Raw genomic sequence first — 144,179 nt, 5'->3', positions numbered from 1 at the left:
ATACAAGGATCTAAGACAATTCCAAAAGACTCATGATGGAAAATGCCATCCACATCCAGAGAAAGAACTATGGAGTCTGAATGCAGATCTAAGCATACGATTTTCTTTTTTTTAATTTTGTTTCTTCTTTCTCATGGTTTTCCCCTTTGGTTCTAATTCTTCTTAACAATATGACTAATGTGGAAATTTGTTTAATATCATTGTACATGTATGGCCTGTATCAGATTGTGCACCATTTTGGGGAGGGGTGAGCAGAGGGAGGGGGAGAAGATTTGGAAATCAAAATCTTATAGAAGTAAATGTTGAAAACTAAAAACAAATAAATAAAGCATTTTTAAAAGATTAATATGCAAAAAAATAACTACACTGTATCAGCTGTGAGTCAGTCATTTCTAACTCTCATTGTGATTGCTGATTTCTCAGTTCTGAGAATATAGTCTTACTATTCAGCTCTCTCAGGATGCCAATTAAAGTCTCTTGAGAATTCCCTTCATGACATTTCTTCACAAGATAAGAAAGAGAAAAGTTATGTCAGTCTTTTCTCTCTGTTTTTTCCATCTCTCCAGCCATCACAATTAAATTTCCAGAGTGGTGATAGTTAAACTTCCTCCCTCAAGAGCCTGTTCTCTCTTAAAGACACAGTAAGAATATCCTTAGTCTTAGTTGGAGGGGCTATGAAGGCTGGTGTTACACTTGAAAAGACCAGATTTGAGCTATTATAATTCAACATAGAATCTTCTCATCATTTATTTTGACCTTGACTCTAGTTAATGATCTGACTGCACACAGAAAGCACATTCTGTAATGATTCCCACATTGGGAACTAATTTTTAATCTACAGCAAATTTCCTAGTGGTCTTCACTGTGTCACTGATTGTCAATTCCTGTTTGATATTCCTCTCCAATTTGTTTCCCCTTAAATTACATGGGTTGTGAATTTGGCACAGAAAGTGTGGAATTTAGGAAAGGTAGCAGAGAGGTACTTTATACAACAGAAAGAGTCCTGATCTCAGAGTTAGGACACCTGGGTTTTATTCCCAGCCATCCTGATTACTATCTGTGAAATCCTGAATAAATCATGTCACCCTTCTAAACCTCTTATCTGCAAGGCGGGCATAAGTAGTACAGTAGATAAGGACCTAGGCCTGGAGTCAGGAAGATCTGAGTATGAATCTTGCCTTCATTTAAATTCTCCCAGTCTATTTCAGGTAAAATGAGGATAATAATGGGACTGACCTCAAAAGGTTGTTTTGAGAATTAAATCAGATAATACATGAAAAGCACTTGGCAAACCTTAACACACAATGTAAATATTAGCCATTATTGTTATCTACCTCACAGAGCCAAAAAAGTGCTTTACAGGCTGTATAATTATATCCCCTTAAAGGGGATGGGGACATGGGTGCGGTGGCAAGAGTTCAAGACAAAAGTCACCTGCTCTGTCCCACTCCATCCAGTGTTACAACATACCTTTTCGAGGCTTATGGAACTGTCAAGGCAATTTATGTGGTCCTGGATCCTGCCAACTGAGGTATGGCAGGAGTTTAAAGGAAGTTACTCGCCCCAACTGAAATACCAGGGGAGTCTGGGAGGCTTCCTATTATGCTGAGGGGGAAAAACAAAGGAAAGTTTTTTGACAACCAGTAGAGAGGCCTTTTATGCGCCAGTAGGGTGTGGGAGTGGATCTCAATAACAAAATAGGTCAAAATGCATAGATTAGCCCCAGGCATATTGGCTGGACAGTCACACAGAAGAGTCCAGCCTTGCCTTTGAGGAAGAGTCTGTCCCCATACATGGCAGGAGAAACCAGGCAGAGGAGCAGAAAGGAGCAACTTTGGAGGCAGAAAAGAAGAGCAGCTGTGGAAGTAAATGAGACACAACTGGTTGCTGGAGTTGCTGGTAAATAGAAATCTAAGACAGCCAGACTGAAATAACAGGAGTATACCTTGAGACAGGAGTGAGATTTGTCTCCAGAATGTTCCCTCTCCAACCTATGGCATGGGAATCTGTGGGAGTCCCTTTGAAAATGGAAGGGACAGGGGATTTTTTCTTGTTATTTGCTAAAGTATCCAAGTTAAAACTCTGCTATTTGGTTCATTCATTGTTTCTGGTCTGTAGGCAGAGAATACCTACATAGGTAGGGGCTCAGGCCAAACTTGAATAATCAAAATACCTCATTCTGCATAGGAAGGAGTACCAGAGCAATACAGAACCTAGGCTAAATTTGTACAAATCATTTTGATGGGAATTGGAAGAAAGGGGAGAGCAAGAAAGGAAAGTGTGTGTGTGTGTGTGTGTGAGAGAGAGAGAGAGAGAGAAAGAGAGAGAGAGAGGGAGGGAGGGAGAGAGAGAAAATAATGGGAATGAACACTGTGGGAATAGTGGATAAAAGAGGACTTGTCTAGGCAAAATTACTACTCTATTACTCTACCAGCTACAAGGAATACATTTACACACCCCAGCAGTAGAAAACCAGATCAATACATTCCTAAACAATTACTAGAGGCAGCATATAAATGACATCATCCTTTCTCCTTGAGAGAACAACAAAACCAGCTCTAACTGTGACCAACACACACACACGCATACACACACACACACACACACACACACACAGCTTCTCAAATGGACAAAAGCAATACTTTTGAAGTTGACAGTCTTTCTGTAATGAGGTACAAGCTGGTTGGCAGTCATTTAACAATTGATAGCACCTAGAAGATCTCTAACAGATATAAGTCAGACTCACTGAGCAAAGGGAAGAGCTATGGAGCAGTTACTTTTTGCAAAGGTAACAAAAACAGAAGTACAAACTAGAAAAGGGGGAAAGCAAATGTGATGAAGAGAAAAGGGCCTTTTGAGTTGAGTCTCTAAGTACCTGTGGCTTTGGGCAAGTCATCGCCTTTCTGGGAATCAAAGAAGCTCAGATACATGTGTTTTTCTTATCTAAAATTTTCTTTAGTGTTTAAAATGAGGGAAGTGATGGTTCCACTGTACTCTGCCCTGGTCAGATCTACAAAATTGTGTCCTGGGAAGGACAATAATAAACTAAAGCATGTGCACAAGAAGGCAGCCATGATTGTGAAAGGATGGTAACGATGCTGCAGGAGCATCAGTTTAAGGAACTGGGAAAGTTTTCCTTAAAAAGAGGAGACTGAAGGATGGGGTGGGGAAGGGAGAGAGACAATGATTCTGAGTCTTAATCAATTTTAAATCTTTACCAACCACTAGAATAGTAGGACACTTAAAAGGTTTATTGAATAAACAAATGAATGAATTATATAGCTATCTCCAATCAGACAACATCATTGATTTTATTTATCAAGAACTCACTACGTGCCAGACCTTATGCTAAGCACTGAAGATACAAAGAAAGTTAAAAGACAGTCCCTGGCCTCAAGGAGCTCACAGTCTACTGAGGGAGACAAGATGGAAAAAAAACTATGTGCAAACATTACACACACATATACATACACTCGTTCTTGTATATAATATGTATATTATGAGTATATGTATATGTGTGTGATAAATTGTAGAAAATCAATAGAGGCCTCAGCAAACCATTGGGAGATCCTGAGCCCCAGTGTGGTGGAATAGGCAAACCCCAACACCAGAACCCTCCATGTGCCTCAGTGTGGCCAAGGGATCTGGCAGACTCCAGCGGCCAGACAGCCACGTACCTCAACGTAGCCCCAGGGAAATGAAGAAACAGCCCACTGGCCTCAGCACCTTCAGTGAAGCACTAGGTAAATAGCCGGAGCTTATGGCCACTGGCACAAGATGCCTGAGATACTGCCCCTTCCACTCTGGGAGCAGAGCTAAAATTTAAAAGAAAGAAAAAAGATTAGAAAAGATGAACAAAAAAACAACCAAAAAAGAATCTGACCATAGAAAGTTATTTTGGTGACAAGGAAGATTAAGACACAAACTCAGAAAAGGACAATAACATCAAAACAACTATGGGCAAAACCCCAAACAAAAACAGGAAGTGGTTTTAAGCCCAGAAAGAACTCAGGAAAGAGCTCAAAAAGGAGCTTAAAAATCATATAACAAAGGTAGAAGAAAAATTGGGAAAAAGAATGAGAGTGATGCACGAGAATTATGAAAAAAAAAGAGTCAACAGCTTAGAAAAACTACTTAAAAAATGGGATTGGCCAAATGGAGATACAAAAATCCACCAAAAAAACAATTCCTTAAAAAGTACAATTGGCCAAATGGAAAAGGAAGTACAGAAGTTAACTGAGGAAAATAACTCCTTAAAAGTTAGAATTAGAAAAGTGGAAGCTAATGACTATATGAGACATCAAGAATCAATCAAACAAATTCAAAAGAATAAAAAAAATAGAAGAAAATGTAATATATCTCATTGGAAAAACAACTGATCTGGAAAAGAGATCCTGGAGAGACAATGTCAGAATCATTGGACTACCTGGAAGCCATAATCAAAAGGAAGACCTGTACAATATCTTTCAAGAAATTGTCAAGGAAAACTGCCCTGATATCCTGGGACTAGAGGGCAAAATAGGCATTGAAAGAATCCACTGATCACCTCAGGAAAGAGATCCTAGCACATAAACTCCAAGGAATATTATAGCCAAATTACAGAACTACAAGGCCAAAGAAAAAGTACTTCAAGTGGCCAGAAAGAAACAATTCAAATATTGAGGAGCCACAATCAGGATTACACAGAACTTAGCAGCTGCAACATTAAAGGATCAGAAGTCATGGAACATGATATTCCAGAAGGCAAAGGAGTTAGGATTACAAGCAAGAATCATCTACCCAGCGAAATTAAGCATAATACTTCAAGGGAAAAAATATTCATTCAATGAAATAGAAGGATTTCAAGCTTTCATAAGAAGATTAAAATTGAACAAAAAAATGTATCTCCAAAATCAAGACCAATCAAAATCAAAGTCTAAAAATGCAAAAAGGGAAAAGAAAACAAGGCATTAAATGGAGCTAAACTGTTTACATCCGTACATGGGAAGATATTTATAATTCTTAAAAATTTTACCACAGCTAAAAGGAATATATCTAGACAGAAGGTATGGGAATAAGGTGAATTTGAGGGAATGACATAAAAAATAATCAAGGGATGAGAAAGAGGAAAGAGTACACTGGGTGCAGAAGAAAGGCAGAGGTAAAATGAGTTAAATTATTTCACATGAAGAGCTGCAAAAAACTATTACAGTAGGGAGAAGATGGGAGGATAGGTGATGGGTATTGCTTGAACCTTACTCTCATCAATATTGGCTCAAAGAAGGAATAATATACACCATCACTTGAATATAGAAATCTATTTTACCCAAAAGGGAAGTAAGAGGGGAGGAGATTAAGTAAAGGGGGTGGGGGAGAAGAAACTGACAGAAGGGAGGGCAGATGAGGGAGATGCTAGACAGAAGAACACTGGTGAGGAAGGAAAAGACAAAATTAGAGAGAGAGGACAAACAGGAAGAAAAATGGAGGGAAATACATAGTAATCATAACTGTGAATGTGAATGGTATAAACTCTTCCATAAAATGGAAGCAGACAGCAGAGTGGATCAAAAACCAGCATCCTATAATGTTGTTTATAAGAAACACACTTGAAGCAGAGAGATGCACACAGAGTAAAGATAAGGGGCTATAACAGAATCTATTATGCTACAGCTGAAGTAAAAAAAAAAAAAAAAGATGCGGTAGCAATCCTGATCTCAGATGAAGCAAAAGCAAAAATAGACCTAATTTAAAGAGATAAGGAAGGAAACTATATCTTACAAAAAGGTATCATAGACAATGAAGTAATATCAATACTAAACATATATGTACCAAGTGGTATAGCATCAATATTCTTAAAGGAGAAGTTAAGTGACTCATAGGTACATGACCAAATAAGAGAGAGAGAGCATTATGAAATGTAAAATAGGTAATTTTGATTATACTAAATTAAAAAACTTTCACATAAAACCAATGCAACCAAGACTAGAAGGAAAGCAGAAAGCTAGAAGACAGTCTTTACAACAAGTATCTCTGATAAAGGCCTTATTTCTCAAATATATAGAGAACTGATTTTATAAGAATAAAAGCCATTAAGGGCAGCTAGGTGGTGCAGTGAGTAGAGTACCAGCCCTGGAGTCAAGAGGACCTGAGTTCAAATCCGGCCTCAGACACTTGACACATGTACTAGCTGTGTGACCTTGGGCAAGTCACTTAACCCCAATTGCCCTGCCAAAAAGCAAAAAAAATTTTTTTTTAAAAAGAATAAAAGCCATTCTCCAATTGATAAATGGTCAAAGGATATTAACTGGCAATTTTCAGATGAAGAAATTAAAGCTATCTATAGGCAAATGAAGAAGTGTTCCAAATCACTTTTGATTAGAGAAATGCAAATTAAAACAACTCCTCACACCTATCAGACTGGCTAATATGACAAAAAAAGGAAAATGATAAATGTCAGAGGGCATGTGGGAAAATTGGGACACTAATGCACTGTTGGTGGAGTTGTGAACTGATCCAACCACTCTGGAGAGCAGTCTGGAACTATGATCAAAAGACAACCAAACTATACATACCCTTTGATCCAGAAATACCACTACTAGGTCAATATCTCAAAGAGATCATAAAAAAGGGAAAGGATATATATATACATATATATATATGTATATATATATACACACACATACACACACATATATATATGTATGTGTATATATATATATATATATACACACATATATATGTAAAAATATTCATAGCAGCCCTGTTTGTGGTGGCAGAATATTGGAAATTGAGAAGATGCTCATCAATTGGGGAATGGCTGAACAAGCTGTGGTATATGAATGCTACGGAATACTATTAAGATACAATAATACAATAAGAAATGATGAACAGGCAGATTTCAGAAAAACCTGGAAAGACTTGTACAAACTGATGCAAAGTGAAATGAGCAGAACCATAAAAACATTGTACACAGTATCAACAACATTGTGTGATGATTAGCTATGAATGACTCATCTTCTCAGCAACACAATGATCCAAGACAAATACAAAGGACTCATGAAGGAAAATGCTATTCACATTCAGATAAAGAACAAATGGACTCTGAATGCATGTCAAAGCATACTTTTTTCACTCTCTTTGTTCTTTATCATGTTTTTTCTTTCCTTTTGAACTGTTTCTTCTTGCACACCTGACTAATGACTAATATGGAAATATATTCTACATGATAGCACATGTGTAACCTATATCAAACTGCCTACTATTTTAGGAAGAGGGGAGAGGAGAGAAGGAGGGAGAAAATGTTGGAACTCAAAATCTTGTAAAAATGAATGCTAAAAATTGTCTTGACATGCAATTGAGGAAAAATAAAATGCTATTTTTAAAAATAGAGGGAGAATACTTCCATTAAGAGGAATCAGTAAAGGCTTCTTGTAGAAAGTGAAATTTTAGGTGAGACTTAAAAAGCCAGGATATGCAGGAGGTAGAGATGAAGAGGGAGAGAATTTCAGGCATGAGGGATATTATTTTCAAATATTTGAGCAATTCTCTTACGGAAGAGAGATTAATCTTTTTTCATTTTGGCTTCTTCCGTTTTGCCCCCACCCAAAAGAATAGACCTATTAACGGATGGGAAGAAGTTACAGAGAAGCAGATTTAGGCTAGATATATGGAAAACTTAATCATCAGAGATGCCCCCAAAGTAGAATGATTGCACTGCCTTAAGAAGTAATTAGTGAGATCCTTATCCTTGAAGGTTTGCGGAGAGATTGTAGCAGGGATTCCTGTTCAAATATTGTTGACTAGATGACTTCTGATAAATGAAATAATATTTGTAAAGCACTTAGCACAGTTCCTGGCACATAATAGGTGCTATATAAATGCTTATTCCTCTTTCTGAGGAAATTCTGTGATTTGATGACTCCTAATGTTTTCTCCTGAAAACTATCATTCTGTTAGAGTACATAAGAATTAGTTAGCGCCAAGCAGAATCTTTCTCACACTTCCACAAAGAAATCAAATTTGAAATTTTCAACAGAAAATGGCCCAAGCCAGACCAAAATTATAGAGGAAAAAAGATCTAGATATCTACCTAGCATGCCAAATTTGAAACATACTGGCCATTTTTTTCCTGCCACCCTACCACTGGGGCCTACAAACCATTCCCTGAGGATACTCAGCTCTGAAACTCCTGTCTTGGGGCTCTGCCATCCTAACTTCACATGTCCTATTCTGTCTAGCTTGCCTTCACCATGCTCATGTCATGTCCTAGTCATCTTTTTGTCTGCTGTCACACACATTCCCTTTCCCCACCCCACTGCTAGCTTTCCAGTTCTGGAACCATAATAAAATCAATACTGCCATGGCTACTAAAAAAGGGTGTGTCATTATACTCTATGGCACTTACCATCCTTGTGGATTTTCAAATCCAAATAACCCTCCCTGGTTACCACTTCCCTGTATGTGTTATCTGCCTCTATTAGAATGTATGCTACTTGAGTGAAGTGACTTAATTTTGTATTTGTTTAGTGAGTATGATCTGGCATTCTTTCCCAACCTGAGAAGTTTGGGTGTGTCTCTTCTACTGCCATTGGCTTAAAGCCCTGCTGGCTGTTTTCTCCCAATTATTAGGGGCCCCAACTAATGGTTCAGTTCCATTTAACCACTTAACATAAACTACTTTTTAAAATGGGGTATTTGCTTTGAAGATACAGCAAGAACAAACATAAAAACATTTCCTTCCAATTACTCAAGGATATATTCTTCCTTACACCACCTCAGTCTTTGGGAAGAGAAGGCTCAAATCTTAGGACAGTTATAACATAGCTTTAGTCCTACCAAGTCCATCTCTAGGTGCGGCATGATTGCTGGATGAGTCCTCACCTTAGCTTCCACTGGCCTGGGTCCAGAAGGTCACTTTCAAAGGTCAATCTTTGTTTCTTAGAGCATCCTTGGTTGCATAAACAGTCCAACTCCCAGATTCCTGTGGCTTGCTCTCCTCATCTTTCAAGATAAGAAACTAAATTCCTTTTGTCTAGAATAAGAAAGAATAAATTCAGAGGCCCATTTCTCTGGGTCACATGACCACCATTGGGAGAAGGCCCCAGAGCCTCTCCCTTTACAGCAATGTCTCTCACTGGCCACCTGGAGCGAAAGAGTCCAACTAGGAACAGAGCAGGGGAAAAGGGAAAAGAGATAGTGGAGTCCTTCTAAGGCCTTGGAATGCCTCTAGAGCCAATTAAAGAGCCTCCCATTCACCATGTGGTTAGCCAATTAGAACCAGTTACAGAATGTCTACTAATGTTCCACAGTCCTTCCAGGGGACTTCCTTTACATGTCATGACAACTCTGTTGGAAAGAGATTTCTCAGATTCTCTTCAGGTAGGGAAATACCATCAACCAAACAAGCTGAGATAAACTCTGCACATGCACCAGATCCCCATTATGATTGTATCTCCAGTGCTTAATGCTCCTGCTGTATACCTACTAAGCACCTTCTATGCACCAAACACTTTGCTCAGAGCTTGGTGCATAGTAGGTGCTTAATAAATTCCTTTTTATGTGTTCACTTAGCAAGTTCTTTATAAGTGAGAATTTTAGAATTTTTACTTGACAAAAGATAAACTCAGTATAATTTATAAAAGAAAAATGAAGATATAAACATAACCTGGTATAACATGGTATAACACAATATAACATGTTAGCTAATCTGCTAAATTAAAAATGAGGAGAAAATGTATACAATGAAATCTGGCTTTGCACAATACTGTATCAATATTTGGAGATTAGTTATAAATCCCAACTTGTACATTCAATTCCCGAAAATCAGATTATGGATGTGTAAGAAAGCAAGCGAAAACTAATAAATGTAATACCTCCCCCCAAGCAAAGCAGCATCTTCTTCCCAGACTCAAGGTAATTGGTCAATAAGCACATTTAACAATCTCAACCCAAAGCAATAATGTTATTACCATTTGGGGAAATATAACAAATTTCATTAGACTGCAACTCTGATATCGTTGCAGAGATCACAAGCTATTTCTGACTCACTATATTTTATATGTTTCTGAGCAGCAAAATAATTATTTCTGACCTTCCTACTGCAAACCTCTCCAGGCTTACCAGGATGGATGAAGCAGCACCATCATAATCCATATTGTATAAAATTTTGGATTCTTAGCCCATTAGAAACTACGCCCTTTACTATATATGGTTATAAAAACAGAGAAAATAAGGCTGTGATACACCTTGGCCTCCTTCTGCCCTTCCCACGTGCTTCGTAGTGACTGAACTTGCTATTATGCCAGAGCAGAGAGGGTGGAGGTGTGTGAAATCATGCAACACGACAAACACAGATAGTTCTGCCTTTTTTGTTACATGTAATGTCTCTTTGATTGAATTGTTTGCTTAGTCCTCTGGAATTTGAGAAATGCCAGAGCAGTTACCGTACTAGTATCACTAATAAGACAAGTTAACTTTTCTTTATGAATATCCCATCTTTCCCAACAGCACTGAGATGCTGGTCTGTGGTAGTTAGAGAGTGGATATGAATTATTCTGGTTTCAGAATGCTGACCAACCACAGGAACTTAAAAAGCACAAATCCAGGATGTACTCAAGCATGGGATTCTTAATTTAACATGAATAGGTCAATTGTATGTTTCTAGAGCAAGAAGGAAAATTACTGCTGGGTCATGCACAGGGTCCCAAGTCAGTTAATTGGGAGGATTAACAACCAACCACCAGAAGCAGTAGATGGACCCTAGGAAAAATTTGTTGCTTCCAAGCAGGCCACTGGCAGTCATGAAACAAATAACAGCCCAAGGCAAAGGATGATTATCTGTTGTCCTACACATTCCTTGACTCAAAAATCTCCTAATATAATTCATGGCCCATAGCCTAAACTCTGAGCTCACACAGACCAAGTTCAAAATCAACAGGCATACCATAAAGTACTATTTAAAATATATATATATATATACATACATATGTGTGTGTATATATATATGTACATATATATATACACACACATATATATAGGACCTGTGATTTAATTATTGTAGGGAGCCCCCAGCAAGGAAATTCATTTTACTAATGCAGATCTGCAACTGACTTGAAACGCATAGTCTTATACAGTTTCCTGGGGCCTAGAGCAAAGCAAAGTGACTTGACCAGGGTCATACAGCCAATATGAGTCAGAAGTATAAGCTGAAACCAGATCTTCCTGGCTATGAAGTCATTCATTATGTCATGCTTCCTCTCTGGCATACCTAACATGTATACTTGAATAACAACTTTTGGACATTAAAGAGGGGGAAGGGGAATAAGAAAAAGGGAAAAACTGTGTGTTGTTGCTTCCAAATTACCTTTTTTACTTGGTTAGTCTTAATTATATTTCAACATTTTGTGCTGTTTACCCAAAGTTCAAAGCATTGTGGCCTAGTCAAAATAGTAGTAGTATGTTAGTACTCTGGGACAAAGACAACCTGCAAGCTAGGAACCTTAGGAGTGCCTGGAAGAGCTTCCACAAACTTCCTTCCCTGTGAGGCCTGATAGTCTATCATTAATAATAAAGTCCTTTGTTTTAAATGAGAGATAATCTCTCTATATTCTTTTAAAAACAAAAATAGTACTGGAAGGAATAACATATTAAATGCCAAACATTTTCATATAGATTAATTTATCAAACATTTCCTAACTGAAGAGAGGGTCTGGGAAAGCCAAAGCACTGGGGACGGACTGGAAAGTGTTGAAAATAGGGAACAAATGCAGGAAGGGAAGAGGGTTTTTGAAAGACAAGCTATCCACTACACAATTTTATCTAGGATTAACCATTTATGAAACACTATTTCTGGGTATGCTGTGTTCTTTGGGGACCTTTCTGAGCATGTTTTCCTATTCCCTATTATCTGTGGAATGGAGTTAACAGTAATTGCCCGTACATGCCTCATAGGAGTGTTGTTGAAATTTATAAGGTATTGGGCTAGATCCAAAGAAGTGGGAAGAGAACAGGAGATGGGAGGGAGTGAAGGAGGGGAGGGAGCAGAAAAGAGGGGGTTGGAAGAGGAAAAGAAGAGGTGAGGAGAGAAGAGGAAGGGAGGGCCAGGTCAAAAAACAGGAGGGAAAGAGAAAGTAAGAAGAGAGAAACAGAGGGCCAGAGAAGCAAAAGAGAAAGGGAGGAGAGAAAAGAAAAGGGGAGCAAATTTATCTCATTGTTGAGTTAACCTCTCTGACATTCACTTTCCTCGTCTGTAAAATGGGGAAAATAATACCTGTATTACCTACTAACCTGACATATTAGGAGGCTCAAGTGAGATAATGTATGTAAAGTATTTTGCAAAATTTATAATACCACATAAAAGTTCATTATTGTTGTTTTTCATTCATGTTGAAGGGGAAAAGAGATAAGATTTTCCATGACAATATTTATTGTTGCCACTTATTGGCTATTCTTTAAAAAAAAATCTGATAAAGTTAAAAAATAAGAAAGTAATGAAGACAATATATTCTAAAAATTTGCAAAATTGTATGATTTTTTAACAATTGATCCAGCATCTAAAAGCTTTATCAAAAATGTTAATAGTAGGAATACATAGCCTGACTATTTGTCCCCACAAAATACTGTACTTTTTGTCTCAGTTTCTTTTTCTTTAAAATGACAGTAGAAGTCTAGATCTACAAGGTCCCTTCCAGTTCTGAAATCCAATTTTCCTATGTTCTCTTTTTCTTAGTTCCGGTGCTACTGAGAAGAATCAGAATATGTGGGAGAGGTGAAGTCTGGCAGGTAGGCGTGGGTAGTGAGAACTCTGGAACAAGAATAAACAGAGATGATGTAGGCAATTCACTGGGGACTGTGGTTAGGGTGGGAGGGGGGAACGCAGTGTTATCTTCAGTAAAAGAGGCAACTGTTCAGTAGGATATACATGATAATGTTCTTTCTACCAAATCCCCTTCAGCACAGAGCAATATGCCTGACACATGGGATCCACTCAACATATGTTTGTTGGCAGACAGAGTTATAAAAAAAAATTCAAAAGTATGTCAGGCAAGGCAAGGGGAGAACAGAAAGAAGAGTGTAAGGAGAGATTAGCCTGGGGGAAGAAAGAAGGCACTGTTTTGATTCCTAAGAATGCCTCTGTTCCATCACTCTCCTGCCTTTCTTCCTCAAACCGCTAACCCAATGTCCCTGTCCTCCTTAGCAATAGTTCGGAAAAAAAAAAAAAAAAAACAGTACAAGGTGTTATAATATAGAGGGAATTCCCTACAATGAGTTCCCATGCTTTGATTGCTTCAGGACATGAGAGATTTGAGTCTGGAATCAAGGGAATCAAGATCTATAGAGGCTGGCATGGGCTGCTTCACACTCAGAATGGCGATGCACCCTTGGAGAAATACCAGTGACACAGGATAACTCACTGCCTCATGAAGCTGAGGGGAAAAGAGCCAGCTCAGTCTTCTGGGATTTGTGATAGCATCCAAAATATGCTGATCAGCTCAGAAGTCAAATACATGGTTTTCACTAATAATCAGAATGAAATTAGGCTATCCCATCACTTAAAAGTAAAGTCTGTTTAAATGCATATGTATTTTTATAAAGCCAAATTAACTGACCTATTGTTTCGTTGGTAGAGAGTAGAGGTCTCTATATTGGGGGCCGCTGTGACCTGAGGAAGGGAGAGTAGTCTGAGGCCTGATCATAAGAGGTTTTCGATCAAGGATAGGAAAATGGGTCACATCCTACCCACCCTACAATGGCCAGTTGTGAGGCTTGTTTCCAACACAACTACACTCCCCTTATCTCCCAACATTCTGTAACTCCACCCTCTCCCTCTTCTAGGTAAGCTCTTTTTGTAACTGTACCGTCTTAATAAAAGGATTAGCTCTGTGAAGTTTGGATTCAGTCAAAGGACTGCACTTGAGGACCTAGAGGGCCACAGGTGGCCTCAAGGCGACTGGTTCCTCACCTCTGCTGTAGACCCTGAGAAGATGGGTCTTTTGTTTTGTTTTTTTTGTTTTTGTTTTTTTTGGTCAGGAGCAAAGCGCTCCAGGACTCATTCCCTCCTCCTTTCAGATCAAAGAGTGAGTCATACAGGATGTGCCAAAATAGATGGATTATGACTGCATCATATATCTCATTAACCTTATCTCTATTCCCAAACTCATCCCCCCTTCCAAGTTTCTTTAATTTTGTCAATCACCCAACCTCACCACTTCAGTCTCATTTGACTCCTTCACCCCATAGTTAACCAAATATCATCACTTCTCCCTCCATAACACCTCTTACATCTGTGCCCATACATCTCTACTCACATAGGTACCACCCTAGTTTATGCCCTCCATGCCTCTTGCCAGGACTGTTTCCAAAGCCACCTAATTATTCTCCTTGCCAAGTTTCTCCCTCTTCCAATCTACCCCCTAACAGAAGCCAAAGTAATTTTCTAAAGCATGTGCCTGACCATGCCTCATCCTTGCTCAATAAACTCTAGTGGCCCCCTATTGACTATGTGATCAAATATTATTTCATCCTGATCTCATCCTTTTACATTTTTGTATGTTTTATATGTATAGTTGTTAATTGGGTTTTTAAAATAAATTTATCAATAAGAAAATATACATGTATGGGGATGTGCTCAGTTAGTATAAACTGAAATAGATACAATTCCCTCCTAGGGTCAGTGTCTTCCTCTACTCCTAGCTGGGAGTCCTATCAGTTCCCACTTCTTGGGCCACTTTTGTAACACAAGTGTTCCTTCATCAGAGTGGCTTGGGCAGTTGTCAGGTGGCTTTGGGAGGCATTCATTGCTCTGCATGCCTTATATAGTAGCAGGGCCCAAGCCCTGGTTCCTGACTTTGCTGGTTCCTGACTCTCTCCAACTTGGCAGGATGAAGTCGCTCTAGTGTCTTATAGTTACAAGAGATGGCTGCCTACCCCATCAGGACTGACAGTGGCTAGCACAGTGCCCCAGCCATGGCAATCCTTATCTCTTTTTCTCTTTGTGTAACTTCTTGCTATGTACGGCTGTAAGGAAAGCTGAGCACTGCAGAATCAATTTGTGCTAGACTTTTGAGAGTCTCTTGGACAGCAAGGATGTCAAATCAGTCAATACTCAAAGAAATTAATCCAGGCTATTCACTGAAAGCTCAAATACTGAAGCTTAAATACTTTGGTCATTTAATGAGAAGACAGGGCTCACTTGAAAAGACTGATGCTGTGAAAGATTGAAGGCTAAAGAAGAAGGGGATGGCAAAGAATGAGATGGGGAGATAGCGTCATGGAAGCAATGAGCATAAACTTGGACAGACCTTGGGGGACAGTGGAGGACAGAAGTGCCTGGTGTGCTATGGTCCATGGGGTCAGGAAGAGTCAGATATGACTGAGCGACTGAACAATAATCTTCTTCCCAGTGTTCTTTATAAAACATCAGTGTATGTTCATTCCTTCAGTGTCTGTGTCCTGCAGGCCCAAAGCATCCTGAGAAGAAGGGTAAAATGAAGAAAACTGAAGTGTTAAAGTGCCAGTATGTTACCAGAATGTCCTTCTCTACACAGATAAGGGAACTTCAAAATTAAATGACTGACTCAAGGTCATACAGCTTTATGTGATGGAACCAGGATTCAACTCTTGATCTTCTCATTTCCCCTCCAGCACTCTTTCTAATGCCTTATGTTGTCATTGCTGCAGTCTTCTTTTCAGACATTATCCCACAACATGAAAGCACCAGTAGATTTTACTTATTGGAGGAGGAGTGTTATCAATAGGTCAAGGATGCATGATTTTATCATCGTGGATATTCTCTCCAGTAACGCAAATGGAAACACAGGCATGCCTGAGTAAGGAAGGAAGCCTTCATGAGTTGTAACGAATGAAAAAAATCAGACTGTGTCCAAACTTCTTATGAACTTTCTTTCTTCCTTTTTCTTTTCTTTCCTTCTTTCTTTCTCTTTCTTTCTTTCTTTCTTTCTTTCTTTCTTTCTTTCTTTCTTTCTTTCTTTCTTCCTTCCTTCCTTCCTTCCTCCCTTTCTTTTCTTCTTTCCTTTCCCTTCCCTTCCTTCTGGTCACATAGAGTATCATACCCTTACCTGCAGGTGCTCTGTCCAAAGGAATGTAAAATAATGAGAGTTCGTCTTCTGGTATATCTACATTTGTTAGTCATTCCTGCCACTGTGGCTCTCCTACACCAGGTTCTCTACAGCTTCCAGCTTGCTTCAGCTTCATGATAGCAAGTATCACTTCAGCATCACCAAGTTATTTGCAGGGCTTGGTATATGTGAAAGCAGAAACCTAGTTCACAAACTATTTAGTGTGATCTAAAGGATGCTGAAAATCCTGCTTGCACAATTGACTATGATGTTTAACATTTCCAGAGAGGTCTTGTCCCGGCATTAAACATTGGATTATGAATCAAGAAGATGACTCAAATTTTGACATAGACACTACCTAGCTTTATGACCCTGGGAAGGTCACTTAACCACTCTAAGTCTCGGTTTTATCACCTGTAAAATAGGGATAATAATATCACTTAACACATATGTATGGCTCAAATAGGCTACTATATGTGAAGTGCTATATGAAAGTCTTATTATTAAAGTGATTCTTTTTGGATTAAGGCATTATATTTCCAGAAGGTTTCTGCTACATTGTAAATACAGTTAATCCTTAACTCAGGGAGGGGGGCAGGAAGACTATTATTCCACAAAAGTCAAAAACTCAAATGTTGATATATTGAACTTATGGGAAATAGGGGGTTACATTCCCATGAGCACCAAAAGCTATCATCTTTCATTAAAGATTTCTGAAAATACAATTTTCTACATACAATTCTTTGCAATAAAATATTAATTCTGATAATATGCACTTTTCCTAACACAGTAACCATGAAATAACCCATAAAATGTAATACACGAAATAAAATCAGTAACATAAAAAACATTTTTTCTCACTAGTAGTTTCCTAGAATTCTGTGACCTTTTGTACTAACATCTCAATAAAATAAAATTGATTTCAGATAAAATTTACTTTTCATAACACATCTATAGTGCTGTATGTTGTACAGCAAATAAGATTCTTAAGACTAAACCATTTTTAACCTGAATCTTACTTTCAAGATGGTGTGTCAGATGGTGGTATGAGGGCATTGTACTGTATTGTAACCTCTCTCCTCTTGGCTGCCCTCAGAAAACCAAGAGAGAGGTTGTTGGGATTTTAGTTGCTACTGTCTTAAGACATGGATACTGCCAAGATCTCAACATCACCTCTGACACTCTGTCCTTCATGGCTGGTGGATGACATTAGAGATTGTGAAGGACATGCCAGCCTGAAATAATTGGTCAGTGACATATGTTTTATGCACCATTTAAGATCCTTAAGGATCTCAGAGCATAGGTGCCTAACAGAAGTGAGTTAACTTTTAACCTCGAGGCTGCAATCAATAATGTATGTCTCTAGCCAGCTGGCTGATTACACCAAACTACCCTTCAAGCTAGAAAACTATGAGTGGCACAATCTTGGGAGCTTGTTCATCATCATCTTCACTGTCTTGCCTGAAGACCTTTCTGAGGCATCATACATACCTTAACATTCATCATCTGCACACTTCAAGCCCTTCATTTTTTTTCTCTGTTGCACATAGGGAGGAATGTGTGGGTTACCAATATGAAAGTGAAAATGAGGTTACTGATAAAATCATGGAATGCTTAAAGTTGGGAAAGTTAAGTGAGGGAATGTTAAGGATTAACTGTATTTACATTTTGGGAAGGAAAATCAATTCAAGATATTAGTTCTTCCACCAAAACATTAGGGCTGATTCTTTTATCTTCTTAGCCAAGTATCAACATGGAAAACTGAGAGCAAAGCCCTGAAGAAACAGAATGCAGGATAAGTGTTTGAACTATGATGGATATAGGGCAGACAGAATGAGAAAAGTCATTTGCTTTTTGGTGTTTGCTGCTTTGGGAAGGTAGGTACAACAGGGTTTCTATTGGGTGCAAAGGGATCAGCCTGAGAAAGCCCTGGGCACATAATGGACAGGTTTCAAACAGGAACAATAGGCCCTAAAGACAAACTATCTATTAATCACAACTTTTCTAAGACCCAGTCCTGTTGGGTAATGTTAGATAGGACTTCTAGATACAGCTGGTGAAGCTCCTCAAGAAGTCAATATGATATCTATGGAAGTTCCTCAAGTCACAAAGGAGATGTAACCATTCCTCTGGAAAAACTTAGTTTGAGTTAGGGTAGGGGTTATCAACCTCTAATCTGTAGTTTCACTAGTATTGGGAATACACTTAATACTGCTTAATAATGTCTAAGACAAAAATAGATAAAAAAAGGATGAAGAGAAAATGGGAAAAGGGAAGAAAAGATCATGGAGAGAAGGGCCTTTAGTCCATTAAATATAAGGATGGCTTGAAGGCATTGAGGATGTTTAGCCTAGTGAAAGAAAGCCTAGGAGAGGAAGAAGGGGGGGGTGAAAGATGGTCTTCAAATATTTCTATTTGGTCCCAGGGGTCAGAAGGAGGAACCATGGGTAGAAATAGACAAATTTAGGCTTAATAAAAGGGGGGAAATTCCAATTAGACTTATCTAAAAGTAAAATGGGCTTCCTTGGGAGGTAGCAGGTTCCTTTTCATTGATAATCTTCATACAAAGGCTAGAAAACCCTTTATTGGATATGATATATTGGGAATCCTTTTTCATTTTGGATTACATAGCCACTGAGACCTTTTCTAGCCCTGAAATTCTGCAATTATTTGAAGAAAATAGTGAAAAGGAGGAAGTAAAGGAAGAAAATAATTCTAAAAACATAGTTGAGTGCTCATATATATTTATTGGATTGAATCAAAAGCAGAAAGAACATAGATTTGAAATTAAATGACTTGTACTCCAATCTCATCTCTGGTACTTACTACCTGTATGACTTTATGAAAGTCACTATGAGTCTTAGTTTCTTCATCTGTAAAATGAGGAAGTTGGACTAGACCAACTCTAACTTCCCTACCAGCTCTAAATACTATGATTCTTTGAAAAATGTACTATAATGGGGAAGAGTAATACCAACCACCAAACCTGGGTGGTCCCTTACTGGTATCATGTTATAGCTTATCTACTTAGTTACACCTTTTTGCCTAAAGTGTTTACACTGTTCTCTTCCTCCATGTTTTACTTTTCACATGGGAGATCAGTATGCCCCCAAACCAAAGGGACATTCTCCTTTATAACACTTTGGTTATTGGGGAGAATGGGCTCAAACTTAGAGCCATTGATACAAAACATTTCCCCCACCAAGTGCACTTCCAAATGCAGCATTCTCTCTTAACTACCTTCTACCCATTGTTGGGCTAAGTCTAGCAGGTTGCTCATAGCTTCACTCTTCACCAGGTTTTGACTGCTAGTGTACTCTGTCCAATTTCCGGACCCCTGGCACTGTCCTAAAGCTGACAAAGTTGCAGACTAGTCCATTCATTTTGTTTCCAATACCTAAGTCAGGAAAGAATAAGTGCAACAGAGAGAAAAGCAGCAGAGAGTGATATACTCATGGCTTTATATCTACCTAGAGGACACTAGCTCTCTCTCTGTCTCTCTTCTTCTCTCCCTTCTTCCCTCCTTCCCTCCACCCTCCATAGAAGTACAGAGAGAGACAGAGACAGGGGTATATATATATATACATATATATATATATATATATATATATATATATATATATATGTACACATAGAGAGAGAAAGAGACAGACAGACATAGACAGAGAGGCACAAAGAGATAAAGAAATAGTTTCTCTCTGTGTGTCTCTGCCTCTTTGTCTCTTCCTACCTATAGCTAAGGAACTGGTATAAAGAAAAGACTTCTTAAAATAAGAACATGGACCAGAAGACAACCCTTATAAAATCAGCATTAACACAAACATAATGTTTTGGATTTTTGTGTACTGAGTGGTATTCATCTTAGACTAAATGACCACAACATACTGAGTCTAGAACAAGTACATATAGTTCATGGAGGCTGTAGCAAATCTCAAGGGGAAAAAAGTCACCTGCCCTTTGATTCACATTTTCTGTCAAGAGCAAGCTGCTCTGATCATTTTGTTCCTGTGCTCCATAATACTTCTAACAAGCTGCCATTTCAAGGCCCTCTTATTCACACTCAATCCCAATTTAACTTGAAATCTTTCAGAACTCCTGCTCTGGTTTCTTTCTCCACTCAGTTGGCACAGAAGTAAGTTGAAGTGAGGCCCTGCCAGACCTTAGTTTCCAGCAGAGAAGCATTCTGGAAACAAATGAGCATGACATGACAAGTATCATATAGAGGAGAAATATGAAAAGGGTAAAATTCTCCCCTCTGCTCCAGCTTCAGTGTCCTTTGTAGAAGCATTTCCAGCCTCCACAAAATGGTGTAATTTTCCAAAAAGGAGGGTACAAAAGATTCCTCCCCTTGTTCTTTTCCAACAAGGATGCCCAAAGCTATTTTTGCCTCCTTCCTCCTTCTGTACACCTAAAGCTTCAAAAAACATTGGAAATGCTTCATTGGGGCAAAATTTGTTTACTCATGGTGTAGGGGAATTCAGAATAGATGTAGAGTCAAAGGTGTCAAATGTCAACTCTGCTTCTTTCAACTACCTGCACAATCTCGGGCAGTTTATTTAAACTCGTCGGACCTTTACTCCTTCATTTGTTAAATGACAGGGTTGAACTGGATGGCCTTTAAGATCCTTCCAGCTCTCCATCTATGTTCCTCTCTGTCTTTGATCCTCAGCTCATCCCAGTGTCATTGTTATTAGCAGGTTGCTATTGAGAAACCAGAAGTAATTTAAGAGCCAGATGTCATGGAACAGAAGTGAATTATGATTCCCAGGGAATTGGCATCATCGAAAATCTCCTTAATAAAAAGATTTGTTCTGTAAAACTTGGAATCAGTCAAAAGGCCACACCCAAGGACCTAGAAGGCCACATGTGACCTTGAGGTTCCAGGTTCCCAACCTCTGGTCTAGACAATCAGCAAAACAATAAACCAAGCCCTGATTGTAGCATCTGCTGACTTCTGAGGTGCTCACACTGAAAATTTATCAATTGACTTCTGTGAGATAGGTTTGAACTGGCTCCAGCACACTGGTGAAGGACATCTCATTACCAGAGACAGTGTCGTACAGTAGAAAGACATCAGGGCTAGAGGTCAGAAACCCTGGATTCTGGTTCTAGTTTTCCCACTAAGGTTAGCTATGCAACCTTGAGAAAGTAACTTAATATCTTTTATGCCTCAGTTATCTCATTTGCAAAGCAGATTAGGTATTTCCAAACCACCAGTCATGAGACCAGATCTGGTCTATGGAAAATTTTTTTATGTTTTTATGTCCTGCAAAACTTTAACCACAAATTTTTACTTATTAAAACCTATTAACCTAACTTTTAAATCCCCTGTCCCTGCTCCAGCAACTCCCAAGGTCCTCTTCATTCTTATCTCCTGTTCTCAGAGAATAGAAGGAAGGAAACCAGCATTTATTAAGCAACTAATATGTTTCAAATAATGTTTTAAGCACTTGACAAATATCTCTTTTAATCCTCGCAACAACTCTGAGAGGTAGACACTATTACTATTCCCATTTTACTGCTGAGGAAACTGAGATTAAGCAACTTGCCCAGAGTCACACAGCTAGTATGTATCTGAAGCTGAATTTGAATTCAGGTCTTCCTGACTCCAGGCCCAGCACACAGCTATCCGCCATGCTACATAGCTGCCTCTGAGAGTTTTTGTGCTGAATCTTTAGAGGGCCAACCAGTCCAAGGTAGAGGATTCAAATATTTTAACACTTACCACATAATTTGGATTAGGAAACACCTAACTAGATCACCTGTAATGTGCCTTTTGGTTCTAACTTTGTACAATTCTATGAGTCCAAATGTATGTACATGCTATGACTAAAGTCCAAATTATTGTTAATGTTGAGATTAGCTAACTTACTTACTATATATAAAAAAATCAGTATTTTATGAGGTTAGAGTAAAGCTATGGCTAAATTTAAGAACAGATACCTTCCCCAAAGGATTTTGATCCTTAGATACTAATTTTGCTTCTGCTGACATTAACTAGTTAATTTCTATGCTTTTCAATTTTATATAAATCATGACATTTTCCCAATTCAACTTTCCAGTTCAGGAATTGCATGAAATCAATATTTTCATCAGTTTGGGAAAGGAACCAGAACAGATGGCCTTTGGAAGTCCCTTCTTGCTCTGTATTTTTATGATTCTACATATTGGCATTTATTTTTCCTTTTTCCTATCTTCCATTCTATTTTTTTATATCTTCATATATTAATCTCAGTCTTTCATTGGTCCCTTTACTCTTTTGACTAGTATCATGCTGTACATTACTTTTCTTTTTCTATGGCCAAAAGAGATCCTCTCATTTGTATCATCTCCACACATGTCCAGCATATTCAGGATATACGTATGTGTCATGCACAAAGTTGATAGTAGATTGTATCTACTTGTTCTGTTCTCCTAGGGCTTGTTAAGGCTTTCTGTGTTTAATCTGCAATACAATCTTCATTAGGAGCTGTTAGCATATCAAAATAATGCAAGTTAAATCTAACAAAGATACAAATGATCCTTATAACTCACTCTTTTGATCCCATTGATAATTTTTGGCACCACTTCAATGTGCTGATATCTTGAACTTGCATAGTCCTCTTTATCAATACAAATGCACGTGCATGTAAAATACATACCAATGTGTTTGCTTGAGTTTTTGATTTTGCATAATAGACTATCAGCTATAGTCTCACTTTTATAACATAGCATCATAAATTCAGAGCTTAAAGAGACTATGTTGCTAAAAGCTGCTAGATTTTTCTAATCCCCATTTCCAAAGAGCTGCCCCTGGTTTTATGAAAGTCCTTCATGGTGTGACCAATTCCCTTAGTCAATCCCAACAGACTTCCTACGCAATACCAATCCAGTTAATCCAATGGCTTTCAAAGATAGCTAAATTGATCAATGACTTTTTGAACTTGGATAATCAATCAGTTAACATTTATTAAGTGCCTACCATGTGCTAGGCACTATGCTAAGCACTAGGGATAGAAATAGAAGCAAAAGACCATCCCTGACCTCAAGGAGCTTACAATCTAATGGTCTAAAGCCTATGACTGATTGATTGGCTGATTCAACAGAATTATCAAGAGCATGTTCTCATCAAGTGAACAATCAAGATAGTTCTTCCCTGGTTCAGGTATCTGGGTTTAGCATCCTGTCACTTATTTGAAGTAGGGTGGGGATAATTGACCCCCATCGTGATAGAAGCATAGCTTTCAGGAATCACGAGGCAACAGTCTCTCCATATTCTGCCTTTGTCAGAACACACCAGGAATATTGCATTCAGTTCTGGGTACCACAGTTTAAGAAGGACATTGATAAACTAGTGAGATGACAGAGGAGGTAAACCAGAATGGTGAAAGGCCTTGAGTTCATGTAATTTGAGCACTGGTTGAAAGAACTAGGAATCTTTACCTTGTAGAAGAGAAGACTCAGAGGTGACATGATAAAAAGAAGTACCTGATAAAGGGCAGTGATTGTCAAATGTGTCCCATGGACCCCTGGTCATCCCCAATATCCTTTCAGGTGATTTTCATAACAATATCAAAATATTATATGTCTGTTAAAATATTCCTTCTTTTTGTAACAACAGGCATTTGAGGCCATATTTTCTTAATATACTTCAACTAAAACAATATATTACAAAATATTGAATGCAGAAGCAATATGAGAATTCAACTGTCTTCTCTTAAGCCAGACATTAAAGAAATTTTCAACAGCAAAAAACCCATGTAAAATAATGACATTTTTTCACTATTTTTTAAAAATATAGCCATTGTTCATTAAACATGTTATTTGTATTAACATATGATATGTTTAATATTTTCATTTTTAGATGTTATTTTTTAAAATGTTGATTTCTAGTATAGGAAATATAGATAGATATAAACCACATAAACACAATTTCTTTGAGGTCCTCAATAATTTTTATGAGCATAAAAGGGTACTGAGACCACAAAGTTTAAGAATTTCTAGTGTAGTGAATAGAAGACTAAACTTAGATTCAAGAAGATCTTTTTTCATATCTCACTCCTGACACTCGTTAGTGTCTGTACCCGTAGGTAAAAGTCACTTCACTTCTCTTAGTCAGTTTCCTTATCTGTAAAATGGTAGGAAGGGTCTTGGGCTCAATGGCCTTTAAGGTTCTTTTGAGCTCTAAATCTATGATCCTATGATACCTGTCTTCAAGTATTTGAAGGTCTGTTACATGTAGGTGCAATTAGACTTGTTTTGTTTGGCTCCCAGGGGTAGTAACAGGAGTTATGGGTGGAAGTAGAAAAAAAGGCTAATTTAGATCATTACTTACATAGTTTTTTAGGACAGAATGAAATAAGACATAAGAAGCAACAGATGGATGCTTGTCTTACAGTGTTTGCAGTTGTCTAGGTGCTCAATTACATTTCATTTAAAATTTTTTTTATTTAATGTTTTTAGTTTTCAGCATTTATTTCCACAAGATTTTGAATTACAAATTTTCTCCCCATTTCTACCCTGCCCCCCACTCCAAGATGGCATATATTCTGATTGCCCCATTCTCCAGTCAGCCCTCCCTTCTGCCACCCCAGTCTCCCCGATCCCCTTTTCCCTTACTTTCTTGTAGGGCAAGATAGATTTCTATGTCCCATTGCCTGTATATCTTATTTCTCAGTTGCATGCAAAAACAACTTTTTATTTTTTTGAACATCTATTTTTAAAACTTTGAGTTCCAAATTCTCTCCCCTCTTCCCTCCCCACCCACCCTCCCTAAGAAAGCAAGCAATTCAACATAGGCTACATGCATATCATTATGCAAAACCCTTCCACAATACTCATGTTCTGAAAGACTGACTATATTTTGCTCCCTCCTATCCTGTCCTCCTTTATTCAATTTTCTCCCTTGACCCTGTCCCTTTTCAAAAGTGTTTGCTCTTGATTACCTCCTCTCCCTATCTGCCCTCCCTTCTATCACCCCCCCTTTTTATCCCCTTCCCACTACTTTCCTGTGGGGTAAGATACCCAATTGAGTGTGTATGTTATTCCCTCCTCAAGTCAAATCTGACGAGAGCAAGATTCACTCATTCCCCCTCACCTGCCCCCTCTTCCCTTCCAAACTGACTGCTTTTTCTTGCCACTTTTATGTGAGATAATTTACCCCATTCTATCTTCTATCTCTCCCTTTCTCCCTCTCTCAATGTATTCCTCTCTCATCCCTTAATTTGGTATTATTTTTTTAGATATCATCCCTTCATATTCAACTCACCCTGTGCGCTCTCTCTCTCTCTCTCTCTCTCTCTCTCTCTCTCTCTCTCTCTCTCTCTCTAAATATATATATATATATATATATATATATACATATATATATATGTATACGTATATATGTGTGTGTGTGTGTATTCCCCTTCAGCTTCCCTAATACTGAGGTCTCATGAATCATACACATCATGTTTCCATGTAGGAATGTAAACAAAACAGTTCAACTTTATTAAGTCCCTTATGATTTCTCTTTCTTGTTTACCTTTTCATGCTTCTCTTGATTCTTGTATTTGAAAGTCAAATTTTCTATTCAGCTCTGGTCTTTTCACTGAGAAATCTTGAAAGTCCTCTATTTTATTGAAAATCCATATTTTGCCTTGGAGTATGATACTCAGTTTTGCTGGGTAGGTGGATTCCTGGTTTGAATCCTAGCTCCTTTGACCTCTGGAATATCATGTTCCAAGCCCTTCAGTCCCTTAATGTAGAAGCTGCTAGATCTTGTGTTATCTTGATTGTGTTTCCACAATACTCAAATTGTTTCTTTCTGGCTGCTTGCAGTATTTTCTCCTTGATCTGGGAGCTCTGGAATTTGGTGACAATATTCTTAGGAGTTTTCTTTTGGGGTTCTTTTTCAGGAAGTGATTGGTGGATTTTTTTTAATTTCTATTTTACCTTCTGGCTCTAGAATATCAGGGCAGTTCTCCTCGATAATTATTTGAAAGATGATGTCTAGGCTCTTTTTTTGATCATGGCTTTCAGGTAGTCCAATAATTTTTAAATTTTCTCTCCTGGATCTATTCTCCACATCAGTGGTTTTTCCAATGAGATATTTCACGTTGTCTACCATTTTTTCATTCCTTTGGTTCTGTTTTATAATATCTTGATTTCTCATAAAGTCACTAGCTTCCACTATGTTCTTCAGTAGTCTTTTGGACCTCCTTTTCCATTTGGCTAATTCTGCCTTTCAAGGCATTCTTCTCCTCATTGGCCTTTTGGAGCTCTTTTGCCACTTGAGTTAATCTATTTTTAAGGTGTTATTTTCTTCATTATTTTTTGGGTCTCCTTTAGCAAGTCATTGACTTGTTTTTCATGGTTTTCTCGCATCCTTCTCATTTCTCTTTCCAATTTTTCCTCTACTTCTCTTACTTGCTTTTCCAAATCCTTTTTGAGCTCTTCCATGACCTGAGACCAATTCATGTTTTTCTTGGAGGCTTTTGATGTAGCCTCTTTGACTTTGTTGACTACTTCTGGCTGTATATTTTGGTCTTCTTTGTCACGAAGAAATATTCCAAAGTCTGAGTCTGAATCTGAGTCCATTTTCACTGCCTGTTCATGTTCCCAGCCAACTACTTAACCCTTGAGCTTTTCATTGGGATATGACTACTTGTAGAGTAGAGAGTACTTTGTCCCAAGCTTGAGGGGCTGAGCTGTTGTTTTAAGAGCTATTTCTACACAGCAAGCTCTGCCTCACCAGTGCTCCTCCCCACCAACCCAGACTGTGACTCAGATCCAAGCAGGCTCTGCACTCCCGCTGTGATCTGCTGCTTAATTCCTCCCACCAGGTAGGCCTGGGGCCAGAAGCAACTGCAGCTGCAGGTCTGGAAGCAGGCTCAGAGCTGCACCACCTCTGCTGCCCCTGGGGCAGTGGCCCACCCTGAACTCCTTTCACTCTGTCCCAGCAGCTTTTCCACTAACCTTCTCAGTTGTCTTTGTCATTTGTGGGTTGAGAAGTCTGGTAACTGCCACAGCTCACTGACTGAGGGCACTGTGGCCTGTTCTGCCTGGCTCCAGGTCTGATTGGTCCGGGTGTGGCCCATGCTAGGCTCTGCTCCACTCTGCTCCCAGCTCCATGTGATAGGCCTTACCCAGCGACCATCCAGGCTGCCCTGGGCTGGAGCCCTGCTTCCCTCTGCTATTTTGTGGGTTCTGCAGTTCTAGAATTTGTTCAGAGCTATTTTTATAGGTGTTTGGAGGGACCTGGGGGAGAGCATTAGGCACGTCCCTGCTTTCCAGCTGCCATAGTGGCTCCCCTCCCCACCCCATCTCATTTTTTCACCTCTGGATTGTTTGCCCTATTAATTTTTTTCTTTGCACATCACACAGATATCAAATATCTTCTTAACTTCCTCTACGCTATCAACTACTCTTGTCCACAGGTGGAAATTCTGCGTTAGGTGGAATTAGGCCTTATTTAGAAATGGTAATGAATCATGGTATTTTGGGGCACTGGGTTTTGATTTTCATTCCCACTTAACTCTTATGGCCATATACAAACCTTGATGTAGAGGTTGTGGCAAACATATTGTCACATACTGCCAGGCTTGTTCATTTGAGTTTTTGTGCCAACAGCCATGGCATTCTTTTGTACTCTACCCTCCATGGTTATTTGCCAGCAATGCCTTTCTTTAGCTATTATGGTAGCAAAGAAAATTAGGAACAACTTATATCCAAGCCCACTTGAAAGAGGTCTCTGTAAACCTAGGGATCTGGATGCCAGTTTTTCTATAGGACTATATGTATGTTGCATAACTGAGTCAATGTGATGACTTACCTTTAATCATTTTCATTTCATTTGATAGTATTTGAGAAAAACTTCCTAACAGTGAAAGCTGGCCTGAAGTGGAATGGGTTGCCTCAGTGGGGGGTGGGTTCCCTTCCTTGAAGCATGAGATGGAAGGCCTCTTGTTAGATATTTTATAGTATGTATTCCTTTCCTGTAGAGGTTGGACTAGATAGCTGCTGAAGTTATTTCCAAATCTCAAATTTTTGTGATTCTGTGGTTCTGTAGTTCTGATGTCCTCACTTTTCAAATAAGGGGGTGAAGAGACTTTCTGAAAGTTGCACAACTAATAAGCAGCAGAGCCAGCACAATTTGCTCATGGTATCATAATGCTGGTTTCCATTGTACCACACTGCTTCTCCCACTCATCTGTTTTATATGAATGATGTTGATAAAACTGAGGTAATTGAAGGGATTAGAACACTAAGTGGGAATTAAGTGAACCACACTGACTTCATCTTATGATTCAATTCTGGAAATAGCTCAGTTCTCTTTCTACTCAATTTGGGTCCAGTCTAATTTCTATCTTGTAAGAAAACTTTATTCATAAACTGTGGGAATTTATTTCATTGTTTGAACCTAGTCCTACACTGCTGGGAAACTGGACCACCTCTACCTATTGTTAGAGGCCCTCAACTAAGGACCTAGGTTATGCTGACCAGAAACCCAGTTAGACCCAAAGATCGATGCAAGGAGTTTTCTCATAATTATACATCTCAAGTAACCCCTATGTCTTTATCTAGTTCCATACCAATCAATCAGTCATTGTTTCCATGTTCCTCTGATTGTTTACAGACACTTGCAGGGAGTAGGGCACCTCTTTCTCTGATTTCACTCCCCCCCTCTCTTGGAACTTAGAACATCCCTAATCTTTCCTTCAATTGGATATCAGAGTACCTAATTTTGTATCCTGGTTAATGGTTTAGTTTCAATTAATTAGTCTTATTCGATCAATTGTTTTTAATGTATAAAAATTGTCTCCCTCTATATTTGGGGTACAGTGCCAAAGCTGAGGAAGGGGCCTGGTCCCAATTTGTTGGGCAATTGGAATGTATTACTTAATAATCAATATGCTTGGAAGCTTGAACCTTTGTTTCCTTGGTCATTTTGTCTTTCATCCTTTATAAAACCTATATGTCAGTGACTATTTGAAACACAGAGGCAGCTCAGTGGATGGAATATTGACCCTGGAATCAGGGAGACCTGAGTTCAAACATAGCCTCAGACACTTACTAGCTGTGTGGCACCTAGTAAGTCACTAACCTCTGTCTGCCTTAATTTCCTCATCTGTGAAATGAGGACAGGAGAGGGGCGTAATAATTGCACCTACCTCCCAGGGTTATCATGAGGCTACAATGAGAAAATATTTGTAAAACACTTTGAAAACCTTAAAGTGCAATATAAATATTAGTTATTATTATATGGTAATGGGAAACAATTTAGACTCTCCCTGAGACTACTTTAGTTCACTGAGTAGCGATGCTTGTCATCTTACAACTCAATTATGATAAAAGGCAAAAGGTTTCATGAAGGAAAGCCTTGAAGGAATGGAAGGACATCAACAGACAGAGAGTCTATTCCAAGCATGTGGAACCTTCTAAGTAAACATGTGGAGAATGGAAAGGAGAGGAGAAAGAAAGGCAAAGTAATCTAGTCTCTTCTGAGAATATGTGGAGAGAAAGAAATGTAGGTTAAGACTGGATAAGTATTTTGTAGATAGACTGAGACTTCATTCAGTAAGAAATGGGAAGCTTCTGAGGTTTTTGAGTAGAAAACCAGCAGGTATTTGAGAAGATCATTTGTGCAGTGATGTGGAGAATACATTAAAGAAGGTATAGTATAGACTGAAAGGAGAAAGACCCATTAGGAGGCTGTTGTAGTAATCTAGGTGAGAAGACATAAGGTATCCAGTAGGGAGGAGATGGGGCCAGATAGTAAACCTATGAGGTTTAAATCGTGGCAAAATAGGGAGATAGAAAATCTAGGCGAATGATTGAGTGAATGTGTAGTTTTATGGGGCAGGAATAAATCAAAGATTATTAAAGGTTACTAACTTGTGTAATTGAAAGACTGATGGTACTTTTAACAGAAATAGGTAAGTTGGGGGAGGGGCAAATTGGGAAATGGATGATTAGTATAGCTGAAAACTGGGCTGGGTTTGAAATCGGAACACTTGGGTTCTAATGTCAATCCTATCACTACTACCTGTAATATTTGTGTGCACTTGAATAAATCATGTGCACTGTGTGCACTTGAATAAATCACTTCTCTTCTCCACATCTCAATTACTCTAGGTGACACGGTGGTTAGAGCACTGGGCTTGGAGTCAGGAAGACCAGAGTTCAAACAGCTATATGACCCAAGGCAAATCACTTAACTCCTGTTTGTCTCAGTTTTCTCATCTATAAAATGGGAATAATAATAACACCTGCCTCTCAAGGTTACTGTGAGGATCAAAATAGATAAGAATTGTAAAGCACTTAACACGGTGCCTGCAACATAGTAAGTGCCATGTAAATATTAACTATTATAAATATTATCATTAAATCTATGATTCTATAATGAGTTCAGTCTTGGCATATCAAGTGTTTGGTCTCATTAACGTTACCAAGTGGATCTTAATTTTAAAAGATATTTAGCAAAAGTTAGATAACATTTGGAAGAAAAGATCATTTTCCAGAGGATTTTTCTCTCAACACAAGAGATTTTTCCATACTTTAGACATGGCAAATGAGCATAAATTGGGATTGGAAAAAACATATGACATGAGCTTTGAGGGCCTAAACAGGGATTCAGCTGGCTCCCATAAATAATGGCCTTAGTGGATTAATTCAAACATTTTCTATTAGAGATGGCTATTACCAAATATACAGAAAGATATGTTCTTTTATTACTGTTCCCACACTGACTCAGAATATTTGCTAAAAATTTCTCATGTAACAATTTTTGTTAAATACGGGGAACTATAACTATAACAGCAATTTGGCCAAGAAGAGGAAAGGCAAAGAAATACACCTGCACGTCCTTGACATTTCCTTGTCAACCCAATTCTGTGTAGCACTTATTTGTGAGGCATTTCAAATAATAGTCATATGCCAACTCATTAAATACGGCAAAGAAAGAACTGATTTTTAAAAAAATTATTTTCAACTTAAATTGTATTATAAAGCAGCAGTAATCAAAACTACTCAATAGTGGCTAAGAAAGAGTGGTGGATCGGTGGAATAGGTTAGGTACACAAGACACAGCAGTCAATGACTATAGTAATCTACTGTTTGATAAACCCAAAGACTCTAGCTTCTGGGTTAAGAACTCACTATTTAACAATATTTGCTAGGAAAATGGAAAATAGTATGGCAGAAACTAGGTGTAGACCAACATCTTACACCACATACCAAGATAAAGTCAAAACGGGTACACGACTTAGATATAAAGGCTGATACTATAAGCAAACTAGGAGAGCAAGGCATAGTTTACTGTCAGATTTATGGAGAATGAAAGAATTTATGACCAAACAAGAGATAGAGAACATTATGAAATGCGAAGTGGATAATTTTGATTACATTAAATTGAAAAGCTTTTGCACAAAGCCAATGCAACCAAGATTAGAAGGGAAGCAGAAAGCTAGGAAACAATTTTTATAGCAAGTATCTCTGATAAAGGCCTCATTTCTCAAATATATAGAGAACCGAGTGAAATTTATAAGAAAACAAATCATTCCCCAATTGATAAATGGTCAGAGGATATGAACAGGCAGTTTTCAGATGAAGAAATTAAATCTATCTATAGTCATATGAAAAAATGCTTTAAATCACTATTGATTACAGAAATGTAAATCAAAACAACTCTGAGGTACCACATCACATCTATAAGATTGGCTAACATGACAAAGCAGGAAAGTGATAAATGTTGGAGAAGATATGGGAAAATGGGAACACTGATGCAATGTTGGTGGAGTTGTGAACTGATCCAGACATTCTGGAGAGCAATTTGGAACTGTGCCCAAAGGGATATAAAACTGTGCATACCCTTTGACACAGCAATACCAGTTCTAGGTCTGTATCCTGAAGAAATCATAAAAGAGGACCCACATATACAAAAATATTTGTAGCAGCCTTTTTGTGGTGGCAAAGAATTGGAAATTGGGAGGATATCCATCAATTGGGGAATGGCTGAACAAGCTGTGGTATATGAATGTAATAGAATACTATTGTTCCAAAGGAAATGATGAGCATGTGGACTTCAGAAAAACCTGGAAAGACTTACATGAACTGATGCTGAGTGAAGTGAGCAGAACCAGGAGAACATAGTACACAGTAAGAGCAACATTGTGCAATGACTAACTTTGACAGACTTATCTCTTCTTAGCAGTGCAAGGATCTAAGACAACTCCAAAAGACTCATGATGGAAAATGCTAACCACATCCAGAAAAAGAACTATGATAGAGTCTAAATGCAGAGTAAAGCATATTATTTGCTCTCTTTTTTTTGTTTGTTTTTTCTTTCTCGTGGTTCATTCCATTGGTTCTAATTCCTCTTTACAACATGACTAATGTGAACATATGTTTAATATGAATATATGTGAGGAGCCTATATCAGATTGCACACCGTCTTGGGGTGAGGGGAGGGAGGAGGAGAAAATTTGGAACTCAAAATCTTATGGAAGTGAATGTTGAAAACTAAAAATAAATAAATTAATATTTTTAAAAATTATTATCAAATTCTTCCCTCCATCACCACTCTCTCACCTAATTTCTCCCACTAAATTGGGTAACATTAACATGGCAATTTACTTTGGAGTGGTCACCATCATTTCCTCTTGTACATCCAGTCCATTTCCCACTTCATTTCTGTGTCTTAGAATTCCTAAGTCCCTCCAGTGCTACCTCCTACACAAAGCCTTTCCCAAACCCCCAATTTGTTAGTCAGAAGGAAGAAGAAAAAAAGAACAAGAACAAGAAAGAAGAAAAACACCCTTACTGTACTTTAAAGTTCAAAAGTTGCTTTCCTTACAACAACCCTATCAGGAAGGTAGTGCAAAGTGTTAACCATCATAGTTGATATTTAAGGTTTGCAAAGGCCTTTATATACATTCTCATTTAAGTATCATCATTCCCATTTTATAAATAAAGAAACTGACATTTTGAGAGGTGAAATAATTTGTCCAAGGACACACAGGTTCTAAATAAGATGCAATTTGAATTCAGTTCCTCTCACTCTTAAGTCTGGTGCACTATCCAGAAAAAAAAACCATTAAATTAATGCATGGAGTATAGAAATCCCAGAGTGGTTGTCAGAAAATTGCCTCACACTACCTCCTCACAGAAGTTAATGGGGAACTACTAGGGCAGAATTTTATACACATTATCGGGTATGGTTACCTAAATGGAGGTTCTTACTTGATTTTCTTTGTTTTGAGGAAGGTTTCAAGGGAGAGGAAGAAGGAACCGTTCCCCTCTCTCCACCCCACTTGTGATACAAAGACGAAAGGCACTAAATTAATAACACTTTTTTTTTTATTAAGGTGTTTTATTTATTTTTAGTTTACCACACACGGTTCTACATAGTTTTGAGTTCCAGTTTTTCTCCCCTCCCTCCCCCCTCCCTCCCCAAGACGGCATGAAGTCTCATATAACTGTCATGTATAACTTCGCATTGAATTAATTTATGCTCTAGTCAAGTCGTGGAGAAGAATTTTGACCAATGGAATGAATCATGAGAAAGAAGAAACAGAACCAAAAAAAAAAAAAAACAAAACAAACAAGAAAAAAAAAAACCCCAAAACCCTTAGGTTGCTGAGAAAAGCACAGTATGTCAGGGTTGGTCCTCATGGAATCCGTATATCTGTGGCTGTGCACAACGTTCTCCTGGCTCTGCTCCGCTCACTCAGCATCCTAGAGAATCAAGTAAAAAACTACTTGAAATAATAAACAACTTTAGCAAAGTTGCAGGATATAAAATAAACCCACATAAATCCTCAGCATTCCTATACATTACTGACAAAGCCCAACAGCAAGAGATAGAAAGAGAAATTCCATTCAAAGTTACTGAAGGCACTATAAAATATTTGGGAGTCTATTTGCCAAGGCAAACCCAGGGCCTATATGAACATAACTATGAAACACTTTTCACGCGAATAAAATCAGATCTAAATAAATGGAGAAATATCACTTGCTCATGGTTAGGCCGAGCTAATATAATAAAAATGACAATTCTACCTAAATTAATCTATCTATTCAGTGCCATACCAATCGAACTACCAAAAAATTTTTTTACCGAGCTGGACAAAATAATAACAAAATTCATTTGGAAAAACAAGAGGTCTAGAGTATCTAGGATATTAATGAAAAGACATGCTAGAGATGGTGGTTTAGCCACACCAGATATTAAACTGTACTACACAGCAGCAGTCATCAAAACTGCCTGGTACTGGTTAAGAAACAGGGGTGTGGATCAGTGGAATAGGATAGGTACACAAGTAGGTGAAATCAACAAGTTTAGCAATCTACTCTTTGATAAACCCAAAGAAGCCAGTTTCTGGGCTAATAAGTCACTATTTCACAAAAACTGTTGGGAAAATTGGAAAATGGTAGGGCAAAAACTGGGCATAGACCAATATCTTACACCATATACCAAAATAAAGTCAAAATGGGTTCATGATTTAGGAGTAAAAGTTGATACTCTAAGTAATTTGGGAAAGCAAGGAATAGTTTACTTATCAGATTTGTGGAAAAGTAAAGAATTCATGACCCAACAAGAGATAGAGAGCATTACAAAATGCAAAATGGATAATTTTGATTATGTCAAATTGAAATGTTTTTGTACAAAAAAAGCCAATGCAACAAGAATTAGGAGGGAAGCAGAAAATTGGGAGAAAATCTTTGCAACTAGTATCTCTGATAAAGGCCTCATCTCTAAAATATACAGGGAGCTAAGCCAAATATATAGGAATACAAGCCATTCCCCAATTGAGAAATGGTCAAAGGATATGAACAGGCAGTTTTCAGAGGAAGAAATTAAAGCTATCTACAGGCATATGAAAAAATGCTCTGATTAGAATCGCTGCTGATTAGAGAAATGCAAATCAAAACAACTCTTAGATACCACATCTCTCCTGTCAGATTGGCTAAAATAACAAATCAGGAGAATGATAAATGCTGGAAAGGATGTGGCGAAATTGGAACATTGTTGCATTGCTGGTGGAGTTGTGAGCTGATCCAGCCATTTTGGAGGGCGGTGTGGAACTATGCCCAAAGGGCTATAGAAATGTTCATACCCTTTGACCCAGTAATACCACTTCTAGGGTTGTATCCCAAAGAAATCATGCAAGCGGGAAAAGGACCCATATGTACAAGAATATTTATAGCAGCTCTCTTTGTGGTAGCCAAGAATTGGAAAGCAAAGGGATGCCCATCAATTGGGGAATGGCTGAACAAGCTGTGGTATATGAAGGTGATGGAATACTATTGTGCCATAAGAAATGGGGATGATGCAGACTTCATAACAACCTGGAAAAACCTACACGAAATAACACTTTTTTTTAAGTTAAGGGGGCTGGACTAGATGGCCTCGGTTGTTCCGTCTAACTTTAGATCTATGATCCTAAGTTGCAGAATAGTTGAAGACCTACTGTATTGATAGAGTTTTCTCTTTGGGAGTTTTCTGTACTAATAAGTTGTTGGGGAATTTCTCAGCCATGGTTCCTAGGGAGCCCAGAGCCCAGTTGGAACCACTGACTGGAGGTCAAATAACTTGAAAAGCCAAACTGAAAAGAAAAAGATTTATAAGCATGCTAAGGAAGACTGCTCGCTGGTAGCAACTTCTGTTTCTTATGGCACAGATCTGGTTTTTATAACTTTTCAGGCCCACTTAGAATACCCGGCTAATCAACAGCTTTCTGTAGCAACAGAGGATGGAAAAGTAAAATTTTTCACAGGAGAGGGAGGGATAGAGAAAGAGGGAATCAGTCAAAGGAAAAGGCTAGAGGAGAGGGATATGGAGGAAGAGGGAGTTCTGGGAGAATATATGCCATGTTGTCGTCAGGGTTTGTTACGGAAACAAAAAAATCCCCTGTTCAAAGGCAGGAAAGAAGTGCAGGTGACCAAATACTTTTACAGTAATTAATGAAGTCCATTTGATCTAAGATTTCTCTTTTCCTTGATCATTTTACTTCCACTTCCATTAAGCCTTTTCCCAAACCACATACAACAGTAATAGCCAACATTTACATTGTATTTTAAGGTTTGCAAAGCACTTTTTAATTATTATCTCATTTGTTCTTCACAGCAGCCCTGGGAAGTGGCTACTATGGTTATCCCATTTTTATAGATGAGTGAGCTAAGGCCGAGGGCAGTTAAGTAGCTTGCCTAGGGTCACATACTGGTAAATGTCTGATACAGGATTTGATCTCATGCCTCATTAACTCCAGATCCAGCATTCTACCTACTGTTCCACTGATAAGTCTGATGCCTAGAACTCTCACCTCCCTCCTTTTTTTCATCCAAGTAGCTTCTGAAATCAGATTTCCTCCAAAAGCCTTTTATGTCTAATTGGAAAACTGGTAGTAATTCCAGTTCTAACACTGTTCCTCCCTAGAAATGCAATTCTATGATTTTCTCTTTTGTTATAATTCACACTTATTCCTGTAAGTTTACAAAGGAATTTTGCCTATTCTTATTAGCATTCTTAGCATGGTGGGATTCAGGTAGACATGAAACTACTCTTGCTCATCAAGGAAGCTTAACTATTTTGCTAACAAAATGGCCGAATTTGAGGCAAAGAGGATTTTCTAGACACTGAACTGTTGATACAGAGAGGCAGCAAAGACTTAGTGGATAGGATATTAGCCTCAGAGTTAGAATGACCTGGATTCAAGTCCCTCCTCTGACATATATTGGTTGTGTGACCCTGGGCAAGTCACAACCTCTTAGTGCCCAAGGCAACCTAAAGTTCAGTAGAGTAGCTGACCTGTATTGGTAGAGGGAGCTTCCTCCACGGGAGTTCCTTCTACCAATGAAATCACAGTTCTGGTTTTAAAAAAACACATCCAGAAAACTCTCAGGGCAGGGCAGGAGTTGGAAGAGAAAAGGGGAGGAGAAAATTGTCAATATTACCCTTAAAATGTGAGTTGATAGAATTATTGCTGGAAATGTTCACAGGATATTAAAGATGACCAGATATGTACACAACCACAGATATATGGATTCTGTGAGGACCAACCCTGACAAACTTCACTCTTCTCAGCAACACAAGGTGAAGGACAACTCCAAAGGACTCACGATGGAGAATGCTATCTACATCCAGAGAAAGAACTATGAAGTTTGAATGCAGATTGAGGCACACTTCATGCTGGCATTTTTTTCCTCTCTTTTGTTTTTTTTTTTTTTGGTTGTGTTTCTTCTTTCTCATGATTCATTCCATTGGTCATAATTCTTCTCCACAACTAGGCTAGTGTATAAATTAATTCAATGCGAAGTTATATGTGGTAGTTATATGAGATTCCATGCCATTTTGGGGAGGGAGGGGAGAAAATCTGGAACTCAAAATTATGTAGAACCGTGTGTTGTAAACTAAAAATAAAAATTAAAAAAAAATTAAAGAAAAAAAAGATGACCAGATATTCCATATTGATGTCATTAAAAGAAAAAAAACAAACAATAGAGCAAAGCCAGGGATATAAAATGTGGTCCAAAATGCTGCTAAGCTGAAACTTTTTAAATTTAAAGTCTGAGACTCTTTCTTTGTAAATGGCAATACCAAAGCATCCAAAAGGTAAACTGACACATGGCAAATGGTTTTCTTTTTTTTAAGTGTAGATGCTTTCTGCACATGTTTTGTTGACATAGAGCTGAAAAATATATTTTTCCAAGAATTCTGAAGGTAGTAATTAGAAAGTGTCACATTTCTAGCCAACTATAATGGCCCTAACTAGAGTATATTAAAAGGTTAATTGCTATCCTACAAACATACTGCAGTAATAAACTTTTCATGCAGGAGTCACAGGTAATGAGCAGTTAATGCCAAGTGAAAGTTATTTTAAAAACAGATGCCACCCTACTGCTTATGTTTTCATATTACTCTCCTTAAGTTACATCACTACATGTGAAAGTTCAAAAAAAGTCACACCCTATGTTGCATTGAAATATTTATTTTTATTCCTGAAAAAAAAAAAACCTCTCCAAGACTAAATTTAGTCCTAAAAACATATGTGAATATTTGGAGGCAAATCCTGGCCCCATACATGCTGGCTTTACTGTTAGTACTTGATGTTTATTCTATACATGTTCAGTCCTTAAATCCAGCGTTGAATGTGGTGATTGACCTAAACTGGCACATCTTTGTTGGGGGAGGGGGTAGTTTACAATGTGAATTGAAGACAATTGATTTTTTTTTCTCATAGAAAGAAAAGAGACATCCAGGGAAATTTGCACTCAGTACAAGCTGGGGAATATGGTCTATGAACAGAGCGATTTCCTCCTAACATCATTGTCTTGTCTGAGCAAGAGGGTGTATTAGGAGGGCAGAGTTTATAATCTCAAAGAGGATCATATACATGTCTGAAAGGTTCAGAACCGCCGGATATAAGAAACTCTCAAAGTAGAAGGCAGAAGAATCAAAACATATATTTAGGCTCCACAGTAACCAATCCATGAACCAGCAACCCCATTTTGATATATTGATCAAAAGCTTCCAGGCCCAGTAAGTACACCTTGAAAGAGTAACCAGGAGGCTACAGAGAAGCATGATTGCATAAAGCAAAATCATGCTTCCCCCTCTATGGTAAAAAGATTACCCACTGGCCTGAAGTCCTTGTTCAGCTTCCTCCCGTAGGTCAGCTCTGCCACTGGCAGCTCCTGCTTCGGCTGTGGCTGTGTCTGTGGCTATAGCAGCCTCTGGCTCCAACGGGAGCTGCTTTTAACCATCTGGCTTCTGCGGGGGTGTAAGGTACGCTGGGGAAAGCACAGGTTCTTTCCATCAGCTTAAGCAAGGGAAGCAAGGTGAAGGGGCCGACAAGCTTACTCCAGTCCAACATACAAACAGCATTCAGTTCAGGGGAAAAAGCCAAACTAGTCAAGGGCACTTGTTGACTAAGTGCTAAGGAGCCCATTTTTGGTTGCCAACACACTCCACCCCTTGTTATAGGATACATAATCTAATCAGCCATGTATCCTAGAACATACATTGTGATCCAATTACAAAGGAAACTAAAACATATCATTCATTATAAAGCAAAACATATCATTTGGTGACATTCCTAAATATTGGTTTACGATTCAAATGTGATCCACCCCTAGGTCCCAGCAAGATAATCTCTTCAATCAATCATCCCCAAAATAATTATTAATAATTCAAATGTCCACCCCTAGATCCTTGTATCCATTACATAGGATCAATAATATCATCATAATAAAACAACATTGCAAGGATAACACAAAATAAGTAAACATAGAACACTATCATCATTCCCCCCCCTTTGAATGATTGGGGCTCAAAATCTTGGGGTAAGGGGTGAAGGTCTCATTTTCCATAGCTTCTTCATGCTGAAATTGGATGTAGAGATGGCCCTGCCCCAAAAAGTCCCATTCCAGAGGTCAGTTCTTTAACGAGCTGGCAGGAATTCCAAGAATGCTATGTGCTTAGGCAGTCACCAGAAAGTGCAGGGTACTTAAGCCTAAAGGAAACAGAACTAGCAACAACGTTAGCCAAAACAAAGGACAAAAAGAGTAGACAAGTATGGACTATTATCCTTCAAATAAAATCATCTCAAGTTTGGTTGAGATTTCAGTTATGCAAAGATCCAACATCAGAGCCAAACTCAGGTGGGAAATGTTTCTTTTCAAAAGGAACATAATGAGGAAGCCAAGAGGATCCCACCCTAGATAGAGACTAAGATTGTCCTCTCAGCCTTTCCCCAGATGTACAAGGAAACACAATGGGAAAATTAAACTAAGAGGATCCCATCCTCGTCACCAAATGTATTAGGAGGGCAGAGTTTATAATCTCAAAGAGGATCATATACATGTCTGAAAGGTTCAGAACCGCCGGATATAAGAAACTCTCAAAGTAGAAGGCAGAAGAATCAAAACATATATTTAGGCTCCACAGTAACCAACCCATGAACCAGCAACCCCATTTTGATATATTGATCAAAAGCTTCCAGGCCCAATAAGTACGCCTTGAAAGAGTAACCAGGAGGCTACAGAGAAGCATGATTGCATAAAGCAAAATCATGCTTCCCCCTCTATGGTAAAAAGATTACCCACTGGCCTGAAGTCCTTGTTCAGCTTCCTCCCGTAGGTCAGCTCTGCCACTGGCAGCTCCTGCTTCGGCTGTGGCTGTGTCTGTGGCTATAGCAGCCTCTGGCTCCAACAGGAGCTGCTTTTAACCATCCAGCTTCTGCGGGGGGGGGGGGGGGGGGGGGGGGTGTAAGGTACGCCGGGGAAAGCACAGGTTCTTTCAATCTGCTTAAGCAAGGTGAAGGGGTTGACCAGGAAAGCACAGGTTCTTTCCATCAGCTTAAGCAAGGGAAGCAAGGTGAAGGGGCCGACAAGCTTACTCCAGTCCAACATACAAACAGCATTCAGTTCAGGGGAAAAAGCCAAACTAGTCAAGGGCACTTGTTGACTAAGTGCTAAGGAGCCCATTTTTGGTTGCCAACACAGAGGGGCAATGAGTGTCTCTCAAAGAGGGAACTGTGGAATATTTCTGAGGAGTTTTCAGAAAGGAGATGTGGAAACGACTGTCTTCCACATGTAGCATGGGGGTGTCATTGTGTGGCTCAAAGGGAGGCAGAATAGACTTCTCTATTCTCCCTCTTTTCCTTTTACCCTTCTCTGAGGGAGACCTTAATTTATGTCAGTAGGGGAAGCTGAAGGTTGGGGCCAGAGGACACTGCTCCCCTCAGAGACAGCAGTGGACTGGGCTAGAATTACATCTATCTGCTCCCTTAAATACTGTTAGTCTAGAGGATGTGATTTTTCAGGTTCCACTAACTTTTACAATCAACTCATTAGAGTAAAAGACCAAAATCAACACCAAATTATAAGGAAGGATAAAGATGAAAGGAACACGCAGTATGTAGTTAAGACTAATCCAATCTATTCGAGCAACTGACAATGGAAAATGGATGAAGAAGACATAGATTCTGATTATCAATATTTTTCACAGAAGTTTAACCAATGTACGATGATCACCACAAAGAGATCAAAATTGCATTGAAATAGCCTTGCCAAGCAAAGAATCCTGGCAACTAAGAGCAACAGTGATTTATATGTAAGGGTGGGGAATGATTAAATAAATCTATCAAATTATCCTACCCATTTAAAGCAAATGATAAAATATTATGTACTGATAATTTGACAAAATAAGAATACAACACAATCAATTAATTAATCATAGATTTTAGCGTAAGTGCTAAAAAGGTCCTTGATCAACCAGAATGAAGTTGTATAGGAAGTATGTTTGGATCAGTGCTTCTTAAATTGTGGGTTGTAACCCCATATGGAGTCCTATAACTGAGTGTGGGGGTCATGAAAAATTTGGCAGCAGTAAAAGGTTTCTGAACATGTAATGACCAAAAATTAATTCAAAATCAAACAAGCACTGTAGCCTTAGGCCTGAACACACAACATGCATACTTTGCACTGCACGTGTTATCAGGCCATGCAATGCCAACTAATGCTGCCAGAAACACCTCGGCTCAGATTCTGTACCAAGTTTTTTACATACAAAATTTTCTGCTCTTAGAGAAACATAATAGTTTAATTATGGAAAGTAAAGACTTTTAATATTTTCCTACTATCATTCCTCAGCATGTAAGTATCAAATTGGTGTATCTTTGGATTGTATTGTGTTAGAATGTTTGATTTTTAAAATTGCCATTATCTCCTTTCTTTACAGAAACATAAATGTTTCAATGCAGCAAATAAAGACAAAAGTCCTTTAATAATATTTCTCCACCATCAATGCTGTGTGTGTACCTAAGTGTGAATATCATTTTTTCAAGTTAAGCACAAATATACTTTCATAAACTAAAGCTAGTATTTACTTGAGAAATTATTGGCAATATTTACTTCTATTCTAGGACAAAATATTTTTGATTATGGATAAGTGGCTAAATTTAGACAGAAGAAGTAAAAATACTGATGGCAATGCAGCAGAGTCTTCACTACCAGGTTGTAGTACACCTAAACTGGCAAGAAAAAGAAAGTATATCAAATCATTTTTGCATTATGGGTTTACTTCTAATAATGATGATGCTGTAGAAAAACCTTTTTGCTTAATTTGTAATAAAGTTTTGGCTGCGGAGAGCACAAAACCAGCCAAACTAAAACAACATCTTAACACCAAGCATACAATAAACCAAAGGAATATTTTGAATGACTTTTAAAATCTTCAAATAAAGAAAAACAATGTTTTGAGGAATTTGTTACTGTCAATGAAAAGTATTTACTTCCATCTTTCAAAACTTCTTATTTAATTTCAAAAACTAAAAAGCCCTATCTAATAGAAGATCTTGGGTTACCTGATGCTATTAAAATGTCTGAAATAGTTCATGGGAAAAATATGGGGATTAAATTCACAAAATTCCTTTATTGGATGATACTATTTCCAAAAGAATTTCTGAGATTAATAATAATCAATTCCAGCAGCTTATTACCAGGCTTAAGGGCAGCCCAAAGTTTGCAATTCAGTTAGATGAAACAACTGATATCTCTAACATGGCGCAGCTGTTACTTGATGTAAGATACGTTTATGAATGAAACATACATGAAGAATTATTGTTTTGTTGCCCTTTGGAAGGGCACACAAGAGGGGAAGGTACATCTTAAAGTCAATGAATTTTTCACAAATGAAGGTTTATGGTAGAAAAATTGCATTGGAGTCTGTATGGGGGTGCTGAAGCAATGATGAGTGAGAATGTTGAATTTGTAGCAAAAGTTAAAGCTGGTGGCAATGAATATATCACTTTTATTATTGCATAATCCATCAGGAGGTACTCGTAGCCAAAAAATATCAGCAGAGTTAGATGTTGTGCTTCGTGATACTATCAAAATCATTAACTTCACGAAAAACCATGCCCTTAACAGTCATTTGTTTTCAAATCTTTGCAAAGACACAGACTCCATTTACAAAAGCTCAGTACCACGTGCAGAGGTGAGGTGGTGCTTGAGAGGGAGAAGTTTAGAGATAAAATTGAAAGATGAAATTGTTATATTTTGACTCAGCAGAAATCTGATTTTGTTAATTTTTTTCATAATGACATGCATTATTTATCAGATATTTTTGAAAAACAATGATTTAAACGTGTCACCTCAAGGAAAACATTATAACATATTTACATTAAAAGATAAAATTCAAATCCTTATTAAAAAGTTAACATATGGAAGAAGAGGATGGAAAATGGTTCTTTAGAAATGTTTATAGCTACAGATGAATTTTATAATTGAAAATAACCTTCCCAAAGATTTAATTGTAAGAGTTATAATTGATCATCTGAAGTGCCTAGAAGCACAGTTTCAGAAATACTTCCCTTCAAATTTTGATTCTAAAAAACTAAGTTGGGTTCATAAACTATACTAAATTGAAATAAAAAATATCAGTTAAAATTTGAGTTTCTCAAAAAATCATTAAGTGAATTTTGGCTTGGGGTCAGAACAGAATTTCCAACAGTTTCTAAAATTGCCCTAAACATGTTTCTGCCACTTTGTACTATGTATTTATGTGATGTGGCGTTCTCAGCATTGATGATTAAAAAATAAAAATATCTATCAATTCTGAAAAACGTTGACAATGCTCTGCATCTTACAGTATCAAATATTCCACTAAGATTTAATTCTTTATATAAAAATAAATAAGCACATCCATCTCATTAGTACGTAAGTTTGCCTTCATCTTTAATATATGGTAAAATTATATGTATACCAAAGAATTGTTTTAAAATAAATTTCTTTATGATTTATTATCAGTAAATGTTTTATTTGTATACCTGTTTTATATACCTACATACCTGGGGTCAAGTAAAAATTTCTTGGGTGAAAAGAGGTTGCAAGTGGAAAAAGTTTAAGAATCCCTGGTTTAGATTGACTGAAGAAGCTTGGCAATGCCATGTGGAGCCTTTATAAAGCAGGGAGCTAGTTCAAAACCTGGAAAGATTCCTGCAAGTGGAGAGGTGAGAGAGTTTCAGCCAAACCTCTGAGATGTAAGTGACTAGAAAGGTGGGAAGAAGCAGAACCTTGGGCTCCATTCTCAGTTTTGGTCTTTTCCCCATCCCCTAACCCCTTCCTCTTAAATGGAGTAGGACCTTGCAAGCTTAGAAGGGCCTGGAGAATTTGTGATTTCTCATCTTCCCATCTGCTTTGTAGCATTGCTCTCCAGAACAACAGTGGGTGGCAGTGTCCTAAACTGGGAGCAGAGAACAGACTGGGTATGATAAGGGAAGTACCAAGTTGCTTAGTAGAAGTGATACCATACCCAAGGAAAACTTTATGAGAGCCTTATGAAGAGAAGAAGGGTCTTTCATGATCAATGACTTGCCACATTGCTATAATACTCACTTTAAGCTTGAGTCCACTTCACCCTGGACTCTGTATGTACTTGTGGGAGAGTATGCCACAGACTTTGAGGGAGATTTTTATACTAACTGTTCTTAGTAAATATCCCTTTCTAAAACACCTAATTGGGTCTGTCTGGCTAATTAATAATCAATTAACAACAAGGGAGAAAAACTCTAGCAGGGTCTCACAAACCACAGCATTAAAAGGACACCCCTCCCCCAAATCTCTTAGATTTACTCCTAGAGTGCTAAGTACAAATACTGTAGCCAGGATTTGAGAATCTGTCTCATCAACATAAGTAGGAATTGGGATAGTCACCACGGACTATGAACTTCTTATAGTATAAACTTGTTTCTAAAATGTTACAAAAGATAATGGTGTAGATTAAAAGGAACCTAACAAAGTAACAAAGAATAGTGAAAGGTATAATGAATATGAAAAAAAATTTGGCATGAGAACAAGGTGCTTCAGGTCATCCCAAGAGTATATGGAACTGGAAGGGCAAGAACAAGGCTACAACAAATTATTTCCATCATTCAGGCTAGTGGAACTACCATATTTAGATTCTAACACCTCAGTCTCCAACATGTTATATGAGGAAGTGGAAATGGCACTAAAAAAAAGACAAAGACAGGAAGAGCTACCGGACCAGATAAAGGACACAGAAAAGAAATCCTTGCTAGGATTAACATAAATTTGAAAACATTGAGGGATTATTTTTCAAGATAATCGAAAGAGAGGAAGTTGCTAAATGATTAAGAAAAAACAAAAACAAAAGCCATAATTAAGACATCAATAACTACCAACCCATATGCTTATTATTCACTTGTACAAAGTCAGTGCAATAATAATCTACATGTTTCAAGGGCATACTGGATGAAAACACAGGTTTCTGCGATTCATTTTGTATAATAGAGCACATTTTCCCAATCACATAGTTCATGAAATGTCAAGAGAATATGGAATTCTTCTGTACTTACTGTTCATTGATTACTTTAAAAAGTATTAGAGAGGACAGCAAAGGATTCTTCTCTAGTAAGGTAGCTTCCATACAAATGTTTAACAAAATTTGTTGATAGTTATAACCACATAAATAACTTGCCTCAACCTGTCTCTGACTCTCAATGTCAAATAAATATAAAAGAGAAATACGTATGTTCACCAGATGTCCTCCATGATCATGGTAGTTGTTTAAATGGAAGAGGGATTCCATATAGAGGGATGTAGCTTCCAGATGTTCCTGTTTGCAAATAACATTGTACTAATTGCATCCAGCCCCAGAATGGCAGAGATCAATTAATATATTTGTCAACCAATAAGTATTTATTAAGTGCTTATTATAGGCCAGGCACTGTACAAGGCATTGGAGATACAAAGATAAAAGTGAAATAGTTCTAGACTTCAAGGAGGTAACATTCAACTGGGATTAGACAACATGTATATAAATGAGAAAAGGATAGAGACTGGACCCATGATTTAATTAACATAGAGAAGTCCTGGATGAGGAAGCAACCCTTACATATGCAGATTGTTACCTTCTCTGCAACTCAAAGTCTTAGAGAGCTGCCCAAGGCAATGAGAATAGTGATTTACCCAATGACAAAGAGCCAGGAGGTGTCAGTGATGGGACTTGAATTCAGGTCCTTAATTTAAGATCAGATCTCCATCACTATGCAATGTTGCCATCCTGCATATGTGTGTGTGTGTGTGTGTGTGTGTGTGTATGTGTGTAGCACACACACATAAAACAGATACAAGATGAATTGGAGGAGAAGCAGCTGGGGGGTCAACAAAGGCCTTATTTAGAAGGTAGTGATTGAGGTTTGAAGGAAACTAGGATTTTAAGAAATGGGAGTGGGGGTAGAGCCAAGATGGAAGCTGGAAAGCAGGGACTTGCTTAAGCTCTCCCCCAAATCCCTCTAAGCACCTGTAAAAATGGATCTGAACAAATTCTAGAGTTGTGGAACCCAAGAAATGGAAGAGAGAGGCAGGTCTCCAGCCCAGGACAGCTTGGATGGTCACTGGGAAGGGTTTATCACACAGTGCTGGGAGCAGAGCACATCCCAGTGTGAGCCATACCAGGAGCAACCAGACTGGGAGTTGGGTGGAGCAGGCCTGAGGGACATGAATCATTGAGCTGTGGCATTTACCAGACTTCTCAACCCACAAATTCCAAAGACCCTGGAGCAGGTTAGTGGGAAATTGCTGGATCAGGCTGAGAGTGGTCTGGCCCCAACCCTAGGGGTGGCGGAGGTGGTACAGTGGTCATTGTGGCAGCAGCAGGAAGCTCCTCCAGCTGCTTCCAGAGCTCCAGCAGAAACTGCTTCCAGAGTCCCTGGCTCACAAAGTGGGAGGAATCAAGCAGTGTATCAGAGTGGGAGTGCAAGGAGAGCTTTGCTGGTGAAGAGGCAGGTTCTCTTGCTCTGCCCTGAGTTCTGGTTGGCGGTTCTTGGGGGAGGAGGAGAGCTGCTGTGGCTGAGCTCTCAGTGGAGTAGAAGTAGCTCTAAAAACAGCTCTGAAAACAGCAACACAGCACCTAACGCTTGGGACAAAGTAATCTCTACTCTACAAGCAGTTACACACTGACAAAAAGCTCAAGGGTCAAGTGCTTGGCTGGGAACATGAACAGGCAGCAAAAATGGACTCAGACTCAGACTCAGACTTTAGAATCTTTTTTTTTGGTGACAGGGAAGATCAAAACACACAGCCAGAAGAAGTCAACAAAGTCAAAGAGTCTACATCAAAAGCATCCAAGAAAAATAAGAATTGGTCTCAGGCCATGGAAGAGCTCAAAAAGGATTTGGAAAAGCAAGTAAGAGAAATAGAGGAAAAATTGGGATGAGAAATGAGAGTGATGCAAGAAAATCATGAAAAACAAGTCAACAACTTGCTAAAGGAGACCCCAAAAATACTGAAGAAAATAACACCTTAAAAAATAGACTAGCCCAAATGTCAAAAGAGCTCCAAAAAGCCAATGAGGAGAAGAATGACTTGAAAGGCAGAATTAGCCAAATGGAAAAGGCAGTCCAAAAGACCACTGAAGAAAATACCACCTTAAAAATTAGATTGGAGCAAGTGAAAGCTAGTGACTTTATGAGAAATGAAGACATTATAAAACAGAACCAAAGGAATGAAAAAATGGAAGACACTGTGAAATATCTCATTGGAAAAACCACTGACCTGGAGAATAGATTCAGGAGAGATAATTTAAAAATTATTGGAAACCATGATCAAAAAAGAGCCTAGACATCATCTTTCAAGTAATTATCAAGGAGAACTGCCCTGATATTCTAGAGCCAGAGGGTAAAATAGAAATTGAAAGAATCCACCCATTGCCTCTTAAAAAGATACCAAAAAGTAAACTGCTAGGAATATTGTCACCAAATTCCAGAGTTCCCAGGTCAAGGAGAAAATACTGCAAGCAGCCAGAAAGAAACAATTTGAGTATTGTGGAAACACAATCAGGATAATACAAGATCTAGCAGCTTCTACATTAAGGGACTGAAGGGCTTGGAATATGATATTCCAGAGGTCAAAGGAGCTAGGATTAAAGCCAAGAATCCCCTACCCAGCAAAACTGAGTATAATTTTCCAAGGCAAATTATGAATTTTTGATAAAATAGAGGACTTTTAAGCTTTCTCAATGAAAAGATCAGAGCTGAATAGAAAATTTGACTTTCAAATACAAGAATCAAGAGAAGCATGAAAAGGTTAATGAGAAAGAGAAATCATAAAGGACTTACTAAATTTGAACTCTTTTGTTTACATTCCTACATGGAAAGATGATGTGTGTAATCCATTAGGGTAGTTGAAGGGAATATACATGTATAGATAGATAGATAGATAGATAGACAGAGGGCACAGGGTGAGTTCAATCTGAAGGGATGATATCTAAAAAAATAAAATCAAACCAAGGGGTGAGAGAGGAATATATTGAGAGAGGGAGAAAGGGAGAGATAGAATGGGGTAAATTATCTCACATAAAAGTGGCAAGAAAAAGCAGTCAGTTTGGAAGGGAAGAGGGGGCAGGTGAGGGGGAATGAGTGAATCTTGCTCTCATCAGATTTGACTTGAGGAGGGAATAACATACACACTCAATTGGGTATCTTACCCCACAGAAAAGTAGCGGGAAAGGGATAAAAAAGGGGGATGATAGAAGGGAGGGCAGATGGGGGGGAGGTAATCGAAAGCAAACACTTTTGAAAAAGGGACAGGATCAAGAGAGAAAGTTGAATAAAGGGCAACAGGATAGGATGGAAGGAAATATAGTTAGTCTTTCACAACATGATTATTGTGGAACAGTTTTGCATAATGAAACACATGTGGCCTATGTTGAATTGCTTGCCTTCTTAGGGAGGGTGGGTGGGAAGGGAAGAGGGGAGAGAGTTTGGAACTCAAAGTTTTAAGAGCAGATGCTCAAAAAAAGTTGTTTTTGCATGCAACTGGGAAATAAGATATATAGGCAATGGGCCATAGAAATCTATCCTGCCCTATAAAAATGTAAGGGGAAAAGGGATGGGCGGGGGGGGGGGAAGTGTGGTTACAGAAGGGAGGGCTGACTGGGGAATGGGGCAATCAGAATATATGCCATCCTGGAGTGGGGAGCAGGGTAGAAATGGGGAGAAAATTTGTAACTCAAAATCTTGTGGAAATCAATGTTGAAAACTAAAATATTAAATAGTAAAATATGAAACAAAAAATAAAATTTAAAAAAAGAAATGGGAGTGAGGAGAGAGAGCATCACACACATAGGAAACAGTCAATTAAAAGCCCCAGAGTCAGGAGCTTGATTATTGTAAGTAAGCAACAGTAAGAAGACCAGTTTGATGTACATGAAGGAGAGCAATATTTAATGTTCATGAAGGGGAGCAATATTTAATAAGGCTACAAAGATAGGTTTGGGTGAGTTTATGAAGGGCTTTAAATGCTAAACAGAGGGACCTATATTCAATTCTATAAGTAATAGGGAGTCACTGAAGTTTACTAATAGAATGACATGGTCGGCCATACTTAGGGAAAATCACTTTAGCAGCTGTATGGAGCATGGATTGAAGTGGGGCAATACTTGATGTGGGGAGATCAAGTAGAGGCTCTAGTTCAGGAAGGAGAGGATGAGAGCCTGAACCAGGGCATGTCAGTGGAGAGAAGACAGATATGAGAGATTTCATGAAGGTAGAAATGACAAGATTTGACAAAGGATTGGCTATGTGAGGTGAGTACGAGTGAGGATTCTAGAATAACAATGAGATTGGAAACCTGGAAGAATGATGGTGTCTTGGACAGAAATGAAGAAGTTTAAAAGCAGGGTGAGTTTAGAGGGAAAGATGAGTTCAATTGGAGATGTTTATAGAACATCCAGTTCAAAATGTCCAGTAGGCACTTGGTGATGCCAGACTCTAGCTCAGTAGAAAGATGAGTCTTAGAAGTATAGATCTGGGAGTCATCTGTGTAGAGAGATAACTGAACTTATCAAAGTTGATGAGGCCACCAAGTGAGCCAGTGTAGAGAGGAAAGAGAAGAAGGTTCAGGATAGAAATTTGATGGAAACCCGCAGTTAATGTTCATGACACGGATGAGGATCTAGCTAAGGAAACCATGAAGGGACTGTCAGACAGGTAAGAGGTAAAACAGGAGAGAATATTGTCATGAAAACCTGGAGAGGAGATAGTATCTGGGATGACTGGCTAGTCAACAGTGACAGATGCTGCAAAGAGGCCAAGAAGGAAGAGTAGATCAGTAAGTATCTCTCTGCAAATGCTAGTTAACGTTAATTGGTTAAATGAAACTTGGGCACTAATCATTTAGCAGAGGTACCCCTAGAACCATGAGGGGGAGATGGAGCAGGCCTTACTGGTGGGGGAGGCAGTAAGCACTTACTCCGTGAAAGGCCTGGAGGAATATCAAGACAAAAATAAAGTCTTTGCCCTCAATATGTTTAAATTCATTAACATTCAATTCAATTCCACAAACTTGTATTAAGTGCCTACTATATCCTTAACTCTGTGGATTCAAGGCAACCAAGGAATTTGCATTTGACTTGGGAAAAACAAACTATACACAGATCAAAGGATAATAGCTCTGGACCTAGAAGAGACCTGAGAGGCTGTCTAGCCCAACCCCCTTATTTTAAAGATAAGGTAACTGAGGCCAAGGAACTTAAGTCATTTGCCCAGTGTCACAGAGATAGTGTCAAAGGTGGGATATGAATGCAGAGCCAATACTCTTCCCACATTACCATGATGACACAAATGAGCGAAGATAAAAAGAAACGGAATATGATTTCAGGGGGAATAAAACCCTAACAACTAGGAGGATTAGGGAAGGCCATGTGACACCTGAGCTATTCTTTGAAGGAAGCTAGTGAATCTATGCATTAAAAATGGAGAGGAACTATGTTCCAGACATGAGGTATTACTTATATAAATGTAGAAGACAAGACATACAATGTTGTTTATGGGGAAGAGCTAGTAATCAGGCTAATTTGACTGAAATGGAGAGTACATTTTTGGCATTTATGTACGTTCATGTATGACGTCTATTCATTTAATATATTTAAGTGTACATACATTTACATATTTAAGTATAAATCAACTTGTAATATTTAAGTATAAATATGTATTTAAATATAAAACAACTTTCTTCCAATAATTTAAAATATCTGTATATTTTAAATTTAAGAACGTGATTTCTAAAATTTCACAGAAAGTATTCAGGACCTCAGATTCAGGAGAAAGGCATTGGAGGATGATTTAGTCCATTAGTTTCAATATCTAAGATATGCACTCTGGGTTCAGAATTGAATAGAAGGAAGAAATCTGCCAGGATCACATACGAGAAATCACAATGATTTCAGAAAGCTTGCTATTGTAAAAGCACATCTTTTTTTCTTTTTTCTTTTTTTAACACAATACTCTCCTGATAAAACTATATGGCTGTGAATCATGGAAGAATCCAAATTGTAGTTGACCTTCAAAGAACAATTGAAAGCTGGAGACTGGGTGTGAGCAGGCTGGAGCATATTACTAACAATGACTTGTAGCATAAAGGCATCATCAAGACCATGTATGAGGAGACAAGGATGTAGGCTGATTATGTATCAAGAATAAAGGACAGCAGATGGATAGCTTAAGCGTTGCAACGGTACCCATAAAATATTAAAAGGAACTAGTGGAAGGGCTCCCACATGTATAGAAAACATGGAAAGGGGGCAGCTAGACGGCACAGTGAGTAGAGCACCAGCCCTGGAGTCAGGAGGACCTGAGTTCAAACCCAGCCTCAGACACTTGACACTTACTACCTGTGTGACCTTGAGCAAGTCACTTAACCCCAATTGCCCTGCCTCCCCCCCTTAAAAAAAACAAAAAAAACCAAAGAAAACATGGAAAGACATGGGCAAGAATTAAACTGGATAAGTTGTGGATGGGTTCCAGTATGTACAGTGGAGTGCTTATTGATCTAATAAAACCATCACCGTGGAAAAAATATAGTGAGTTTCAATATTTCCTTGTCTATAAGTTTAGTTAAATAATCAATTGAGAAGAATTTAATAAGTACTCACTATATTCCTGGCACTGTGCAAAAACACCTCAATGAGCTCACATTTTAATGGAGAAGACAATATGCCAAAAATGTTGTACAAAAAAGTTTAAATTTTCCTTGAAAAAAAATTTATTGTAGACAGCTAGTTGGCACAGTGGATAGAATGCTGGACCTGGAGTCAGGAAAACCCTGAGTCCAAATCCAGCCTCTGACACTTACTATATGTGTGATCCTGGGCAAGTTACAAACCTGTTTGTCTCAGTTTCTTCATCTGTAGAACGAGGGTAATAATAACACTTTTCAGGGTGTTTGTCAGTCAATAAATATTTATTAAGTGCCTACTATGTGCAAGGCCCTGTACTAAACTCTAGAGACACAAAGAAAAGCAAAAGACAGTCCCTGCCCTTGAGTAGCTCACAATGTAATGAGGAAGCAACATGCCAACTACTATGTACAAATACACAAAATAGAGGATAAATAGGAAACAATCAATCAAAGGAAGGTACTAGAAATAAGAGGGATTGGGAAAAGGCTTCCTGTAGAAGGTAAGATTTTAGCTGGAACTTGAAGGAAGCCAGGGAAACCAGAAGACTAAGATGAGGAAGAAGATTCCATTCATGAGGGACAGCCAGTGAAAATGTCAGGAGATGGAGTGTCTTGTTCAAGGAAGAACAAGGAGACTAGCTGGTCACTGCACAGAAGAATGAAGGGGGCATAAGATGTAAGAAGACAGGAAAGGTGGAGAGGGGGCAGATTATGAAGGGCTTTGAATGCTAAACAAAGGATTCTATATTTGATTCTAGAGGTGACGGAGCCACTGGAGTTTATTAAATAAGGGAGTGATGTGGTCAGACTTGTGCTTTAGAAAAATCATTTTATCAGCTGAGGGGAGGATAAACTGGAGGGGAGAGACTGGTGGCAGTCAAACCAACCAGCAGACTATTGCAATAACCCAGGTATGAGGTAAGTAGGACCTGTACTCATGTGGTCACAGGATCAGAGAGAAGGGAGCATAGTAGAGAGATGTTCAAAGGTAAAATCAACATGCCTTGGCATCAGAATGGATATGAGGGATGAGGGCAAGAGAGAGTAAAGAATCAAGAACAACACCTGAGTTGCAGAGGGTTTAAGGGGTAAAGATGAGTTCTGTTTTGGCCATGCTGAATTTAAGATAGGACATCCAGTTTGAGATGTCTAATAGGCAGCTTAAGATGTGAGCCTGGAAGTCAGGCAGTGAGATGCAGCAAAGGAGACCGAGCAGGAGCAGTCAGATAGGAAGGAGGAGAACCAGGAGAGAGGAATGTCAAGAAAACCTAGAGAGAAGAGAGCATCAAGGAGAAGAGAGTGATCAACAGCGTCAAAGGCTGTAGAGAGGTCAAGAAGAATGAGCATTGAGAAAAGGTCATTGAATCTAGCAGTTAGGAGATCATTGGTAACTTCAGAGGGAGCAGTTTCAGTCGAATGCTGTGGCTGGTAGACTTGTATTATGAAGTTAAAATGAGATATTTGTAAAGTGCTTACAAACCTTACAGCACTATATAAATTCTAGTTATTAACTTGATAAACTACTTTTGTTCCACAAAGTAATCCAGACACTGAACATCTGGATTTCTGTAGCTGGATAGCTTAAGTGGTCCATCCAACTCAGTTCTATGATTTGCTAATACTTTGCACCCATCTCATGGTTTCTAAATTTCAAGACTCTTGGAAGTGTACTGCTGCCCTTTTAAAGTCTAGTGCCTTTTCCCTGGTCAGCAGTGTTTAAGTGAAGTAGTGATGTCTCTCACCACAAACTTAAGAGAGATAACTAGATATCCTGACCTAGACCATATGAAACTTCAGTGAGTTAGATTTCGGCTTGATATAAGAAGAAACATCCTCACAACTAAAGGTATGTGAAAGTGGATATAGAGGATCCCCTCTCACTATACGTCTTTTCCAAGAGGAAGACTTATGACAACTTGTATTGGATGTTTTAACGGTAATTCTTTATCAAGGGAGAACAAGGAGACTATATACATATATGCATATATGCATGTGTATATATTATATATGTATACATACCTATCTGTATCTACATCCTCATATCTTATAGCAGATAAGTGGGTTTAATGAAAAATCCTTGTACGTATTTCAATATGGACTTGGGAAGCCATTCTGAGAAGCCAAGTTCTCTAATTACTGGTATACTTCTGTACAGGTGGACCTTCATTTTAAGCAAATCCTATATAGGAAGATTAAAGTTTTTTTTTTTTTTAAAGATAACTTAGGGCATGATACTACATTTCATAAAAACATTCCTAAGAAATTCTAGGTTTAAAGAAGGTTGCTGTTCAGGTTATTTTGCGTTCTTAGCAGATAGAACTTGAGAAATGCATCCTTTGTGCAAACGAAGTCTCATCTGGAGTTCCCTTCCGACCTCCAGATTCTGTAACCCAGATCATTTTCTGGACATTTGTGCACAAGGAGTAGCTACATCCAAATCAGGAGCTGTCCCACCTAATCACGAGCTCAGATTTCTTTGGAAGCACGGGCTTTGCAGAGCAAACCTACCCTGGGAAAATACTTTTCACCAGCGCTCAGCTACTGAAAACAAGAGATGAAAAGCTGTGCTGTTTCTTCTTCAAAGGACGCTTCATTTTGAGGTTCAGAGAGTGCTTCACAGATACTAATTACAACGAGCCTCGCCAGACCCTGGGGAACAACACACAGCACAGTCCAAGTCCTCTGCCATTTCCCAGTGGGTAAACCAAGACTTGGAGTCGGTTCACTCTTTCGAGGACTCTATAAAATAAAGCAGGTGGGAAAAGGCAGCTTCTCTTCGCCAGACCTCGCGGCCGGACACACTCAGGGTTTTTCGCTCCACGACACCCCCACCCCACTCTGCCCCCGCGCATTTCACCCGGGGCACAGGGGCTGCGGAGGCTCACGCCGGGGCTTCCCCTCCCGCGCGCCCCCGGCCCGTGCACTCCCCTGGAATCTTTTGAGGCCCGGCGCTGGGACTAGTGCGGGGGCGGGGGAGCCCTTCCCCTCCAGCTCCGGAGCCACGAGCCCAGACCTGTCCCGGCCCGACCTGCCCCAGCTCCAGTCTCGCGGGATTCCCTAGCTCTCGCGCCCCGTGCGGCTGCCGGATCCCGGCAAGTAGCCAGAGCCATTTGCTCCCGCCGCGGGGACCCGAGGGGAGGGAGGTGGCGGCGGCGGCCGCGACGAAGGAGGCGGCGATAGCGGCACTGGCGCTAGGCCCACTCAGAAGGTCCCCACAGGTAAAGAGGCGGCCGTGGTGGCCCGGGCCGTCCCGTAGGTGAGGAGCCTGGGGTGCCTGGGCGGAGCTGGCCCCCACCGGGTGCTGGCTGGATGGAGGGGTGGGGGGAGGGGGCGGTTGTCCAGGTAACGGGGAGCAGCTGCTGAGGGGCTGCGCGAGCCGGAAGGGGGCGGGGGTGGTGCTCGCTCCCTCCCGGAGTAGCCTCGTCCTGGTCCCGGTGCCGGGGAGGGCCCCCAGCTCCCATCGCGGCTGCAGGTGCTCGCGGGACGCGGCTGTGGTCACTTGCCCGCACCCGCTGAAAGTTTCTTCCGAAGTTGGGAGCCAAGTACCTTAAGCCACTCCCCGAGTTAACTCGCGGAAATCGCCCACCGGAGCACAGAAGGAGACTGCGGGCCAGGGCAGGGACAGGTGCCCAGTTCGGGACCCGGGGCGACCAACCCCTGCAGTGGCCAGGAGGGCAACTCGCCCCGGGCTCGGATCGGCTCGTACAACCGTGGAGGGGCCTTGTTTCAGGGTGATTTATGGTGGGTTGGGGTAGTGGGAAGGGCTTACTTTGCTTTTTGCGCGCCCCACCCTTGATCAAATTGCTAATCCCTCATTCCTGCCAGTTTGGAGGGGAGGGGAGGGGAGCGGAGCGGCGGTGCGCTGAGGGTGATGATTATACTCCTTAACAACCAGACGTAGCTTCGTAGGGTCATCTTTTTAGCCCTGGAAAGGACCTTGGAGGTCGTCTAGTCCAATTCTCTCGTTTTATGAATGAAACTAAAACCGAGAGAAGTTCCTTGCCGAGGGTCTGCACAGATAGGTGGCAGAGCTGGAATTTTACCCTACATCCCCTGATGGCAGATGCCGTGTTCTGTACCATGCGTGCAGCAGTGCCTTCTATAAAGGAACCCGAGAAAGTTCAAGTCTAGTTAGTTGTTCAACAAGAGGAAAACTCTACATTCAGAATGTTGAATTAGAGTCTGGGGATGCAGCTTGCAGGATTTAGGGATCTGATGACCAGAATTTTATTCCAGGCCCTCTTACTTCTTTGGGCTACAGTTTTCGCTTTTATTAAATAAGGGAGTTGCACTAGATGACCTCCATGGTCTCTAAACTGCTATAATTCTGTAATTCCTTTGTGATTCAGTTTCTTTTTACTGGCATTCTTCTCCCCATCCCTACTTACCTACTTTAACACTCTGTACTAGCATTCTTAGTGTTTGGATGCAACATAATACAAGGATTTTATGACTATTCCTTAAATATAATAGAAACATGGCTTCTTAAAAAGGCATGCAGTTGTAAATGAAAGTGATTACTTAGACATCATTCTAGACTCGATTCACGTTGACATTTGTGTCTGATTTTAAAATTGTAACTGAAGTTGATGATGTGTCCTTGTTTGGTTTCACAGTTAAAAATAAAGAAATAAATTTCGGTAAAACAACGTCCTAGAGGATGGTAAAATAATGAAAAGAGCATTTTGAGCAACCTTTTGGTGATGTTGCCTGAGAGGGTGGAAATAACTGCATTCCAGACCATGTGGTGAAATCAGGAATTTGAAGAAAATGGAAGCAGTCCTATTCTTTGTGACATGTGTAATGTTGCCCCTCACAAGAGGGCACAGTTTCTTTACCTGTGAACCAATTACTGTTCCCAGATGTGTGAAAATGAACTACAATATGACATTTTTCCCTAATTTGATGGAACATTATGACCAGTCTATTGCCGCGCTAAAAATGAAGGTGAGTTGTTGCTCTTCCTTTAACTTTGAATTTTTTAGGGCATTCTAATAGTAAACTACAGGTATAACTTTCTTAACTCAATAGATTGATGTACTTCACAAGTTGTGTATGTAAAATAATTTAACTTACTCATGGGAAGTTAGTTTATTTAAGTGAATCCCGTGGGGAAGTCTTTTATGAAGTTAAGAATTCTAAATTAATTTATCTTTTTAAGCCTTCAGTCTTTAAATACAGGATTTGCTTAAAATGGGAGTACACTTGTAGAGAATTATAGCAATAAATAAGCTTGAAACGTCATGTAGTTGGTAATTCATATCTGGCTTCTCTGAATGGAATACAGTTGTCCTCAAATTTTATACCAGATTTTTTCTTACCTCAGTAAAATCATTTCATATCTAACCATGGCACTATGAGAACTCAGTACTATGTACCTGTCAAACAAGTTTTCATACTTGTTTTCATAATAATTTAAACAATATAAAGAAATCTTTCAACCTAAGTTCTCACGTAAATCATGCAATACTGCATTTAACTCTTAACAGTTTCTAGACAAATGTTTGTCTCTTTGAAGACTTGGCTTGACTGCCAGTTTCTTGAAGCCTCTCCTGATCCCCTTAGCTGCTAGTGTACTCCCTTCACAAACTGCTTTGTAGAGAAGGAGGAGGGATGGAATACTTAAGTAGCACCTACTATGTGCTAGGCCTACTGCTAAGCCCTTTTTTACAAATATTCTCTCATTTTATCCTGTAGAGTAGCTGCTACTATTATCCCCACTTTACATTTGTGGAAACTGAGGCAAACTGATAAAGTGACTTGCCTAGGGTCACACAACTAGTAATTGTCTGAGACCAGGTTTGAACTTAGGTGTTTCTGACTCAGCATTCTCCATCTGTTGCACCATGTATTCCTTTTGTATATATTCTATACTTCTGTTTCTCTGTGTTGTCTTTTCCATTAGAATATAAACTCCTTGAGGGGAGGAACAGATTCGCTTTTGTTTTTATATTCCTAGGCTTAGCATAGTCCCTAACACAAAGTGAGCATTTAATAAATGCTTACTAACATATATGTATATAATACTTTTTTTTTACTGGACCTTTGATTTCTTCAGTGTAGGGAGCTCCTGGTGAGGATTTCTTCTACTAGTGCACGTCAGCACTTTCTCTGTAATTTTTAGTCTAAGAGGTTTGCCTCCAACACAGAAAGCACTGAAGTGACTTGCACAGCACAAATATGTCACATAGCAAATATGTAGGCAAAGGTGGTACTTGAACCTAATCCAGACCCAGATGCTTGTTCTTTATCCATTATGCCTTGTTGTCTCTCTTGGGTATATATATATTCCTACTTATTTGAATGATGATTTGAACAGTATAAAGAATAGTTCAACCTAATTTAATATTAAATTATGAGATAATGAGTTTAGGTGAGTCTATAACTCAAATATGTATTTCCTCCAAGACTTGATTCAAGTAGCCTCTTCTACATGAAGACGTTCCTGATTGAGAAAATAGATATTAATATATAATACATATTTTTATAATATATGTGTAATCTTTCTATCACTAGCCAGCCATTCACTATTGAAAAGGGGAAAAAAAGTTCATGGGGTTGGATTGATTCCCTGGGAGCTCTGCTTTTACTCTAGGTTAAACAGTGTGCATAAATGTTGCTAATACAGTTAAACCATAGGGCCAAGAGGAAGAAGAAGAAAAAAGGAGGTACATGTAAGGAGAAAGAGAAAACCAAACCTATCTCTAAGGTGGGGAGAATAAGGGAAGACACCTTATGGTGTGGTAGTTGTAGTAACAACTATTGCCTTAGGTGTCACTCATTATTACCTGCCTCTTATTTAGAGATATGCAAATGTAGGTAGGTTGAGGGAATAAAGAGTTACCTGTAGCAGCAGGTTCTTGCCCTACTATACAGATCTAGAAAGCTGATCTAACTTATGTTGGAAGACAGCACTGGTTTTTTTTTTTTAATCACTTTTATCAAGAAGGCAACATAGTCAAAGAAAGGTTGTTTTCTGTAGGGAAAATAACCAAGAGTTGAAATACCATATTGAACTTAATTTGTGCAAAGAATAGTTCTCAGGCCACTTCATTGTATAGAAGAGCTGTTAAAAGTATTTTTAGACTGTAAAATACATACCTGTACTCTTTAGTGTGTGTTTTTAACTGGTGCATTGCAACATGGAAGGTTTCAATTTCTTAAAGTAATAGGGTGCCTTCAATAATATGCATTGCATTCTTAGTTATATCATCTATGATCTTTATATTATATCATGTATAATTACTCTTTTTATGAAAACTAAACTTTCAGTGTATCTTTAGGCATTTTCAATATCCAATTTCTTAAGATCCTCTTGTATATTTATCTAACCTGTTTGATCTATTGGCACCATACAAATACATCTTTTCATAGGGTAAATTTGAATTCTCACGTTGACCATGTGCTGTTCTGCTGTTTAGATGGTCTCTTCTCTGGAAAGGTATTTTAAAAGATCTAAGAGATATAGCCTTGCTACTAAATAGCTATGATAGTAAAGTAAAGGAACTAGTCTTTGTTCCGTATCCCTTTACCATATACACTCTATCTAACAATAAAATTTCTTTGTGAAATGTTGTTGAATCATTTGCAGCTTTAAAAAAATAGCACCAGTCATTTTGTTTCATTTTTAGCAAATTTGGGGGCTGTAGAAAGGGCACGTCTTTTCTCTTCTGTCCAATAATGTCATTTCCCTTGTGTGTTAAGCATATCAGTTGCCCTTACTATTTCAAGTGTATTGCTTCAGTTCATATTTTTCTGATTTTAAAGGGGGTAAAAAGGAAAAAGCAAGTGGGCCACCTCCTCTTCTAGTCACACAGAGAGAAGGGAGGGGAGATGAAAAGGACTTTTTTTTTTAACCATTTTCCATTATACTTTTTGTTCCCAGAAAAGTTTTATCTGGAACTGTATAAGGCAGGAGTTGGCATCACTACCTAGAGACAAAGCAGGAAATATTTAGAATAGTACTTTTAGAGGTGAAAGGCCTGTTACAGGTTAGCTTGTCTAATCCTGTACTTGTATACAAAATTGCAAACAAATGATCATCCAACCTCTGTTTAAACACTATTAAGTGATGGGGAACTTACTACCTCATGATACTAGCTATTGCATTTATTTTGGATGGATTTAGTGTTACTAAAAACATTAAGCTGTTTTTTTAAACAGACTGTTGTCTAACCATGTCTACTCCATTCTATATTTGCGTAGTTGATTTTTAAATACTTAAGTGTAGGACATTGCTTATCTCTGTATTACATTTTATCTTTTAGATTTAGTTTATTCTCACCTGTTGATTTTTTGAAATAACCTGATTCTAACATTTACTGTATTAGCTATAGAACCCAGCTTTGTTTCATCTCCAATTTGAAATGCAGACATTCTTTTTCAAGTAACTTATAAGTATTAATAAAGCAGGTTACAATGATGTTTATGTTTTTCTTATTCCGCTTTGTAACTTGTCCTTTCCTGTTCTGCCTTAGTCCTTTTAATTTTTTTTTTTTAGAATTCCTTTTTTTTTTGGAGGGGAGAAGGCAGGGCAATTAGGGTTAAGTGACTTGCCCAAGGTCACACAGCTAGTACATGTGTCAAGTGTCTGAGGCTGGATTTGAACTCAGGTCCTCCTGACTCCAGGCCCAGTGCTCTATTTACTGGGCCACCTAGCTGCCCCCATTTTTTTAAATGAGTGTTTAGTCCTCATCCACTAAGTCATGCTTTCATGCTGCACTGTGGGATTGAGGTGACCCTGGTTTTTTTTTTAAGCTTTTCCAGCAGAATTCAAGCTCTATTAGATTCCTCCTAAATTAGAAAGATTTCAAATATGGCTTAGTGATAGACTGTGTGCTGTTTGAAGGACTAAACTAGCCTTGGGTTTGATGAGGCTCATCACCAGGTTGGCTGCAAGGTGATGAAATTTTACTACAACAAGGATTGCAGCCTGTACTGGTAGAGGGAGTACTCATTGTTATGAAATCATGGCTTTTTGAAGTGGTAGAAGGCTATTTAGAATGAATGGACCTTTAGTGTAGGAAGAGACCTTCAAAATTGTCTAAGCATTGTAAGTCTTTTATGGGAACACTTTCTGTCACCCTGCATTCCCAGACCTTATTATGTGGTATCTGTTTCATTTTATCTTTCCTGACTGTATCAGATGAGCAGGGAGTATTATTACAGATTAAAATTAACACGTGTTGATTCAAGTCTTTGCCAATTGTAAAATCTTCTAGATGTAACCTTGCATCAGAAAGTCTGTTTATTTGGAGTGATTCTTCTCTGTTCCCTTTTCCTACTTTCCTCTTTCCCTTCCACTTAGAGTCCATATCTAAATAGAATTTCGGTATTATCAAGAAAAAGGTACTACTGTTTCAATGATTCAGTTGAGAACATTCTTCCTAACCAGTCTTGTCCATACCCTTATTCTCCAAATCGAATGATTGACATCTAGGATGCTGTAGACATCTCTCTGCCTTAGGTCTAATGAACTGTGAAATTTAACATTGTCTTCTTCCTCTTCACTCCCATTCCAGCCTCAGACATGTATTCAGAGCCATTCTTGACTGGCTTTTAAGTATTTGGGAACAACAAGAGAAGACTGTTTAGTCTTTTGGCTGGATCATATGGCATTGGTAGCTTCAAGTCACATAGTTCTTTGTTCAAATACTAGCACTTCCCTTTCAGCTCAGACAAGATGGCCCAGTAATGTTAAGTTACTAAACTTTAGTGCCAAATCCTCTTTGTCATTGTTATTTTAATGAAAATATAATTTATATTATTTTTTTTAAACAGCCTAGGTTTGACACCTAGTCACTGCTGAATTTCTAACACATAAACGAAGATCATAGGATCATAGATTTAGAGCTGGAGGAGACCCTCATTCTACAGACAAATAGGTGAAATGATTTGTCTAGGGTCACACAGCTATTAAGTATTAAAGGCAGGATTTGATAGGTCTTCGTGACTCCAAATCGGCAGCATAGCCACTAAAAGTCATTAAAATGTTAGGACAAAAAGGTGGAATATCACCTAGGTCTTTTCCTTGTAGGAATTCAGTTGTTGGGAAACAAGTATTAAATCTTCCAACTTGATATTAGAAATCTCCCTTTCGTATTGCAAAAGAATGAATGTGTTTCTGATATACAGTTTGGCTTTTAGAGGCTGTTTTGCAAAGGCTAATTACCTAAGTGAAAAACAAATGGCTGCTAGTTTTCCATTGTGTCCATTTTTGCTCGCCCTCTAGAGCATTGTTTCTCAAATTCTGAGGTTAGCCTCCCAAGGGAAGTTATGATCTCTTCCAGAGAAGGCTGAAACTGGCATAGGAAAAATGGAAACAGGAACATTTTTTTTTTCTTGCTGAATTGCTTTCATGTAAGCCTGGGCAAAAGCAAAGCTATGGTATTGTATTTGGAGCAGCATGTGGTGACTCTGCTTTTGTTGAATTCTAAAGGGAAATGAGCAAAAAACCTTCCTTTTCCTTTCCACCTGTTAATATGTTATACAGAAACAATGTACTGTTTCCATATCCATTTCCATTTTTTACAAAGGAGTAGAGGAAGAAAGGATAATCAGACAAAAAAATTCTGGCCAGCAATTCTTAAATATTTGTAAGTTATTTCATTATGAAATCTAATGGATTTAACTCCTGCTGCCATCTCTCCTAATTTTTCCCCATTTCATATCCAGCAACAAAATTTGACTCTCCAGCTACTTTAAGGCACAGCTCAGGTACTACGTCATAAAAGGGTCCTCCCCTGACTCCTGATCTCTCCTCCCAAGTTGATAGTGTTTCCCTCACCAAATTTCTTCCTATTCACCTTGTATATTCTTTGTTTTAGGGCAGTTAGGTGGTACAGTGAATAGAGTGCTGGACCTGGAGTCAGGAAGATGAGTCTTTCTGAATTTAAATCTGTCCTTAAACACTTAGTAGCTGTGTGACTCTGGGCAATTCACTTAAACCTATTTGCCTCAGGTTCCTCATCTAAAATGAGATGGAGAAGGAAATGGCAGACTACTCCAGTGTCTTTCCCAAGAAAACCCCAAAGAGGGTCATGAAGAATCGGACACAACTGAAAAGTGACTGAACAACAAAAGTAGATTTTATGTTTCCTTGTCTCACTTTCCCCCAACTCTTTGAAAGCAGGGATTGTTTTGTCTGTTTCTGTATGTTAGTACCTAGATTAATGCCTTTCACACAGGATTGAATGGTTGTTCAATTGAATGACTGATTTTTAGATAGTTTCCTGATGGAACAGGCCAAGCTCAATAGAGACATTTGAAAAATTGATCTGGCAACTCTGGGAGGAAATTGCTAAAAACAGTATGTATTATCAGGTAATATTAATTAGAAGTTGGAAAGCTATGAGTTCAGTGTCTGGATATCTTGATATGTAAAAATTATGAGACTTTAAAACATTGAAAAAATAGACTTTGCTACTTCTATTATTACTGACTATGAATCTAAGAAAAAAAAAGCTAACCTATTTTATGAAGCTAAAAAAGCGTGTATGCAGTAGATAAAAACTTGTATTAGAAACAAGATAGTATTGCCATCAGTGATACTGGTAATACTAAAAGCTGACATTTCTGTCTATTTTAAAATTTACAAAGCATTTTATAATATCTTATCTAAAAGGAAGAGAATCAAATGCAAAGGATTGCTACCTGGAAAATGAATCAAGAGGTCTTCATTTTTTATATTTTATGAAGTAATTGACTTTATCTTCTCCTTACTTTTAGGTTCCTATTGTATATGCAGGTTAATTTTTTATTATTTTAAATATTTACATATTGCTTTGCCATTTAGAAGTGCTTTTTTCTTAAGCGCTCTGTGAGGTAGGTAGAGCAAGTTACTTCCATCCATGGTATTATATGGCAGAAAGAATAATCCTTGCACAACTACCTTGGAAGGTCATTGTGAGCGGAATACTTTGCAAACTTTAAAATGAGTAGTTGTCTCCATTCAACATAACCACAGAGGGATTAACTGACTTATTAAATGGAAGAAAAATCAGTGCTAAAACCAAGGTCTTCTGATTCAAAGAACAGTGTATACTTGGGCTGTTTTATAGAGTGCCATGTCTGGAGTCAGGAAGACCTGAGTTCATATTCAGCCTTTGACACAAGCTGTATGACCCTGTACAAGTCACTTGACTTTGAGAGCTTTGCCTCATTTTCCTTAACTATAAAATGGAGATAATGATAGCACCTACCTCCCAGGGTGGTTGTGAGGATCAGATGAGATGGTATATGTAAGGAGCTTAGCACAGTGCCTGACATATAGTAGACATTATATGTCATCATCATTATCATTAAAAGACCATTTTCAGAGCCTGTTGAAATTCTTTTGTGTTACCAGAACTTTGCTATATTGAATATTTCCTGGAATAAAGTTTAGAATTTGTTGTAATGGAATTAGAGTATTTCCTGGCAGTCACTGGCTTTTGGGCTTTCATCATCACCACCTTAAGAAAGGCATGGACAACCACATTATAAACTAAAGTACAATTCTCAGTTTCCTTAAACTCTCTGCAGTTTTTAATACCCACTATTTACTTCTGAATCATTTGTCTTCTAAGATACAGTTCTACCCTGGTTTGCATCTTTCTGCTCAGCAACAAGGCATAGGTGTATTTTTCCAGTTCAGCTAACACCATCAGAGGTTCTTTGTTAGGACTCTGTCCTTAGGAGTTCCTTATCCATTCATCCTGTTATAAAGAAAGAAGAGGATCTTGGACGCCAAAAAGAATGTTTAATTTTTTCCAACTTCCCTTGAAGTGTAATTCATTTTGAAGTGGATGTATCAAGTACCTTCTGTATACAAGGTATAGGTGCTGGACATACAAAGATGAAAAATGACACATTCCCTGATATTAAAGAATTTATAATTTGATATGTACACAAACAAGTGGGATACTAGGTGAATACATGAAGGACAGATGGAGAGAGCAAGACAACTGCCATAAGAAAATAGGAGGACAGAAAAATCCTTTCAACTGTGTTGGACCAGGCTCTGAGGAGGAAGCAGCACCTGAACTGGGCTGTGGAATGATCTTTGTCAGTGCTTGCAATTCCATCTGCCACTTTTTCATGAAAACATTCCACTTATATCACAACATGAGTTTTAAAGTGCCAGAGGTGGATGGGTGGATAATAATGACTGACAGACAAGGTGAACCTGCTCATTTCTTAATTTTCTCATTTTCTCTGCCAAAGAGGAATGATCTTTGGACTGACAAAAAAAAGAGTAATGAGGAATTGATACTCAAGATAAGCAGAAAATTAGTAAGAGCGCATTTGAAGTCACTAGGTTTAGATGAACTAAATCTCAGGATACTGAAAGAGTTATCTATCAACCATGCTGTCTCCCACCTCTGCATCTTTACAACCCATCCCCCATTATTGAAATATACTCCTTATCTATTTTAGAACTCCTCTTTCTAAGTTTAGTTTGGATATTACTTCCTTTGTAAAGCCTTCCCTGATTTTTCCAATTGTTAGTGTACTCTCCTTCCTCAATTTTCCTTGTGCTACTTTTATTTGTGTATGTGTTTTAATTCTAGTAAAATGTAAGTTCCTTGAGGGCAGAAACTATTGGGGATTTTTTTCTTTTTGCCCTTGTATCCTCAGTTACTCCCGTAGTGCGTTGCACATAGTAACTGTTTAACAAATGTTGCATCAAATTTGTTGAGAAAGAGCTTGATTATATATTTCATAAATTTGTCAATTGTTTGACTGAACATATAATTTCTATCTAGAATCATATGAAAGCCTGTCTATTCCATTCTCAAAAATTTCATCAGTACAGGTTGTTCTCAAAGATTTTATGAAGATAAAAATAATAGCATAAATGTCAGTGATGTTAACTTCTTAGTTGCCTGTTTTTGGCAATACTATCCTTCATCTTTTATATTCTTTAATATCCCTTCTCTGAGAGATCTTGAAAATGGATTCTTGAGTATCTTTAAAATTGCCACAAAATCTCAAAGTTAGAAGGAATCTCAGAGCTGTCCAGTATAACCCTTATCTGATCAAATATCTGCTTTCTAACATCTTCAACAAGTAGCCATCTACCCTTTACTTGAAGACCTCTGTTGTGCCTTTTAGCATGGATTTCTACATGTTTATTTGGCTGGATCCAGCTACTCTTTCCAACTTCACTTTCTTGAGTGCTATTGCCTTTTACACATATCAGGGCCTGAGATGTTTTAGAGGACAGATGTGATTCCACATACCACCAACATGAGATTCACTTGTTTTGACACACTGGCAGAATTCTTTTGTTTCACATCTCTTTGTTGCCTTCCTGGTTTAATTTGTAAAAGCTTTCAGGATGATCTAGCTTAGGTCTCACTAAACTTTTAGAAGACTCATTTTTACATGCTATTTTTTCGCTGTTTTGTTAGGCAATGCTGCTCATAATATTCCATCTTCTTTTTGGTAGGTACATATATACGCATATATTTCCAGATTCCTTACAATTTTTAAAAAGAAATGTATTAGTACATTTTGATACAATAAATATTCCCATCATACACCAGAACAAACCTGTTTATAAACTAGATTCCCAGAGAAAACAGTTTTGAGTATTTATTATTAATAGATAGAAGGGATATGTCCTTTAATTTTGGGAGTACGTACTAACATTGCCTTTGTATTTTAATACAATTTTGTTGCCTCTTAGTTTTGACTTAGTGTTGAAAAAGAATATGGCCTGGTCATGAAGAGAAATTGAAGCATAACTAGGAAATAATTCATATGCTCCGTAGGTATCCTTATAATCACAGAAAAATGTGAAGCATATCCCAATTAAATGAATGGACTTCCTGTGCCGAATTTTTTGGAAGATGTAGACAAAAGTGCCATGGAATGGCTGGATTACAATCTGTGTCATTATAAGAAGTACCTACATTGAAATTCCTTACGTTGGAGTGTCAGAATAATGTTGCTTTTATTTACATTGTTGCAGCCATTTTGTACGTTCTTTTGACTCTGCATTTCTCATTCTCTATAATTTCATATGTCTCCTAGTATTTCTTTGAATTCTTCCTATTTCACGTTCCTTATGATACAATAATGTAGCATTACATTCATAAACTATAATTTTTTCAACAATTTCTCAATAATTTTGTTTCCAACCTTTGGTTACAACAAATAATACAGCTAGTGAAATTTTTATCCTTGTAGGACTTTTCTCACTGAGTTGCCTGTTAGGGATATTCTCTGATGTCAGGACCAAGGTACCTCCCTCCTTGCAACAGGGGCTAGGCAAGATTTTCCCTAAAAGATAGTGAAGATATTACTTGATTGGCCAGGGGAGGAAGGGGAAGGTTCAAACTATACTTCCTTTAACACGGTTTCCAGGAGCTCTGCCTGTGTTGACGTGCCTTCCTGGTTACCTAGGGATGTAAAAGGTCCTTCCCCCACGGGGTCAGTACCCTTTAGACTTGATGGATACTGGAATATCATGAGAGTCACCACATCCTGCCCTTCTAACAAAACACATTTAAGTGCTACTGTATCCTTGCTATGCCAGGGCTAGTAAACCTTTTTTTTTAAATCTCCGGTGATTTGTGAGTGCCTCATTTCATCCCAGCATTGAACCTGAACTAACAGAGTGTCAGTGTCATAATGAATTCTAGCAATTCCTGGCATTGGCATTTCTAGATCAAGTGTATGAGCAGTTTAGTACCTTTTGTGCCATAACTCCAAATTCTTTTTGAGAATGGTTGAACCAATCATGGTTCTACCAGGAACCACTGCAACAATGAGTTTCCCCATTTTTAGCAGTTTTGCTAGCTTGTTGGGTATAAAGTATCTTAGAGTTATTTTAATTTACTTTTTTTTGCTTCACTATTTTATTTTTTTTTTTCATTTTAAGCTCAACAAATAAAATGAGCATATGACATAATATATAACATAATAAAACAAAAAAATGATTGTACACGAAACTGAAGTTCTGTGTTATATATAGCTTATTTTTGAAAATAAACTCAACATGTATCTTTCAAAGCTATCTTGCTCTTTTTTCATTTTTACAATTACAGTTTTATTGGTGTCTTGTTTTTATATTACATTTACAGATTACTCCTTGATGAAAAGTATCTTACAACAGAATAAAACTAACAATACACTGACATCATATGAAAGTTTATATAACATTTCACATCTATAACACTGCTCTATTTTAAAGAAATTAACAGAAATCTATTTTCTCACCCCACTGGTAAAAAAATAGAAGCAAATTTTTAGTGACACACATATGATCAAGCAAAGCAAATTCTCTCAATGATGCCTCCCCATCTCATTCTGCTCCTTAAATTCATCACCTCTATGTAATGGATAGAGTATTTCATCATTAGTCTTCTGAAATCATGAATAGTTGGTATATTGATTACAATTCCTACAGTCTTTGTGTTTGTTTGGTTTTATGGTGGTGTTATACAAATATTCTCCTACTTCTGCTCATTTCGTTCTTTGTTAGTTTATAAAAGTACTCAAAATTGGTCATTTTTATAATATTGATGTTATAGTATAAATTGTTCAGTTTCTCTTCACTTCACTGTACATCAGTTCACATAAGTTTTTCTATGTATTTCCTTGTTTCTTGAAGCAGAATAGTATTCTATCACAATTATATAACACAGCTTATTCAGCCATTCCTTAGCTGTTGGACATCCTCTTAGTTTCTGGGTTGCTGTTTTTTATTGATACCACAAAAAGAGTTGATATAAATATTTTTGTAAAAAAAATTTTGTACATAAATTTTCCTCTTTCTTTGATTTTTTTTTGGGGGTGGAGAGGAGGAGAATAGGTCTAGTAGTGGTGTAGGTGGGGTAAAGTAACTTTTTGTATATAATTCCAGGTTGCTTTCCAGAATGATTATACCACTGACAGGTCCACCAACAGTGCATCAATGTGCCCATTTTCCCACATTGATTGTTACCCTGTAACAATTGTAATTTTCCTTCTTCTGCAATCTTTGCCACTCTGGAGTCACATTATGTATCTTTTTGTTCTTTTAATCTTTGAAGTATATGCCTAGTAGTGGTATTACTGGGTCAAAGAATATGACAATATAGTGACATATTTCAAAATTACTTTTGAGAATGGCTAGTCCAAACCATAGCTCCTCTAATAGTATATTAGTGTGTTTTTTTCCCTTACAGTTCTTCCAACAATTGTCATTTTTCTTTTTTAAGATCTTCAATAATCAGATGGATGTGAGGTGGAACCCCAGAGCAGCTTCAGTTTGTATTCCTTGAATTTTTAGTGATGTAGAGCATTTTTTTTATATTGTTGTTGATGGCTTACATGTATTCCTTTGAAAATTGTGTGTGTCCTTTGACCATTTATCAGTTGAAAAATGACTCTCTTTTTTAAAAAAATTATTTTGTTAAATATTTCTCAGTTATATGTAAAAAATTTAACAGTCATTTTTTAAATTTTCCGTTCCAAACTCTCTCTCTCGTCTCTCCCCTCTCCTTGAGAAGACAAGCATTTTGATTTTGAACATACATGTGAGGTCATGCCAAACATTTCCATATTAGCCATGTTGCAAAAGAAAACACGAACAAAATAAAAATAGAGAAAGTAAAAAAACTTTTAATTTGCATTCACATTTCATCAGTTCTCTCTTTGGAGGTGGGTAGTATTTCTCATTATGGGTTCTTTGGAATTGCCTTGGATCATTATCTTGATCAGAGTAGCTAAGGCTTTCACAGTTGATCATTCTTACAATATTGCTATTACTGTGTATAATGTTCTCCTGATTTTGCTCACTACAGTTTACATGAGTTTATCTAAGTCTTCTCAGGGTTTTCTGAAATGATTCCACTTGCCATTTTTTATAGCAAGCACAATAGTATTACATCACAGTCATATACCCCAACTTGTTCAGCCATTCCCCAGTTGATGGGCATCCTCTCACTTTCCAATTCTTTGCACCACAAAAAGAATTACTATCAATATTTTTGTACAAATAGGTCTTTTTCCTTTTTCTTTGCTCTCGTTGGGATACAGACCTAGTAGTGGTATTGCAAAGGGTATGCACAGTTTGATAGCCCCTTTGCCATAGTTCCAAATTATTCTCCAGAATGGATGGACTAGTTCATAACTCCAACAGTGCATTAGTGTCCCAATTTTTTCCACATCCCCTCCACAATTTGTCCTTTTCCTTTTCTTAGCCAATCTGATAGGTTTCAGGTGGTATCTCAGAATTGTTTTAATTTGCATTTCTCTAATCGGTAGTGATTTGGAGGATTTTTTCATGTAACTATTGATAGCTTTGATTTCTTCTGAAAACTGCCAGCTGATATCCTTTCACCATTTATCAACTGGGGAATGACTCTTATTTTTATAAATTTGGCTTGGTTCTCTACATATTTGAGGAATGAGGTCTTTATCAGAGAAACTTGTCACAGCTTCCCCTCCCCCCCAGTTTCCTGTTTTCCTTCAATTTAGTTTACATAAGTTTTTTTATGCAAAAATTTTTTAATTTCATGTAATCAAAATTATCTATTTTACTTCCTGTAATCTCCTCCATCTCTTATTTGGTCATAAATTCTTCCCTTGTCTATAGATCTGACAGATACATTTCCCATGCTCCCCTAATTTACTTATGATAACAACCTTTATATGTAAATTATTTCTCCATTTTTACCTTATCTTGGTATATGATGTGAGATGTCGGTCTATGCTTAGTTTCTTCCAGTTATTTTCCTATTTGTCCCAAAAGCTTGAATCTTTGGATTTATCAAACACTAGATTACTATGGCTATATACTACAGTGTTTTGTGTACCTAATCTATTCCACTGATCCACCATTCTATTTCTTTAGACATACCTGATTATTTTGATGATTACTGCCCTATGATATAGTTTGAAATCTGGAACTGCTGGGCTGCCTTCCTTCATATTTTTTGTCATTTATTCCCTTGATATTTTTGACCTTTTGTTCTTCCAGATGACTTGTTACTATTTTTTGTCTAGCTATGTAAAATAATTCTTTGGTAATTTGATTGGTATGGCATTGAATAAACATTAATTAGGAAGAATTGTCATTTTTATCATATTGGCTCAGCCTACCCATGAGCAGTTAATATTTTACCATTTGTTTAGATCTGTCTTTATTTGTGTGAAAAGTGTTTCATCATTGTGCTCATATAATCCCTGGGTTTGTCTTGGCAGTTAGACTCCCAAATATTTTATATTGTCTGTTGTTATTTTAAATGGGATTTCTCTTTTCATCTCTTCCTGCTAGGTTTTGTTGGTAGTATAGGGAGTGGTTTTTTGAATTTTAAATCTGTTCCATATATATCTTGCATATGAGACTTTAGCAAATTTGCTACAGAGATTTCTCCCCAAATTCCCTCCCCCCATTACCTGTTTCTTTTCCAATTTTAACTGCATTGGGTTTTGTTTTGTTTTTCAAAAACTTTAAAATTTTGTATAATCAAAATTGTCTGTTTTCCATGAGCTTTTCTATCTTGTCTGTTCATGATCTCTTCCCTATCCATAGATCAGAAGGATAATTTCTTCTTTGCTCTTCTGACTTGTTTATGATGCCTCTTTTTATGTATCCATGTATTTACATGGAGCTTATCTTTGTAGATGGTGTGGGATGTTGGTCTATACCTAATATCTACCAGACTTTCTAACAAAAAACTTCCCAGTTTTTCCCAACAGTTTTTGTCATATAGCGAGTCCTTATCCCAATAACTAGGGTTTTGGGCTTCATCATACACTGTATTATTTGCTTCTGTGTGTTGTGTATGTAATCTGTTCTATTGATCTATTTTTTAATTACTGCCAAATGTTTTTAATTGTAAACCTGGCAATACTAGGCTCTCATAGCTTCTGTTTCCATTATTTCCCTTGATATTCTTGACCTTTTGTTCATTGCATTCCCAGTTTGATTTATCTTTCCTCTTAAGTTTTGATATGGCATCTCATCACTGTCATTTTAAGGAAATTTCTATCATTTCCTTGATTCATTCTTTAACTTACACATTCTTCAGGATTATGTTATTTAAACTCGAGTTAAGATTTTGTTTCTTGAATATCATTTTTATTTCATCATGTTCAGTAAAGGATGTACTTAGTATTTCTGTTTTTCTGCATTTGTGAGGTTGCTCTGTCCCAATATGTGGTCAGATTTTGTAAAGGTGCTATGAATTTCTGAGAAATATGTAAAGTCCTGTTACCATTCAGTAATCATCAGGGATCTGTCTTTCATTTTTCTAATATTTTATTCAGGTATTTGCCTTTTTCTTGTTTATCTTTTTTTCTCAGATTCATTTAGGTCTGAAAGAGGCATATTGAGGACCCCACCATTAAAGTTTTCCCATATGTTTTCCCATATATTACTTTTTATTCAGTATTTAGATACTAGATTGTTCAGTTCATATTTTTTAAGTGTTGATAGTGATTCACTATCTATGGTGCCTTTAAGCACAATGTGTTTTCCATTTTATCTCATTTTATTTTTACTGTAGCTTTGTTTGAAATCATGATTGCTATGCCTGTTTTTTTATTCATATGAATGATAATAGATTGTTCTCCAAACCCTCATTTTAACTCTGCATGAATATGTTTCAGGTATGTTTTGTAATTAACATTATTGGATTCTGCTTTCTAACCCCTTTTGCTATCATCTTTCCTCTTATGGATAAATTCATCACACTCACATTCCATATTATCCTTAAATACTTTTTCTTCTCAAAGAAGTAATCCATTAAAGAGGTGTTTGCTTAACATTTGAGATTTATCACCTTGATGTTTCTACTCAGTTGCCTTTCTTCACTTTTTCTTCTTTTTTTCTTTCCTTCCAATCTCTCTTTCACTTTCTCTCCCACACCCTTAATATTGAAGGGTTTTTGTTGTTTGCTTTTGGGTATTCTTGTATATACCCTGCCTTCCTCATACTGCCCTCCCCTTTCCCTGACTCCACCTATTTCCCTGTTGAGTTTAATGTATTTTTATGTCACTTTATGTGGGGGGGGGGCGGGGTGTTTAACCTTCTTTTGTTGAGTTTAGATGAAAGCAAGGTGCATGGGATTCTCTATGCTCCATTGCTTCTTCTTTATTTATATACTGTTCATCTCAAGCCTCTGTTAGGTGAGATGAAGTTCCCTCCCCCTGCTCTTCTTTTCCCTCTCATTTTCTTCTCCTAAGACCATCAAAATAGGACAAAACCACCCCCAGGCCCTCTGCCTCTCCCAACTAATTCTCTATGGCCTTTGTCTAATCTAAAAATGACAGAATGATATTTGTTCTAATCCAAGGCAAATCATTCCAACATCACAGTACTACAAGTATATGCTCCAACCACTGATGCCAAAGAGGCTCAAGTTGATCAGTTCTATGAATGCCTATAGAACCTTGTAGAAATAACACCAAAAAAAAGATAATACATTAATCATAGGGGATTGGAATCCTAAAGTAAGAAATCAAGAGACAATTGGAATAATAAGCAAGTTTGCCCTTGGAGAAAGTGGGGCAGATGCTAATGGAGCTTTGTCAACATAACTTGCTGGTTATAGCAAAACACCCTTTTTCAACAACCCAAAAGGCAGCTCTGCACATGGACATCACAAGATGTTCGATATTGGAATATACTTTGCAGCCAAAGATTGAGAGGCTCTATGTAGTCAGTTAAAGCAAGACCTGGAGCTGACTGTTACTCGGATCATGAGCTTCTTATTTTAAAATTCAGGCTTAAATTGAAGAAAGTAGGGAAAACCATCAGACTGTATAGGTATGACCTAAATAACCTTACGAATATGAAGCAGAAGTGATGAATACATTTAAGGGATTAAATCTGGTAGATAAAGTACCTAAAGAATGATAGACCGAGTTTCTCAGTATTGTGCAGGAGGCAATAACGAAAACATTCAAAAGGAAAAGAAGAGCAAGAAAGAAAAATGGCTGTCTGATGAGGCTTTGCAAATAGCTGAGAAGAAAAGCAAAAAGGAAAGAGATACCCAACTGAATGCAGAATTCCAGAGAATTGCAAGGAGAGATAAAACGGTTTTCTTAAATGAGCAATGTGAAGAAATAGCAGAAGACAATAGAATGGGAAAAATGAGAGATCTCATTAAGAAAGAGATATCAAGGGACTGTTTCATGCAAAAATGAGTATGATTAAAAAAAACCACAAAAATGGTAGGGACTTAACAAGGTGGCAAGAATATATAGAAGAACTATGTGAGAAAGATTTCACATCACTGATAACCACAGTGGTGTGATTACCATTCTCGAGCTAGACATCCTGGAGAATTAAGTCAAGTGGGCCTTAGCAAGTATTGTTAACTCTAAGGCCAGTGGAGGTGATAGCTGAACTGTTTAAATCCTAAAAGATGATACTATTAAAATACTGCACTCAATATGCCAGCAGATTTGGAAAACTCAACAGCGGCCACTGGATTGGAAAAGATCAGTTTACGTCTCAATCCTAAAGAAGAACAATGCCAAGGAATGTTCAAATTGCCAAACAATTGTGCTCATTTCACACTCCCAACAAGGTCATGCTTAAGATTCTGCAAGCTAGGCTTCAACTATATGCAACCTCAGAATTGCCAGAAGTACAGGTTGTTTTTTAAAGAGGCAGAGGAAGTAGAGACCATATTGCCAACATTCACTGGGTTATGGAGAAAGCAAGAGAGTTCCAGAAAAACATCTACTTATGCTTCATTAACTACACCAAAGCCTTTGACTCTGTGGTTCATAACAAAATGCGGCAAGTCCTCCAAGAGGTGAGACTACCAGTATATCTTATCTCCTGAGTAACTTGTATGCAGGTCAAGAAGCAAAAGTTAGAACTGAACATGGAAAAACTGATTGGTTTAAGATTGGAAAAGGAGTACAACGAGGCTGTATGTTGTCACTTTACTTATTTAACTTATATGCAGAGTTTATTATGTGAAATTCCAGGCTGGATGAATCAAAAACTAAAAGTTTCCAGAAGTATCAACAATCGCAGATATGCAGATGATACCACTCTGATGGCAAAAAATGAAGTATTAAGAAGTTTCTTGATGAGGGTGAAAGAGGAGAATGTAAAAGCTAACTTGAAACCTAACATTAAAAAATAACTAAGGTCATAGCAATAGGTCCCATTGTTTCCTAGCAACTAGAGGGAGAAGAAATGGAAGCAGTGTTAGACTTTTTTTCTTGTGCTTAAGAAAATCACTGCAGATGGCAACTGCAGCCATGAAATTAAAAGATGCTTGCTACCTGGAAGGAAAGCTATGGCAAATCTTGACAGCATGCTAAAACAGAAACATCACCTTGCTGACAAAGGGTCCAATATAGTCAAAAGCTGTGGTTTTTCCAGTAGTAATGTATAGCTGAGGAAGGAAAGCTGAGTGCTCGGAATTTATGCTTTCAAATTGTAGTGCTGGAGAAGACTTTTGAGAATCCCTTGGACAGCAAGGAGATCAAATCAGTCAATATTTAAAGAAATTAATTCAGACTATTCATTAGAAGGTCAAATACTGAAGCTGAAATACTCTGGCCACATAGTGAGAAGACAGGACTCATTGGAAAAGACCCTGATGTTGGGAAAGATTGAAGGCAAAAAGAGAAGGGGGTGGCAGAGGATGAGATGGATAGATAGTTGCATAAGAAGCCAGAAAACTGAGCTTAAACAGACTTTGGGAGATAATGGAAGATAAAAGTGCCTAGGGTGCTTTGGTCCATGAGGTCAAGAAGAGTCAGACATGACTGAATGACTGAAAAACAACAATAACCTTTGTAAGGTTCTGAGAGGATAATTGTTTCTTCTCCACCTATTAAAGGTAAACATTCCTCCTTACTTAGATCCATCCAATTGATCAAAAATGTGCACTTTTCTTTCTTTATCTTACCCCCTGTATTTCCATTTCAAAGTGGTCTTTTCATCAGGAATATATAGAAATATAATTTAACTAAAGGTCCATTTTTTTCCTATATGAGTGTGCTCAGTTTTGCCACATAGATTATTCTTGTCTATAAGCCTTTATCTTATCAAGGTAGGACTTTGTTTTCCTCACTTTTATATAATTGCAATTGCTACTATAAAGTTTTGTGTGATCGACTGTGGTTCCTTGATACTTGAACTCTTTCTTTCTAGCTGTTTACAGTTTTTTTTTCCTTTGCCTTGGAAACTCTGGATTTTAGGTATGACTTTGCTGGGGGTTTTCTTTTAGGAGGTGACCACTGGATTCTTTTCATTTTCACTTTATACTCTGCTTCTATGAGATTTGAGCAATTTTTTCTTTTTTCACTTAATCATTTCTTGAAATATTGTGTCCAGGATTTGTTTTCAGTTATGATTTTCAGGTAATCCTTTGATTCTTAGATTATCTACTTTTATACTACTTTCTAGGTCAGTTATTTTTATAATATATACCTTCCTTTTTTCTTCAATATTTTGATTTTGTTTTATTCATAGAGCTTTTTTCTATTTAGACCATTCTAATTTTCAGAGCATTTAGCTCTTGAGTAAGGTATTAATACTCTGCAATTCTTCCCTTCCTAGTCATTCCACTTTTTATCTCTTGTTTCATTTCTTCCAGGTATTTTTGTAATCCTTGTGGTTTGGAGATTTTTTGCTCTGAGGTTCTACTTGGGCTTGTGGAGTTATTTTCTTCTGCATTTCCCCTTAAGCTTCTCTCAGTTCACTATATTTCTTCATTGTATTAGGTATTTTTTTCTATTTATTCTTCTCTCCAACCTCAGTTTTTAGATTGTTGGCTTGTGCCTGTTCCTATACTGGATGACGGGGTAGGCCTTGCTTGATCCTGAATTCACCAGCTAAGCAGACTAGGTTCTGCTTTATGTAGGAATTTTTTCACCTTGCCTCTTGTTAGAGTTCAGGCCTGGGCTGTCTAGTTGGTAGATTTGGCAAGGACATCTAGGAATCTGAATGAGGTAGAAGCTGCCTGGACACTAAGGCTTTGTCTTCTGCTGTGGCTGTGGATCCTGAGTTACCGTGTACTGGCTACTACTCTGGCCCCACCTCCTGCTGTGGCTAGGATCACTGGGAACTTCTCTGTGATGGGACCATTCTACTTCAAACTGTGCCTTCCACCTATCCTAGCTTATTGTCTTTGCTCAGAGCCTCCCAAGGATTCTTGTAGTCTTTGTGTGTTGTCCTGGATAGGAAAGAGGAATTTATAGATGATTCTTCTAAGTTTTTTTTCATTCTTCCCTTATTAATAATTTTGAAAAAAAATTTTGGATGATTGATCATTTGTAAAAGTGGTTGTGTCCTTTTGACCACTTGTCTTTTGGGAAATGCTTTTAATTTTATATATCTGTCAATTTTCTGTTTGGATATCATACTCCTAATAAGTTATTAGAGATAGTTAATATCAAAACAGTTTCACTAATGTATAGTTTTATTTTTGATTCTAAATACATTAGTTTTGTTTGTGCAAAAACTTAAAAATGTTTATTATGAAACTTATCTATTTTGTCTTTTTTTATTCTTTTATTATAGATTTCTCCATTCATAATTTTTAAATATACAGCTTTTGATTCTATTTTGTCCATATTGCATTGTGGTATATAGATTATGAGAATGACATAAATTTTTTTTTTACCAGACAGCCTTTCAGTTTTCCCAAGAGCTTTGTTGAGTAAGGCATCCCTTTCCTGGTAATTTGTGATCTTGGGCTTGTTGAACAATGGACATGCCCTATGCATTCATTTCTAGGTACTGTTTGTCCTGTTTCATTGATTGATTTTCTACTTTTTTATTTTTAAATTCAGTATTCAATAGTTTTGAAAATTATTGCTTTGGGAGAAGGGCCCTTAGTATATCAAGTTATGTCACTAAGCTGGACTGAGGAAGCTTGGGAAAGAAGTCTCCCTGTACATGGTCTAGAAATTGAGCATGTTGCTCCAGTAGTGAGAGAAGAACATCTACAAGCACTTCTCATATTATACAGTGATGAAGTCAGAAGTATCACATTATGACAGTATGTACATACATAGTCTGCAGCATAATGCCAGCTCTGGGCAAGAGCTTTGATGTTCCTGAGTTTCTGAAGAAGCCTGATGGCACTCCAGTTCCCTGGTTACCTGGTGATTATGGCACAAACAAGTGCTACATCAGAGCTCTTCCTCATGATGCGTCCCACCACCTTGGAGCAGGTGTGGAGAACCTATGGCCTCAAAACCACATATGGCCCTCCAGGTCCTCAGCTTTGGCACTTTGACTGAATCCAAACTTCATAGAATAAATCCTCTTAGTAAAAGGATTTGTTCTGTAAAAGTTGGACTAAGTCAGAAGCCTGCACCCGAGGACCTAGAAGGCCATGTGTGGCCTCAAGGCAGCAGGTTTCCCACCCCTGGATTATACCATGCAGCAATGCACATTTTGATAGCATTATTTTGAGATTCTCAGGATAATTCTCCTGTATTAGCAACAGATAACAGATACAATGCATTTAAGGCAGCAGCAGGACTCAGTGTCCTGCATTCAAATTACATGCAGCTTGACATCTCCATCTGTGTTGCTACTATGTCAACCTATAGCTGGTGTCATGATACACTTATCTCCATTCTTTCAACCAAAGTCACAGGACCAGGTGGTCCATTGAAGGTTCAGGTTCATATGGTGGCAAGAGAGGTGCAAATGAGAACTCTGGTTGCCATAAACATATTCCTTAAAGAGGTTGACTCAGCACTAATTCTGATTCCTGGTGTGATAGATGAGATCACCAAGTTGAGAGATGCATGGGCCCATCTAGAGCCGTGTGTTGTGCCCCAGTGGTATCCTTACACAAAAGTAACATGTCACTCTGACTCTGCTCAAGTATCTCCCTCTGCATTTACCAAGTTAGCAACAGCAGCACTGTAACATGCCAGTGAGACCAGCTCTACTACCAAGAATGACTGGCAAGGGTGCCCAATACCTGGAAGCACACCTGAGACTTAGCTCCATGATGCATTTAAACAGAAACTGTGTAAGAAGGGAAGTCATCATTCATCGAGGAGCAATGAAATATGCTGCCATCCTGTGGAGTTATGCCTGAGATCATCAGTGCCACCATGGACACTAAGAAACAATGTCGTGATGAGTTATCTGAATCCACTTCTGACATAAGTGACTAAAAAACCGAACTAGGTGACTCACATCACAATGTCTGGCAAGCAGTCACCTATACCTCATAGCCCTCTGTCAGACATGGTACCCAATTCCATATCTCACCAATTTGCATCCCAAGATACTTCTCAACCTCGAAATCCTTGATATAGCACTCTTCCAGGTTTCCCTGAGGGAATTCCAGGTGCCAGAGTGCCAGGACCTATTGCTCTCATTGGAACCAAGGAGGAGCAAACTCCAGAAGAATTGGCAATAGAGGACAAACTCCAGCAAAAGAAGGCCAGAACCAAAAGAAAGAGACAAGAAAGATGACCTTTCAAGTAGCAGCATTTCATATGATTTTAAAGATCTTTGGAACCAATTAATGGACAAACTTGACAATATAGAAACATCATTGAACAGCTTGTCTGGATTTCTAGACATAAAGTTCAAGAGTCTTGACATAGAGGTCAAGAAGATTCAGACCAATATCTCCTTCATGTACTCAAGATCAGTGCAAGGGACTCTTCTGCTTGGGTGAATTCATCCTTTACCGCATCAAAAAGATCCCGCACCAAGTGCATTGAGGTCAACACACTCTTCATCAATGTATGTTCAAGAATCTCCAAACGAATGATGGGGCAGATGGTGATATACAGTGATCACGGAGTAGATGGCAATACACAGTGATCACCAATTCAGCCAAAACAGGCAAGCATATCAATCAGGTCCACAAATTAAGCAGTATGGAATTGGGTGTGGTAATACCATAATGATCTTTTTAAAAAATTATTGTTTTGTAATATAGATCTGGTAGCCCCAAGCTTGCTACCCTCTTAACCTATTAAAATTATTATTGTCCTTTCAAATTCTTTAAGTTTTTATTCCTTGAAATGTACTTAGTTATTATTTTGTCTCTTTTTATAAAACATCTCTTTGAAAATTTCACTGGGATAGCACTAAGTCTACAGAGTGATTTGGGTAATATAGCAGTATTTTGAAATGACCAATAAGCATCTAGTATCTCTCTGTTTAGAATTGTACTTATATAAATTGCTTTGTAGTTAAATTTATGTAAGTCCTATGTATACCTTGGTAGGTCAAATCTCATAATATTATACATTTTGTTGTTATCTTGAAGGGAACTTACTTTCCAGTCTTTTTCTCAAGGGTTATTTTTAGCAATATACAGGAAAGTTGGTGGCTTTGTAGTTTTTTTTTTGATATCCTGCCACTTTGCTGGTTATTAATTATCTCAGTTCTGTTGTTTCTCTGGTCATATAAGGATATATCCAATGGAGTATCTAGAATTGGATATGGACCTGTGCTGTTTAACTTTTGTATCAATGACTTGGGCAAAGGTATAGACAGCATGCTTATTAAATTTTCAGATAATACAAAGTTGGGAAGGATTGATAAGGTACTAGATGACAGAGTTAGAATTTCAAAATGTCCTTGACCAAGTCTAGAACATTGAGCCAAATCAAGATGAAATTTAATAGGATTAGATGTAGTCTTTCTCTTGGATTCAGAAAATCTGCAAGTATGTTTGGAGACGCTCAGCAGTTTATCTGAAAAAGATTGGATATTTTGATGGACTATAAGCTTGACAAGAGTCAACAGTGTGATATATGGCAGCCAAAAATGTCCTGATTCAACCACATTTCCAGTATGGTATTCAAGTCTGGTGCCACATTTTAAGGACATTAATCAAGGGGAGTTTATCCAGAGAAGTACAATCAATGTTGAAGGACCTATAAAGATTGGATGAAGTAACTGGAGACTTTTAGCTTGAAGAACAGAAGACTCACAGAAGACTCCCTAAAAGGAAGAATCAGGAAGATATAGTGGATAGAACTTGAAGAGAATTTAGGCTTCACGTAAAGAAAAATATCATCATAATTAGAGCTATCCCAAAATGTAATTGATTGTCTAGGAAGTAGTAGGTTCCTGTTCCTTGAGAGTCTTCAAATAAAAACTGTACAAGTTGGACCAAATGACCACTGAGGTCCGGTTTTGAAATGCTATAATTCTCTGCTTCTAGTTCTTAGGTCATTTTCAGAGATCATTTTCATATCATTCTTCTTGCTGATGTTTTTTGTCTCATGTTTTTAAACTTCTCTGATAGCTATAGCTAGTGCTTTCTCTCATGTTTTCAAACAAAAGTAGAGACAATGAGCATCCTTGCTTTACCTGGGATCTTATTGGGAAAGCTTCTTGTGTTTCTCTAACAAATAATTACTGCTTTTGTTTTAGATAATTTTAATCATAATAAAGATCTTTTTATTCCTATTTTTAAAATGCTTTTAATGTAAATGAATACAGCATTTTGTCTATGGCTTTTTCTGTACCCATTGGTATAATAATTTTTATCTTTGTTATTGTGAATTTTTTTAATATATTGTCTTAGTATCTTTATTAACTTTTGGTCTATATATAACTTTCTTTGTTTCAGCTCTTCCTGGTTTAGGTATCAGCGTCATATTTCTATCATAAACAGATTTTGGTAGTACTCTTTCTTCCCATGTTTTTCCGAATAGTTTATATAGTATTAGAATTAATTGTCCTTTAAATGTTTGGTAGAATTCACTTGCAAATCCATCTGGCCCTGGTGAATTTTTTCTTAGGTAGTTCATTGATGGCATGTTCCATTTCTTTTTCTGAAATGGGATTAAGAATTTAATTTCCTTTTCTGTTAATCTGAGCAGTTTACATTTTTGTAAATATTAATCCATTTCACTTAGATTGTCAGATTTATTGGCATACAGTTGGGCAAAATACCTCCTAATTAATATTTTAATTTACTCTTCATTGGTGGTGAATTCATCCTTTTTATTTCTGATACTGGTAATTTGATTTTCTTTCTTTTTTAAAAAAAATCAGATTAACCAAAGGTTTGTCTATTTTATTATTATTTTCATAATACCAGCTCTTAGTTTTATTTTTTAGTTCAATTGTTTTCTCAATTCCAATTTTATTCATCTCTCCTTTGATTTTCAGAATTTCTAATTTTGTATTTAATTGAGGATTTTTAATTTGTTCTTTTACTATCTTTTTTAGTTGCATGCCCAATTCATTGATCTTCTCTTTCTCTATTTTATTCATGTAAGCATTTAGAGATAGAAAATTTTCCCTAAGAACTGCTTTGGCTGCATCCCATAAGTTTTGGTATGTTGTCTCATTATTGTCATTCTTTTTGATAAAGTTATTGTTTCTATGATTGATGATTGTTGTTTTACCAGTCATTCTTTAGGCTTAGATTATTTAGTTGCCAATTATTTTTAGTCTATCTTTTCATGGCCCTTTATTAGATGTAATTTTATGGCATCATGATCTGTAAAGGATGCATTTAATATTTCTGCTTTTCTTTATTGGATTGTGAGGTTTTTTATGCCCTAGTACATGGTCAGTTTTGTGTGTCATGTGTCACCGAGCAAAAGTTATATTCCTTTCTATCCTCATTCAGTTTTCTCCAGAGGTCTAACTTTTAAAAAATTCTATTCACCTCCTTAACTTCTTTCTTGTTTATTTTCTGGTTAGATTTATCTAGTTGTGAAAGGGATGGTTGAGGTCTCCCACTAGTATAGTTTTGCTGTCTATTTTTTCCCCCTCTAAGAATTTGGATGCTATATCACTTAATACATATATGTTTAGTATTGATATCATTTCATTGTCTCTAGTACCTTTTACCAAGATGTAGTTTCCTTTCTTATCTCTTTTAATTAGATCCATTTTTGCTTTTGCTTTGTCTGAGATCAGGATTGCTCCCCTGTTTTTTGTTGTTTTTTTGTTTGTTTTAGCTGAAGCATAATATATTCAGCCTTTTACCTTTACTCTGTATGTATCTCCCTGCTTCAGATGTGTTTCTTGTAAATGATAAATTGTAGGATTCTGGCTTTTAATCTACTATCCACTTCCATTTTATGGAAGAGTTCATGACATTCACATTCACAGTTATGATTATTTAACTGTGTCTTTCTCTCCATCCTATTTCTCTCATTTATACTTTTCTCTCTCCTTTCACCCTTTCCCTCCTCACCAGTGTTTTGTTTCTGACCATCGCCTCCCTCAATCTGCCCTCCCTTCTATCCATTCACCCTCTTTTTCTTTCCCCTTTCTCCTCCTACTTCCCTATAGGGTAGGATAGATTTCTATAACTGAACATGTATGTTATTCCCTCCTTGAGCCGTATCCAGTGAGATTAAGGTTTAAACAGTATTTGCCCCCTCCTTTCTTTCTACTGCAATAGGTCTTTGTACCTCTTCATGTGATATTATTTACCCCATTCTGCCTCTCCCTTTCCTCTTCTCCCAAACAATCCTCTTCTTTACCCTTTAATTATTTTTTTTATCATTGCATTAGTCAACTCATACTACTCTGTGTATACCCCTTCTAAATGCATAATAAAGATACAGTTCTCAAGAGTTACAAGTATCATCTTCCTGTGTAGGGAAATAAACAGTTTAACTTTATTGAATAACATGTTTTTTTTCTTTCCTATTTATACTTTGTTATGTTTCTCTTGAGTCTTTTATTTGAAGATCCAATTTTCTGTTCAGCTCTGTTTTTTTCATCAGGAATGATTGAAAGACCACTACTTCATCCCATTCCATTAACAATATACCATGAAGTCTTTCTCATGCAACTGATTTCCTATGTGGCTGAACTTATTTTGGACTTCTTCAGCTTCTCCACCATGGCTCCAACTATATTCCTTTATTAACTTTTAAAAATATTTTTGCATCCATATTCATTAGTGATATTGGGTTATTCTCTTTTATTCTCTGTTTTGTCTCTGGATTGGATATAGGGATTATATTTGTCTCACAGAATACTAAGGTGCTCACTATTTTTGCAAACACTTTTAAAAATGTGAGTTGTTATTCTTTTAAAATTTGATACAATTCACCTATAAATTCATTTGTACTAGGTACCTTTTTTCTCCCATTTCCTATTCATTTACAGCTTGTTCAATTTCTCTTTTTGGGATTAAGTTGTTTAAATCTTCTGTATTATGCTTACATACATATTTAATATTTTTATAAATATTCATTGATTTCACTTATTTTGGGTTTTTTGACACATAATTAAGTATAATAGTTTCTGAGAGGGAGCTGAGTAAGTCTTTCACATAGCCTTATTTCTATGAAATCCTGTTCTTTCTTGTCCTGACTCACCTTTTATTGTTAAGCCCATTCCCACAGCTACTAGGTAGTACTAGGGTTGAACAAATTCACCAGCTTTATCTGCTGAGGGATAAAGGCTTCAGATTTAGTAGATGCTTAGTAAAGACTAAGAGGCAGCCATGGACACTGGGTCTAGTAAAAGCCCTTAGTAGGGAACTGCTATACCTGATAGTCCCAGCAACTGTCTGTTTCTGAAATCATTGTAGTTGTCTTCATGTTTATCCTGAGGCATGAAGCTGAAAAGAAGGTAAACTCAGTGCTAAATGGGGAATTGAGTAGGAAGATGGCAGAAGTATAAACCTTTGCTAGGTTTTCTTTGTGAAACACCATATAGATATTTCTTTTTTGTTATTTTTATTATTTTATTTCACATATTTCTTTTTCTTTTGAAGTAATAAAAGGGAAATAGGCTTAGATGAAATCTCTCATTGCCATCTGACTGAAGTCTTCCAATTTACAATGAACTTTTCATCTAAATCTGTGTTGTCCTTGGCTGGCATTTCTTGACACTTGGCAAGAAGATCAAATATTTGCTAACTGAGGCATTTTCACTACAGAGTTTTGAAGGAGATAAGGGACATAATTTCATCAGTAAGGAAAAGTATATTTTACTGGCAATATCTATCCAAGAAATTCTTATATTATTATATTATATCTTTATAAATGATTTGTGACTCTTGCAATAGCTTATTGTGTATATTTTTTCTCTGCTCATTAGAATGCAAACTCCTTGAGGGCAGGCACTGCATTTGCTTTTTCTTTTTTATCTATAACACCTAGCACATTGTTTGCCATATAATTTGCTTGTTAATTGATAAGTCTAAATAGAAACTTTTTGTTTGAGTCCTTAATATTCATCATGATAGCAAATATTTGTTTGGGCCTATGATTATTAACATTAAGTAAGATATAAAATAGGAAAGCATGCCCATCTGTGTTTGCCATAGTTATGAAGGAAATTTAATGTCCAGAGTTCACATTATTGGGAACCTCCTATAGATTGTAAGGTTTTCCAGTTGCTCCTGTTTGAGGATCACATAGTAGCAATTTTAGCAAACCCCAGAACATTAGATTTAAAGGAAACCAGGGAAGCCAGAAGGTGGAGATGAGGAGTGAGAGCATTCCAGGCTGGGGGGACAACTGGAGAAAATTCCTGTACCGTAGAGATAGAATGTCTTGTTTGTGGAACAGCAAGGAAGCCAGTGTCACTAAATCCGAGACTACAGGAGAGTAAGGTATGTAAGAAGACTAGCAAAGTGGAGGTGCTAGGTTGTGAAGGGCTTTAAACACTAAAGGATTTTGTATTTCATCCTTGAAACAATAGGGAAACACGAGCTTATTGAGTAGGGGGTAATATGGCCAGATCAGGGCTTTAGGAAAATCACTTTGGCAGCTATGTGCAAGATGGTTTGGAGTGGGGAGAGACTTGACCCAGAAACAGGCTGTTACTTTAGTCCAAGTGTGATGTGATGAGGGCCTACATCACGATAGTGGTAGTATTAGAAGAAAGGAGTCGGATAAGTAGGAGGAGAACAAGGAGATAATGGTATTCAAAAAAAACTAGAGAGAAGAGACCTTTAAGAAGAAGAGGGTGATCAACAGTGTCTAGCAAAGGCTGCAGAGAGAAATGAGAAAATGTGACTTGGCAATTAGGAGATCGTTGGTAACTTTGGAGAGAGTAATTTGGGTGGAATGATGAGGTTGGAAGCCAGATCGTAAGGGGTTAAGAAGAGAGTGAGAAGATAAAAAGTGGAGACATTTATTGTTTATAACTTTCCCAAGTTTAGACACAAAGGGCCGAAGACAGCACACTCACCTGGTTCTCTTACATGTCTGACCACTCCTCAGTCTTCTTTCCTGGATCTTCAACCAGATCATGCCCCCAATCATCGGTATCCCACAGGGCTCTATCCTGGGGCCTCTTCACTTCTTCCTCTATACTACTTCACTTAATTTCATCAGCTCTCATGTATTTACTTGTCATTTCTATGCTATTATGGGTCCTGAAGAGTCAGACACAACTGAAAAATGTAGTGGATAGAGTGCTTGGCCTAGAGTTGGGAAGATTTATCTTCCTGAGTTCAAATCTTGCCTCAGACACTTACTAGCTGTGTGACCCTGGGCAAGTCACTTAACCCTGTCTACTTCAGTTTCCTCATCTGTAAAATGAGCTGGAGAAGGAAATGGCAAACCATTCCAGTATCTTTGCCAAGAAAATCCTAGATGGGGTCAGAAAGAGCTGGACATGACTGAAACAATTGAACAACAACAACAAAATGCAATTATATTCAAATCTACTTATTTATCCCTTACCTCTCTATTGATCCAGTTATCTTTTGCATGTCTCATACTGAATGTCCAGTAGACATCTTAAACCTAATGTCCAAAAGAGAATTCATTATCTTTACCCCAAACCTTCTCCCTTTCGTACCTTCCTTATTACTGTAGAGAGCAATACCATCTTAGTTTCTCAGACTTGCATCTTAGGAATCATCCTTGATTGATTCTGTTGGCAAGGTTTGTTGATATTACTTTTGTAATGTCTCTCAAATATTCCCACTTCTCTGACATTGATACAGGCTCTCTTTCCTCATAGCCTGGACTATTGTAATAGCCTGCTGAAGGGTCTGCCTGCTTCAAGTCTCTCCTCATTCCATTCCATCCTCCATTCAGCCTCCCAAGGTGATTTAACTAAAGCACAGATATGACCATGCCACCTCCCACCTCATTTCTGTCTTCTGGCTTCCCTGGATTCTTCTAAAATTCCAACTAAAATCCTATCTTCTACAGGAAGTCTTTCCTATATTAATTGTAGTGCCATTCCTCTTAATTATTTCCCTTTTATCATATATATGTGTATATATATAAATAACTTTTTGCATACATATGTGTATTGTAAATATATATGTATATGTATATATATTTTTTCTCCCTCATCAGATTGTGAGCTCCTTGAGGGTAGGGACTATCTTTTGCTTCTTTTTGTAACCTCTGTGCTTAGCATAGTGCCTAGCACATAATAGGTGCTAATAAATGTTTACCGACTGATTGAGAAGAGGCACAGAATTATCATTAATGGGGTATGAAGGACCAAATGAAAAGTTTTTTGAGAGGAAGAAAGATGAGTGTGTTTCTAGGCAGTAGGGAAAGAACTAGTAGACAAGGAGAGATTGAAGGTAAGTGAGAGAATCAGGATGAGGGAGAGAGCAGTCTGTTGAAGGACACTGGATGGAATGAAGTTGTTTGTGCAGATAGAGAGGTTTGCCTTGGTTAAAGAGTAGGGCCACCTCTTTGTGGAAAACAGAGTTGAAGGATGAAAGAGTAGTAGAAGGCAAGCCACCCAAATGATATGACATGAGGAAAATGGAAGAAAAAGCTCATGGCAAGTGGCCTCAATTTGGTGTATAAAATATGAGGGAACAGCTGTGAGGAGGAGGGGGAATGAAAAGTTTGGAAAAGCCACTGTGGAAAGTAAATGTGAGGTGTAGAAGGATTGCTTAGAAGTAGTGAGGTTATATAATATAATTTTTAGTGAATCCAGTCAGAATGGTTGCATGATTTTCTCTACCTTTGTTTAACAGCACATGTGTAGAAATGGTGATCCAGACCTGAGTCTTGGCATGGCACAATTGTCAATATGATACAGAGCCAGGGACTCAAGAGTATTTGTAGGGTTGAATTGGTTCACCAAGGGATCAAGATGGGGAAAATATGAGAGAGTAGCTAGTACAGGCATAATGGCTTAGGAGTGAACTGAGAGAGATATTGAAGGTGGTGGTATAAACAAAGAGTAGGGCTTGGTAAGAGACAGCAGAGGGGAAAGGTAGAAAGCCAATAAGTTATGGTCAGCTAAGAGGATTGATTTCAGAGTTCTTGATCAAGGAGGGGATGCATTTGTGGATGTGATTGCAAGCTCATAGATATGAACATCTTTATATGGGAGTTGAAGAGTAGATGGAATAACTGAATGGTTTAGGGCATTTGAGGGAGAGTCATTATATGTGTTCACCTAGTATGAAGACAGGAGTTGGAGAGGACAGAAAAATTGTGAGCCAGGTACTGTACTGAATTCTGTGAAGAAGGACAGGAAAGGACATGGAGATCTGTAAACAACAACTACCAGAATTTTGATTAGATAGCAGATATGAATGGCATGAACCTTGAAGGAGAGGTTACTGAGTGATGGAGGTAAGGGGAGAACTAGGAAATGGCAGTGGGGAGCAAGGAGTATTCCAACACCACCACCTCAACCTCTGAGCCAAGAGGAATGAGTAAGTTCAGCCAGTACTGAAAAGGGTGACCAGAGAGTCTGTTTTATTAAGAGAATCCAGGTCTTGGTGGATCTTTATGGAAGAGTAAAAGATCTTGGATGAAAACAAGTTTGTTGCATATGGAATAGGCATTCTAGAGGGCACAAGAAGGAGAAGATAGCATTTGGTTGGAAATCTGATATGGAAGGGTTGAGGGGGATGGGAATAAGGAATCGAATGGTGGAGAATAGGGTTTGGATGATCAGAATTGCTGAGATGTGTAGGGTATATGCTCATCATTGAGTGGAAGGCACTACTTCTGTGCCCAGAGGAGGCTAGAGATCAGGCAGGAGACAAGCACAGTGGGAAATTGAAGGAAGGCACGTGGTCATCCTGTTTCACTTTTCATCTGCCTTCTCCTGAAGGCTGGAGATTAGGTAGGAAACAATGAATCAGGAGATGGAGGTCAAACCTTTACAGCAGGGGTTAGAAATCCCACTACCTACCATCTTTCCTCTTCCTTTAGGGGGACAGGCTCATCAGGAGATGGAAAGCCCAAGATCAGAAAGAAGGTCACTCCCCAAACAGAAACTTGCCATATCACAGAAGGCAGGAGATCAGGCTGATGGATGCAGCAGGGGATGGAAGTTACCTTGTGATAGTGCAGATGGAAGTCTGCTTGGCTCTTCACCACTATCCCTTGGGGAACAGGAGCAGCAGGAGATGAAAGCAAAGCCTAAGGTCACAGATATGGTCAGAGGAAGGTCTTGCTCTTCTTCCCATCTCACCAATCAGAAGACATTGGTTCTAGGAAACAAGAAATATTAGAACTAAATCAAAAATAGGGAAAAGAAAGAAATCTCAAGATCTGGTATCAAAAAATAACCCAGAAAACTGATCACAGAAATAATTTAAGAATCATTTGACTTCCTGAAAAATCATGACTTAAAAAAACTTGGAATTTCAAGAAATCATAAGTGGATTGGTTCTATTCTAAAAGTTTGAGGGTGATAAAGAGAAGGCAAGGTAAAAGGAATACTCTAGTGTAGAGAGGAGGAAGAGAGGAGTAGAACTTGCTATTTCTCAAAATTGGGGTGTGCTAGAAGAACATATAAACATAGAGGGATTGGTAGGGGAAGGGACATTATATGAACCTAATTCTTACATAAGATGAACAAGGGAAGGTTGAACACACACATAGAGAGGTTGGTGTAGAAATAAATCCAACTTAACAAAGAAACATGGGGATAGGATAGGGGTGAAGTTTAAGAGGGAAGGGAATACTAGGGGAGGAATACTTACGGGTGAAACAAGCTTCTGATGCTAGAGGGGAGACTAAAAGGGGAGAGAGAAATAAAACTGGAATCTAAGAAGTTACTTTAAATTGCCTCCTAGACAGTTGAAGAATGGCTAGAAAAATTGTTATATAAATTTAAGGAAATAATATTGGGCCATAAGAAATGGCAAAAGATGGTGATTTCAGAGAATCCTGGGTAGCATAAACTGACACATGGTGAGGTGATCAGAACCAGAAGAACAATTTAGACAAGGATAACAAAATTGTGCATAAGAGTTTTGAAATTAGAAGTCTTATCAAAGTAATAGCTAACCATGTCTCCAGGGGATCTATGATAAGGCATATTACTGTCTTGACAGAGGTCATAGAAACAAAATGCAGTGACATACACTTTTGGACCTGACCACTGTATGGATTCATTTTGTTTGACTATGCTTATTTATTGTAAGATCCTCCTCCACTCCCCTTTTTCTCTGTTAATGGAGGGGGGTGATGTCATTTTAGGATCCAGGGAGGGTTAGATACCAAGAAAAAAAAGAGGGCCATTTATCAGTAAGTCAATACTCATGACCTCGAAGATGACCATGAACATGCCTGCATAATTTGGAATCGCAAAGTATAAGAGATTTTCTAGGTAGAAGGCAGGGGAAGTATATCATTTATTTGGACACCAGAGAATTAAATCCCAAAACCAATAACGCCAGCCCAACATAGCAACAGTTGTTTCCCAAAGTTAGTAAGTTCACCTCAATGTAAGAACAAGAAAATTGTAACACAGTATTACAGCAAAGAACCAAGTCATCCTGTAACCTTCCCCCCTGCTGGGGCCTTCCCATAAACACTCATGAATCCCAACTGTCTGCTTTGCCTGCGTTCTTTCCCCCCTCAGTTCTCTGGTCTTCTAAGCTCTCTGGTCTCCACTCTCTGCTATGCACTCTCTCTGCAGCTCTCTGAGTTCTGTAGCTTGCTAGTCTGCAGATTCTCAGCTCTGTCATCTCAGAGTTCTTACTTCTCCTTGGGCTGAATTCTGACTTTAATGGCTACCTTCTGAGTATATACACTCTTCTCCTCACGTCCAGTCAGCAAAAGGGTGTAGGCCTGAGGCTTAGCACTTAATAAGTAAAGGGTGTAGGCCTGCCTCTAATCAAGCCTCCCTTAACTAGCCCCACCGGAGGCCTATTGAATTGGGGGGGGTGGGGGAAGATCCTTAATCACTAATTGGCATCACAAGGGTGTAGGCCTGTTTTTAATCAAGCCTCCCTTAATTACTGATTGACATCACAAGCCATTATAACACTCTTTTAAAAGTTCACCTAAAAAAACTGAAGGAAATTCAGAAGGAACACAGACAAGTAGGACAGTATTAGAAACATGAGAAATTTATTACACGTTTCAAAAAAGCAAGTGTTTTGAAATACAGTTTCATATAGAATCCTTTTGAAGTTCAGCTGTGTATGGTGATGGTCTTTTTTGATGTTTTAAGTTCAAAATAATTTTTTTTAAGATGGAAACTAAATGTGAAAGGTCATATTTAGAAATTTGAGAAGAATGGAAGTAGGTACCTTTTATAGCTATATGTAGCTAGTGGGAACATTCTTAACAAAACAAGGAATAGAAGTGATCATAAAACATAAATTAGACAATTTCTATTACATAAAATATAAAGATTTTGAAGCAAAATCAATGCAGATAGGAAAAATTTCCAACAGGAAAATTTTTTTATTAAATATTGCTGATAAGTCTGATACCATAGAGAGAGAATTGGAATATATACATATGTCTAAATATTGTTATAATATGCGCACATACACATATGTGTACATATGTACATATATGCATATAAATAAAATGTGTATGTGTGTGTACACACATACATACACATATATGACATTTCCCAATAGACAAGTAGTTAATTAGTAAGCATTAAGCATCTTCTATGTGCTTAATCCTAGATAGAATAGGGAGCCAGTGGAATTTATTGAATAGGGAAATAACATGGTTAGTCTTACACTTTAGGACAAAGCATTTATTAACTACTTACTATGTTCCCAGCAGTTTTGTGGGCACTGGAGATATTCATACAAAAGTGAGAAAGCTCTTGACCTGAAGGAGCCAGGGTAACAACATGTACACATATATGTATAGAAAAAATAAATACAGCATCATGGGAGGAGAGGCACTAGTAAGTGGGGGAATCAGGAAAGACCTCATCTCGTGTAGAAGCTAATATTGGAACTGAGCTTTGAAGGAAACTAGAGAATCAAAGAAACAGAGGTGAGGAAGAATGTGTGCCTGGGAAGGAGATGGGATGTCTTGTGTGAGGAACAGTAAGATCAATTTGGCTGGACTTTAGGCAGTGAGAAAGGGAGTTTATAGCCTGGAAAATGAGATTGAAACCAGATTGTGAAGTTCTTTAATGCCAAACAGAGGAGTTTGTACTTGAACCTACAGGTAACCTGGAACCATTGGAGTTGTTTGAGCTGTCCTATATAAATATTACTTTTTTGTGGAGGATGGGATTGAGGCTGGGAGTCCAGTTAGGGGTTGGGAATTATTGAGGGGATATTATCTGTATGGAGATAATTGATCATACATTTAAGTTGATGAGGTTACCAAGAGCCTGAAAGTAGATCCCCAGTATGGGGTAGAACAAAGTACTATGCCACTTCATGAGATTCATCATTACCAGAAATTAGTAGTTTTAATCAGGAAATTTCCTTTCTAGAGATTAAGATTATTCATTACTTCAGAACAGATTTAATGTTCTAAACTGTTACTGCTGGAACTCTCCAAGAAGCAAGTGAAAGCATATTTAGTAGGTCTCTTTGAAGATACTCACCTATGTGTCAACCATTCCTGGAGATCCAATTGAGTTGTAGGATAGAATAAAAAAGAACTTAAGTGAAGACAGCAGTTGGGGCTATTAAGTCTTTTCCTGTGTCATGGTAATAGGACGTAGGCTTTTCAGAGAGTGATTTTTACATATATCTTGATCACAGTGTAACAATTTTTCTGTTTCTCACAAGGATACCACTATCCTTCCAACTATCCAGGTGAGCCTAGGTGTCATCTTCAGTCCCCCAGCTATCTTGCTGTCTATATCAGATCAGTTGCCAATTTCTTCCAATTCTTCATAGCATCTCTCTTATGTTATTCTGATTATTCTGATACTACCACCACTATAGTGGGAGCATCGTCTCCTCATGCTTTGTACTACTGCAGTAAACTTCCTGTTAGTTTCTCTCCAGTTTCTCTCTTTTACTCAGCTGTCAAATTTATCTTACTAAAACATAATTCTGACCGTTTTACTCTATTCAGTAAACTCCAGTGGTTCCTTATTACCAACATGATCAAGTATAAAATCCTGTTTGGTTTTTAAAGCTTTTCATAACCTTTTCCCATCCTACCCTTCCAGTCTTCTTACATCCTCCACATATTCTTCTACCCAGTGACATTGACCTTGCCATTCCTCTTACATCTCCTGACTCCTGTGCGATTTCACTGGCTGTTCCCTAAGACTTCAGTTTTCTCTTTCCTCATGTCCACCTCCTGGTTTCCCTGGTTTCTTTCAGGTCCCAGCTAATATGTATTATTTGTACATGGTTGTTTGCATATTGTCTCTCTTGTTAGGCTATGAGCTTCTTAAGAACAGGGACTGTTGTTTTTTGTTTTTATTTGCCCAGTACCTGGCATATATTAGGCCCTTAATGCTTGTTGACTGACTTGATTTGGAGAGTTGCCATCTCACTGAGAGGTGAGGTGATTTGTTCAGCCATGAAGCTAGAATTTCTTTCTTGAGAGCAGCTCATCTCTCTTGATCTGACTTCCCTTTTAACATATTAGATCTATCTTACCCCTCCCTTTCTCTAAACGCCTTTGAAATCTATTCTTCCAAAATCTAGGGTATATATCAATCTGTGCTTGGCTTTCCTCTCCTTATGTATCAAAAACTCTCAGATGAAATGATCACTTCCTGTAGTTCATATCATTTCTCCTTCAGCAGCCCATTCTTCCATATTGGTCAAAATAAGTTCAGATTCCCCTTGTCACTTAATTTAGATTTAAGAACTAAAATTCTCATCGAAACAAGTCAGGAGTTTATCAGCTATTATGCTTTAAATACCTCAAACAGATTATCCAAATAATTATAGTGTATTACTACTATATTATACTTCTGTGTCAACTTGGTATTCTGTCAGCTTCCAGAATTAATCAGTTTATCCCTTTGTCCCAGGTGATCTACAATATGTTCCCACCCTAATGTTGTTTTTCCTTACTTTGGTCCTTGTCTAAATACTTTCTATTATGCTTCATGGATATTTTTTAGAGAAGTCTCTCTCTTTGCTCTATGATGTTTCTGTTTTCCTGCAGTCATCTGAGTTTGAATCCTGCCTCAGATACTTACTAGCGCTGTTACCCTAGGCAAAGTCACTTTACTAATGTCAGCCTCAGTTTCCTCACCTGTAAAAATGGACATAGTAATAGCTTGTACTTCATAGGGTTGTTATGAGGGTCAAATGAGCTAAGATAATAGTAATAGCTAAGGTTTAGATGGTGCTTACTATGTGCCAAGCGCTTTACAATTATTGTATCATTTGAGCCTCACAACAACCCTTGGGAAGTAGGTACTATTATTACCCCCATTTTACAGTGGAGGAAACAGAGGCAATCTGAAGTTAAGCAACTTGCCCAGGGACACACAGCTAGTAAGTATCCAAGGCCAAATTTAACTCGGGTTTTCCCAACTCCAGGGCTAGCACTCTATCCACCAAGTCACCTATCTGTCTTTTTGTAATAGGTTTTGCAAATCTTAAGGCACTGGATAGATGCCAGCTATTATTGTTATTTACTTCTTGTTTTTATTTTTTCTATAAAGAAGTGTTGATGATTTGGAACACTTTGTTTCTTGTTACTTTACTTTTACTTTAGGTAGCTAGTGATTCAATAGCACTGGACTTGATGTCTGGAAGCCTTGAATTCAAATCCTGCCTGAGGAACTTAACTAGTTTTCTGATCCCTGGGTAAAGTCATTTTATCAGTGTCACTCTCAGTTTCCTTATCTGTAAAAATGAGGATAAAAATATCACCAACTTTCCAGGATTGTTGTTAGGATCAAACGAGATCAAAGTGCAAATAGCACTTTGCACATCTTTAAAGCACTGTATAAATACTAGATTTATTGATGTTATTTATCTGCTTCTTTTCTGATTTCCTGGGGTTTTTTAGGTAAACCATCATGTCATCTAGAAACAGCTATAATCTTGTCTCCTCCTTACTGATATTTATGCCTTTGATTTCTTTCTCTTGTTTTATTGCTACCCTATTTCTAGAAGAAATAACAGTAGAGAATGGGGGAATCTTTGCTTTGCCTCACTGAATTTATTAGGAAAGCTTTTAACCCACTAGATTCTAAGCTGTCAGGTTATTAAGGGCCAAGGGGGCTGTCATTATTTGTCATTTAAACCTATCATCTTTCAGTGCATGTTTAATGAATGTTCTTTGAATTGAATTAAAGTCTGGGTCCAGCGTAAATAGCCCTGACTGACCCCCACTGACATGAGGTTGACAGCCCTTTAGGTAACTGAAACACATCTATCTGTGGGAGACCTCAATTTTCTCATTTTCAGTCAGAATACACCCAGTTTCTTCAACCAATCCAATGATATGGTTTTCAGCCCTCCAATTTCCTCCTTTGTATACATACCAAAATAAATAATTCAGTATAAGGATGATTTTTTTTCCTTTTCTTTTCTCAACAAGAATAGAGTAGTTGGATAAAAAAAAATGTTCCATTTGTATAAATAGTTATCGAATTAAAGGAGAGTTAAGTAAATGTATCATCTCTTTAAAATACAGTTACATAGAGAGGAAAGATTAAAGATTACTTTAAACAGGTGTTAGTGTGTCTTTAAAAGAATTTCTAACCAGAACTTTTTATTTTTGTTGAAAGCCTTTTATCCCTCTAGCAAATCTGCGCTGTTCACCAGATGTTGACACTTTCCTCTGTAATGCTTTTGTGCCAGCCTGCACTGAACAACTTCATGTGGTTCCTCCTTGTCGAAAACTTTGTGAGAGAGTATACTCTGATTGTAAACAATTAATTGACACTTTTGGGATCACATGGCCTGAGGAGCTTGAATGCAGCAGGTATGGTATTATTTTTAGCTAAAAGTGAAGTATTTTAATGCCAGTGCCTTAGCCCTAACTGAACTGACGGTTTGTGACAATTTTGTTGTATAAATGAAGGAAAGATAAATTACATCTCTGTTGTTTTTCCTTGTCTAACACCTGGCAGCCACTATTTCACATTATTTATATTTGACCATTGTATAATTAATTGGATATTCCTTCTTAAGGCAATGTCTAACTCCATTGTAAAATAGCGAGTTGTGGAATGTGGATAAAGATATTATAGAAAAAAAGGAGAACAAAAACAGAGTCGAAAGTAAAGTAGACTCTAAAGGGAACAAGAGCAAATACATCTTGCGTGGTTATTTATTTGATTTTTTTCTATCTTGTGTAATGTTGGATGCAATATGTAAAAGAGCTTTATGGATTTTCATTATTTTTCATATTTGTTTGTTTTAATGGTGAATGGTTATTAAGTTTATAATAAATTTTAAGGTAATAACCTTAATAAATTTTTGGAGTTTTGATACTGAATAGTTTGATTTTGGTATACTGCATGTTCCCTCCCAGCATACACATAAAATCTGTTAAAACGTTCTTCATACCACTTTTATGATTCATTTTCTCTTGAGATCAACAAGATTGGTGTTTAAGACTTATGCCGTAGACCTATATCTTGTTGAATATCATTGGTGACATCATCCAATTTCTCCAAACCAGAGTTTGGAATCACTATAGTAAGTACACATAATTCATAAACGTATCCTACAATTGGACCTACCTCTGTAAAAATAAAGTACTACGGACTTTCAATAAAATTGAAAAATATATCCTGTTTAAAGCAAATATGTCACTTGATTTCTAGATCTTGTGTTGAATCTTAATCTTTCTACAGTTTTTACAACAGTACCATTCACAATCACTTGATAAATGCTTTGCAACCTTTTTTTTTTTACCAATTACATAAAATTGTAACATTTTAGCTCTTGAATGCCATAGTGAAATGTTTGGAGTTATAATGGCTTCCCAAATAGAACTATATGTCCATTCAGAACTTTATATTCAAATTAAACTTCAGTTTTACTCTCATATATCAACAGTACCATGAGCAATGGATGAAAGTCACAAAGATGCAGATTAAGTTTTAATGTAATGAGTGACTTCCTAACAATTAGAGCTTTCCAAAAGTGAAATAGGCTGCCTGAGGGAATTATGAGCTTCATTCTCCCTAGAGGACTTTCAGAAAGCCTGGACAACTCCTTCTTAGGAATGCCATCAAGGAGATTGATCGTGGTTATGACCTCTGAGCTCCCTTCCACTTCAGAGATTCTTTGATTCTCTGACAAACTTTTGTGTCTTAGGAGCACTTACTATAAACCATATTAGCCATTCAGTAGTATTCTAAAATAGTCTTATGATTGATTATCAAAAATGGAACGAAATAGATCAAAAAACATCACATTGTTCAGTATTAATATATACATTGATACTATAGAACCATGGTATGTTACACTTAGAAAGGTTTATGAATCATCTAATCCAGTGGTCTCCTTTTACAATGAGAAGACTGAAATCCAGAAAGGTTATGTGACCCAAGACTTACTAGTATATAGAAGAAGCAGGACTCAAATCTAATTTTTCAGATGCCACAAAAACAATAGTAAAAACTGTGGGTTATATAAGTTTGCTGCAACATAGATGAATCCTATTTTCTTTGCAAAACAAAACAAAAGAAATATAACATATCACGTAAAGCAGATCTTTAACATAAGACTTTCAGTGCTGAGGAGAAAAGTGGGGAGAGAACCAAAAATATTGTATTGTAAATTGATTTTAGGGTGATTTCAAACACTTCAGTCTTAAGATTGGACATGAATGAAAAGTGCCAGCCACTGTGCTAAGCAATAGGATGCAAAAAGAAATAGACAGACTGTCCTTTCCCTTAAGAATCTCACTCTAATTGGGAGACAGAACACATAACACAAATTCAGTGGTAGGGAAGATGGAAAGTCCTGGAAGTCCTAAGGGTGCAATGGTGGGACAGATGGCAAGGCCCAGAGATCTTTAGGTTAGGTTACTTAAGAAATTAAGGTGACAGTGTCTAAAGGACTACACTACAGAAAGGCAGGGCAGATGATAAGGTTGGCCTGCCAAAGCACAGAAGACAGTGGCCAGCTGGAGAGTAAGGCTTGGTGGGCCTCCATCTCATCAGAAGGAATCAAATTGTTGGCTTCCATATCATTCAAACCCTATGAGCAGTCAAGCAGCCCAGGCAAGGACAAAGATAAGGGGGTGCAGCATATCCAGAGTAGGAAGCTGCTAGCCAGATGTCTAAAATAGGTTCTAGAACAGTCTGAGTACAGGGAGAGGGCCAAAGGGAGAAGGCAAGGGAATAAATATAATTGTGTTTGTGTGTATGTAAACTATATGTAATATATACGTATATATTACGTACATGTATGCATATAAATATGTATATATACATATAAACATTTATATATCTATGTATACATATATATACACACATATTTTAGTCCAACTAGCTCTCTAGGCATTTAGTGGTTTGAGGTATATATAAGTGTTTTGTCTTAAAAATAATTAAATTACATATTATAATTAAATTCTAGAAATTGATGTCTGCAATATTTTTCTCCTAAAATGTAGTAATAAATTTCTTGATAGTATATTTCTCCTTATAAACTGAATTTGCTTTCTTTCTATAGCTGTGATAGCTACTTATGAATTTAAAATATTGAGAGAAATAGTATTTAATAAGGTTTTAGATCAGATGTGTTTTCATGAGATCTCAATTCCAAGTTTGTGGGGATTGGTTTTTTTTTTTGGTTTGGGTTTTTGGCAGGATGTGGGATTTTTTATTTTGGTTTGGGTAGGTGGTAGACCTGGAGCTGGTAAATAGAAGGGAGCTGTAATACATCTATGTAACATGGTCACATATGTTACAAACCTGGGTGACTGGAAGGATGGTAGTAGGTATCCTTTACAGTAATAAGAATATTAGTAAGAGGGTAGGGTTTTAGAAAAATGATAACAAGTTCAACTTTTGGGCATGTTGAGTTTAAGGTGTCTATGGAATAGGCAGTTGGTGATATGAGACTGAAGGTCAGCAGAGAGGTGTTGGTGGTGGTTGGTCCTTCTTCTCAAAGAAGACCAATGACAATGCAAAGGTGATGTTTTGACTTGCTCATGGATTGAATTTAAGTGAGGCAGAGCTGTTCAGTCATCATCCTTCTTCTTTCCTCCAGAGTTGTTGAAGTCCAGTGGTAAGACAAAAGTCAAGATGATTGGTGATAGCTTTAGATTCAGTGGATGACCTTGACCTTTCTAAATTAAGATCTTTCGCAAAGAAAGACCATCCACATACAAAACAAAGCTGAAAAGGGAGGGGAATCACAGGGCACCAAGAAGTATGGATATGAGAAACATCTGCGTAGAGATGATAATTGAAACCATGGGAGCTGATAAAATCACCAAGCAAAATAGTATGTAAGGAAAAGATGGCCCAGGACAGAGCCTTGGAGGACACCCATAGTTAGTAGATACAACTTGCATCCTTTTAGTCTTTAGGGTCCCTTTAAATGTATTTTAAATAAGTTTTTTGTTGGTGTCTTTTTCATATCACCAAAATTTTCTTCTCTTTCCCTCTGAAAGAGCCATGTAATATAACATTTTTTTTAAAGACAAAGAAAGAGGAAAAAAATTAACAAAATTGAAAAAGTCCGAAAGTGTGTACCATGTATCATAGTCATGTACCTCCTACCTTTTCAAAGGGGTGAAGGCTGGGATGTCTTCTCATATCTCTTCTTTTGAGCCATGCTTGTTCTTTATAATTTTGAAATACTCATTTTATCTGTTTTTTTGTGTGTTCTTTCCATTTACATTGGTATAGTCATTTGTTGTTTTCTTGGCTTTGCTTACTTCATTTTGCATTGCTTCATGTTTCTCTGTATTCATCGTATTCCTCATTTCTTAGAGCATAGTAACATTCTATTATATTCATGTACTGTAATTTACTTAGCCATTTCCCAGTCAATGAGCACCTACTTTGTTTCCAAAGCTTTGCTATTACAGAAAGTACTGCTGTAACTATTTTGATATATATTGGAGATTTTCCTCTTGTCAGTAACCTCCTTGGGGATTAAACCTAGTGGTGATATCTCTTTAAAGTCTCTTTAAGTGCTTTTAAAAGAACTATAACTCATAAAAGTGCCAATTTTTTCAATACATTTTTGCATTGTTTACTCTTAAGCAGTAACACCTTTGCTATGATAAAATTTTTAATTGATGCTAATTTTTTTCCTGTGATTTATCTTAGTTCATATAGCAAATTGTGAATTCAGACAAACTTATGTTTTAAGTTTCAAAAGTATTGTATTAAAAGATATAGTCTGTAGAATAATTGTAGTTCATTTTAACAAGTTATATAATCTGTGCAGATTGCAGTATTGTGATGAGACTGCTCCAGTCGCTTCTGATCTTACCACCAAATTTCATGAACCACCGAAAACACCAGAACAGGTTCAAAGAGACTATGGATTTTGGTGTCCAAGGCATTTGAAGACATCTGGTGGACAAGGCTACAAATTTCTTGGAATCGACCAGTGTGCACCTCCATGCCCCAACATGTATTTCAAAAATGATGAATTGGAATTTGCAAAAAGCTTCATTGGAATTGTTTCAATATTTTGCCTGTGTGCAACTTTGTTCACCTTCCTGACTTTTCTAATTGATGTTAAAAGATTTAGGTACCCAGAAAGACCAATCATATATTATTCTGTCTGTTACAGCATTGTATCGTTAATGTACTTTATTGGATTTTTGCTAGGCAATAGCACAGCCTGTAACAAGGCAGATGAAAAACTAGAGGTTGGTGAAACAGTTGTTTTGGGTTCCCAAAATAAGGCTTGTACTGTTCTCTTTATGCTTTTGTATTTTTTCACAATGGCAGGCACTGTGTGGTGGGTGATTCTTACTATTACTTGGTTCTTAGCTGCGGGAAGAAAGTGGAGTTGTGAGGCAATTGAACAAAAGGCTGTGTGGTTTCATGCAGTTGCTTGGGGGATGCCTGGTTTCTTGACAGTTATGCTTCTGGCTATGAACAAAGTTGAAGGGGACAATATCAGTGGTGTTTGTTTTGTTGGCCTTTATGACCTTTATGCTTCTCGATACTTTGTTTTGTTGCCTCTGTGCCTTTGTGTGTTTGTTGGATTATCTCTTCTTTTAGCTGGCATTATTTCTTTAAATCATGTACGGCAAGTTATACAGCATGATGGAAGAAACCAAGAAAAACTCAAGAAATTTATGATTAGAATTGGAGTCTTCAGCGGTTTGTACCTTGTTCCATTAGTGACACTTCTTGGATGTTATGTCTATGAGCAGATATACAGGATTATCTGGGAAACAACTTGGGTCTCTGACCATTGCCATCGATACCATATCCCATGCCCCCATCAGGTAAAAACAACCATATGGGTTATTCTATTAACATAGAAGATTATGTTCAGTGAAATATAATTTTGTTTGTTGAGGATATTTAATTATATTTCAGATTTGGAAATTCAACATTACTAATACCTCTGTATTCATTAAGGCACAATTTCAGTTACATAATTTTTAATCTCCCCCTGTTTTTTTCATTCATTGGAGATATAAATTAACACATTGAAAAGTTCTTAAAAATAGATATTGAGTGTCAAAGGCGTACTGGTTGGTCTGATTAAGGACAAAGAGTCAGAAGCTGAATGCCTGGCTGAAAAAGAGGGAAAAGGTGGTGGTGGTTAGGTGTGGTAGGCGAGGGGAAATAGAAAGTGGTCATTGCCGAGAGGTGTGAGTTAATTTTGAATTTACATTCAGTAAAAAAGAATCAAGTATTTTTCCTTAAGGGATGGTCTTAGTGAATTTCATTTAAAATTTCTCATGAAATATTCTTCAGAAACATAATTTTAATAGAAATATGGCTAAATCAGTCTGCTTTTTCCTAACAGGAAACATAGACCATTTGAAGTAAAACATGGTTTCAGTTTTTTTTAAAATTCCATTTATTCAGCAAATACTGATTAAGCATCCACTGTGTAAAAGCTCTGTGTTAAGGCATTGGGAGAATACGGAGTTTAAACAAAACATTCTTGTCCTCAGAGTTTCTAATCTTTTTTTACTTACTATAATTTTGGTCAGACTTGCTTATAAAAGTTGTAGATGAGTGTTTTTAAGATTTAAGGCTTTAAAATTTCTGAATATAGCATAATTCCGTAAGCATAGTTGTTCACAATGTTTTTCATAGAAATTTAGTTCATATGCCAACAGTTTTTATACAGCGTTCCAAAAATCTCAGTGCAGCTTTGAGCGACTAATGTTTAAAATTGCACTGAGACTTTTGGGACACCATGTATATTCCTTTCTCTGGATTAATTATTTATTATTATATCTAATATTTCAAAACATCCATGATTTCACTGGTATAAGTACTCCTTCCATTGATACAGACCATGAGCCCACCATACCTTACCAGATGTTTCCCTGGACAAAAAAAATCTCTTACTATTTGGTGAAGTCAGATTCTACCTTTCTCAAAACAGCGAGGCTAGACCACAAATGATGGGTACAAAGTTCATCAATTACTTAGCCTGTAGCCAAAGCCTTTCCAATTTGTTAGGACTTTCAAGACTTTGTGTTCTACTAGCATAGTCTTCAAAGATCTAGTCATCCAGTGAAGCATCAGTGTAGAACTTTAGCAGAGAATTATTTATAGCACATAATATTAATATTCTTCCACTAAAGTCCTATTCTGATGCCTTATTATTGTGAGACGTTGCCCTGAGTTCTTGAAGGCTACGTCCATGAAACACAAGTTTTGACAAGTCCTACTAAGCTAGGCATTGTAGCATTGTGTATGGGCCCTGTCATCTGAGGATCGTTTTAGCTACATTCAGAGAGTTGGCCTATCGGTATACTAGCCATCAGAAGATAGGTCTTTTAGCCCTGACAGTTCTTAACACCACCTACTTAGGTATAGTAATCTGCTTCAGTGAAAGGAATCCTCATACCAATAAAATCATAGGTCTTAGAAGTATTAAAGTAATAACATTAAACAAACAAAAACGTAGTCTTTTAAATCAAGCAGTCTGTGGGATGAGCTGTGCTAAATAACTTCCTAGAGACAGCATCAGATAGAGCACTTAGCCTGGAGTCAGGAAGAACCAAGTTCAAATTCAGCCTGAGACACTTATTATAATATGACCCTGGGCAAGTTACTTAACCTCTATCTACCTCAGTTTCCTCAGCTATAAAACTGGAATAATAATAGTACCTACTTCCCCAGGTTGTTGTGAAGACCCAACGAGATTATATTTGTAAATTACTTAGCACTGGTATAAGTACTCCTGATGCGAAGTAGATGCTTAATATATTCTTATTTCTTTCCTTCCTAAATAGGAATTAATATGTAATAAATAATTTGCCAACTAATGTGTCATTTTGTCAGTGGATGAACACATTTGAACCCCTTAGGCTTTGGCAAACATAACTAACACCTGCATATAGACAACCCAAATTATGATTGAATTTTACCTTGTGATTTAGCTCTTGGTACCACCAAATCCAGCTAATATAGCAAAGTGGAGTTTTGCTGTATATTCTTCAACCTTGTGTGTAAACTGAAGGGAAATACTTATTCTGCTAAAAATTAAACTCTACCTTAGGAGCAAAAATTCAGAGTTCCATTTTGTTTGATTTTTTTTCAACTTGTTTTCACTTACTGAGTGTCAATGTTATATTGTGTTAAACAAGGTATAATCCATTGAATAGTCTGGCCAATTATACCTCCTAAGACATAGAAATAAACTACAGGTAGAAAATTTAGAATAGGCGTATTGTAATATGGTCTAACCTATTTTCTTCATGATCTTATTTGGTTTTCCAGTGACTAAAAGCTTAAGCAGGTCATGATGAAACTTTGAACTTGGAATTATAACAGAAGATTTGCCCATTTCTTGTCTCTGATTTTAAAATAAAACCTTAACACATACAAGACAGTGGTACATCTTATTTATTTTGTTCCTCCTCCAAATATTTAGATTGTCATTTGCATTAAGTGAACTAGGAATTAACTATATTAAGTAAAACTAGGAATTAACTATAAATAAGCATTTAAAGAGCTAGATATTATGACTACTACAAATTTCTCCTCCAGAAATAGGGAGGAAAATGGAAATGGAAAATAGATCATGCTATAAAGCTTTTTTTTTAATGGATTCCAAACTTTTTCTCTTGAAGCACCATATTTGATAGACATATTCCATGTTAGTCTGTTTATAGATTCAATAAAGAATCTTATGTTCAAAGTTCTGTTTATCTCTATATAGTTTTTCTTGCCCAATGAATGTAACATTTAATTTTATATAATAACTAGCATGTAGACCTTTAAGATTTACAAAACTTTTTAAAAGTATTCTTATTTTATTCTTGAAACAACCCTGGGAGCTAAGTACTGTTATTATCCCCATATTATATAGATGATTTAGTTATATAGCTAAATTATATCTAAAGCTTTTATACCCTTTAAAAAGCAGTACTATTAAACTGATTCTATTGCTCTGATTTTCTTCATTAGGCAAAAACATTAGCACGTCCAGAATTGGCATTGTTTATGATAAAGTACCTGATGACACTGATTGTTGGAATCTCTGCAGTCTTTTGGGTAGGAAGCAAAAAGACCTGCACAGAATGGGCCAGTTTCTTCAACAGAAATCGCAAGAGAGAGTAAGAGATATTTTAAAACTATAATTCTTTCTTTTTGTGTGTGTATTTTATAGGTAAACATGAAATAGTTAATTGTACATTTTAAAATATGCAGACTGGCAGCTAGTCAACAAGCATTTATTAAGTACTTACTGTGTGCCCCACACTATGCTAAATATTGAGAATACAAAGAAAGGCAAAAACAGCCCTGGCCCTTAAGGAACTCACATTCTAATGGGGGAGATAAATGAAAAATAACTACATAAATACAAGGTATATACAGAGTAGATGGAAGTTAATCTCAAGAGGGGAAGGCTCCTGGTGAGAGAAAAAGCTTCCAAAATGGGGTGGCATGCAGCCCATGGTGTGATTTATGCGGTCTGCCTACAGGCATAGAAATTTACATAAATGCTTTAGTAAAACGAAGCCGAGCTACCGCAGAGCTCTCACTCAAATGGCAAATCAAAATATTTTGTCTATTGTTTCAATAAAAACCTAAGGTTAGACAGCCCTGAATTACAGCAAACATCAAGGTGCTGTAAAATGTTTTTGTTTTTCTGGAGTTTTGCTATATCAAATATTGTTTGAAATTAATGGGCACTCAACCGAGGAATGGAAATTTATGTCACTTAGAAATTTTGATTTGGTATTGATTGGTATTTGGTTTTGATATTTATTGTAACAGTTGTAACAGACATATTCGTCGTAAACCTCAAATGAGGTGTTTATTTTCTTTGTCACTTTAACGAATTCACTGTCTCCATTAGAATTCTGGTTAAATATGTTTTGCCAAGTATCCCTATTCCTTAGGATATCAGTAGCACCCTCACAGTATTTTTTCCCCTGTCCCCATCAAAACATATTAACTGTGAAATGTCCTCTTAGTTAAATTCTTTCTTATTACTTTGTTAAGCTTTCTCCTCATTAAATCATGTAGCCCTCTTTTTAAAGACCTGCTGTGTGTATTTTCACAGTGCTTTTTCTTTTGGTTCATTTTTTTATAGTTTCTATATAAAACACATTAATTTTATCTACTTATTGGTTAATTGGAATAACCTACTTATTACAGTAATCTAAAAATATGAACTAGCTTTTTTTCTCATGCTTTTGTAAAATCAGTCAAGTCCTGGGTTTTTGAGATTCTTTCTTTTCATTGAAGAAAATTTTCAAAAAGAAAATATCATACTTAAAAAATGCTACCAGTTTGGAGACTTAAAATTTTGGAGAAAATAGAAATGTATGCATAACTTATTTTTTTCAGTGCTTTTTACTATCTCCAAATTATACAATTTAACATAGTATAATATAGCATAGAGGCTAGAAAAGGACCAGTGTTGTAATTAGGAAGACAGATCTATATGTGACAAGTCCTTTGCCCTCCGTGGCCCACTAAAACACTAAGTTACAGAGGAGTTGCCTTTGGTGGTCCACATTGGTGAAATGACGGGTCTAGACCCATTGCTACCCCTTAAAAAGAACATTTATTTGGTTTCACAACATAAAGCTAACATGTTGGGTATATTAAATTTTATTATTATTTTTCAAGCAATAGTTTGACTTAATTGAATGCTTTGATTTTTTTTTTGTTACAAGTGGATAAATAAGCTGAAATTTTTTGAAGAATCTAAAATTGCTTTTGCCAGTTTTGAAGTTTGAAGAGCAGAAAACACTTAAGCAGACTTCATTGTCTATGGTACCTTTCAGCAAGACAGTTTTCTTCTTTATCTCTTTTAGTTATATTTCTGTTTTTGCTTTGTCTGAGATCATGATTGCTACCCCTGCTTTCTTTGCTTCAACTGAAGCATAAAAGATTCTACTCCAGAAGAAAGCAGAAGAAATCATCTGGGTCAGTGGTATCCAACTCAAATAGAAATGGATTGCAGATGGCATATTTGACTCAAATAACAACAAATTAACATTATCTAAATTGTATTTTTTTGTCAAAAAATTCTCAACTACATTTTGATCTAGTTCAGATAAGCACTCTGTAGGTTTGCCCACTTGCCACAGTAGACAACTGACCCCTCTAATCTACATTATGGTCAATTGATGGGAGTTATGTTTTTAGAACTTACTATCCTTCACAGTATCAAACAGGTATGGAATATACAGGGGGAAAATGCTGAATAAGAAAAGGATAAGCCATAATTTCTTAATTTCAACTTTTGCCATGTGGAATTTTGTGTGAGCTTTCTCATTTGGGAATGCGTAGTTTATCTGACTATATTTTAAGTCATGTTTTCATTTATCAGAATAATTTATAATGTCAAAATGCTGCCGTACACTGTCACCATTTTGCTGGTGGAGATAATAAAAAGAAAAATATAGTTTGGGGATTAACACACATGTATAATGCTAAGCTAGAGCTTAGTAATCATGTTTTCTGAGCTAAATATAACATTTACCAGCCATGTATTTTTCAATTTACTAAGGCTGAGCACATGATTTTTGCAATGAAATGTTACATTAGGAGAAATTTTTGGACCTATGATTTTATCTATGTAACTCACAGTGTGGAAATTCCTTCCACCCAGGTCAACAGTTGATCTGTAACTTAGAGGGGACTGCAATTAAGTGATTTTCTCATGATCATCCTGCCAGTATGTCAATAAATTATGAAAATATGTCAATATAGCTAAAATACTATAATAGCATAATAACTTTTATATAATAGGTACTCAAGTATTTGTTTGAATTCAGAACCCAACTGGCTTTTACTTCAGTTTTGCAATCTCTTTGATGTGAATAGTCCTGTCATTGGAGGAGGATGTATTTCATCCACACCTCATCCTATGTAATTCTTGTCAGCTTTTTTTTTCCTGTAAATACTCCACAAAAGCTCTGCCTAGCTGACTGGAAGTGTTCTTCTGGTTCTTTTACCATGTTGTGGATACCGTTCTCTCGGTTCAGGTTGTCCCATCTGTTTTCACTTACTCCTACTACATGACCACTTCCTCTCCTTTTCTAGTCATATATGTATTACATGATAAGTTTTATGTCACTTCTACATACAAGTTGTCGTTGGTAATATAGCTGGAGCCAACGCCTGCTGTGCTTTCCATTGCCATTTGAATCACCTACAATTATGATTCTTCTAAGACTGTAATGTTCCATTTTTTTTGCAGCCATGTGTTATCACCAGTAGTAGTATATTGCTGTTAAAAAAGAGGGGTATATGCAGAAGAGAATAACTTGGCTGAAAGCTCTGCACAATATTCCCAATGTGATCTGGCCCTATCTGTAGTATGGTACATTGGAAAAAGTGCTGAACTTGGAGCCAGAGAACATGGGTTCTAATCTGGATTTCCCCCTTGTTACCTCTGTGACCTAAGGCAGCTCTCTAGACCTCACTTTTTTTGTCGTTCAGCCATTTTAGTCATGCCCAACCCTTCCTGACCCCATTGGGGTTTTCTTGGCAAAGATACTGGAGTGGCTTGAACTTTACCCCTCTATAAAAAAGGGTAGGTTCATAGGAGGTTGGACTAGTTCCAATTCTAAATCTGTAATCTTTGTCTGTCTGGCTATGTCATCACCTGGGCAGCATGTGCATTTTGACTTTCTCTTTTCATTGAAGGGGCCCTGTAGTGTTCTAGGGCTTGATAGAATTAGCATAATTGCATCTGCAAGGCTCTCTGCTAGAGCAGAGCTTCATAAACTTTTTCCACTCGTGACCCCTTTTTGCATTTTGGCAGATGGCATACACAGTGCAAAGTGCTCATGCTTTGTGTTCAGAACGAAGGCTGCAGTGAAGTTACGGGATACAGCATAGGCAAGTGCTGCCAGAAACACCTCGGATTCTTTATGTATTTGATTTTTAATTAATTGTTGGTTACTGCGCGTTCAGAAACCTTTCTGTTGCCAAATTTTTCATGACCCCATATGGGATCACAACCCACAGTTTAAGAAGCACTGAGCTAGAGAATCTTACCATTCCTCTTCTAAGGATATCCTTCCTTCATCACACTGGTGTGTATACCTTGGGTGATGTGTCTCCCTAATTTATGTTTCACTTGATGTTAATATTTAGGATTTTTATAAAGTTATCTCAACAGTTCATATTATCAAATCTTACATGATCTTAATGTATGCATGGCAAACACCCTGTTTGAAGACAACACTCAAGACTGTACTTTGCTCCACTGAATCCAATTCTGTTTTTTAAATCAAACACCACAGAAGCTTGTATTGCCTGTATTTCTCAGTCCTTTGTGTGCCTGTGAAGGTGTAGTAGTGTGTTGTAGAAAACCATCTATGAAAGCCTGCCTTTTCCTTTCCTATTTTCATCAGATACTTTTCATATAGGCACATACTATTCTCATAAAGGTATACAGAGGAGAAATGAAGTATATGGATCAGTAGTTGAGATCTTGTCACATTTTTGGTTTAATACTGTCAGTGCTCTTTGTCATTCTTTTGAAATCTTCCCCTTTTTCTTTAGTGCCTTTTAAATTGTCATCACCAACACAGATGACTTCTCTGTCAGGCCTACCCACTCTTCCAGATGAAATCTTTTTGAGTTACATTTCCACATCCTTACTTGACAATCAAGTGCTGAAGTAGTGGTGCGACGTTGTGGTGATCCTGCTTTGGCTGATGTTAAGGAAATATAGCCTAATCTTTAAGACCTTTTAGATGAGGGAACTAAAGCCCATAGAAGCTATTGAAGGACACACACATAATAATTAGTAGTACCAAATTATTTGTACTATTTTTATATTTCCTACCATTTAGTACATAACTGGGGCCCTGGGGGTGAAGATTCTTATTGTTTTGTATTTCCTTTGGCGTTTATATACGTTTATATCAGTATGGTCTTATAATACGTTTATATATTGTTTTGTATTTCCTTTGGCGTTTATATACGTTTATATCAGTATGGTCTTATAATATGCAGGTCCAAAACTATCCACACCATCTCACCTTCTCTGACTCTTGTCCATATTGTCCCATCAGTTGTGGGGGGAAGGGGTCCACTTATCATGTCTGGGGAATTCCTTTAAACTCTTGTCATTGTAGGAATATCAGTGGAGTACATACATGGGCCATTGATTAGTTAGTTGTCCTTTGCTCTTATTACATTGCTGTCCCTGCCTCCTTTTCTAGTCATACATCTTTCTGATATCTTTTATGCTACTTTTTGATAATATATCACCGCATGTTCACGCCCACCATATTTTTCTCCATTGTCCTTTGAGTAACCACAACTTTAATTCTCTGAAAACTATAATATTGCTCGATTCCCAGGAGCATCTTTGTTTCAGGGAAAAGAGAGCATTAAAAGCCTTATACATCTTCCCAAAAGCAATCCAGCCTGCTGTCCTCTTTCCATTCAATTCTAGGCCAGCTTTTTTTCCATTGTGTTTGTGCACATATCCAACTGCACTTTCTCAGTTGCCCATCTCTGGATATTATCTAGCTTGTCAGTGTCCTTAAGTGTCATTCCTAGAACTGACTACAGAGGTGTTAAAGCATGTTGTAAAGCCTTATTGGTAATGTTGTTCAGTGGTATATTAAACAAATGACCTCTGAGGTCCTTTTCAGTTCTGTGATTCTTGGAAATTCCAAGTTAATGGAGTCAAAATTAATGAGATCTTGATTTGTTAGACTTTCTTCCTAACTTTGAAAACAGAGACCACTACTATAGCTCTTTCACTCCATAATCTTTCTTGACTTTTCTAAATGACCATTATAAAGATTAATTGCTGTTGGTTTGCTTATTTGGCTTTTAATAAAGATAAACAGGCTGTGGGGTTTCTTTGACCAGTTTACAGTTTACCAATCTCAGCTTCTTACTGCTTTCACCAGCTTAATTTCCTGGGCCCTCCAAAGTATAGACAAAGGCAACAACTCATACACAAGTAGGATTTTGCTTTGCTGATCTTCTTTAATGCACTCACTAAAAATGGTTGGTACCCTAACAAAGGGTACCAACTATATCTGTAATCCTGGATTTTATGGATTATTTGTACTGTTGCCTGAATATTTTAGGCACTTTGACTTTGAATGCATAGCATTCCCTGATAAAAGATATATGTTGTATTTTATGACCTTTATAATAGTATTTAATGTTTATTTGCCAAATTAATACTTTTCCTGGGTGTTTTTTTTCAGTCCCATCAGTGAGAGCAGAAGAGTGTTGCAGGAATCCTGTGAATTTTTCTTAAAACACAATTCTAAAGTTAAGCATAAAAAGAAGCACTACAAATCAAGTTCACACAAACTGAAAGTAATTTCCAAATCCATGGGAACCAGTACAGGAGCTACAGCAAATCATGGAACATCTGCAGTAGCAATTGCTAACCATGATTACTTAGGGCAAGACACTTTGACAGAAATCAAAACGTCCCCAGAAACATCTGTGAGAGAGATGGAAGCAGATGGATCCTCCATTCAGAAAGGAAGAGAAAACAATGTTGAAGAGCATGCATCTCCTGCAGATTCTAGTTCTAAACAGTCTGTGGAGCAGACAGAAAGAAGAGCCAAGGCAGGAAATACAAATGACAAGAACAGTGTATCTGGAAGTGTGCGGAGCGAAGGAAGGTAAGATTTTCTTTTTTTTAAAGTCACTATCAGGCCCCTCAGTAAAATAGGAAAGATTGCTACTACTTTGGTTGACAGAGTAAGGCTTCAGAAAAACAAAATAAAATTAATTAAGCTAGAACAATGGGCCAAATATAACAAGATGAAATTTACTGAGGGTTTATGTTAATAAAGTTCTTCATTTATTCTAAGGTACTTCGTTCATATCTTTGTTTTTCCATAGATTCTCCATACAGAGTTAACATATGCTGGAGACATTGTCTAGGTCTGCATTTTGGTTTAAAAAAATAACTACACAAATACAGGCTGTATGGCTTGGCTGTAGTTCATATGAAAAAGACTGAGAGGTTTTAATGGACTGCAAATTCCAGTACACCAACTGTGGCAGAGTAAACTGAGCACTGAATTCAGAGCCAAAAAACCTGATTTCAAATCCTGGCACTATCCCTTATTACATGTGTGAATTTGGGCCTCATTTTTTTCATCTACAAAATGAGAAGATTAGACTAGATGATCTTCTATCTCTAAAATACTGTTATGCCATGAATTATGGATGTGGTCACCAAAGAAAGCTAGTTATCTTAGGCTTCAATAATAAATATAGACTTTACAGAGAGGAGAAAGATTCCCTGAAGAAATGGAAATGGGTGAAAAATCTGGTATATAAATGTAATAAAATGATATTCAGCGTAAGAAGCTAGGAATTCAGAGAAACAAGGGAAGATTGGTATGAATTGAGGCAGAATGAAATAAGCAGAACCAAAAGAACAGTATACTTATTAAAATCATAGTGTAAATTAAAGGATTACTAAAAGGGGATTGAACTAAGTATTTGGAAAACCAGTCCGGGAATCCTAGGAAGATGAAATAATGAGAGGTATCCAAGGGACTTCTCTCCCTTCATCATAACAAATAATAAAAATAAAGGACCCCCCCCCCAATGAAGATGTCTTAGCAATAACAGGAAGAGGAAAAGCGAAAGAACCTTTCACAATTCTCATTAAAAAAAAACATTAAATACTACCTCAGCAGCCTGTTATTCCTGGTGCTCCTACTGTGTTTTGGGCCCCTGGATTCTTCCATCTCCTACATGCAGACCTTGGATGGCCTTGTTGTCCTTGTAGCTGCCATAATTTTAGATGTCAACTTAATGCCTCAGTTTACTCCTGGGAAGAAGGATGATGAGTCCCTAGGTAGAGGTCCTGGCACACTAGTTTCTCTCACCCCTGAGTTTTCCTCCTTTTCTAACAGCTATACCTTGGCCTGGTGTCCCTCATAGCTCTTGCAGTGTTTGGTACTAAATTTCAGATTTAAGCCCTTATTCCCAGGGAAGGCTGAAACTCTGATCAATCAGAGCAGCCCCAACACTCAAAAGGAATAAGAGAATGAGGCTGGAGGAGTGTAGAGCCTGAGGAAGAAAATTTTTAAAGAGAGGAAACTACAAATACTATTTTGGTTGCAGGGATTTAATCTAACACAGGAAGAAGTAGCCAGTAGAAGGAGTATCAGTTAGATAAAAGGGTGAAAATTTTGCTGAGAGAAAGGTTGAACCCAGAAATATGAGATTGCTAAAGGTGGAAAACAAACATAACTACAATGGCCACCAGCATTCTCCCTGCAGTAGTATTTCAACTGGTCATCTTCACCTTCTAAGGGACACAGACTTCCTCCAACTCTAATAGTCCTAGAGAAGAGAGTACAGTCAGCAAAGGCTTTCTCAGTCCCAACCTTTGTTATTACTTAATCCCTTAAATAATGTTCAGCCTACAGAATTTTAATGACAGAGATGTTTTTAATAAGGACACTATATAGGAAAATCAGAATGATTCATACAGACAAAAGCTGATTAAGAATGAAAAAAATACTCAAAAGGAACAGTGTGAAAAGTATTTAGCAACATGTGTCAACATAACTGAAAAAAGAAAATTTAAATGGTTTCTATGCTATTTAAATGTATATATGCATATTAAAGGCAAATAACAAATTACAGATTCAGAGAATTCACAGAACTCCAACTGAAAGAAATCCTGTTTAATTAGTTATGAAACATCGTAAAGCTCAAAACTACATTCTCAAGGAACAAATTTTGCAGGCAGCAAGGAAAAAAAACCCTTTAGAGTCCAAAAAGAACCAGTCAGAGTAGCATAGGGTTACTCTGTGGTTATGAGAAAATAAAGGCAGAATTAAAAGATGATATTTTGAAGAGAAAAGAGATCAGTTAGCATCCAAAAATATTTTTCCTGCAAAGTTGAACCTAAACATCAAAGAAGAAAATTAAAAGAACTTAAATCATTCTTTCAAAAGAACCTATAGGTAAGCAGAATATTCAGTAACCAAAGTGAATGAACAGTGAAAAGTTAAATAATTTCAGCTAGTAATGAAAGACTAAGAAATGAACTACTGCTTTTCATGTGGCTAGGGCTAGATAAAAATGTGAGTGTTGTGTGGAAAATTATCTTTGTGCATTTTTGTAATCGCATGAGAGGCAGTGAGAAGGCAAAGAAAGCCTTCAATGCACTAATGAATTTAAAGAGTAAATAAAGAATAAAAGGTGTGATGTGAAAAATCAAAAGAAAAGTAGGTGGTAGATGTGCATTAATTTTTCAAGATGAAAATATCCTTTCATTTTGTTGTTTAGTCATTTCAGTTGGTCTGACTCTTTGTGACCCCATTTGGGGTTTTCTTGACAAAGATTCTGGAGTGGTTTGCCATTTTCTTCTCCAGCTTATTTCACAGATGAGAAACTAAGGCAAACAGGATAAAGTAGCGTGCCCAAGTTCACAGAGTCAGTAAGTGTCAGAGGCTAATTTTGAACTCAGATGTTCCTGACTCCATGCCCAGCCAGTGCCCTATTCACTGCACAGTAGGCAGTAAGATAGCATAAGAGTACATCTCCCAAATAGGGAGAAAAGAAGGCATAATGGTAACCTAGGTAATGACTGATGAGGAATCAATAGGAGAAGAGGCTTTCAGTTTCTACCCCTGCCCTTGGTGTTGTGGGAAAATAAAGATAAGAACATTATGGGGCAGATCACAGAGGGGCAAAGAATGGGAGTTGAGTACAGACAGCCAAAAGGAAATGATATAAGAACTTCATGAAATGACCCCTCAGAGACAGAAAGGAATGAGGTTTTGTATTGAACTGTCTTTGGGGGGAATTGATCAGTTAAGCGGATCTGGTTCTACATGATGGGGGTTGCGTGACTAGGTGCTAACTCCCACTATGCACAGGAGGTATTTGGGGCCACTGGAAAGGTGTGACTCAGAAGGAATTGTACAGGGCATAATAGATTCAAAGGGAAGATGAAATGACATTAATGGTGGGAAAAAAACCATAAACTTAACACATTAAATTTACTGTGGATAGATTAAAATCTCCAACAAAAAGAAAAAAAGTATCAGAATAGATGAGAAAACAACACACACATATACATACCCCACCCTCCATTTGCTGTATCCAGTAAACATTGTAAATATGTGTGGAGCAAAATCTGTTAAAGTTAAGACATGGTCCCAAACACATTTGCCTCACTCAAGAAGGTGTTTGCAAAAGTAACAATTGCAGCTTCCAAACCAATATCCATTATTGAGGATTAAAAGATTGAGACTTTCCATAAGGAACTTGCTAAGACATTTCAAATTTAAATCAGCATATACTCTGATACTAAATATAAAAACGGGGAAAGATGAGGAGTATGATTAACATGTGGATAAGAATGATTTGTGAAAAAAAATTAGAAAAGTTAAAGAATTAGAGATATATAAAAGCCTTACTCCTTTATATCATGAACAGAATAAGAAAAGAATTTGTAGGTATTGGACGTGCTAGCATCAAAGAACATCACCAATATGCATATACGTATGTATATTTTTTAACAGAAAGGAAAAGACCCAATATTAATGGTAGGGGCTTATCCTTATAGGAGTTTATCCTTGAATCAGCTGTATCTGTAGCGTTAAACCACCAACTTCTCAGGCAAAAGATCAGAGTTAGTGAAAAAGCAAGGACAATACAGTGAGAAAAATATATGGCATATATATGAACTGTAAGCAAGTGATTAGCAATGAAAAATGGGAAGCAAACAGCAGAAATTATGGCACTGATTTTTATAATTTTATAGAGTAAATTTAACTGATGTAAATCTGTTGTTACAAGACAACCAAAAAAGCCCAGAAAATGCCTTACTGAGTAAATATTTTGCTTAATTTCCGGAGTATTGCCAAAGACAGCACTAGTTTAGAATGTAAACTATAAAATATCCATCTGAATAGATCTGAAAAACTAGACTTGACCAAATTATGGAGACTTCTGAGTAGAAGATATATTAAAAAACATATTTTAATAATTCATTGTCCCTTTATAAGAATTGATCTTGTGCCAGGTTTAAAAAACTGAAACAAATATCAAAAGGCAAATAATAGACCATACTGCAATAAAAAGAGTAATAAGAAAAATATAAGCAAAAGATACAGACTTAAACAGAGATTTAAGTTATGACAGCATGTATAGTGAATGGATCAAAGAACAAATAATGGAAACAACAAATAATTACATTGAATATAATGATAACAAATTTTACATACCAAAACTTATAGGATACGGTTAAAGTAGGCTTCACTGGAAAATTTCTGTTTCTTAAATTTGATAGAATAAATGAACTGAGCATAGAATTTAAAGAGACTAAGAAATGAATAAATTAGCAATTCTAAAGTACAAAAATAGGAATCTTGAAAATGAGAATAGAAAGAGAAAAAATTTAAAATGAAAAGACTACAGAACCTCTAAGCAAAATTAAGAAGTGTTTTTTGAAAAGAGTAACAAAAGCACCTCAAGAAAAAGAGAAATCAAGTTACCATTTTTAAAACAAAGTGAATTCACAAAAGTGAGGAAATAAAAATAATTAGAAAGTATTAGAAGATTATATGCTAGCAAAACTGAAAATTCAAAAGAATTTAATGAGTGCAAAATTTAAAATTGCTACACTAACAAAATAGATTTTAACCAAGTCTCAGTAAAATGAATTAAGGAAATAAACTGCTGAGGGAGAAACAAAAGCCCAGGATAGCTGGATTTATAGCTGATTTCTATCAAATGTTTAAAGAACACTTAATACCTTTGCTACAAAAAAATTATCAAAAATAGAGGCAGAAAGCACTTTGCCAGACTTCTTTTCTAAGACAGATATGGTCCTGACAGATGCAGCAGCTAGGTGGTGCTGGGAGAGAGCGCTGGGCCTGAAATCAAGAAGATTTATTTTCTTGGGTTCAAAACTGGCTTCAGATACTTGCTAGCTGTGTGACCCTGAGCGGGTCACTGTTTGCCTCAGTTCCTCATCTGTCAAATGAGCTGGAGAAGGAAATGACAAACCATTGTCTTTTCCAAGAGAACTCCAAATGAGGTCATGAAGAGTCAGGCACAACTGAAATGACTGAACATTATCATTTGTCCTGATACCCAAACTAGGGAAAGAAAGCAGAGAAAGAGAACTATAGACTAATCTTACTAATTAATTTTAATACAAAAGTTTTTAATAAAAAACCCACAAGATGATTATTGTAAGATATCTGGAAAATAATTTGCTATGATCCAACTATTAACCTTTCCAGGTAACTCTTCATTTTCCATTGACTGTTTTGATCAGTTTCAGCAACACAAACATCATACTTCCCCCAGGATAAACTCATCTGAAATCTCATCATCATGCAGAGTGACTCAGCTTTTGATTCTCAACACTTTAGCACCCTCAGTTACCTGTTTCCTCTGAATGGAGGGCTGGAGGGTATAGCAATAAAAATCCTTCCTCCCAAAGCCTTCTTTTTGAGGGCTCAGGACTTTCCAGGTTGCTCTTCATTTTCCATTAGCTGCTCTGCTTGGTTTCAGTTCCACAGACATGGATAAGTGCTTGCCCTCCTCTCCAAAACCTTTTCAGCTACCTTTTGTATACTGTAGATTAGATTGTAAGCTTCCTGAGGGCAGGGACTGTCTTTTCTTATTTGTCTCCCCATTGCTTATTACAGTGCCTGGCACATAGTAGGTGCTTAATAAGCGTTTATTGACTTGACCCAGTTAGATTCCTATAAGGGATGTAAGGATGGTTCAGTGTTAGGAAAATAATTAGCATAATTGCTCATAAACAAAAAGAAAGCAAAAAACATGTGATTTTGTCAATAGATGCAGAAAACATTGCATCAAATATTAACTCTAAGTCTGACATCCAAAACAGAGAATTGATACAACACCAAGAACCATTCCTCAAAAGGTCAAGAAATATGAACAAACTTTCCATATAAAATGCAAACTGCAAATGACCACATTTAAATGTGCTCCAAACATCAAATGGTAAGACAAATGCAAATTAAAACAACTCAGAGATTTCACATTATATCATGCAAATTGGCAAAGGTGGTAGAAGATGGGAACTGTCATTGTTGGAAGGACTGGAGAAAGACACTATAGGTGGAGGTTTGAGGAGATCCAGTTGTTCTGGATATCAGTTTGGAATTATGCAAATAATATTCAAAAAGAGAAACTCAACTGTCTATGCTTTGAATAACCAAGGAAGTCATAGATGGGAAAAGAGGTATAATAGTTATCAAAATATTCATAGTGGTATATAACAAAATGGTAACAGAACTGGAAACAGTAGATAGCCACCAATTTAAGAATGTCTGAAAAAAACTATTGCATATGAATTTGATGGAATGTTATGTAGCAAGAAAATGAGGAATTCAGAGACGTGTGTGAAGACTTGTTTGAAGTATGAGTGAAATAATCAAAATCAACCACGTTGACTACAATGTAAATAGGAAAGTGATTTAAAAAAAGTCATGTTTTAAGGATTTGAAAATCCAGTTATGGTCCCAGAGGACAGATAATGAAACATGCATACCTCTGCCTCTCCACCACTACCTCCAATGCTAAGAGACAGGGCTATTAGAACAGAATATTATATTTATTGTCAAATGTGGTCATTCTGTGTTTTTACATAATTGCTTTTCTTTGTTATAAGGGGTTCAATCAGGCAGAGAGATTTTTAAATGACAATAACACAAAGATTAAAAACACTAATAAAGCATGTTTAAAAAAATAATTTTGATCCCAGAGAACACATGATGAAGTATCCCTGTTCATTATAAAGAAAAAGAGTCTTATTAAGGAAGCATGCTTTGTCAGATATGGCCGTTATTCTTGGTGTCTTGAGTTGATTAATTTTTCTTTGTTAATAAGGAAGAGGTTTTAGTCTCGAAAAGTTGCATAGGCACTTCCAGAAATGACCAACGTAAAAAAAATAGCACATAAAGTCTTTGAGGTAACCAAAAGAGAATAATTTTGGGCTTGAGGAATGGAAAAGAATTATCCTAGAGAAGGCAAGGGAAGTTTGATGAAGTGATTTAGTATTTTGTGAACCAGGTTTCGCAGGTGAAGTTCACTCAAAGACTCATGAAACACATCCTTATCTGGGCTGGACAAAAAAAAATGTAAAATAAAGTCACAGCAACAAAAATAAAATCAAGTGATATGGGGCTGGACTGAGCCAAAGGAGAGGATATGCAAATACTCACTGTAGTGTGGACTAAGCCCACCCACAAAATGGAAATGAGCTGCAAAATTAATTAGAAAAGAAAAACCAACCATATGTGAGAAAAATACTTAAAGTACTTTAAGGGAGGAGCTGGAGTAAAATTTACTGTGCTTCCCTGAATGCAAAAATGCAGAAGTGGCGATCAGGTTTTCAAATAATCTAATATTACAAATAGGTACAATAAAGAGATACAGATAGGGAAACTACATTATGGTTAAAAGTATAATAGATAATGAAATCTATTCATAGAAATTTAATAACCACCTACTGTGTGCCAGGCACTATGGAAAGTATCAGATATCAAAAGACAAAAGTGAAGTCATTCCTCTCCTTTTTATTATGTTGGGGAAAGAAACATATATACTCACAAGTATATGTAAAAGAAATAGCATCAATATGAATATACATGCAAAAAATGCCATAGCATAAATACCTAAAGGAAAAGTTCATTATTAGATTGTAAAAATACCTAGATTGTAGGACAATAATTGTAGTTTACTCTAAAGAATATCTTTTTCAGACTTAGACATCTAACAGAGAATAGAACAAGAAAGAAATAGTGGATTTGGGGAGAAATTTTGGAATACTACAATTTTGGCTGTTCTGACTAGGAATTTTCAAGTATACTTTTTTAGTATGACATTGTACCTTTACAAAAAAAAATACCATATGCCAGGGCATAAAATTCATGAAGAAGGGCAGAAAGACAGAAATATGCAATTTATTCTTGACAGACCACAACGCAATAAAAATTATAATCAATAAGGAAAATGTAAAAAGAGACTGATTTAAACAGAGAATATAATGAAAATAACAATGAGATAATGTGCCACAAATGATCAAATGTTGCTGAATCAGTCCTTAGAGGGAAATGCATATCCCTGAACATTTATATTTAACTAAAGAGAGAGGAGGTCACACTAATGTTGAATATGAACTTTTTTTTTTTTTTGCTTTTTGGCAGGGCAGTTGGGGTTAAGTGACTTGCCCAAGATCACACAGGTAGTACGTGTCAAGTGTCTGAGGTCAAATTTGAACTCAGGTCCTCCCGACTCCAGGGCTGGTGCTCTACTGAACTTTTAAAAATTAGAAAATAACAAGTTGGTAATCCTAAAACAAGTTTACGGGAAGGAATCCATCAAATGAAAAGTAAAACTGAAAACAAAAAGAATGTTGATGATAAAAGCTTTCTTAGGAAAAAAAATTCACTGTCATCAAGAAATCAGTATCTAATTTGGTCCCCATGAAAAGAGGATGGCAGTTATCAAAGTAAAATTGAAAAGGAAATTACAGTTTTTGTAGTAATCAGCAAACATTTATTAAGCATGTACCATATTCCAAGCACTATACTAAATGCTAATGATATGAAGGACAAAAATAGTCCCTATCCTCAATGAGTTCACCTTCTAACATGAGAGACAAATATGAAAACAGGTATATGTAAAATACAGAATAGATGGAAGGTTGTTTTATAAAGGAAGGCAGCAGCAGCTGGTGAAACTGGAGAAGTCCTCCTGTGGAAGGTAGGATTTGAGCTGAGTCTTGAAGAGAAACTAAGAGTTAGAAGTAAAGAGGGAGAATATTACAGATTTGAGGGACAATGCAGAGGCATGGAAACAGAAGGCTAGATTGTAGAGTATATGGAGGGGAGCAAATGAAATCTGTAATAAAATCTGAAAGGCAGGAAGGGGTCAGGTTGTGAAGACCTTTATGTTCCAGAGGACTTTGGAAATTTGGGGTGAATAAGAATGAAGAGTCAAGACATACCAGTACAGGCTTGCAAGCTGTGGTTTATGAGTGCAGAAATACAGAGTACCATGAACCTGGAATAGTCGTGTCCTGGGGGAATCTAATCCATGAGTGTGAATTAGGGTAATATCCCAGAAGGGGCGCTACAGGACCCAGAGTAGGTCCGTGTTCAAGGTAACACAACGTGGGGGGTGTTAAAGAATAGATCCTCTAGGTATCTGAAAGAGGACATGATGCAAAATGCTGGGGAAGGGGGAATGGCAATGGAGTCATAGATATTACTACCACTGAAAAAAAAGAGCTGTGTTCACAGGTGTTTTCTACTGTGAAAATGCTTGTCATTCAAAGCTCTTTACAATCTAACCCCTTTTCTACCTTTCCAGGCTTCTTACACTTTACTCCCTTTCACAAATAATGTGAATGTAATGTAAGTAATGATTACATTAATCTCATATTTTAAAGCCTAGAATCGTGGTTAAGTTACACGGGGTTGGACTAAATGATCTCCAGGTCTTTTCCAGTTCTAAATCTATTATCCTCTGACTGTGTATGAGTCTTCACAAGAATCTGAAACTGATTTCTTGCCTTGGCCAAGATTTGAGGCCAAGAGAACCAGAAGGTTAAACTGAGTTTCAGCCTTTAGCTTTGTTGTTTATATTATTCTGCTTCACTTCTAAACTCCACAGAGTGAAAAATTAAGGACATTAGCAATCAAACAGAAAGTATTTACCAAACACCTACTGTATGTCAGACACACTATGCTAAGCACTGGGAATACAAAGACAAAATGAAATATTCTCTGTCCTCAAGATTATGAGACAAAACACATAATTAAATGTAGAATATATACAGAGTAAGTAGGTTGGGAGGGAATGCCCATATTATTTTATTAGCATAGGGAACTCCCAGATGAAACTCTTACAAATCCAGCATGGTGCCCTCTTCTGTTACAGTCCTATTAGGACTATCTAGGGCCCTGAGAGGTTCAGTGACATGCCCAGTCATATAACTAGTGTATGTCAGAGGTAAAACTCAAACTCTGGTCTTTCTGGGCCCTTGGCCAGTTTTCAAACTGCCATGCTATGATGCCTCTAAGTAAATATAATTATGAGATTTGGGTACTGGCAGATGGGGAAATCAGAAAGGCCCACGTGTTGGAGGTGGTACCCAAGCCAGGCTGCAAAGGGAGCTAGGAATTTTAAGAGGTGAATTTGAGAAATGAATGTATTCCAGGCGTGGGGGCAGTGGGACAACCTGGCCATACCACTTCATATATATTTATACGCGTAATAAATATTTGCTCATTGGCATATAGAGAAGGTGGAATGTTGTGTGTGAGGAAAAGCAATTAGACAATTTGGCTAAAACATAGAGGTCATAAAGGGAAGTAGTATGTAATAAGCCATGTTGTGACAGTTTTTAGTAGCCAAACAAGACTTTGTGTTTTGTCCTTTTGTCACTAGGGAGGCACTGGAGTTTTTTGAGGGGGAGAGGAGATGACATCGTCAGACTCTTGCTTTAGGAATATCACTTTTTCAGCTTTAGGAGCAATGGATTAGAGAAGACAGGGAGACTAATTGGGAGGTTGATACAATAGTACAGTTGACATGATATGCAGGCTTGACCTAAGATGGTGACTGTGTGGGTTGAGAGAAGGCGCCATATTTGAGAGATGTTGGAGAAATAGAATTGTTAAGACTAGGCAAGTGATGAGATAGTGAGGTTGAGGAAAGGTGAGGAGTTAAGGATGACCTCTGAGTTTTAAACCTGGATGACTAGAAGGATGGTGATGCCTTAAGAGAAACAAATACCTTGAAAAGTGAGGAAGAGGAGGGAATCTGAGGGGAAAACTAGTGACCAGAACATTTAGTTTAAAATGTTGAGTGCAGGAGAAAGAAAAAGGCTGAGTATGTAGATGGAGGAGTCATCTGCATAGAGATTATGATTGAAACCCTGGGAGCCAATGAAAACACTGTGAGGAAAGGTGTATATAGAAAAGGGCCAGAGCTTAGAGATCCAGCAACAGTTAAGGGTTGGGTTGTGGAGAGTAATGCAACAAAGGAAACTGAGGATTTTGCCTCTCATAGGAAACCTATCCCATGTGGAAGTAAAAGCTGTTCAGGCCTAAAGATAGAGTTATGGTAGGTTTGAACCTACCAGAAAATAGCTTGTTCTATAAAATCTACCTTTACGGGGTTTCCAAGCTAGTGTAGCCTCAACAGATGCTGTGCAGCAGAATCAAAAGGTGAATGGCAAGAAGAAACCAATGGAGCTAGAGTAGAATTTTTTAAAAATGGAGTTTCTGTAGCATCTCTTGAATGGTGTTTATCTCAATAGGTGTTCAGTGAAATGCCAAAAATAATGCCATAAATTTTTATAATTTCTAATGTTCAGTCTCACCTCTACTCAGGCATCTTCCATTATATCATCTTTTCACTAAGTCCAATAGGGTTTTGTGCTAATTTAGGAAACAACAAAATAGGATGATAATTTTTTCTTTCACTGTTTATTCCCTTTAAATAATATTTTCAAGTGAGAAAAAAGCATTTTAACATACTGTTTCTCTCTCTTTTAGAATTAACTTTTTGACATCTGAGTAAAATCAGTCACATATATCTATGACTAGTGGCTAATTTCTCTGGCTAAAATTAGCTTTTTCTTGGCTAATTAGGCCATTCAAAATGGCTATTCAAATCTATCTAAAGAGACTGACAGTTCATGCTAATGCTCATTGTGTGAATTTACATCCCTAGCCACTTAGTAATCAATCTTTTACAAAAATGCGATGCTTTTGGCAAAGCATGAGTATAAGGTGCCCCTAATTTTACAATTTCAAATATTCTTCATAAAATTTGAAATTTGTTTCCTGGCTATTTGGAGCTAAATAAGGATAGGATTCCAGATAATTCATAGTAGAAACAAATTACAAAGTGTTGTAACTTACTTTTTGTTGTTCTGGGACCTTGCAATCGTTACCTGAAGTTTAGATGTGTTAATTCACAAAGCACTGCATTCATTTCACATTTTGCTTCTATCCTCAAAACAGCACTAGCATTTAAATAGCACTTTAAGGTCTGCAAAGCTTTTTGCAAATAACTCATTCTACTTTAACAACACTGAGAAGTAAGTGCTATTATTATCTCTATTTTTCAGATGAGGAAACTGAGGCGCACAGATTAACTTACTTGCCCAGGGTCACGTGGCTATTAAGTACATAGGCCTAGATTTGAACTCGGGTCTTCCTGACTCCAAGTCCAAGCATTCTATCCACTGCAGTAACTAATAGAATTCTAGTAACTTTTTTTTACCTCATTGCTCCACCAGCCAGAACAACCAAAGCATCGCTAACATTTGTTTGAAAAACCTAAAAGTTACTGCAGAAAGTCCAGTTGTATCTTACCATCTCAGATGCAACTTCTTTGGAACCGGGAAAACATATCCTTTTGTGTAACACTATCAACCCCATTTGTTGTTTGTATACGGTATGCAACTAGTATTTGTTTTATGCAAAAAAAAAATCTTTGTCTTTTTCAGATATAGTTTTTACCCTCTATAACAATATACTTATATTTTTAGTAAGGGCTAGTCTAGATGATACACTAAGGCAGACTTCTGCCTGTTCTCCCTTTGTTAAGTCAGCTTCAGTAAAATGGCATCCTTTATTCTCCATTTTAAAAAACCACATTAATAGGGGGGAAAGATCTATTTATCACAAGTTAGCAATGATGTAAGTGTTTCTAGCAGGATAGCCTAAAGCCTGGAGAGGTCTGTACTGTTCTAATTGATAATTTTACCATTCTTACTACAAGGTCCAATCCAGTATAATTTTGTGCAAGTGTATTTTTCAATGTGTTTAAGATGAAAGTTAATCTTTTTTTTCTTTAGGGTAACTCCAAAAGCCAATTTTACTGAAACTCACCTACTGCAGAGTAGCAATCTGCAGATACCCAGCACTTCACAACCAGATAGTCCTAAGGGCTCTACATCACTGCTCATCCACTCTGCTTTGGACGTTGGGAAAGAACAGAGTTCTGCAAATAATTCAGATACTTGAAAAAGGAAAATCTCCATACGGTTTCACTTAACTGCTAACCTAGAAGGGGATTCCTGTTACACTGGAAAAGACCAATGCACTAAGTCTTATAAACAACTTTGTATACATCTCTTGTTTTGCACATAGAGTTACATTGCCTGCTGTTAAAATAGTGAGAAGGGATTTCAAGAATGCTATGTCAGTTTTTGAAGAGGTTAATGATAGCAAGAAACCCAAAGAACTGAATTGCACAGGTTTAGCAATAATAGGATAAACATGGAGATAGCAGAGAGAAGAGTCCTTAAGTTGATGAACATTGTCTCTTAAAACTTACCTTATTGTAGACTTGTGAGATTGTCAAGATTCTACTTTACTGCAGTAATTTTAATCGAACTCTTCCTATTTTCTTTATTTTAAAAATAAGTCTATAAAGATTTGCAAAAACCATTTAAATATTGTACTATACTGCTGTGCCATTATCTCGTCTTAACACTGTCATTGGTAGTTTTTACACTGAGTTTTAAAGAGAAAATAGGGAGTGGAATGGAGATAATACTAGCACCTGTTTTACAACATTGTTGTGAGAATCAAAGGAGATGATACATGCAAAGTGCTTTGCAAACCATAAAGCACCATGTAAATGTTAGTGACTATTGATAGTCATTTTTTCAGGGTAATATAAAAAATTGACCCGCTAAAACTGTGCTTGTGACTTCATAGGTATAGGAGACCGTTTTACCACTGCATCTGGGTACCAGCTCTGCAACTTCTGGTCTTAGAGAATTGTCAGCGCCACTTGAGAAGTTAAATGACTTGCCCTTTTGCCACTAGTATCAAAGGCAGGACTTGAATCCAGGTCTTCCTGGCTTCAAATCAGCTTTTCGGTCTTCTGTGCCATTCTGACTATCAGAATGTTGATCCACTATCTAAATGTTCTTAAAATGACAATTTAAGTGTTTTTGCCATCTGTCTTTAAAATCTAAAATTTGTAAATAATTTTGTATTCCTCAAATATTAGAAAGTCCTACTGATATGAAGTGCCTTTTGACTTTAAAGATTAAGCAGATCGTTGGTGCAGCTGAATTTAAGGTGCTTTCTTCAAGTGTAACTAATGGTAATTGTGCTGTTCATGACATTTCTGCAAACAATCCTTTTACTTTTTTAGCTCATTAAGACAAGATTCTGAAGGATTTTGTGATGTTATCTTTTTTAATCAAGCTATGTGAAATTGTGCTCTTTTAAAAAAAAAAATCATGGTTTCCTAAGAATGTAGTTAAGACTTTTACAGTTGGCGGATAACTTGATTTTAACTCCCCAAAAGAAAATGTTTTCACTACTAAAGGGAAGTTTATATGATAATTTTTTATCAAAATGGACAATAAAGCACGTAATACAAATCAAGGCATTCTGCCTACACAGAAAGGTATCAAAATTTCACAGAATTTCTTTTTTGTATCTCTTATTAGTAATAGGTATATTTTAAGTGGCACGTTTAAAGCAATCAAAATACTTTGTGTCACATGATTCTTCTTCAAATAAATTATATAGAATCTACTCAGGTGCCTTAGGATTTTGCTGAACATTCAATATTATGTATCAGTAATATTAGTGTCACTAAAATAAGAAATGTAGTTATGGTAAGCAAAAAAATTTCCAGCGTACTTTGAAATTTAAAGATATTTCATCACATCATTTTATTTCACACCAAATAAAATATTTAGTAATTTATTGCCTTAAATAAGATTCCCCTATGCTTTTGATTTTTCCTGTTTATTTTGAATACACAGTTGAAGTATAAAGAAAATATCCAATATACTACATTAAAATGTTGTAAATATTAATGTTTTTAATATTTTTACATTTATAAATGTGAGCTTTACATACACCTTCAACTATATGTAACTTTATATACTTTTTCAACTATTTGTATAATCTTTTCCATAATAAAATGTTGTTTGTTTAAGCCAGTTTTTTCCAGAGTATTCTGTGGTTATAAGGATTGTTTCATTTTTTTTCTTTTGTATCCCCAGTGTCTAGCACAGTGCCTGGCACATAGTAGGTGTTTAACATAACTGTTTGTTGATAGAGTGATTGATTAGGAACAGACTTGACTTGAGAGCAATATAGTTTCCTGAAGGAAGTGCTATATGAACCTCTGTAAGCTTCAGACAAAGATTTGAATTAGATTCTCTCATGTGTGCTTGGAGACAAGATGTCTACAATACTTAGTCATAATTTTTGAGGAAAGCCTTACATTGATACATTTATGTATATATGCAAATATATAAAACCTATAGTATCTAAGTTGCTTCTAACAAAGTGAGTAAACAAGACAAAGTTGTCAGTGAATAAATGAGTTGCTGGGAGATGAGGAGCAGAGGGAGGACCAAAAGCGTTGTATCATAAAGATTATAAACAGGATGCCCTGAAAAAATACACAGAGAGCTACAGTAGAATAAAGTATGGGAGGTCTCAAAACAAAACAACAAAAACAGCCCAAAAGAATTGTGGAAAGGCTGATTTGGGACTTGCCAAGAGAAACCCATGAAGTCATTGCTACCTTCATTATGAGACAACCCTTTTAGGAATTCATGGCTCCTTGAATAATCAAACAGAAGTTTTTTGTTAAATACCTACTATGTGCTAGTCTCTGAGGATATGAAGACAGAAGTAAAATGGCTCCTTCTCTAAAGTGCTTGCATCGTATCTAGGAAACATCCTGTGTGTCTATGTGTGTGTGTGTGTGTGTGTGTGTGTGTGTGTGTGTGTGTGTGTATCTAATGGGATAATGTATGTAAGTGTGAAAGGTTTTAAGTACCAGAGAAGTTTATATTTGATTCTAGAGGCAATAAAAAAACCATTGGAATTAGTTGAGAAGGGGGATGGCATGTATTTTAGAAAAATCAAGGGCAGCTGTGTGAAGGGTAGATAAGGAGTGGGAAAAGATTCGAGGCAATGAGACCCAAAAAGACAATTCTATTGCAATATTTCAGGCAGTACATAATGAGGGTCTAAACTAGAGCAGTGGCTATATGGGAGGAAAAAAGGAGAGAAGTGAGAAGTGTAAAATCCTTTTCTTAATAATTTAATTTTATCAGACACTGACTCTATACTAGCTGCTATATGGAATACGTTCACAATGTTGGTTCCTTAAGAGCAGAAATACAGTCTTTCTGGATAATTGAAATAGTCTTGGCAGTTGGTCTCCATGTTTCAGACCTCTACTCCAGTACATCTTCTGTTCAACTACCAGAGAAATCATCTTAAAGCAGGATTTCTTAAACTTTTTCCACTCAGGGCCCTTTTTGAGTTTAATTGGTACTGCATGGCCTGAGGGCATGTGCAGTGCAAGTGCTCATGCTTTGTGTTAGAACCAAGGCTGCAGTGAAGTTGTGGGATCCAGCATGGGCAAGCATGGCCAGAAACACCTGATTCATTATGAGTTTGATTTTGAATTAATTTTCGGTCATTGCTCATTCAGAAACCTTTTACTGTTGCCAGTTTTTTTTTTTTTTGCAACCCCATATGGGGTCGCAAGCCACAGTTTAAGAAGCGCTGTCTTAAAACATAGGTCTAACCACATTACCCTGCCCCTCTACTCAGTAAACTCCAGTGGCTCCCTTTTACCTCTAGGATCAAATATAAAATCTTCCAATGACTTTTAAAGCTCTTAACAAACTGTCTTCTTCCTACTTGTCCAGTCCTCTTACACTTTACTCCCTTCTACATGATTTACAATACAGTGACACTGGCCTTGTTTTACCTTGCATATGACACTCCCGTCTCCTTGCCTTTTCATTGGCTGTACCCCAAGCCTGGAAAGCTTTTCCTCTTCACATCCGACTCTTGGTTTCCCTGACTTCCTTCAAGACTCAGCAGTAACATTGGAGGGGTATATTATGTTTGAATTCCTTCCTGTACTCTATCATAGTGGAAGTGAAAGGGCTGGAGGAATGCATGCTACTCTCCAGACTATCAAGGAGAATGAAATGTTGCTTAAAGGAAAAAAAGGAAAAGTCTACAAAGAAGAATGTGATTCTAACCCTAAAAGTAAGGCTGGTGACTTTGCACAGCCCTCCCTCACTCAAATCAAAGTCAACTGCAAGTCATGGCATCATTTCTCTGATGTCATGGTCCTCTTCAAAAACAAAGGACAAAAAACCCCACAATTCTAACCCGTACTGGGAGATGGGAGAGTAGAAAAGAATGATAGAGAAAAGCAAAAAGAAGGTTCACTGGAAAACTAGAGGGAACTAACAAGTACTGTGTGTTTTGCTTATAGTTATTCTTTTGTCCTTTTTCCCATGATAGGATGATACTCTGGTCTTCATAACCACCACAACTGAGTTCCTAACACATAGTAGTTACTTCTTTAAAAAGTTGTTGAGTGATTTGATTTATTGATTCCTGTGGAAGGAGTGCTGCACTGTCTCAAGAATGTACCTTCTTATGCTCCAAAGAATCCATAGGCCTTACTAAGAGAGAGCTCATCTAGTAAGGGCCAGATAATGAAGAGAAGATTTGTAGAGATTGATAACTTCTTTCTGAGCAATATGGAGGTGGCTTTCTGTCAACCTAATAATAACAAGGGCTGCCATCTTCCTAGGGAACATATCTAGGATATTGTTCTGACTTTTATCAAGTAGATTTAGTACTGGATAGGTACCTTGGAAGTCATCATATCAAACTGCCTCATTTTAAGGATAAGAAAAGAGAAATTATTAGCATTGATGAAGGTCATGTAGGCAATAGGAAGCATTGCTGGGATTTAAACCCAGATCATTTGACTGTAAATCTAGCATTCTACTATATGAAAGCTTAGATGTCAAGGTTTCAAGCCTGAATGCCATCTAGAGAACTGGAAAGGTGAGGGGTTTAGAAAGAACTTTCCTAACAACTTTTATGAAGTAGGTAGTGAAAATAATATTTTATAACTGCAGAAAGTAACATTCCTATCTATAAATAATTTATACATAAGGCCACATAGCTAGTAAGAAGTGAAGCTGGGATTTGTACCAAAGTCATTGAACTGCAAGTTTAATGTCTTTTTCCTTACACCACACAAGTAGTTTAGAGCAAGAAGTCCAGAGTATGGAGCATCTGGAATGGATATGTCTTTTTGAGTTTATAGAAATGTCATTCTAAAGACAATGTTAAGAGAGTATTCCAACATGGAATTAAAATTCCATTCCTAAATGCCTTGGAGATGGAATTATCTTTCTCACTGTTGGAGAAATTGCAGAAGAGGGGGTTGAGGAGTTGGGCAGATAATTTAAGTGTTCTTTGCCAAGAAATCCAAGTGAAGGAATCAGAGAGGAAAAATGACACGTTCCAAAGAAATGGGTGACAATGGAAAGGAAGATCTGAGAGTCATTTTTAAAAGTAGATGGAACATGATGAAAGGCAATTCAGACCTCCAGCAGATGCAAGAAGATTTGTTCGTAAAGCAATAGTTACGAAATGAAAATATGGAAAGTACATTTGATTATTTTTGTCTTGCATGTATGAGAGAAAAAGATGGGCTGGTCATTTGATTCAGAGGTAAAGTATAAGAATGAAGAGTGGGTCTGTGTCAGTGGAAGCTAGAAAAGAAAAAATAGAACAGACTTAATAGCTGCCTTCAAGTGTTTGAGAGTTATCCCATAGAAGTGATTAGACTTGTTTTGCTTGGCCACAGATGATATAATTAGGAACAATGGGGTGGAAATTACAGAGACAAAAAGAAGCAACTTTCTTCCAATTAGAGCTACCCAAAAGTGGAGTGGGCTACCTCGGTATTTAGTGCCCACCTCTTCATTGAAAATCTTTGAGCTGAGGATAGATGAACACTTGTGACTGTATCAGGGGACCCTCAACAACTGAGTACCCTACCATTCACTTGATGAAATTACAAAATGTAAGGAGCGAGTGACAGAGAGAGTGAGGTATAAAGGTATATACCTCTCAGATTTTCAGTGGCTACATTTGTAGGATGTAGGGGCATGCTTCTTTGGACTTTGACCCACTTGAACATGACAGGGCCAGCAAATTCAACTGAGTACTAGCAGAAGGGATGAATTTGCCCCTGGATGGGGATCATCTGGATGAGAGTTTTAGGAATCATATTCCTGGGTCAGCTGATACAATGAGCACTGAGGAAAGAATTCACTCTTCAGCTTTTCCTTTGTGCTTCTTCCAGAATATGGCCAAACTTGGGGGGCAGGGGGAGGGGGAAGAAAGATTTCTCATTCTCACCCATACATCCAACAATGATGTCTTGTGTTAGGAGTACGTGGTCATAGAAGAGGATGAACCAAGCATGGAGCAAGTCCAGGAAGGGAATCAAGCAAGTCTTTGAGAGGAGTCAGAAGTCTGGCACCTAGAGCTGGGGTCCGGCTAGCCCTAGATTTTAAGCCTTGGTTCTTTCTGAAAGTGTATCTCAGTACCCCAGGCCAGAATATGAGCTCAGCCTGGAGGCCATGGTGACTACAGCCAAGCACTGAAGTAGCTTGTAGAGAAGACCAAAAGACTAAGGTTGGTAGGAGCGATATAAGGGTAACACCAGCCCTGAAACACTGCAGCATCCAAGGTGTCACTTTCCCTTCTTATATGGGTCTTGGCTACATTTCCTACGTTTGTGCTTCTTTACTTGCAAGCTGAATTGGCATCCATTCTTCCCATGTACATTGCATCTATTTGTGAGAGCGTATCCCTCAGATCCTTGTATAGAGACTTTTTCAGGTATGAATTGGACTAGATTGTATCTGATTTCCCTTCCAACTCTGAATTTTTTAATGTTGTGATTCTGTCAAATCTAATAACCACTACTCACTTCTAGTGAATCCTGTGGACTCAAACGATACCCCTAAAAAGCAGTGCTAAGGATTGCGAAGCCCTGAGGAAAAGAATACTGCTCATACTCTTACCATGATGCTGATTAAAGGCATGAGACTCAGAAGAGAAAGGCAGGTTTGGGAAATGAATAGCTAGCTATAACCATAGTCTGAGGATGGGACTTGGTTTCTAGATGAGAGCTTAAATCATAGGAATGATTGCAGTTTGTCCTTCATTCTCAAAGAAGACCATGACATCAGGGAGGTGATGCAATGACATCCAAGTGAATTGGATTTTAGTGAGGGAGGGCTGTGCAAGGTCACCAGCCTCACTTTCTCCTCCAGAGACATCTGGGTCCAGTGCCCAGATATGGATCAGGACAACTGGAGGTGGCCCAGGATGCAGTGGGGGACCTTGGCCTTTTCAAGCTGTGGTCTTTAGCAGGTCTCCATTTGACTGAGGCAGCATCCATTCAATCTACCTAAGAAGGGCTATAAAACATAATTGCCCAGAGTCTTGCAAATTGGATTAATAAAACTTTAACAAGTTAGGAGGAAGTGAAAGAAGCAACTTGCACATGGTAGACACTTAATAAAAGCTTGTTGAATTAAGAGAGAAAACTGCCCAAAAGACCTTTCAAATCTGGTCTCATAAAGAGTAGCAGGTTCAATATAGCAAGAAAAAAGCATTTCTACTATAGTAAAATGATGAGAGATAGAGACATACAGAGAGACAGAGAGAGAGAGGACAAATGTTAAAAACTGAGGACAGAGCTTTGAAAAACATGGTTAAGGGTGATATATGGATGAAAACCCAGCAAACACTGAATTGGATCAGACAGAAAAGCAGGAGGAGAATGAGGAAAGAGGAGTGTCACTACAAACTGGAGAGGAGAGAATATCCAGAAGAGAAGGTGGTCATCTGTCAAATGTGGTAAAATCTGAGCTGTCTTCCATTTGGGGGCAACTTCTTTGTCTTTGGGTTTTGTTCATAGCAAAATATCAAGATATAATTTAATTCCTCCTGTTGTACCAGAAGCGAGCGAGACACACCACAGAGTATAAGTTTTAAGTGGAGAATTTATTAGCCGGCGGCCATCGGGGTACGGCACCACAAATCAATGGCAAATGTGTTGGGGTGATGGCTTGGCTTATATAGGATATGGGGGTACAGAGTAGGGGGGAAGAGGAACAAAGGTCCTGGCTGATCAAAAGATTCAGTCAGGTTATCGTACTAGTGGGATAATCTCATTTACATTCCTTGGTGGAGTCACAGAGTCCCAGGGATATCTCCCAGGAAGGGTCTATCAAGTTATCTCTCAGTGGGATGGTCCTATCTATTGACATTCCAGGAAGGAACCAAGGAGTCTCAGGGATATCTGCTAGACAGGATCTGCCAGGTTATCTCTCAGTGGGATGGTCCTATCTATTGACATTTCAGGAAGGAGCCATGGAGTCCCAGGGGTTTGCTAAATACCAAAGATATCTGAATCCATTCTTTCTGGGGGGGGCTTGTCAGTAGCTAGGGGTTACTCAGGGGTTCCTAATTTTCCTTGTATTACATTCCCCACTTTTTTCTTCATGGGAATTTCAAATCCTTGAAAAAGGAACGACCTGATGGGGCATAGCAATAAAATTAGGAGGCCAACCAAAACGCTAAGCAGGGGTGACAATAAAAGGAACGCTAGGTCATTGGCCCCAGGGGAAGGCCAGACCTAATTGGAAGACTCAAGGAGAGTCCAAGGAGCCTCCCCAGGTACTGCACTCCAGAAATTTTTAAAAAATGGTATAAAACATCCCACATTTCCCAAAACATCCCACATTTCCCCCTTTTTAGTCAAAGGCAAACTGAAAGTTTTGCCTAAAGACCAATTAAAGGTATGAAAAAACTCTATTTTCCACAAGGTGAAGTTTTAAAATCCCTATCTAGGTGGAGTCAGGTTTTCCCTTTTCTGTATTTGGACATCCCCAGGGATGGGCAGAAATTGTAAACTAATTGTAAGTAAGCAGAGGGAACATAATAAAAGTTCAGGAAAAAAACAGTCTTGGGAACACAAGGACGCAGAAGGGAAAAAAGCAGGTCTTTGCTCAGGTTCTGGTTCCGGATCCCGTGAGAAAGCCGTCCGCGTCCGGTGCTGTCCCTCTCAGGCTCTTGGAACCGCAGGGCGAGGTCTTCTATAGGCCCAGATGTCCACTCCTCACAATGTTCATTTAAAGCAGTGTTTTAAAATCCCAGATGTCTGATTGTAGTTATCTGGTCCCTTGATAGTAAAAGAGAGTTCTGCTTCTCTGGTTCAGATCTAGAAATTCTCAGACAATTTTAACTTACTATAACTTACAGATACTTTACAAAGGGGATATATTTTCACTTGTACAATCATTATCTTATACAATTTTCTTGTATTAGCATCCAAATTTAAGATCTTATTACCAAAACACACTTAACAGCTCGAATTTCCAGAATTGATAAATTTTTAGAGCCAATCATACACATCTGTACATAATTCTTAGGGGAATCAATCAATTGCCTTTTTTCAAAATTCGCTATCCCTTCCTTTTATTAGACATTTATCACATTACATCTTTGCCTTATTTGCTTTGCCTAATCATTTTCCCCTTTCGGAGGATGTTATCCCTATATTATTTCAATGTCTTATTGGTCATGAACCTAAGTTAAAATTGTAAGCTATTCATACCTGTATCCTATTATAATAACTCAGAGATATTTCAGTATTCATCTATCTATTACCTAACAGATTTAGCATAGTGCTTACAAAACTTCTTGATAATTTAAATTTGCTATGAAAGAAACGAGGGACTATGTCATATATCTTAACAGAAGGAAAGAACTTACTTCCTTAGCTCTGTTTGATTCCAGGCACAAGTCATATCTGATAGCCAATCTTATAGTCACCAGGTGCTGAAAGCAGGGCTTAGGTGTAACCAGGTGGGGACTTTCCTTTTCAGAAAGGAAATAGCAGAGTTGGGAAATAAAGTCAGGAAGATCCTACCTAGGCTGTGTCCAAGGTCGTCTTCACGACTGCTCCCAGGCAGACCCACCTAAAAAATTCTCAGCTTGTAACGCCTGGTGTGCCATTACCGGCTTCATGTGACCTAGTCCTGTAATCAGAGCTTAAGACAATATTAAATTGTAGTCCCATAAAATCTTAAATAGCAAATAAATATCCTTCAGATAAGACTGCCCAAATTTTATTGAGCTAACAATTATCAAATCAAGCTACATAACTTTTCCATCTTCTAAATACTTCCTCACACTCATCTCCAACTTACTTTGACCATCTGAAACTATCATTCTCGGGACAGGAGAGGCTTAGCTAACTCCCATTTGTCCCCAGCCTTTCTTATCTGCCTTTCCTAGTTTCCCTCAACCTTAATTCACCTTTCCAAATCTTTCAAACCTAGTACTAAGTCTTCTTTACATTTCAACCATAAGACAAAACAACTCATAAGTTAGTACTTTCATTGTCATAACTGTGTATACTGGAATCCCATTCCAGCTTCATAAACACACAAAGACACAAAAAAAGGGGATTTGTTTTTCGTGATAACTCATTCTAAAAAAGGGAACACTTATTAAAAAGATCTGCCATCTCGTCTCCCCCTGAGGGTGGGTTCTTCTCCATCAGTTGGCAGACTTCACTAATTAACTACCAGGCCAAACCCATCTCAAGTCTTAGTCTAATCTTAACAGTTTTTTTAAAAAGCCAGGTTGGAGGCTTCTTGGCCCCTACCATCCTCTTATTGCTGCCCCTCTCCTTTCCTTCCCTTCTGACAGGTGGGCTAAGGTGAAATTCTTTTCTCCTTATCTAAACTAAGGGCAGGGAGGAGTAAGGAATTCAGACTGTCGTTTGGAACCTCCTTACTCAAAAAAAAACTTGAATAAGACATTGAATGGACGCTTCTATAAATAAGCATCAATTCTAATAATTCTAATAAGGATTATTTTTTTATCCAGATGTTAAAAGGCATGCTCGCTAAACTTTCCTGAACACAATTATTTAGAAGGTTTAAAATGATAGACATCTTTTTCCTTAAAGCAAATTAACCCTTAAATGCTGGAATTCATTAACTAAGTTGGTGCCAAATGTCCTCACTCTCAAATATTGCACAGAATTCCTAGACATTACAAAGTTCCTTAATCAAAAAGTGTTATAATGGGAGGACACTTAATTTCTATAATTACATACTCAATTAATTAGCCTTATCACAGTAATAAGGTTTACCAGGACTTAAAAAAGCTTTTTTTTTTCATAAGAATTCCTCTATACAGAAAACCACACAAGATTGATAAGAATTCATGACTAAATGGTTTCAAAAGTTCTTGTTTCAGTTAATAACCTCAATTTCTTAATTAAGTACAATTCTTAATCTAACAACATCCAGATTATAAGAGAAATTATTCTCTAACAGCACAGGTAATGCGATGTTAACCAATTTGTATATAATAACTAACTTAGAAATAAGTATACCACAAGCAATTATCATGTATCTAAAACTTGAAACAGATTCCAATTAATTACCAATCTAGTGATCATAACTGAGTTGGATAAGCAAATCAAATCTGATTCATAACCACTAGTGGTAACATTTTAATTTCTAAGGCCCAATATTCTCTGCATTGTAAAAGATTACCACATTTTTTCAATATTGCTGATACATCTGTTTGTCAAATTACACAATTTAGAAATGTACCAGTGCCCTAAACATAATTATGCATTTTAAAACTTGAAACAACCCTTTTATCAATTTAGGTGAACACATTTCTAAATCTCCTTGCTCAGAGAATCTTTCATATCATTATTTGAAACTATAACTTTAAATCACCAGATATATTCTCATAATAGAAAACTTTTTCACACAGAAAGTCTGTTCTCACGGTTAAATATCAGTATTATTAATTATTTACTTGTTATAACCACATATAACAGTTCCAAATTTTATCACATCCCTTTAAAAACCCAATTCACATATCTCAAAATCAGATTAAAATTGCTATAATATCATTTCTTACCACACAATGGTCTTCTCAAATTTCACAATCTAAGAGAATTTTTGGGAACACAATGCAAGTTTAGAAATACAGAAACAATAATTTTCAGATGACATCTATTGCATTTCCAGATACAATATAGGAACTGTTGGTCTTATTACTTCTGATATTATATATTAATGCATTAATATATAAACACATGTATCACATATATTAATACATTAACATCCCAAATACACTTTATTTAGCTATATATTCTTCAGCACCACTACCTCTGGCCCAGGTATAGGAACTTTTGCCTGGCCATGAATGAACTTATGAAAGAAAGAGAAACTTAATTTTGCACCCACTTTTTCCAAGCTTCATCTTATACAAAAATGCCTAAAAGGATTTTTTTGAACTCCCAAGGAAGATAAGAGCAGGAAAAAATCCCTTTAGTTTTCTAAAGGGGCTCCTCCCTAGGTGGGGCCTGGCAGCCCCTTGAGGGCAAGGAGCCTACCCTTCCAAGCACTAACTAACCAGCCCTATTTCTTTACAAGTTTCCTTTTAGCTTCAGCTCTGATAACCTTTCAATGTGGAGGGTGGGGGAAGGGTGAGACCAGGAGCAGCACATGGCAGCCAAGAGGAGCACGTGGACTCCTGACTAGACAGGTAATCTCAAGCTGCTACTCTACCACCCTCCCAAATTCCTTATACAGGTTTTCTATCTCTCTCTTTCACAAATTTTACTTTTTAAACTTTACCACAAAGACGTGCTACAAAGGTACTCAGGGGCACAGGACTGACTGTCAGTCTGTGAATTTCTATCCCTCTCCTCATTGCCCGGTGGGGAGGGCGATTTAAGTTTTTTTCCTACAGTTCTCCTGCATTCTCTACTAATCTGATCTGGGAGGAGAGGAGTTTGATTTAACTGCTCTAACTTTTATGGCAGCCCTAGTGAAAAGATCTCAATGATTGTAATTCAAGTAAAACTTCACCCCTTGCTTACTCCCAAAAACCTCTTTTGTACTTGAATCTAAGGGAATCAGGGACTGGGACAAATGCGAGAGTCCCACTGAAGACTTTAACTGAGGTTTTAGCCACAAGGCATTCATTGGGAGGAGATGTTTTCAGCAAGAGTGAGCTCCTGGAATGGATTTACAATTTCAGGAGTTCTTTCTTCCCAAATTCAACTAACCAATTTCCAAACTTTTTAACAATTTAAAAACCAGAATTTGCCAGATTTTAACCTATTCCCCGTAGTTCCACGCTGGCCAAACGGGAGCCACAAGGAAGGGAGTCTGTTTCCCTATTGACAGCCTGATATCTCTGGCTGCCTATGTTTCAGATTTTTTTCTTTTTTTTTTTTCAACAAAACATAGACATTTCACAATTAACACAGACACGCGAACAGAGACGAACTCAAAACACAACAAAGTTCACGGTGTGGATCGAATTGAAGGCTAAGCAGGTCCCCTCAGAGGAAAGATTTCCTCCTCAAAGATACGACCCCCAATCTCTCTCACACTCCAACACAAAACAGAGAACCACACAGTGTGGGTGAAATCGAAGGCTAAACAAGTCCTCTCAGAGGAAAGATTTCCTCCTCAAAGATACGACCCCCAATCTTTCTCACACCTCAACACAAAACAGAGAACCACACAGTGTGGGTGAAATCGAAGGCTAAACAAGTCCACTCAGAGGAAAGATTTCCTCCTCAAGGATACGACCCCCAATCTCCCCACACCCAAAACACAAAACAGAAAACCAAATGGCATGAGCTGATTGAAGGCTAAACAAGTCCTCTCAGGGGAAATATTTCCTCCTCAAGGATACGACCCCCAATCTTCCCACACCCCAGTAGGAAGGGTGGCGTCCCAGCTTCCTAGCTCTGTACCACAGCCTCGTCAGGGTTTAGCATGGTATCAGAGATCCAAATGGCTAGCCCCAAACCAGAAAAACCTTACCTCTAGAGGTCTACAAAACCAGAATTCTCCGTAGGCCGATAAGGGACAGGTCAGCAAAGAGCCCATTCTCCGAGACCATCACTCCACATCAGAGTCCTAGGAAAAGAAATCCCCAGGAGCCGGCCCTCTGAAGTGAGAGAAGGTGGATCGGGGGCAGAGACTCCCTGTTGAGGTCCGGAATTCTGTGTGTGTCTCCAGGGCGGTAACACGAAATACCACCTCATCTCGCTGGGGCCTCCAAAATGTTGTACCAGAAGCGAGCGAGACACACCACAGAGTATAAGTTTTAAGTGGAGAATTTATTAGCCGGCGGCCATCGGGGTACGGCACCACAAATCAATGGCAAATGTGTTGGGGTGATGGCTTGGCTTATATAGGATATGGGGGTACAGAGTAGGGGGGAAGAGGAACAAAGGTCCTGGCTGATCAAAAGATTCAGTCAGGTTATCGTACTAGTGGGATAATCTCATTTACATTCCTTGGTGGAGTCACAGAGTCCCAGGGATATCTCCCAGGAAGGGTCTATCAAGTTATCTCTCAGTGGGATGGTCCTATCTATTGACATTCCAGGAAGGAACCAAGGAGTCTCAGGGATATCTGCTAGACAGGATCTGCCAGGTTATCTCTCAGTGGGATGGTCCTATCTATTGACATTTCAGGAAGGAGCCATGGAGTCCCAGGGGTTTGCTAAATACCAAAGATATCTGAATCCATTCTTTCTGGGGGGGGCTTGTCAGTAGCTAGGGGTTACTCAGGGGTTCCTAATTTTCCTTGTATTACACTCCAATAGTGTGTTGATTCATTGGCAATTGGACAACGATTATACATTTAGAGCATCAACAGCCAAATTATATAGTTTATTGGGTCTAAAAACTGTGATTCTTAAGCACCCTCTGCTCTCTTTTCCACCACTCTGCCACTATCACTGTGGAAGTAGAAGGGGGAGCTACAAACGGCTGGGAGACACTTTTCTGTCTGATGAGTAGCTATGGAAAAAAAGATTCATCATTAGGTACCTAGGCTACTGGTGAAGAACCTCTCCACATTTAGCTAGGCTAGACCGCAAAAAACAAGCTCGATTTACTGCTGGGACCATACTCAAAGCCTCTCCAGCAGAGTAGATCCAACCATTGTTGACATTCCTTTGGCATTGCCTTTGACAACCCAGGATCGCTGTGATGCCATTATGACCTTGAAGTCGGATTCTACAGGGCATGTTTAGATATACGCTATTAAAACTGGAAGCATAAAACTCTCATAATAAAAGTTCATATTGAATATGATCAGTATAGAGAAGCAGGAAAAGACTTACATGAACTGATGCAAAAGGAAGCCCCAGTTTCCTCACCTGTAAAATTAGAATAATAATAGCACCTTATTCATAGAATTGTTATGAGAATCAAATAACACCTTAAAATACAATGTAAGCACTAATTCTTTTATAAGAGAAAAAGAAAAAAACATTTACATTTTGAGGAAAGTGTTTTGTAGTCCTTAAAGTACAATAAGCTCATTGTGTAGGTGGTATGAATACCATTATTCCCATTTTAGATAGGTTCCGAGAGAGACTTGTCTATGGTCCTACAGATAAGTTAGGAAAGTGAACCAAAGGAAGAGCAAATAGAAATGAATGAAATAGGTTTTTCTAAAATTAGGAGAGAGTGAATAAATGCCTTCAATGCAGTCAGTCCTATCAAGCAAAGTAACATTTCTCACTGAAGAAAGCTATATGGTTTTCAGTTGCTATTCCATCATTCGGTTATTTTCTTTAGTGGAAAAAATACATATTCCATATGTATATATGTGTATGTATATGTGTATATATGCATATATATATGTGTGTTTATATGTATATGTGTGTATATGTGTATATATCTATATGTGTGTGTATATATTATACATAAAATACTGTTTTAGTATGGCCAGCAAGCTAAGAATGGTTTTTACATTTTTAAATGCAATAAAACTATTTTAAAAATACATATATATGTATATATTTAAACACATACATACATGGTGGAAAACATATATATTGTATATATGTACATATATGTATGTAGAGACAAATTCTAGTCACTTCTTCACTAGAAGGAATTAGAAGGGAAAATTAAACAGCATTAAGGACCTACTACATTCCAGACATTGTGCTAACTGGTTTACAAATATCTCATTTGAGCCACACAAGAACCTTGCTAGTAAGTGCTGTTCTCCCCATTTTGCAGTTGAAGGAGACAGACAGAGATTAAATGACTTGTCAGAGGGTTGCATAGCTAGTATCTTGCATGTCTTAGGCCTGCTCTAGCCACTGGGCCATCCTGCTGCCAAACTCTATGCCTACCTCTAACTCTACCTAACTAAATGAAGATTTACTTCATTCTCAATGGCCACCCTATTGAGAGAACTTTCTTCAGAGGGTGAAGACAAAATTAATCATTATCAAAAGGTTTTAGTTATTTAAATTTACATTTGTAAATTTCATTTATTGCTGGACTTTTAGCCATTAGAAATTATCTCAGCGACACAAATATTATGAGCTACATAGAGAAAAAATGCTTTCATATGTTTCTGTCCTGGGCTGTGTGGTCAGACTGTGGATTAGTAAGAATTTTGATTTAAAAAAAAAACCACTAGTACCATATTTCCTGGAATTGTGGTCAGCACTGCCTCTGCAAGACTGGTCTCCAGTTCCTGGGCAGTGCCTTCAGTCTGATATAGCTGACGCTGGGGATTTTGAATGTTTTCTTTAAGAAAGAAGCAACCATGAAAGTAGATCAAAGCACACCCTAAAACGAGGAGAATCGGTCTGCTTTGGAGTCCTTGTACAGAGCAGTCAAGCCATGCTCATCCATCCCTTTGTACTGATACTAGTTAGGATGTGTACTACAGGGAGAGAAACAACAACTACAACCTCAAAAAATATGAGTTTTCAACAAAATTGCAAAGAAGACAGAACAATCTCTGCTGGAAGAGGTAAGAACATTTATAAAACATGCAGGCCTAATTATGGCTGAATAGCTTTTCACAGTACCTGGCACATATTTGACTGACCGATTTTCTGGCTGAATTGAACTACAAGCATGGTGCCAGGATGAATGGAGTGACTGCTTGTCAGGACAAGGAGGGACAGGGAGATTCCATGAGATCCACACCACAGAAATGGAGGAAAGTCCCATTTCATCTAGTCTGTTTTGCCTTGCTAGTTCATCTTTCTGGAATTTCCTCTCCTTTCTGTATAGAGTCCTCATTGCATCATGGCTCACATCTTTAGTCTTGCGAAAAGGGGTGCTTCATCACTTACAAAGAACTTTGCTTCTATGATCTCATTTGTTCCTCCCCAAAACATATGTCATAGCTAGTACTTCATTTCACAAATGAGGGAAATCAAATCAGAACACAAGTCAATTGAGAAGAAGAGGGATGTGAACACTTAAATCAGTTGGGTAGAATAAGGATGTTTCACATGCTTACCAGCTGTGTGATCCCCAGAAAGCCACAACCTGGATCTGTTTCCTCCTTTGTAAAAATGAGTGTAATAACATCTGTAGCACTTACCTTTGTGGGGTTGATGTTCCCATTATGTGAAAAGAACTTTGCAAATCTTAAATTGACATATGAAGGCAGTTAATACAATTTGCAATGTTTTGGAACAGGAGTCAGGGAACTATGACCCAAGCCTGTTTTTAATACAACCAGCAGGCTAAGAATGGTTTTTACATTTTAAATGCAATAAAACTATTTAAATAGAATTATTAAATTATATGCAACCTAATCTACATTTTGCATATAGTTGTATATAAAAGTTGAATACAAGTATATACAATTGTTAAATACAATTAGACTTTCTTTTAGAAAGTAAAAACTTTTCTTAGCTTGCTGGTTGTAAAGAAATAGGTGGATATGGCCTGTAGGTTGACGTTTGATGACCCCTGTTCTAGAGTGTATTTACATTAACAGCTATGGAAGTATTAAAGGTCATAAGATCATTCCCAAAGTCACATAGCAGATCTAGAATTCAAAGCCAGATATTCTGACTCAAAATCCCGGGCTGTTTCCTTTATGTCATGTAGTGTTTTCACAAGATTGATGGATAGATGAATGGGTGGATGAATGAATGAATACATGCTCTTTCCATTAATTAGACGCTGTCACTGCTATGCCATTATTATATAAGAAAGGTGATTATTATTTTTCTAAACTTATAACCTAATTTGATATGTCATATGAATAAATGAGATTAATCTTTTTAAGCTTTCATTTTTCAAAAAAAATCACATTAATATCTTTACTTTTTATATCACCTTCATTTCCCAATGTATCCTTCCCTTCTTCCCAACTGAGAGATAAACCTTATAACAACCTTTAAACAAAAACTACTTTTAAAAAAATGGGAAGAGGGAAGCAGCTTAGCAAAACTAGCCAATCATCAACCAAGTCCAGGTCTAACATTATATGCAATGTGCCACCCTCATTGTCCCCCACCTCTGCAAAGATAGGAGGGAGGTGCATTCTCATACCTCTTTGGTGGGGGAGTGTAAAGTATAGTTAAATATATATGTAAAATACTATTCAAACCTTAAAGTGCTATATAAAACTTATTATTACTATTTTTTCATAGCATTTGGTTTTGATTTTCTGTGTATGTCATTTCCATTGCTATGGTCATATTGAATATTCTTCTGGTTCTGCCTACTTCACTCTGTATCTTATGAGTCTTCCAGTGCTTCTGTGTATTTTTTCTTAGTCATCATTTCTTACAGCACAGTTAAAATCTATTGTATTCATATATCACAATTTGTCCCCAATTGAGGGACTTATGATTTGTTTCCAGTTCTTTGCTACTACAAAATGTGCTATAAAAGTTCTATAAAGCACTATGTGAGTATATACGAGGACTTTCTATCTTTGACTTTCTTGGTGTTTATAGTTGCCTAGCAGGAGAATCTTTCAATTAAAGAGTATGGATATTTTACTTATTTTCATAGGATAATTTCAAATTACTTTTCAGAATTGTTGTACTAATTCACAGTTGTTGATCTTTAGTTTTCAAAGAGGACCAATGACATCACAGGGTGATGTCTTGACTTGTACATGAATTGTATTTAAGTGAGGTAGAGTTGCACAAAGTTATCAGCCTCAATCTCTCTTCCAGAGTCATCGAAGCCCAGTGGTAAGACAGAAGTCAGGATGATTGGCAATGGCTCAGGATGCAGTGGATGACCTTGGCATCTTAGATGTCTGACCAGGCTCTAAACTCTCCACATCACCTGCTTTGGCCACTCAATCTGCTGGGGGAAGTCTTCACATGCTTAGTGTAGACATCCCCCTAATTCACTGAAGGCTTTGAGGCCTGTTGGTACCTCTCAATCTGGTTTAACCTGACTGCTGAGATGATTTTACAACAGTGTGGCCACTGTGCATGCTACAGATTCTTGGAGTCACAGGTAAAATATCTGGGTGACCTGTTGGACACCAAAGGTAGATGAGCAGCCCTTTCAGGGCTCAGCAAGCCCTCACACCAGAAGTTCTAGTTCTCCCTGAACACCCCAAACACCCCAATTCAAAATTACATCAACAGTATATTAGCATGTGTATTTTTCTACAGCTTCCCCAAGAACTGCTAAAAAACTTGAAAGTAGTTTGGCAAAATATAGGTTTTGAATAATATCTTACATTATGAACCACAACAAATTCAAAATGGATATACCTGAATATTAAAGGTTACACTATTTAAAAAAATTAGAAGCACCAGATTTGGTATCTTTCATAGCTATGGCTAGAGGAAAAATTTTTAACCAAACAGGGGATAGAGGCAATAACAAAATATAAAATATAT

General features: G+C 37.4%; 1 protein-coding gene across 1 annotated transcript; it reads left to right on the top strand.

The window, feature by feature from the left end:
* The first annotated feature begins 55,061 nt into the window (after positions 1-55,061).
* Positions 55,062-126,540, top strand: FZD6 (frizzled class receptor 6). The gene is made up of 7 exons (XM_036741832.1): positions 55,062-55,251; positions 56,612-56,942; positions 95,740-95,936; positions 100,373-101,390; positions 104,545-104,693; positions 110,784-111,212; positions 124,430-126,540. Exons 2-7 carry the CDS (start codon positions 56,766-56,768, stop codon positions 124,596-124,598), a joined length of 2,139 nt encoding a protein of 712 aa, XP_036597727.1. The 5' UTR covers positions 55,062-55,251; positions 56,612-56,765; the 3' UTR covers positions 124,599-126,540.
* The last annotated feature ends 17,639 nt before the right edge of the window (positions 126,541-144,179 follow it).

This window comes from Trichosurus vulpecula, chromosome 1, assembly GCF_011100635.1.
Source record: "Trichosurus vulpecula isolate mTriVul1 chromosome 1, mTriVul1.pri, whole genome shotgun sequence".
In the NCBI taxonomy this organism is placed as follows: Eukaryota; Metazoa; Chordata; class Mammalia; order Diprotodontia; family Phalangeridae; genus Trichosurus; species Trichosurus vulpecula.
The sequence above is the reverse complement of the archived record's forward strand: the minus strand, read 5'-3'. Positions and strand labels throughout refer to the sequence as shown.

Excerpts from the sequence above, each read along its gene's own strand:
- FZD6 (XM_036741832.1), top strand. The coding sequence starts at position 56,766 with ATGGAAGCAGTCCTATTCTTTGTGACATGTGTAATGTTGCCCCTCACA. Across the intron at positions 95,937-100,372 it reads GAGGAGCTTGAATGCAGCAG|ATTGCAGTATTGTGATGAGA; the intron begins GTATGGTATTAT and ends TAATCTGTGCAG. Across the intron at positions 104,694-110,783 it reads AACAGAAATCGCAAGAGAGA|TCCCATCAGTGAGAGCAGAA; the intron begins GTAAGAGATATT and ends GTTTTTTTTCAG.